At 35.3% G+C, this 134,078-nt stretch overlaps 8 protein-coding genes and 1 non-coding gene across 18 annotated transcripts; 3 read left to right on the top strand and 6 right to left on the bottom strand.

The window, feature by feature from the left end:
- Nucleotides 1–5,322: 5,322 nt before the first annotated feature.
- LOC146146329 (myosin catalytic light chain, smooth muscle-like) lies at nt 5,323–16,563 on the bottom strand. 8 transcript variants are annotated; one of them, XM_083390088.1, is made up of 7 exons: nt 16,438–16,563; nt 16,298–16,325; nt 12,047–12,190; nt 11,141–11,314; nt 10,396–10,473; nt 9,419–9,473; nt 5,323–5,855 (listed from the first exon to the last, which is right to left on the bottom strand). In XM_083390088.1, the coding sequence occupies exons 1-6, from the start codon at nt 16,438–16,440 to the stop codon at nt 9,445–9,447; spliced, it is 456 nt and encodes a 151-aa protein (XP_083246214.1). In that variant the 5' UTR covers nt 16,441–16,563; the 3' UTR covers nt 5,323–5,855; nt 9,419–9,444. The 8 variants fall into 8 exon arrangements, with proteins under 8 accessions (XP_083246214.1, XP_083246213.1, XP_083246216.1 ...); XM_083390087.1 differs by lacking the exon at nt 9,419–9,473 and adding an exon at nt 8,291–8,351 and having other exon boundaries at nt 16,438–16,560; XM_083390090.1 differs by lacking the exons at nt 9,419–9,473; nt 12,047–12,190 and adding exons at nt 8,291–8,351; nt 12,756–12,896 and having other exon boundaries at nt 16,438–16,542.
- A 2,335-nt stretch (nt 16,564–18,898) lies between these two features.
- LOC146146328 (RNA-binding protein 15-like) lies at nt 18,899–23,515 on the top strand. Its single transcript, XM_083389647.1, has 2 exons — nt 18,899–19,053; nt 20,906–23,515. The coding sequence occupies exons 1-2, from the start codon at nt 18,965–18,967 to the stop codon at nt 23,244–23,246; spliced, it is 2,430 nt and encodes an 809-aa protein (XP_083245773.1). The 5' UTR covers nt 18,899–18,964; the 3' UTR covers nt 23,247–23,515.
- Nucleotides 23,516–26,271: 2,756 nt separating this feature from the next.
- LOC146146327 (uncharacterized) lies at nt 26,272–29,017 on the bottom strand. The gene is made up of 4 exons (XM_083390721.1): nt 28,902–29,017; nt 27,435–27,572; nt 26,788–27,022; nt 26,272–26,328 (listed from the first exon to the last, which is right to left on the bottom strand). Exons 1-4 carry the CDS (start codon nt 28,934–28,936, stop codon nt 26,272–26,274), a joined length of 465 nt encoding a protein of 154 aa, XP_083246847.1. The 5' UTR covers nt 28,937–29,017.
- Nucleotides 29,018–30,090: 1,073 nt separating this feature from the next.
- LOC146146326 (uncharacterized) lies at nt 30,091–34,248 on the bottom strand. The gene is made up of 4 exons (XM_083390720.1): nt 34,202–34,248; nt 32,567–32,633; nt 31,568–31,788; nt 30,091–30,381 (listed from the first exon to the last, which is right to left on the bottom strand). The coding sequence occupies exons 1-4, from the start codon at nt 34,246–34,248 to the stop codon at nt 30,177–30,179; spliced, it is 540 nt and encodes a 179-aa protein (XP_083246846.1). The 3' UTR covers nt 30,091–30,176.
- Nucleotides 34,249–39,890: 5,642 nt separating this feature from the next.
- LOC146146325 (abl interactor 2-like) lies at nt 39,891–56,104 on the bottom strand. 3 transcript variants are annotated; one of them, XM_083389749.1, is made up of 12 exons: nt 55,949–56,104; nt 54,956–55,123; nt 53,854–53,963; nt 53,557–53,697; nt 52,864–52,961; nt 51,547–51,648; nt 47,787–47,888; nt 46,397–46,544; nt 44,950–44,996; nt 43,765–43,887; nt 42,015–42,161; nt 39,891–41,406 (listed from the first exon to the last, which is right to left on the bottom strand). In XM_083389749.1, the coding sequence occupies exons 1-12, from the start codon at nt 56,063–56,065 to the stop codon at nt 41,240–41,242; spliced, it is 1,470 nt and encodes a 489-aa protein (XP_083245875.1). In that variant the 5' UTR covers nt 56,066–56,104; the 3' UTR covers nt 39,891–41,239. The 3 variants fall into 3 exon arrangements, with proteins under 3 accessions (XP_083245875.1, XP_083245876.1, XP_083245877.1); XM_083389750.1 differs by lacking the exon at nt 51,547–51,648; XM_083389751.1 differs by lacking the exons at nt 47,787–47,888; nt 51,547–51,648.
- A 1,938-nt stretch (nt 56,105–58,042) lies between these two features.
- Nucleotides 58,043–69,307, top strand: LOC146146324 (uncharacterized). Its single transcript, XM_083389714.1, has 10 exons — nt 58,043–58,311; nt 59,549–59,618; nt 60,071–60,151; nt 60,939–60,968; nt 61,906–62,036; nt 62,968–63,078; nt 63,957–64,054; nt 64,448–64,582; nt 65,136–65,299; nt 65,977–69,307. The coding sequence occupies exons 1-10, from the start codon at nt 58,075–58,077 to the stop codon at nt 66,288–66,290; spliced, it is 1,371 nt and encodes a 456-aa protein (XP_083245840.1). The 5' UTR covers nt 58,043–58,074; the 3' UTR covers nt 66,291–69,307.
- Nucleotides 69,308–70,857: 1,550 nt separating this feature from the next.
- Nucleotides 70,858–91,364, bottom strand: LOC146146323 (uncharacterized). The gene is made up of 23 exons (XM_083390719.1): nt 91,276–91,364; nt 89,210–89,363; nt 88,095–88,177; nt 87,759–87,888; nt 87,358–87,493; nt 86,816–86,921; nt 86,305–86,376; nt 85,375–85,566; nt 84,214–84,366; nt 83,475–83,576; nt 82,593–82,799; nt 81,831–81,879; nt 80,235–80,397; nt 79,454–79,610; nt 79,101–79,211; nt 78,390–78,470; nt 78,013–78,110; nt 77,218–77,361; nt 76,171–76,264; nt 75,511–75,970; nt 74,749–74,799; nt 73,035–73,239; nt 70,858–72,396 (listed from the first exon to the last, which is right to left on the bottom strand). Exons 1-23 carry the CDS (start codon nt 91,283–91,285, stop codon nt 72,172–72,174), a joined length of 3,183 nt encoding a protein of 1,060 aa, XP_083246845.1. The 5' UTR covers nt 91,286–91,364; the 3' UTR covers nt 70,858–72,171.
- Nucleotides 91,365–94,492: 3,128 nt separating this feature from the next.
- LOC146146322 (STE20-related kinase adapter protein alpha-like) lies at nt 94,493–102,813 on the bottom strand. The gene is made up of 10 exons (XM_083389739.1): nt 102,636–102,813; nt 101,766–101,887; nt 100,790–100,898; nt 100,260–100,383; nt 99,425–99,596; nt 98,888–98,992; nt 97,340–97,409; nt 97,061–97,128; nt 96,252–96,417; nt 94,493–95,066 (listed from the first exon to the last, which is right to left on the bottom strand). Exons 1-10 carry the CDS (start codon nt 102,685–102,687, stop codon nt 94,981–94,983), a joined length of 1,074 nt encoding a protein of 357 aa, XP_083245865.1. The 5' UTR covers nt 102,688–102,813; the 3' UTR covers nt 94,493–94,980.
- A 20,928-nt stretch (nt 102,814–123,741) lies between these two features.
- On the top strand, nt 123,742–123,813 carry Trnaa-ugc (transfer RNA alanine (anticodon UGC)). Its single transcript has one exon. It is a non-coding gene; the product is annotated as a tRNA-Ala (tRNA).
- Nucleotides 123,814–134,078: the final 10,265 nt, after the last annotated feature.

Raw genomic sequence — 134,078 nt, 5'->3', positions numbered from 1 at the left:
AGAGCCGATACCTGGTGTCAAGTGGTAGTATCGTTACTCGTCCGATCCTAGGGTGGCATCGGCGCCGATCCGAAACCAAATTAATCGAAATATTTTACCTATAATTAATTAAAACTTAATTTTCGACCAAATGCAGCGATGCATACGTTGAAAGGTAAATGTATCAAAAATAGTAAGTTACAACTGAACGTTTTAACGCTAAAGACAATGTTTGGTATAAATAGAAATGACGTAACTTTGGAAGCATCTCGATACTTTTTGTTCAAAATATTTGTAAAATAAAGTATCGCGCATTTTCTATCGTTGATAACAATTTGCAAACCTATCTGCTGGTGCGATGTAGATTTTGGGCTATTTCTGGCATTTTAGGCGCTTAACAAGTTTACGCCATGGCCGGTAGAAAAAAAAGTGCCAAAATGTGATGCAGAATTATAGATATTCAAGTCAAAGTGAATGGAATAATTTATATTTTGTCGCCAAGAGGAAGTAATTTCGGGCAGCTGCCTCTTGAAATTTCTCTTGCTGAACAACCTGGGAATGTAAAGCTTATTAGCAAACACTTTTGCTACGCCCCATCCATCACTTTGCTTGCAAAACACTTAATTCAATTAACTTGCAGTTTAAAAAAATTCCAAAAAGTAAACCAATTTTTGGATAATCATTAAACGTGCAGTTAATCTAAAATGCCAGTTGGAGAAACAGTTTAAATCTTTTTTCGTCAAATAGGAATCGCCCCACTCATTTTTGCATAAAAGTACAGCTGCTAAATACCTTTATTTTCATAGTTGTTTGTGGCTACAATGTTAAGCAAAAGTTTGTCGTGTATGAATGTATGAAAAACGCATGCAGCAATTGTCGGCTAGTGGATCATTAAAATTAGCAAACAACCTTGCATTTCCGCGCTTAAAATGCGACACAGGCTATTAATAACCAAAATGTGGGCCGCAGAGCCATTTTTAGTGGGCCGCGAGTTACTTTTGAACAAGCTTAGTGTTATAATTTAGTTGTGGGCCGCGTGATAGTGGTCCATTCATTGCACTTTATTTTAAAATTTCGTGTGATATAGAATTTTAAATTGCTCAGCTTGGAAAGGCCCACGTGACAAATGTGCTTCACGCGTATATTCTTCGTTTTATAGTATGTTTTACATTATGATATGGCAATGTTTTGGGCACCTGTTGCGCCCCCGCCGCGACAAGGCGCCGTGTTATATTTATCATAAAAACAAACACCTGAATCCGCCAATTTTTCGTAGTGGTTTTACGTAGCGGCGTTTAATAACTCTGAAAGAGTACTTTGGGCCGCGACAAAAAAGTTTGTCGACCACTGACTGAAGTACACGCGATACCGCCTGTTAATAACTAGCCTTATTTCGTTAATGTTCGTTAATTTTTAAACTATCCGCTTGGTGGAAACAAAGAGGCGCATTATTCGAAAGCTGATTCAACTTTTGATTAAAAATGTCCAACTTCTCTAAATTAAACCAACGTCGTGATGTGAATTTCAAACATATTTTATAGATTTCATTTATAAACAGGAGTTTTTGGGTGATAACATTAAAAGAGTGTAAAGTAAAAATAATTTTGGAAATAAGGAAAAGTTGAAAACGCCTGTACTTCGAGAATTGATACCAAGTTTGTTCAAAGAATGGTACTAGGCCTATACCTACGACAGCTTACAATACGACAGCTTACACACTTACACAGTCTCATAAAAGCAGTCGTTAGAAGTGACCAATTGTGGGAGGCAAATTAAAAAAAAAAGGATTTTATTTTACCAAGATACTGAAGAAACATTTTTTGGGGAAATATAATTCTCTTGACATATTACAAAATGACTGATTTGAATGCGACAGAAACGTCTAAAGAATATTTGCTCCAGTTGATTCATTACCGCCTTTACTTACATATATTGATTATAAACATTTTGTCTGTCAATGTAGAAAAGGTCTTTTTTTCGGAAAGAAAACTATTTATTTCGGAAGAAACTATTTGAAATCTTCAAGGTGTCGTAAGACCACCAAAAAATGACAGAGCTAGAAGTTATGATAACACAGCTAATAAGGCACATGTATCGGACCATATGTTACAAAGCTATAGGATACCGTATGTCGACTTTATTATTTTCGTCTTTTAATGTCAATAAAATATTTCTGTATTTTTTTGCGTGACCAAATTTAAACAAAGATAAAAACAAATATTTTTAAAATAAATTTCTAAATAATAGTTTTATTGTAACGGTTAGAGGTCGTAATAAGACTATCAGCGCCCATAAAGAGGTAGGTATAGCATTTTTAAGGTGCTGGGACCAAATAGAGACGCCGCAGCAGGCCAGGCTCGATGCGACTGTGTGACAAGTCACAGACAAGGACCATATGCAGTGTTGGAGTGTGGGGGGCAGCTGCCATTACAGCAGCAGATAAGCGCAACTGCGCCGGTAAAAATAGCCGAGCTCTCTGGGGATGATATACGTCAGGCCTTTTGATGGCTTCCTTTTGCCAAATGATTTGACGTCTGAACGTCATTTGTGCTTAGTTGTAACTGGCCAACTGCTTAACATTGCAGTCCCTCGTCTTCACTATGTAAAACGATAAATCTAGGGATGTACGATAGTTGCTTATTTTGTTTTGATGTTAATATCCCGTATTTTAGGCAAATGTACAATTATTTTAAACGTTAGCCGCAATGACAGCATTACTATATTCAAATAATTTAACCTGATAAATTTAGATTTTAGAAAACCTGCCAAGGTAATGTTTTCCAGCTTATCGAGCCGATTTTGTTTCAGCGCCAAACAGCTAAGTTACCTTCCATGATTAACCATTATTTCGATAAAGGTTATTTAAGGGTGCTAGATCTTAGCACAAGGTTTCGGCTTCGATATTATCGAATACTTGTTACTGGCACATATTCAAAATAGATTTTTAATGTTAAACCATGGGTAAAAAATTCAAAACTTTTTCTTCCTGGAACGCATGAAATTTGTTCGAGGTAACGTCACTAATATATACGTCATAATGGTACATCTGAATAAATAAATCTTAGGACCTGAAGTTATCTTTCGGTTTATTGCACAAAGACAAAACTAAAATTTCAATTTAAATACATTCAAGGAGATGGCGGGATGGAATGGAGAAAAAGGGACATGGCCTGGTGAATTAATAACATTTTTTGACGGTGCGGCTTAACTGCAAAAATGATTTTAGCATAACGCCGTTTTGGATTGTTCAGGCTTACTTTTTACCAGTTGAATCCATTTAAACGACCTTCCTTGTCTTACACAGTGGTAGTTAACCTTTTCTTGCTCACCAATTAAACCCCTTGTATTTATTCAGCTGCCAATTCGTGACGTCATATCTTGAAAAGGCGTTTCAGTCACTCATGTTCTGACAATATGACGCAAACGGTAGCCTATAATTTTCATTTTTACGAAAGATTAGGTTAATAACATAGGCCTAATGGCCACATCAAAGAATCGGTATTTTGCCTTAAGTTGTGCTGTCAGCTCTCAACTAAAAAACGCTGTGTTGAATCACTTGGTGACAGAATTACGTTTAAGTCACCATACCACAAGAACAGATGAATTTTAGGAAGGCAAAAAAACGTTTAAACCGATTTACTTGACTATTGCTTCAGCGTTTAAAATATTAGGTACATCGTCTTCGGTTTTAAACATTTTATTTTCCGTCATGTTATTTTCTTCGATATCTTGATCTGAACATTATTTAATAACGGAGAGATACTAAGATCAGGCAGTGATAGAAACAAGCCGGGACGTGCTTCCGGTAAAATAAATGCTGTCAGGAAGACGTTCCAGTAAACGATTTTTGCGGACCGGATAGGTAAAAAAAAATCATTTTTCTTCAGACTACGTCTCTCTTTAACCGGGCTATTTCGACATCTCTTCCAATGTATTTAAACTAAGATTTAATTTGCATATTTATGCACTACATCAAACAACACCCTAAGTTTTAGTTGTTTTTAGACCTTCTGCTGTGACGTAACTTTGTAACGTTTTCTCTAAAAATTTACGTGCGTTCGGGTAAAAAAATGTTCATTGTTTCGGTAAAAAAATATTCTACTTTAACCACTGCGATCGAGTCCTATTCAAAATAATCAGACATCCCTATATCCAAGTCATAATGTTTTTATCGAATTGGTGCTGTAACTTTGAGGCTCCCTAAAGGAATTGCTGGCCATAGGGGAAAGCGAAAATTACAGTCTTTGCTAACAAAAGATCATCCGTACCCCTCTTTTCATTTCACGTTGTTAATGCTGAATGTGTGCACTTATGACTGGGGGTAGAAAACCTAATAGTTATCTCACGCTATCAATAAGTGATAATTCATGAAGTAGTATAGACAAGCGCAAGCGTCGATCAACTTGTAATCTCACAAAAGCTTACACAAAAATGAAAAATTGTTTTTCCGGCAAAATTTAATTAGTACAGTGCCTGGAAGCAACAGTGTATTAAAAAAAATTGATTTAAAAATATCAACCTTGATTGAATGATGAAAAAGCTACACGGCGTTTTCTGTGTGATGACTATACTTGTTTTTCTAACTCGGTTTGATTATACAAATAGAAGACCAAGGTTCATTTAAACGTAAGCTAAGTGGCGAAAAGGCACCATCAGCATTATTAGCTGGGGAAGGCCGTTTTGAATTGGTTAAATAGACACAGAACCTTATTTTTCGACTGTGTTATTTCTTATATATAAAATAAGGAGAACACTGAAGTATAATTGTTTTAGACTACTGATTCCGATGTGCGCATGCGCACTGCTCAATTAGGAGCGATAAGGCCCATAATTTTAATTGTAAAGTTGGAATAACAAACAGTACAATATTTTCTAGCCACATTATGCGGTAAGAGGAACTATTCGACACAACTACGAGTGGATTGCTGTGTATGTACCCTGATTTAGTTGCTCAAATTAGTGGAATACAGGCAATAGAGTCGAACCGGGCTCGAGACTCGATCAAACTGGCAAATTTGGCCGTGGACGGACTTGAGCTTATTTTTTCGGTTGGAGCCGGACTCCTTTTGTTATAAACGGAATCCTAACAAAACTTAGGCCCTGCTAAGAAATAAGCAGTTTTCTTGTCAGCATGCATTTGTTCGGCAAATCTAGAAATCGACAGGAATTTTGTTTTGCTGTGATTTTCAAAGCTGGAAAAACCTTAACGTACCACTCCTGTAAAACCATGTATAGCCTTAATGCCATGCTAAAACTCATCTCTACACTTGCTGGGCAAGGCCGCTAAAAAGCGTTGTACTAGGAAAACCCTGATCACCCTAAAACAATATTACTCCAGTGGTATTGAAGGCATTTCATTGTATTGTGACCAAATCTGGACCGGGACAAGCGCTATCGACCATTCACAACAAGTGTACATTCGATTAGGATAGACAAATCAAGTTTTACATTCATTCTGAGTGTTATTAGTCATTGCAATCACGTTCGTTTCAGCAGTTTTTTTTTCTAGGCAGGTCGCGGACTCACAATAAGCTTCAAAATAACACGTACGTACACATAAAGGGTTGTTTAATAGGTGCTGGTAAATCTGTTGTCTGGCGTTTCGAGTAAGATGATATAATACTACAACGGCCTGTATATATGGGTTCGTACACTCTATTTGGTAACGGTTTAAAAAAAATAGGGCGGTAACGGCACTAATTGATTACCAAGAGTGCAAATTATACAGTTGCAATTTGATTATGTACATGGATAGGGCCGCGGCGACACTATATAAACACTACAGCATGATAAAAGAGTAGATTTTTTCCTTTTTTAGTTTCGGTTGAAATTTGAAGGCGTTTTCTTCTAGCCACTGAGAATAAGACGAATAAAAGCTGAAAAAGAAAACATACATTACAGTTAGCCTGGTGAAATGTGAAGACAAAGTCCATTAACAAGAAGGCCTTGAGGCGGTTAGAGAGTGAAGTTGGTTGTAAACCCATTTAACACCAAGGTTCTAATTAGGTAGTTAAATGTAAATGGCCTGCTAAAACGACGACAGTAGGTAAGGCGTTACCAATATGATGCGAGTAATGTTGTAAGTTATTTTTACATGTTCAGCTACCTACGGGTCAGTTAAATCGTTAACAACGCAATACAATTAATTTGACAAAATATATATTTTAAAAACTTTTTAACATTATTTTTATTTTAACATTTAAATAGAATTTACACTACTTTTGAAGATAAACAAAGAACAAAGAGCCAATAAATATTCATTTATTTTTAAAAACACAGGTACGGGTTATTTAATTTTAATAACTTGTCCAGGTATATATTCTAAAACCAAGTTTTTAACATTTTGAATATAAACATACAATTATTTTTATAAAAACACAAAAATGTATCACTAAGCAATTAATCTATGAATTAAAACACGCCAATACAAAATAACATATCATGAACGAACCAGTGTTGACAAAATGCATGCAGCTAAACAACACCGGTGTGGTAAACGCATGCAATAGATTAAACTGTACAGACTAATTTTGCCACACCAGGCATGCCTTTGTGATTAGAAACATATAATTGTAGATTCGGTTTGGTTTGGTTGTTAGTAGAAATATATTTTTGATTGGTAGAACGGTTTCAGGATATAGAATAGATTTGGTAAAAACAGATTAATTATCTCACATCTAAGGTGTATTCATTTGTACCTTTGTTGATATACAGGGTGTCCATAAAGTCTCTTTACAATTTAAAATTTTTTTGAAAAGTGAAATGACGAGATATCGCAATGAGGTTTGTTTTATGTTAATCAGTATTTCATAAAGTTTTTATTGAAACATTAAATACACTTCTAAACATTTATCAACATTCAATTAAAAATATCATTACTTTATTTAATACACTTCTATATGGGCACCATTAGTTGCACGAAGCACATGTAAACGGTTAATTTAGAACTTTTGTCTGAAACAATAAATTTTAGGGTCAATAAAAACTTTATGAAATACTGATTAACATAAAACAAACCTCATTGCGATATCTCATCATTTAATTTTTTAATAATTTTTTTAAATTGTAAAGACACTTTATGGACACCCTGCACTTTACCGGCATTAAATTTCTCTTAACAATACTAAATTAAACAAAAAACGGTAAATTCATCATAAAATACAATCATCTAACACTGCTTATGGATTAAGTTTTAAAGGGGCGTAAAAGTAAAAAAACAAAGTAAAAACTGAAGTTAATAATTTTAACTTGTTGTCATTTTTAAATGTTTTGATTTGACAACTAGCAAACCTTGCATTGGTTATTGTAAAAAAACTTCATTTAATTAAAACCATGGGATTTCTATTGGAAGAGTAATTAAACTTGATGGCTGTTTAGTAGAAATCAAATCTGTTGTTAAGACAAAAAATTCCACAAACACACATAATAGGTAAAACCAATCGAGGTTTGAATTACTGACAATTAAAATAAGGGTCAATTACAGTTGTTATTATCCTGTGAAATCATCAAGATATGGAAAGCAAATTTCTGTTTGTTTTTTGTCATGCGAAACGGCAGACTACTACACTTTTGAAGCAACGTACTGTTGGCGGTTACTGAGCATGTGTTGGAACCATCCAAGAATCCATCTTATCCGCTACAAACGAGCTTCACAAGAGCTGCGTGGATCGAGAAAGCGATAAGCAAAAAAATTGAAACAAAAAAATCGCAAATAAAGGCCAAGAAAATAGCTTTTGCTTAAAGAAGTTTTGGGTTTTGCAAACTGTAAGTCACACCCTAATATTCAAGATACATTATTTGTTCACATGTTACATATAATTATTCAAGTGTGTTTCGGAGGTTTGTAAGAAGTCTAAATTTTTCTTATATAATTATATAAGCAGAGATTTAATATAGGTCCAGTTAGTTTTTTTACAAATACAACTATTTCAACCAATAGGCAATTTGTGGAGTGTAAGTTCTTCTGGGCATCTAAAATTACTTTTTTAGGTTTTTTTTTGTTCCGATTAGCTTTATTTAACCTTTTTTTAAAATATGTTAAATGTCATTCCTGGTGTTAAACCTACAGTTCATTGAAGTGGCCTACTTACAGTCTAGGACTTAAAAAGGACTGTATGAAAACCACAAAAAATGACAGTTTGAAGTGACTGTGTGAATGAGCGTTTCAAAAATGACGAAACGAAGCAGTGGTGAAAATTTAGTCGCATTCTCATTTAGGCTGATTAGCGAACGACATGCCTTTCAATGATAATCGGCAAACGTACAGGTTAAAAAAAATGGAAAAGTGTAAAGAGGGAAAAAGGTGAAATACCAAAGAAGAGGAGGATAGAAGGAACTTGAGAGTTATCCTTCCATAAGGTACTTGGAGAATTCTAAGGCAATAGAAAGAGAATTAAGTGAAAAAAGGCTTGAAGGTTTTTAACAGGAAGAATAGACCAATTTTTTTAAAGGTCTTTTTTAAAAAGTTAAAGGTTTATGTGGTTTTTAAGCAAAACTAATCGTATCTACTTTACTAAAAAGAGTGAAAGATAAAAAAATTAGGAAATTGCTTAAAACGCAAACGATAATGATGTCCATTTTTCTATGTGTTGTATATATTACTAAACAATGTAGTAATAAAACAGTTTGAAAAATTTAACATCCGAAATATTTTCAACAAAAATACATGATTGACTAATTTTTGTCTTACAAAAAATATACCAAAGCTCTATAATTCAAAACTGTGCAGTGCAGAAAGTTCAAATCTGCCACTCTATGCCTAACACTACCGACATGTAAAACAGGCATAAAACATTAAGAAATCTGTATTTGTTTATTTAAGAAAAACAGTAAGAAATCAGTAACTTTTGTTTTAAACTAGCATGTGAAGGCAAACTTTACTTTTAAGTTTTGCAAATTGCCAAAGTTTTCATTTCATTTCAAGTTAACACAACTTAAAAAGAACCAAACCAACTAATATATCACAGACTTAAAAAACAAACGCTGAAATCCAATTATTGTTTTTTCAACTTTGTTTTAATTTGCAGAAATAGGCAAATTTTTAAGTTTTATTCAACAATTTGTCACAGGTATAGTTTTAATGAGACTAACTAGGGGGAAACAAACTAACATACTGGTGAAACAGGAAAAGGGTAGACTGTAGAAAAAAGTGTAGCACCAGAATTATTTATGAACCGCCACCAAATAACACCAAGCAATGAAAGAAATTTTTTTAGGATTTAAAAAAAGTATATCTAGATTTATTTTAGGACTTTTTTTTCGCCTACTTGAAATAAAAAAGCAGTGCATAATCATAAAAAAGCATGAAAGCTAGTACTTGAAAGTAAAGGGGCATTAAAACACATGTTCATCTGAAAAAACAAATTCACATTTGTCCCATAACTGCCAACAAGCAATAACACCACAGGGAATGCAATTGTGGTCGAAAAGTAAACATTACCATTTCTTTGACCTTTTTCATGGAACTTAACCCTCCACAACATTCTTTATAAATGCTAAAAAAGGTGTAAAACGACATGTATACTGCATTTTAGGAGTAAATTGGTAATTTAAATACAAATGAGTAACAAAGAACACTTTTGCTTTTTAAATTCAACAGAAATAACGCTTGAAATTGTCCGGATTTTGGTAGTTTAAAAAAACAGTGATACATACTAAACAAATTCAGGTATATACAAAGAATCATAGCCTGAATAAAATATATCTGTTCCCGAACTTCGCTCAAAGTTTTGTTGATTTTATTTTATCACGATACTCATTTTAAAAAAACAAAATATATACATAATTGATCATTTCGGGTTAAATCAGTTGTTTTAAGTGAGCAACTATTCATGGTTGGTCGTTTTTATAATGTTGTACTATTCACCAGACCAATTAACAAACTAACATTTAGGAAATGATATTATTAACCCAGCTACTTTAAATAAATACATAGGTATATACATGTGAGGTATAAAAATAAGTCTAAATCTAAGTAAAGTCTTTCTAATTTAACACTGTTAAACAATTAAAAAAAAAAGACAACTAAAAATTTGGTTTTATCAGTCATTTTAAGTAGCCAACTTTTATTTGTTTTTTTTTATTAATTACACCAAATAATAGTGCTAACTTTTAGAAAATGATTCTATTACTAATCACTGGAATTCAAATGTTTGTTATAAAAATGGATCTAAAACTCAGTTCAATATTTCTAATTTTTAGTTGCCTAACACAGATACATAATACAATAGTAGCTATTTTTTTTAAAAAAGCTTAGTTGTTGTAAACACTATTTGGGGGGGTTAATTATCTATTTTGGGTTAAACCTACCTTAATAAAAATAATATAAAAAATGATTCTGTTAACAATCACTATTTAAAAAATACATGGGAATATACGTGTGAATGAGTGAGAACTAGGTTAGGACTTTAAACCAACCTTCGTAGTTGACACATCCGTTGGGATCTTCTTGGCCGACCATGAGTTGTTCAACCTCTTCTTCCATTAACTTTTCACCTTAAAACACAAATAGGGGATATTTTTACAAAAAAATATTTTTGCCATAAAGAAACAACAATTCATTCCTGATTCATTAGCACTAAAAATTTTATAAGTCTCTTTAAACAAATGCTTTTAAAATAGTTTCATATTCAAGAAAATTTCTTCTCAAACATATTCATTATTAACACAACAGGTCTTAATAAAGGTTTTTCTTTTTGGTTAGTTATCACAAAAATGTTTTTATGTCCTCACAACATAAAGCGGAGGAAATTAAACTATTGGTGAGCACAATAAGATAAAATAGTGATTAAAGGAGACAATTTATGACCTTTACCTATTTTGCCTAACTAATTTTAAGTAGACAATAAATTTTTCAGACATAAATATCATGTTGAAAAAGAAAAATATATAAATAAACTAATCTAAAAACAACAAATTTAATTTTTTTTATATAAAAGCTTGAATTCTTTGCTTGAAATTTTTATTAGCTTTAATCCAATGAGAGGAGCCGAAAAACTATAAATAGTCAAAAGCAATAGTCAAAATAGCTTTCTTATTTAGCTGAAATTCCTAATTTAAAAAACCCAAGCCTTAAGGTAAAAAAAAATTTAAAGTAATGTAAACGCACCATTTAAAAAAAAATTAAACAAATTTGAGCACTCTAAAACACGTTTAGGCTTACCAAGAGACACAAGGACGTGGCGGAGTTCGGCTCCCATCACGGTTCCGTTGTTTTCCTTGTCGAAAACCCTCAGGCCCTCGATGAAGTCTTCAATGTTGCACGGAACGGCCTGTCGCTTGATCTGAGCCAACATCGGCAAGAATTCCTCGAAGGTGACAGTCTTTGTGTTCAACTCTTTGTTTATTTAAAAAAAATATGTTATTTCCTGAAATCTGTTGCAAAAAGGTTGTTGTAGGCAAGTCTACTAGTAAAAACTTAGGAATATGGTTTCGAATAATAAAACGGTTTATAATTTACAAATAATATATTTAATATTCATAACCAAATTGTAAAAAAGAATTTTAAACTTAAATTAAATAAAATTACCGATTTATTTTAACATGTTAAACAAATGTTTTTAAATCATTGGCACAGATCTTAATTCATAGCTAACATAATATGTACTGTAGATATAGTTGTAAACGATATGTTAGGAATATGATTAAGGTCTGTATCTTCCATGCGAAATGATGCAGGTGTTGATAGCATGCACAAAATTTTTGAGTAAATTGTGGTGGTACAGGAAAAACACATGTTCTAAAAAACTTAAACTTTAAAGGCAGGAATTTTGCTTTATTTAACAGCGTAAATTTAAAATAAACCCAAAAACGTAATAATAATATGAAAGCCCGTACAGAAGTAGGTAAAATTTAAGTGTTTCAAATAACTCTATATTAAGACACGTTGAAAATGAATAAGAGTTATTCTAAACATTCAAAATGCTACTTTCTGTTGTACTGGGCTTTTATATTCTCAGTATGCCGTACTACAACCTCTAAAAAATTAAATACTTAATTTTACAGGGGATAATTTTCTAACTATCCAAGGTCATTCAAGTCTTTTGGTTCAGCTATTGTTCAATGTTACCTTCCGCAGTTGGGTTATTTAAGACCTTCATAACCTCAGCGTTTGTTGGGTTTTGTCCGAAGGCTCGGAAGCATTCTCCGACCTCGAAATACGAGATTCTCTCTTCGCCGGTCTTGTCGAACAATGAAAAGCACTCTTTGAATTCTGTGAGGGGGTCGGGTGAAATAGGAAGAACGAGGGTGGAAAATTTGATAACAGTAGGGTGTAAATTTGATAAGAGGGTGGAAATTTTGATAAAAGAGGAGATTTTTATCATTATTTAGAAGGAAATGGATTCCGGAAATTCATAGTGAAAAGTGGATTTTTCTCAGGTGGAAAAAGTTTTTTTCAGGTGGAAAAGAGAAATGTTCAAGTCAGTGAAAAGTGAAATGAGCAAGTAAAAGTGGTTCAAGCAGTGAAATGCAGTTCAGTGAAAGCAAAAAGGCAAGAGAAAAAATATTTGGTTAATTGAATTTTTATACTCTAAAAACAAATCTATAATTTTGTTTAAAATTTGGTTGATTTAAGGTCTAAAAACATTCAACAGAAATGCTCACTGTTTTAAAGAGAAAAAATTAGAAAACTCTGGGTATTTTGAAGCAAAAAAGCCTTTATCAAACCAGTTTCAAGGGGTGGGGCTGATATTTTCATGCTAATGGGCTAAAACGCAAAACCATACAGTGTTGGGGCATTTCTCAGTGACATGGGGGTGACATTTTTTGGTTTCTACCCTCTTTCTTGGGGGCGCCCAGGACTTTGTTGATGTCCTCGTTGGTGGGGTCTTGCCCCAAGGCACGGATCAAGTTACCCACTTGGTTGAAGAAAATTTTCTCTGTGCCGCGATCGAAAAGCTCAAAGGCCTCCTTGCATTCTGCTCAGGTAATTGTCATGAGGTCATGTATCAGTGTAAGTGTTCAACAGACTAACTCAATCAGTCAATTAATCAAGGATATTCATACAAGCCAGGCCAGAAAAGCAACTAGCCTGCTGTGAGGTTGGAACTCACAACCTTGGCCATACCGGGACCATTACTCTACTAACTGAGCTATACAGGCTCAGAGGGGAGCTAGTTGTGAAACAACCATAGCACTGTTGCTTAATGCATCCTATTTGTAATACTAGCCTGCCGTGAGGTTCAAACTCACTGCCTCGGCCATACCGGGGCCGTTTCTCTACAAACTGAGCTACACAGGCTCAGAGGGAAGCGAGTCGAGAAACAACCATAGCACCTTTGCCTGCTTAAGCCTGTTTGTAAAACTAGCCTGTGGTGAAGTTCGAACTCACAGCCTCTGGTAACAGAGAAACAACCTTAGCATCATTACTTGCAATCTATTAGTACAAATGTATTAATATTATTAATTGTTCGACTGATTCAGTTAGTCTGTTAAAGACTTAAGATGTAATATAATATGTAGTTACCGTTGATTGAACAACTACTTCAAGAAGGGTCAGATCACAGTTATTGTACACATCTTTTATTCATGTCAAATATCTTTCAACTTTGATCATAAAAATGACTAAATCAGGGTATTGATAGGTGGTTTTCACACAGATTTGTCGTTTAAAACTGTGTACCGCAACAGAATATCAGGGCAGGGTAAATTATTACAAAACAAATTGATAGGGCTTTTTTGGTCGTGTAAGGGGTGAGTGCTGATTGTTAGACACTCGCCGACTTTCGATTATAAATTTTAAGTCAAGGCCGACCCTGGATATATAGGTTGACCAATGACCAATATTACACTTCTACCGCTAAATCGGTATTTATAAATTTGGACTGATATGTTTACCGATATATTTTGCCATAAAAAATACTATACGGTGTTCAAAACATAAAAATCCTAGTATATTAATTCAAAAAAATGATAAATGTGAATCACTGTTGAACTGCATTTTCAACGTATTAGAGATTAGTCGATCAAGTGGCTTTGTATAAAAACAGCAAGCAAAATGATTAACAAAAATAAAATAAAAGATGTTTTTATCATATTATGGGTGCCTAGATATTTTAAATAAGAGTATATATAAGCAGTTATTGCTTTTTAAACAAAAATTTAAGTTTATGGAACAAGGGTAACCTTATCCTTTGAAGAAACGTTTAAAAAAAACCGTAGTGAATCGCCGGCAATTTAACGCCCAGCTATATTGGCTCGTGCGGTGGACTTTATTATCACACAGGATACTGTGACGTCATAGACTGCATCGCGCTAACGGAAATGCAAATGGCTCTCTGCTTGCGTCCGATACAAAAAGCTTTCACCGACGCGAAGTCGAGACGCAAAAATCCAGCGAAAAATGCATTTGAAATATGGACGCGGGATAATTAGCGACGAAAATCGCGAGTTGGTCTTTCGAAGCGAAAAAGTGCAAGAAAAAAACGCTTCACTACTTTAAAGCAAAACCTTCACAAAATGTCGGTCTGTGCGTTGCAAAAACCGGTAAAGTTAAAGTGCATTACTTGGCGATTTCGCGCTAGGTTTACAGTTTATTTGCAGTTTTTTAAAGCAATCGGTTACGTATTAGGGTTATCGAAAAAAAAATGCAATTGTACATATGGGTCGCGTAATAATTAGCTTGACCATTTAATTTAAAAAAGACAAAAAATGTTATCACAAGCGACTAATTTTGCGAAAAAAACGCATTACGAAGGTAGGGGCTTGATTTAGATTGTGCGTTGCCTATCGCAAAAGACTAAGTTAAAGGGAAAGGCAATTAAAGCAGCCTCATTAAGTGTAAAGGGTTCGCGACAGTTCGCTTGAATAGAAGCTAGTTCGCATTTAGAACGTCGTGTAGCGATAGCGCTCGTCGCTTCCATATCGTACACACAACAGCGGCCCACCAAATAAGGAGCGCCCATGTCGTGCGCGCAAGCGTGTCTATGACGTCATAGAGACGTCGAGGCCTGCCGCCTTTTTTCTCCGCGATGAATCTGACCGGAGGGAGCGGTAAGCTAAAGTCAACAGCTGCTCGGACTTGGCCCGGTTTTGCTGTTTTTTCATGATCCGTGTTTGCTGTAACTGGGGATGGAATGTCTACAGTGTCACAGTGGGGTGCTGTGGTTTATGTAGGGCGCGAATTTACACACTTTTAAGTAACTGAAAAGCGCTAATACTTGACATTTTTTTTGTTGTTTTTCATACAACCAGTTCTAAATTTGCACAAGTACACTTCTAGCCGCTTTTTGTGTGTCTTTTTTCCCAAAAACAAAGCATGCTGAAAAAAAAATTTGCTGAAATAAAAGGCTCAGTCTCCTATAACCCTTAAACTTGGGTTAAAGATATAACAACTTGTAGTTTCAGGCTGTTTCTTTACCTAATTGGTGACGTAATGTATGTTCCTATTTTGAAAAAATAAAAAATTAAAACTGTACAAAGTTTGGTCAATCTTGTTGAACATTTGGCCCTCATAGACATTTATTTACCTAAAAAGACTCTTAATTTTGGTGTTAAAATAAAAAAAATAATCTGGGTATTGGTTAAAGATGATGATAATTAAATTTTTATATGACTTGATGTAAAGCAAAAAATACTACATGATATTCAGTTACAATAAAAAAGACAATTCTTTAAAAAATTAAAATCAAAATTTCTTTAAAATTCTTAAAATAAAAAATACTCTGTCCTGAATAAAATCACAGGATAATGTCAGATCCAGTTTTAGAAGAGCTTTATTCTCTAGAATTATGTTCCTTTAGAATTATAAGTCATCAGGTGCCAATATTACTTTTGAAATATTTACTATTAGCTGGTATGTTATGCTACATTGTGAAACTCAGTAAAAACTAATTGGCTAAGGCTCTACTAATTTACACTGATTTAAAAATATATCATTTTTATCATAAAATCATACTTTCTATATGATTTGGTAACTTAAGAAAGTCCAGAACAGTAGAATTTTTTTGGCTACATTTTTAAAGATGTGTTTTAGCAAACACGATATGGATTAAAAGCTTTAAACTGAAATTAAAAAAATAACTAAATCCAGGTCTAAAAGTATAGTTTCAAAAAGATTATTTTCTTTAGGTAATTAGCCCGAGACAGACATTATCACATGGTAATTAATCAAATGTCGGTGACATACATTATCCAAATTTAGCAAACCATTGGTTAGGAGGCTTGTTCTGTTCAGGGAAAACCGGAAATGAATTTTTTTAATCATTTTTACCAAATTAGTCCCCTATCAAAGACAGATCAAAAACAACACAGATAAAAGATTTTAGTACAATATTTTTGATTTTTTTAAATACAAACTAACTTTATCAACTATATATACCTGAAAGTTGTTCATCAGTGAAGTCAGTCTAAAAATAAAAAACAATTTTTTAGTATACAAACATTAGTTATAATATTCAAGAATCCGTTTAACCATTTTTTCAAAAACCTAATGTTACTGTAATAACCAAAAAAACTTACCATCTTGTCCGATTTAAATTCCTAGTCAGTTTGGTCACAGAGCCTTAAAATTCTACTTCTATCAAAATTGAACAACATTAAAGTTAATGCAGAAGCATGAAACAATATATAATCTCTAAACCACGTTTTTAACAGACTTCTGATATGTGAAGTTGTAGGAAAAAGAATAAACCGGCTAAAAATGTCTAATTTGTGCTTCCTAAAAGTTTAACAATTCTTAGTTACCATTATTTTTTGGCAGTACTAATTTTCTTAGGTAATACCTTAGTAGCTTTGAGGTGTTACACAAAATAATAAACATTTACATATAACTGATATCTGCCAAGTATATATTTCATGGTTTTATTGAAAAAAATACCATTAATTATAATGCAAATGGCTATAACTTATCATTTGATTAGTTTGAAAAGCAAATTTGCCTTGAAACTATTGCTATCTTTCCCATTTACATTAAGGTATAGCTTAGCAATTTTTGCCTTAAGGTTTGATTATTTTAGTTCGCAGCTGAGACACATAACCAAGTAGTAAAGTTGTACGATTGCGTACAAACATCCATAATTCGGTTTCAGTACACAAGGTTATGTGTCTTAGCTTTGAACTTCTACCGTCAAAAGGCAAATTTATCACCACAGTTTGGAAAACCCTGCACTACGGAATAGCATTCAAATTAACCAAAGATGATACAAGCTCGTATCATCAAAATAATGTCGATCTACTCTACCTTTTCGGATGAATACGGGTATATTAGCATGAGTAAAATAAAGGTATAGTTTAGCTACAGAAGTTTGTTTATTTTAGTTCGCAGCTAAGACACATAACCAAGTAGTAAAGTTGTACGATTGCGCACAAAGTCTTTAAAATTTGGTCGTTTTGGCCCTAATACTTCTAAAACAACAATTAATCAGACAAATTTGCCGCCCAATATCTTACATCTACTGCTGTTAAAATTAAAGCTAACACATCTATAGAAGTCTCTCGTCTGACAGCCCTCTAATTAATATTTCAACATCCATAATTCGGTCTCAGTACACAAGGACGAGACAAAGTGACGGGTCGACAACACAGCTAAGCCGCCCTTCCTAAAACATTTCTTCAAACCTTTGCCTTTCTCTTCAAACGATTCGGCCATTCGTCTTTTTTCTGAACCACTTTCGCGAAGTAACTCCCAAAAGAATTTCCGCCTTTAAAAATGTTACATTTTGCTCTGTATCGACGTCTAGCGACTAACTTTTCTTAGAAAAACTACTGCTTGGACCTTATTGCATTAATTAACGGTTGTTCAAAATAAATAAAAAGTCTCGTAGGATAAACAATATTTTCGATAAGAAAAATAGATTCTAAAAAATTCCAAGTAATGCTTTGTTGTTAGGTCTTGGTTCGGAAGAGATGGCAATAACTTTGGCTTCTTAAATAAAAACAAAACTTTTTAACGAAAGGTATTGTTGGATAGATTTGTTATATTTCACGGTTATAACTGTCGGTTTGAGGTTCACAATAAAGCAAATAGCATCTGTAGACATTCCAAATCGTATCCTACCGTCGAAAAAAAAAAACAGTTGTACACAAAAGTACAAGAAAGTTCATTTATTTTTCGAAAATGTTCCTTGTGTCTTGTTGTCAGTAACTTTGCGTTGGTGTATAAACCAGTCTAGCAATTACTGTTGCTACGGTACCCGATATTTAAGGCAATGAGTGATTAAAAAGTTTACAAATGTACAAATGTTCCGGTTCAGCTCCGGTTCGACTTAATTTATTTTCCAAACCGGTTCATAAAGTTTCAGTTTGGATGCAATATGAGAAGAAAATCTGGGTCAATAAATGTAAAGTTACTTGACGTAAATAAGCAACTCGTTATTGATATATCTGAAAAATAAAAAAGCAACGTTTTATTTAATCCGTATTAATTTGTTTTGATAAAATTTCGAACATGGTATAACTTGACTCTGTAAAATAGTGGTTGTGACGTCATCCTGGGTGAACCGCTTTTGTTGAAAGGTTCGGGTTCGGTTAAGGTTCAGGTTCTTTTAAAATATTCGATTCAGTTCTGGTTCGGCTCCTTACAATTTTACCTTAAACGGTTCAGGTTCGGGAAAAGTTGGACCAAACCCGGTTCATAAAGTTCCGGTTCGGTTCCGGTTCGACTCCCTGACTAGGATAACTATGAATTTTATGGCTTCTGCGAGACTAAATATATTATCACGTGACTAGATTTTCACCAACATTTAATCTTCGACAAAGGAAAAAAATATATAAGAATTTATTGCTTTGAACATCAAAGTGTTACAATACTCCTAATAAAAATCACATTTGTGTGAAATTATAGATATGTTTGAAACATAATATTCCTTTGTGATATTTTTACAACAGTTTTTAAAGTTGTAATCTACCCTGGCGCACTGGATTGTAGCGTTTTGTTGTCCTTGATGCAGGCGTAAAGTTTTCTTAACACGTTCTTCGCAAGTTGAAGAAGCTTTGCGAGGTTTTTTATTCGTCGATTTCAGGTTATTAAGAGGACTTCTACCCGATAATGAAACGGCACGGATCCCGAGAAAGTCCTTCGCGAATGAAACGGGCCAGAGGCCGTAGTCCGAATCGTCGAAATTATCGTGATAACAGGTGAAAAAAAAATCCGGCAACATTTTGCAGAAAATTCTTTACATCGTAACTTTTATTTTTTTCTGCAGAACTTTAGGGTTTTCACTTGATTGTTAAGGCATCTGTGCCTTTGCTTTTTCTAATTATATTGCGTTTTAGTTGTTGTATTTTATAAGGATTTTATACCTTTGCCTTTTTTGGTAAACATTTGTCGAAAAGCTAACATTGTCTTAGTTTTTCTGTTATCTTAATTTAGATTTAATATTCAAGGTATAGCCAGCTACTACTGATGTGTCATTTATGTACAATAGAGGTATGCTTTGTTTAAAATCTGCCAAGAATTCGTGTTTAACTACAATTTGCAACAAATTAACACTGCAAAATTGCTAATTCTTGCATTTAAAAGACTACTTTTGGCCTTCACACAAATTTTTTGATGCCTTTGCTAGCCAAACTTATTATAATAAGTTTATAGATTTTAAGAGACCTAAACAAAATTTGATTTTACCACTAATACATAAGGAATGAAAAATTACAAATTTTAAAAGTCAATTGGATTGTGTTTATTTTTTATATGGGAACCATTTAGGTATTATGCTGTTAACTTTTAACAAATGTGTTAGTTTAAAGTTTTCAAAGCATACTACGGTGAATTAAAGCAAATCTGATCCGTATTTCAGATGCGACCATCTAGCAGTTTTTTTTTAATTGAAACTGTTGAAATGCAAACCGTAGGCTTTCTGCACTAAGTGTGCTTGTTTTGAAAAGCGAAGCCATTTCCAAGTTCTGTCTACTGGACGCATTGTTACTCCGTCTGCAAGATAAACTTGTGACACAGATTCTCTAAATGCTCTGGTGCATTTTAGAGTTATCTCTGACGTGCAACTATAGACTTAAACGCAGCTGAATGCGATTTGAAACTTTCGCTGAATTCGATTTGAAACTGAAAGAATCTGTTTAGGAAACTTGTTTGAATTGAGTTTCATCACTAATGGAAGGCACACACCTGCAATCAGTTTTTGTTGCTTTCTGAAAAAAATTGGTTTAAAAATTGTTTTTAAAATACCTTTGTTTAATGTTTAACTAAATTTTGATATGCTGCTCATAGTATTAAAAGGTAAGTTTGGCAATTATCTAAATGTTTTGTATGATCTATCCATGAAGAATAACTTTGAAGACACATTTGATTGTTTAAAGTACTTAAATATTGCTAGATTACAAACATTCATAAGTTCATAGCCAGACGTGTTGAGTTTCTTCCTACTAGTATTTGTTGTGTTTTTTAAAACTACTTTGGTTACATTTCAAAACCTCTTTTATTACAATATTCTAATTAAATAATCAGTCTATTAAATAATCAGTTTGTTTTTTGTTTTCTAAAATTTCCAAATATAAACCTATACATTTTAGTACTTTGATTGGATAACATTAAGGGTTGCAACTAGGAATATCCTATATTATTCCATCCAATGCGACATCAGATGGTAGTATTAGCAATTAAGGTGTGTTTTTTTTAGTAAATTTTTAATCCAGAAAAATATCCTACTACACATGAAATCATGCAGAGTAAAAAGATAAACTGCAGTAGCAAACAAACATTTGTGTTGCTAACTAAGTTTGTAGTTTCAAACGAAATTTGTCTTAAAATCATGCCTTTTCCCCCAATTTTCATATTTGACCATGCTGTTAATGGCACCGTTTGGCATGGGATCAGACGTCTCACAGTTTGCCAAAAAAACTTCAAATCAATTAGAAATAAACACCAGACATCCTAGTTGCAACTAACTTTTTTTCATAAAAAAACTTCCTTACTTTGTAATATACCAATATTGTCTGCATCAAACTTAATGCTGTTGTGACTTTTTTTCTTCAGCCCGGATTACACAGAGTCGCGTTATTCGTCGAAAGATGCACGTCGCAACATCAGCCAGCAGAAGCGGCACCGTTCGCCGCCGGTACCGGCCATTTCCCCGCGATACAACTCGCCTATTCGAAGCAGCAGCGGCCGGTCGAGGCGCCGAGAAACTGAATCAGTGGCAGCAGCATCCGAAGACTTGTACAACACCCTGATAGTGCGCAACTTCAGTTCGCAAATCTCACGCGACGACATCGAGTTCAGTTTGACCGAGGAATTTAGAAAGTTCGGCGATGTTGCGGTAAAAGTTGACCGCGATTATGGCGGCGAACGGATCGCATACGCTACTTTCAGCTCGTCAAACGATGCGAGGAAATGCAAAAACGCAAAGGGCCATCTACTGATGCATGAGCGACGCTTGCAAATTGAAGTGGCCGACACGATATCGCCAAAGTACCGCTCCCCGGTGGTTGCATTGTCACCGCCACCCCCTAGAATCCAGTCGCCATACTCCAGATCTCCGGTTCGACGCCGCTCACCAAAAAGGTCGTCAGCCCGCAGCGGCGGCAACGCTAGATCAAACGCAAGAGAGCGTGCTCCCTACCATGAAAGATCTCCCCGCTATTCACCGAACCAAAGAGCCCCACCTCCATCCAAAGACAGGAGCTCATCAAATGAGCGCTTTTCGTCGCGTGGAAGATACTACAAGCAACCTCAAGCCTCCCCTCCACCAAGGGCTGAATACTCAAGATCCCATAAAAGCATATCCAGGTCTAAATCACGCAGTGTTGAACGCTACAAGTCTCCGAGGTCTAACGGATACTCCCCATCACCTGATCGTGAACATCGCAGTCCGGCTCCACAACCTGCTCCTCAACTAGATAGCCAGCAGCTTTTTGAAGCCAGTTTCTTTCCAGGCGGTCCCGGCGCCTTTCTGGACAAAGCAATCCCACCCGAGGATGACCCTCTAGCCACCAGGACGATCTTTATCGGGAACCTGGAGCCGGATGTGACAAGCCACGACATCCGTAAATTCCTGGAGAACTTTGGGCGAATTGACGATGTCGACGTTAAGAGGGCTGCACGCGGACAAGGCGCCTATTGTTTCGTGCGCTTTGCTAACCTTGACCAAGCGTACAAGGCCAAGATCACCATGAACGGCAAAAAAGTGCTCAATAACGTTGTGCGAATCGGATACGGCAAAGTAATGATGTCGTCTAAGGTCTGGGTCGGCGGTCTCGGCAAATGGACGTCACTAAAAGACTTGGAGCGTGAGTTCGATCGCTTCGGATCCATCCGTAGAATCGACTACAGGCGTGGCGATACAAGCGGCAGCATACTTTACGAAACTACGGACGCCGCCAAAGCTGCTTGCACCCAAATGCGCGGCTTCTTAATGCCAGGCGCCGAGACCCGCTTACGAATGGATTATTTGGACCCTGAGCCTGGTATGCCAGGCTACGACACTTACCTAGAGTGGGGACACCACGAGAAAAACCATGACGATAGACGAAGCGGCGGTGGAGATTACAACCGTTCTAGGTATCGTGGCAGCGGTGGTAGAAGCACCTACGACGACCGTAAATACTCGCGACGTGATAAGAGTCCCCAAGGTCGCGGTTACCGCTCTCCATTGCGCGATAGCAAGTACAAAAGCCGCGGGTCGGACAACAACAATAACAGTAGCCAAAGTGCTTCGGTGACCGACACTGCTCTTACTGAAATGCAGATCAAACACTTCCACGCAAAGTCCTGTCACACACTGCACGACCTATGCCAATGTTTCGACCCTCCGTGTTGGCAAGGCGGCTTTATCCTAAAGAAAATCGCTTTTCCCGTTCTTTTCTTCCTCCTGGATGGGGACATGGGCGTTTTTAATCGCACCGTGGCAGACCCGAACAGCCCCACAGGGCGCCAGACCATGTTCCACATGACCCAGCGTCTCAAACTGACCGAAGGACGAGTTGCTGAGGTGAGTAAACGGGTCAAGGCGCTGGACAGCTCTCGCACCTGTATCATAGTGGCGGTGCCCGGCGTACCTGAGAATCTGAACGTGAACGGTTACGTTCCCAGCACAACTGGTGAACTCCCGACGCAGCATAAGCCATTGCGCGGACTTGTAAAGTACTTTAAGGAAAAGGAAGCCGCTGGAATCGTCAACGTGCCTTTGATTACACTGGAAACGCCAGCAGACGGCGAAAAGGAGCGTAAGAACTCCGGAATGTTACACGCCTTTCCACCCGGCGCTTTTGCAAATGAACAGCTACTCAAAATCGGTCCGTCCCTGCAGCCTCACTTTTTCGCCGACGACTACCTGATTATCGTACTGGTGAAAGGCTCCCGCTCCGCCCTGGTATAATGCCCGAAAAGCTCGAATTCTAAACAATCTGCGGTCGTTTGCGATCGTGAAAAAATCCCGCCACGAAATAAGTCGAAAGGCGAAATAACCTGAAGACTTTATTGCAGGAATATATGGCTCGTGTAAAGCTCAGATTCTCACACCGCATTGTTATGCTACTTGGGAGCTTATCTTGAACTTCGCTGGAATTGGATCGAGAATTCCAAAAGCTCATTTCTCGCGTTGCATTTTAAGAAACGAAACAAATTATACGAATGCGTTTTTTCATTCGGTTTTCTGCGCGAAATACTTGTTTGTATTTATAAATTATAACGTAAAGTCCGGCGCACAACACTCCCACTTTAACAACCTCGGTAACGCCGGTTGCGGCTTAATATTATTGATTTGTGTTGTTTTAGGCTTGGTTATTCATCGCAGATTTTTGTGCAAAACGCTGCCGTTTTAAAGTGAAGTCCTTTGCATATTAATTCACCTCTTAACTCAAAAAAGAAAGTTCGTTTCAACGCTCTGTGGTATTTTTTGTTTAAACTGCCATCAAAGGTTTAATCACAGTACTTCGAACGACGTATTGCAGTGCTCTTCAACCTTTTGGCTGAAGTGGAACCCTATTGAAACATTTCACTGGCTCGAGGAACCCCAATGTAATAAACACACCTCCATTAGCTAAACAATTTAGAAACTTATAAGAATATTAAAGCCCATACAGAAGTAGGTCTCATTTTGGACGTTTTACATCATGTTGAAAATGAATAAAGAGTTATTCGAAACGTTTAAAGTGTTACCTACTTCTGTATGGGCTTTGATATTCTTATTACGTCTTACTACAACCTCCAACCATTATGCTCCAAAATTTAGAAATTGCGGAACCCCTGGTCTGTACTAGCGGAACCCTGGTTGAAAACCACTGACGTATTGTGTCATCTTACATACTTGTAGTAAGTTAGCTAAAGCAGTCAAAAACAGTTGGATTTGTTTAATCCTGGAACCTAAAGTCCATTTCAAATTTTCTGGCTAGTCAATTTAAAACGACCATGTTAGGTTATGAGTATAACTAAAACTTTGTGTCAGACGCATAAGTTATCGGATAAAAATCGTCCAGCCTGCTCGTCTAAACCATTTGCTGTATTCTGCATATAAATCAAGTAACACGTGTCAGTTGTGTAAATATTAATGAACAAGGTAGAATAAATACCTTGAGCAGAAGCCTAAAGCAGTACGAACACGATAAGGTTGAATGCAAAAACACATTTATAGATGGTTTGTAGGGTTACCGTTTGTATATGTAAACGTTTTTGTAGGGTTACCGTAGCCCATCTTTTTAAAAAAGTTGATGCCCCTCCTGTTAAATTGTGTTTATTTTAAGAGTTTCTTGGGGTTTATTTTAAAAGTTCTATGTTTTATTTAGTTTTTGGCAAAGTCCGGCAGCAATCAGGTCTAATTTTTTACTGAAATAAGTTAAAAAATTTTATGGTTGGAATTTGCTATGTTTTTGTGAGTAAGATTTTAGCCTATTGTTCTAATTATCTAAAAATGTCTGATAAATTCTTGAAAAAATACTAAATTGGCATTTGTACGTGCTGTCAAAAATGTCCCATTTTAGGCAATAAAAATGCGGCTGGCCTTTACTTTTGTAAACTATACCAAAAGCACTATAATGATCTGTGTAATTGCCCACCAAATGATTGTTTTGGTCGCATTAACTTTTACCGAAGTAAGTATGGACTAATGTTAAAGATTGATCGAAACGTTGGTCGTTCCTGCATTTTTTCCACTTGGAGCTTGTTGTAAAAGAAAACAAACAAACATTCATGTTGTAATATTTTTATGAAAGCATTTAAAAGTGATTTATAACTATAAGAATGAGCTAATTTGCAGTGTTGTGAAAACTCCCATTCAAGTCATTCACGAAATAAGGTAATGCCAGGTTGAAGTCATTTGCTTTTAAGTCACGTAATTCGCTTTAAAAACAAGTAGTAGCCTAGATTGAAGATCGTGTTGTTTCGTAACTCAAACACTAAAACCCCAAAGCAAAGCTAAGATTTTTATTTTAATATTTGAATGAGAAGTATTTCAACTAAAGCACTCCGGCCTAAATGTAAGTCAAGTAATTTCGTAAATGACTTACGTTAAAGTCAAGTCATTTTTACAAGTGACCTTAGTCAAGTTATTTTGTCCGAAAGACTTAAGTCGAGTCTAGTGATGTTTTAAATTAGCGAATTAACCGCATTTGTTTGTCGTATGTAATTCATTTGGGCGAAAACTTTGGCATTTGTCAAGTAGTACAGGGTGCGTGGTAATTTAAAACGCTTGATAAATGATGATGTTATGTGAGTTTGGGTCACCTTAGTACAGGGATGTCCAACCTTTAGCAGAATGGGCCGCAAAACCTCTCCAATTAAAGGGGTGACGTCATAAGTTACGTCATATCGTGACGTCATAAAATAACCTAACTTATAAACACCTGCTCTTTAAGAGTGAACTCATGCGCAAATATTCTTGACCTTATTTATTATTTTTATTATGGCGAAGCGCGAAAATTTGAGTTTTTACATCTTTGGGCTGACATTTCCTTTAAACGGTCCGGAAACATACACATTTAGAAAACACACATCTTGCTTAGCAATGATGGGTGCACAAAGTGTTCGATGGATGTTGAAATGCGACATTAGATTTGCTTATAGTCTCAGAAAAAACATAAGATTAGGCCTGCCTCAAACACTGCGAATTTTGCACGTTTTGATAATAGGTGGGCCGCAGGTTGGACATCTCTGCCTTAATTAGTACACTGTTGGATAGCTAATTAGCTAACCCTAGTTCATTCTATAGTTAACTATAATACAGTTGTACAAAATCGCTGGTTTAGGCTTATATAGTACCTGTTTTTATTAATTAGATTAAAATGACAATTGTTTTGATTAATACGGACCTATTAACTGGGAATTCGTAGATAACCCCATTGAACTTCCCCCCAAACGGTATTTTTGGCCTATTTTAACTACGTAGGCCAAAATGCATTTTTTTTGTTTCAACCCAAAGGCGTTGTGCGTCGCATCGCACCATTGAAAATGTAAGTTTGTGCAACCTGGAAAAGAAAAAGGAGTTATTTTCGGTTTTCGCGAATCGACAACATATTTTATAAAGTAGCTTTAGTTGTAAAAGTATGACATCTCTTTAACATGACAAGCAATCTGCATAGTGTTCTCAAGAATAATTGTTTATGACGCCATGTTTATATGTAACTTTGTGAGTAGGCCAGTCACGCTAAAATTGGTCAGGCCAAAATCGGTTCGGCCGATTCGATTTTGGCGTTAGGGTTGACATTTTTAAGGATAAATAAGCGATTTCGAAGGCCGGACCAGTTTTTGCCTAGCCGGACCTGTTTTAGCGGCTGTTCCAACGTTAAAATTGATCCGACCGGATCAGTTTTGGCCCCGGACCAAATTTCGCGTTACAGGCCTACGTTACGTTTTGACTTTGTGAAGCCATTTAAAAACAATGTATGCCCTTCCAAAACAAAATTCCTAGTTGAAGTTAAAGAAACGGTTTTAGCCGGGATTTTACCTTGAAATATCAAGTGGTCGCTTTCAACTTTCACCGTTTCAGATTGGAATCGAGCCTTGAAAACTTTCCCTCTTAGAGTTTGCCGACATTTGAGTCGGTAATGGCTTTCTATTTGATTAAGCCGCTCGTCGTACACCCAGCAGTCGGGTGTTTTGTCTCCTTCCACACTAATGCCTCTTTCTGCTTCTAAACTTGGCCGGATGTGGCGTCCGCTCCTTAGAAATATTGTAAAATACATGACTGCGGCATGAAGCATAAAAAGCTTAAATATAAAATAAAGTATCCTACGAATTCGGAGCCAGATAGCGGAAGGTTGTAGCTTGTAGTTTATAGAGGTATAGATTGAATATCAAAGCACCTTAGTGGCTTTTTGTGAACGTTTTGAATAATTCTTTATTCATTTTCAACAAACTTTTACAAAATTCTACCATACTTCTGGGTTTCATATACAATTAATTTTATTGCAAATTTAAAGTATACAACTGTAGTGTAGCTAACTGCCATAACAAAGGATAACAGTAGTTTGCGTTATAAAACTATTTTTATGTAGCTATAATGCTCTTAGATGCTAATAAAGGTTGCGACTACATTCGTACTGGAAACGCGACTGTTATTTAGTAGACTTACGGCATCGGTATATTGCATTCTAAAAGGCATTCTCCTTCAGGATTTGGTGCTACGAAATCCCTTAGAATTGAGCATCTTACAATTGCTGTTTTGCCGTCCTCGTCGAGTGAAACAACTTGGCACAAAAAGACTCGCCTCCTGCGAAAAATAGACATTCGTTGCTTCTAGATCTTACTTCTGGTGGGAGATGTGTTCCTAAGATTAGTTGGGTTAGTTTACAGCAAATGTGTTTCTGTTATTGACTTATTTACTAACCCACATTTTGATGTGTTTTATTTTGTGGCCAGTTCTTTAAAAAATGAAATTAGACTTACGCGGACTTGGTGCAACAGAAAAAAGATTTTGCAAGTTTAAGTTTGTTTGCGTTTTTAAACAAGTCATTTAACTTTAATTTTAATCACGCGGCTACATCACAACTACAAAAGTGTTGTTATGAAGTAGAAGTAAAAGGGGTTAGTGGAAGGATTAAATTTCCTGCATTTACCACCTGTCAAACAGGTTTCCAAGCTTGCAAACAAATAAAAACTGGCGGAGTATTTGAAGTTCTAACATTTAACGTATAAAATAGTATTTAAGTTGGCTAATTGGTCTGAAACAGTTTCAGTGTCAAGATTTGTAAAGTGCTGGGTTGTGGGGTTGCTTTAATGTTTTGAAGCTAGAGTCTTGTGGGCAAAACGACCAGAAAGCACACCCCGTCTAAGGTGTAGCATCTTGCTCCATATTGTTACCGAGTCGAAACCAGGTCATTCAGATAAAGCAGGCTGGCCGGTGTGACGTCAACCAACGCCTGTCTGTGCGTCTTACACAAACTGTCAGCAGATTGCTGGAAGCGTTTGGTCAATTGTCCAAAATTTTCTGTTTTTCATTATTCGTGTTGAAGCATGTTGTCACGATATTTAATTACCGCCAGCTGGAATGCTGTATATAAGGGATTTCATTTTACACCAATACCAGCAGTCCGTACTGTTCACTTCTGGAGTCCAGATCGCGTACGTTATACAGAGGTAATTATTGTACGTATCTCGTGAATACCTGTAAGTACTGTTTGTCGTTTGTTTATTTGCAATAAATATTATTCCATTGTGGCTGCGCACCACAAAGGTAATCTGATATCCGTTCAACAGCGAATAAGTTTGCGCACATAAGTGCGCCTATTAGCACTAACAGTTGAGGACTTATTCAAGTACAATTCACAATGCCATAAATGGCTAACGCACGACTGCTGCAGGACACGTTAAGATCGCTGAAATTTGACTTTTTTTGTCAAACTTTGTCAAGGCGTTGTACCTTCCCAAATTGTCAAACGATAGCAGTGCCAGAATAACAAAATACCCCGTTATTACCGAAATAACGAAGTAATACTTCAGTTTTGACATCGAACACCACTCTACAGCCTTTATTTTTAAGACTTGGGAAGTCAGCATTCAGTGTATTTTTCCTGTAGAAAGTTGATAATTAAGCGCTTACCAATTTTCTGGGTGAGGATATTCAGCGCTTGGCATCTTTTTGTGCAGTAGGTTTTAAGATAAACAGTTTTTTTCAGCAAGTTATAAGTTATATAAGTTTTATTACAATAATAAAACCTGCAAGTATAGAATGCATAAAAAACGACGCAAAAACACTCTACATGGTAAAAAGTGCTAAAATACAAAACATGTTCCAGGATGTAAACATACAATGTAAGTAAAAATGAGCACAAAAACAATACAAAATGACGTGCAAAAATGCAAAGGATCTGCCAAATTGCAAATATACAATATTGGTTGGTACACTATGCACGGATCTGTAAGTAGCTTGGTAATGAAATGCAAAGCCAGCATCTTGATGAAGACGTTTCGATACGAACTTGCAGCATCTTCAGTTAATGTTCGTGTTGGAAACGTCTTAATCAAGACGATGTCGATTTACTCGACCTTTTTGGCTTTGCAATACATTATCAAGCTACAATATTGTTGCAAGAAAAGAACACATAATGTTAAACCAGTGAGAGACTTCAAGTAAGAATAACCAAAACCAACCCAGCGTTTCAGGGTGGTTATTAACGTCAATCAAATTACCATTATTACCTGAAATTTTTATATCATTTTTTTTAAGCGGTACACATTGCGAAAAAGAGACAATGGTAAAATTATCGACCAGAAATGATTAACAAATTTAAAGAAATTTACAACAACCTAAAATATACAATGAGAAAACGCCCAAAAAGAATTCTTTTTTTTAGTGTAATATGTTTTGCGGTTGCTGTTAGTTTCTATGAAATCGTTAAAACAATTTTGATAGCAGTAAAGATTAAACCTGAACATATAAGATCGAAACAAACTGATTTTCGGTTTACTAAGTTTATACTTTAATGTTGATGTGCAACCAGAATCGTTTGTTTTTCACCATTCGGATTAAGGTAGATTATTTTATTCGAAAAAAATTCTTATAATACAATAATTGCAAAATGAACAGCATGCACTTTCGGGATTATTGAACTTTTTATACTACATTGTAGAAATAAGAAATAAAAAAAACACGTGATTTAATCTACGGAATTCTTGCGGTGAGACCCACACTAAAAGAGAGATGATAAAAAAGCGCTTTTTAAAAATAGTAATAACAATACCTTTGCGGTAAAAGTTAACATTATTGAAAAAAAAATCACTAAACGGTCCAATTTAATATCAGATGGCCGCACTTTACGCCAAAAGTATTTGGTATGTGTATCAAATACAAAGCACAGGTCATCCCCCGTAATTCTTAAAACAGATAAAAGCATTTTTGGAGAATGGTATTTCCACAGGTTGAGCGGATGTCGACTTCCAGGCGACTAAAAAACAATTTCTTTGGAGGCTCCGCTACAACGACGTAGCTCACATTTACGAAATTGCCTGACGTCATGATTTCTCGCTGCTTTACTTCAACCTCGTCACTGCTGACAGCGGCAGTCATTGTGAGGTCATGCCTTTACGTCATAAAACAAACTTGAAATGTTAGTTTTTTAAAACCTGTTTACTTTAAAGTCACTTTAAAATTGACTTTAAAATTTAAAGTTCCATAAAAAAGTCTCAGTCAAGATAACTTAAGCCCAAGTCAATCAAGTGTTTTCAAAGAAAAAACAAGCCGAAATAGCCAATTAACAGTGCCAAATGTTAAAACTGATAAAATCGTTGGACATTTTAGTTCCGCGAATCATTTCGACCAAACATGAAAAAGCAAGCAAACAGTTTTACTTAATCAAGTCATTTTAATGCAGGGAGTCGAACCGGAACCGAACCGGAACTCTATGAACCGGTTTTGGGTCATTTTTTTCCGAACCGTAACCGAACCTGAACCGTGTTTTGCAAGATTTTAAGGAGCCGAACCGAAACTGGACCGAATAAATTAGAACCTTAACCGATCCCGAACCTGTACTCAAAAAGCGGTTCACTACAGCATGACGTCACAACTTTGTATTTTACTGACTCAAGTTATGCCATGTTTGAATAGGTATGTATTAAATAAAAAACGTTGATTTTTTTTAATTTTTTAGATATTTCAATAACGAGTTGCTGTTTTTTTAACACAACACGTAACTTAGATTTAAATGACTAAAAATTCAAAGATTATTCTTTACATTTATTGACCCCACATTTCTTATATTGTATCCGGACCGAAACTTTGTGAAGCGATTTTGAAATAACGATGGTCGAACCGGAGCTGAACCGGAACTTTTAAATTGCTCGAAACCGAAACCGGAACTGAACCGAAAATATTTGAACCAGAACCAAACCTGAACCGGAAAAGTCAAACGGTTTGATTCCATGTTTTAATGACCTTATTTGACAGTCAAAGTCAAGTTATTTATCTATACTAAAGTTATTAGAAAACAAAGTGTTAAGAGCTTTTCGCTTAAACCAAAGAAAAAATTAGGATTTTTTTAAAATTAAGTCAACTATTTGGCCGCGCTCATTTATAGTCAACCTAAAGAGCAAAAATACGTCCTCAATTTTTTCAAAGTTCATATCACCGGGTTTTGGGCTCCAAACCGCCATTGGATATTTTTCAATGATAAGTGTGATGACCGTTATTGATTCGTAACAAATTGCAACCGTTGGTTTTATACATATAATTATGTTATACAGAAATCTACAGCACAGAAATGTAATTACCCCTTCAAGAAACAGGTGTTAAGTAAGATCTTTCCGCCGTCATTTTTCTCAAGGCTGGTCGAAATCTCGGCCGCATCTTGTTCACCAATCGTAATCATAATTTTCCGTTTGCCATCGAAGCTTACAACTAGTTGCTGCACAGAATCCTTGTAAGCGCCGTTGGTGTTGGAGGTAATCTGATCATTTGTCTGACCATTGTGGTTAATATCAACAGTTTTAAGCTGAAAAAGTAAAGCACATGCAGTATTTTATGAGCTGATATTGCTTTTTTTATTTTACAGGGTTAACACTTTAGTGTTACCTTACAATAAATGCCAACCAACAGCCGAACTAAACATATATTATTAGATTCTGAACCTCGTCGCTTAATGTTTGAAGAGGAACAGTTTTATTATCAAAATATTGATATTATTGCACATTAAGTTGAGCTGTTTCAATATGTTGGACGTAGGATTGTGCAAGGTTGACCAAACCGCGGCAATTTTGATGTGATTAATTTTCGGCCCATACTAACTCTACTTGATGCAAAGATTTTTCTCGTTTCGCGCAAAACTTGTTTAACTTTCTAATATGTCTTAACCCGATTTAAGGGATCTTGTCAGCGTATAGACATCTCACGGCAGTTTGCTGGCATCTAAAGTCAACGGAAAACTTCGACAGCGTGATGGCATTTATTTAAAAAGTTCTTAAATTTAAACAAAAATCGTTTAAATGTTTCCTACGCTATACTGCTATAGTGTACTACATCTACATTAAATCTATAGGTGGGCAATGGTATGAAAAACTAAGTAAAGAAGAACTAGAGTGATGTTGATTTCTGACTACCGTTAACGTGTGGCTTTTTGCGCTTAGCAATGAAATAACTGTGTTTTTTTCGTTTATACATAAAAGGCGGAAAATTAACACGTTGTGGAATAAGACCAGAATGTGTAGCCATTGGGCTCTGACTGCTTGGACACCCCGGCTTTAATGCCTTTTCTACTCAGATTAGTAACGAACTTCCAGTGTTTTCCCAGCTGAATTATCTCCATTAGAATCCAGATTTTGTTTCGCATCAGATGGCGATCTACCAAGAAAAAGAAGACAAATTTTAAGATGGCAAGAAAAACTAAATGATGTCTTGAACTTTATGGTAGAATGTAAATTCTTTAAATCTTGTAAAAAAAAATCCAGGATAAAATTTGCGAACCGTAACAAAGCAACAAGCATGTTTTTTAGCGCTTGTTTATTTCCTGAATAAGGAAAAAAGCCCCCCGAAAAAACTAATAACGACAATAGCTCTGGAAAAAGTATCTTTTATTTAGGAGCAAAACGAATGTAATTTTTATCCAGGCCGTCATTATAAGCATCATTACATAACAACCCAGTACAATGACATCTAATTCTGTTACCAGTAAAGGACAATAGGTCAGGGATTCCCAACTTTTTTGCGACCTCGTACCACTTGGACGCTCTGTACTTCCACACGTACCACTTCTTGCAGGACAACTAATTTTATCGAATCATATTTTTATCGTACAACTAGCATTTTGTAGTAGTTAATATCTATCAAGAGCAATCGTTTGACATAATTAACGCCCACTGTCCCACAGCGTTGTACGCTTTTCAAAGCAACTGTGCTTCTTTTGACAATTGACATGACCTGTGTTTTGAAGATCGTAATGATACAAAACAACAGGAATAGTTACGTGAATTTTTTTAGCAAACAAAACCAGATAAACAAAATACAAAGTTGTGTTGTGAATGCAGGTTTTTGTGAAAAATAGAAGCTACTCGCGTACCACCTAAAAACCCTTCGCGTACCACAGGTTGGGAACCCCTGTTATAGGTAAACACCATAATTCTTTCAGTTATCTAGATCAGTGTTTCTTAATCATCTTCCGCGACCACCTAAAACTTAGCGAAAGTATAACTGCGAAGCTTCGGCCACCCAATTCTTTTCAATGAACATTTCGTAAGTGAACATAAAGAATAAAAAAGTTCGAATTAAATTAATATTCGCCATATCATCGTATCGCTGCACAATTTTCTTAATTATTGGAGAAATTTCCGAAGAACAAATCTAAATTAATCTAAACCAGGGGTTCTTAAACTTTTTTCCCGCGCACCCCTAGTTTTTTTAGGGGGGCTCCGTATGGACAAGTGTTGGCAAAATTTGTTTAGAGATGACGTCATAAATTTACGTCACAATACAAACAGAATGTATAAACTGCTGTTTCTGGTCCGAACAAAGTGAAAGTAAATTTGAGTCTAAACACATTCAGTGCAAAAACGTTTTATTTTTAATTAAACTCTTATCTTTGAAAATTTGGTTTATTTTTTAAATATGTTCTAATATTTCAATAAGGCCTTAATGAGTCCCTAAAACTAATTCATGTACCCCCAATGGTTTCATGGACCCCAGTTTAAGAACCCCTGCCCTAGTCTAACCACAAAAACTACAGTCGGCGGCCCAACCAAATCAAATGGAGACCCACTTTAGGGTCGCAACAAATAGATTGAGGAACACTGAACTAAGTGATTCGGATTCAAGTATCGCATGTTAATATTTATGCCTACGTTTCGTACTGATAAGTTCTTTATAAAATTACAAAAATACGCGGGATGAACAAAAGCAAAATGACTTCGGCTTACCCGCTGAACTGCTCAATTTGGTGACGATAAACCTCCATTGACCCCATCGATCCAGAACAAGTGCTTACTTAAAGTACAGAAAAGCTACCAGAAAAAAAAAATAAAAAAAGTCCTTAAGCTTTTTGAAAAAGTCCCTAAAAAGTCCTTTAGTACCTTTAAGGGAAAACAAAGCACAAAAAATTAGCTGACAGACGCATCACTTTAACATTTTAACTGTGAACCATTTACATAATGTTTTTTGCTCAATCATAGCTCAAAGAACGCAGCAGTAGTAGGCCTGCAATCGAGGGAGCCGAACCGTTTAATTTTTACGGTTCAGGTTCACATATTTATCAGAATCCGGTTTCGGTTTGGAGCAACATCAACGTTTTCCCATTTCTGTTCGACCAAATGTTTCCGGTTTATAAAGTTTTGGTTCGTGTTAAAGAAAATAAAACTTGTCTTGACCTAACTAAAACTGTGAATTTGTAAGTTTATAGAATGGTTTCATTTAATTATAATTAAAGTTTTGCGTAATTCGTGTTTAATTCTTGGCTTCTATCAGGTGTTAGAAAGAACACCACAGCTAGTTGTTAAAATCTTCAGGCAATTAAAATGTAACGTTTTATTTAATAAACATGCAGTATGTTTTATATTTTATATATTTTTCTAGACCAGCGCCAAAATGACTTTCGGTTCGACTCTCTGATACAAACTACAGACCAAAAAGACCTTTTCTGTTTTTATTCTAACAGAGAAGTCAATATTGTTATTCAAAGGAAGCCACCTCGGCCTCCAAATGTCGACAACCCATCAGCTGTACTGATAAACTGCAACTAACTATAATAAAACCACTACCGGGTACTAACTCTGAAGTATTGTAAATGAAATAGTTGGATCTCAGCAATTGTTGCAACACAAATGTCAATGTGCCAAAAAATAATTGCTTAAAACGAGTGGGCTGAGATAAATATATATGCAACCCACAGCTATTATTAAGGACAAACATGTAGTGGGTTGTTCAGTGTGTAGCTTTCATGTCGGGACTGTGACGTTCCAGGTTGCTTTATGTACAACATCTAGTATTGTCACGAACACAAATATTGTGCGCGTTATTTAGAGAAATACTTCGACGTTTTTTTCAGTCTGAATACCCAGAAGTGTTACCCTGCAGTTAGATTTCTGAAGCACTCAAAAACACATGTTTTCACAGCCACGTTTAATGTAGAATAACTAGTTTTAACCGGTAAACATCACGCCACTTTTGGGGCATTATGACGTAACACAAAGGCAAATTGTAAACAACATCACAAAGTTTAACGCACAAGGAAAAGTTACGTGGTTAGATTCTAATTTGTGACAAGTATTTTTACCCAAAGGCGTAGCCAGGGTATTTTGCGCCCGGGGGCAAACTATAGAATTGGCGCCCCCTCCTCCATGTTTAATCACATTTTCTATTACAATAACATAATATACCTTACTTTAAACGAAAAAACGATTCAAATTTTAACACAACATTGTATTTAAAGAAGAAGCACCCTCATTTTAGCATTTGAAAGCGTCATTTTGGCGCCCCGGTACCTGGGCGCCCGGGGACATATGTACCCCACCGCACCCCCTAGCTCCGCCTCTATTGTTACCTGCTACGAGTGTTACGAGTAGAGTTCTCCCGGTGTTTATATTTTTTATGTAAATACTTTTGTTTGACAAAGTTAGTATGAAATTATAACCGAGCCTTAATTTCTAGGACAACTGTCGTAATTATATCTTTATATTCCTATATCCAATGAGAAATATTGGAGCATAATGGTTGGAGGTTGGAGTAAGACGTAATAAGAATATCAAAGCCCATACAGAAGTAGGTATCATTTTGAACGTGTCGAATAACTCTTTATTCATTTTCAACATAGAGAGAAGTCATAGATGGTAAGTGTATATATAGTGCTAAGGCAGACATCAGAAAGAAGGAAACGTGGATAGATACATAATCTAAACCGGGTGTGCGGCGATTAGAAGGTAGGTCGCAGATAGCAGATAAGGCCATCCACGTGATCAGATGTTGAAAAAGTAGAGTGGTATAGAAGCTTGGTCTGCGTTAATTTCCGGGTTGTGCCGTGTTATTTCTACGGTTTCTTAATCAAAAGACGACGCCAACACCGACTTGTCGCAAGAAATCTATTTTGTGACCAGGATTTTGATACAAATGCCTTGCCACGTCTGTGTCCTGCGTGGACAGTGACGTTCAAAATGATACCTACTTCTGTATGAGCTTTGATATTCTAATGAGAAATATGTTTTTTAGATTTGACTTATGACGTAACTAGTAGGCGTAACAATACGACTTAGACAAATGCCTATTATTTCATGTGACGTTTATTATTGTGAATGACTAAGCGCTTCCTATACGTGTAGTTAAACAGAAACTTGTGCAATGAAATAAGGGAGCTGACCTAAATCAAAATACTGCGTGTTCATAATGAAGCCACCAGGGTATCTGAGCATGCCTACTTTAACAGCTTTCCAAAGACAGCGACACAATGAAGGGGAGTGCATTTCTCGCTACCGAACCTAGGATTTAAATATTTTAATGAAGACTAAGACTTTCAACTTGTAAGATTTTTTTTCAGTTCCTGCCTCTCAACCAGTGGTTCTTAACCTTTGGCAACCTGTCGAACACTTATGTTATTCTGCAAGCGTTCGTCGAACCCCAAATTTTCCCGAATTATCCGTTTCTTCCTCCTAGCAACTGAAACTGGGCATATTCAAATTATAAACTTGCATTTATATAGGTTAAATTGGCCAAACTTTCAATTAACAACGTTACATACACCTTGGGGCATAAAAGAGATTCGAATTTAGCTTGAAATAACAGCATTTATGTTTCAGAGGACGTTCTCGCCGAACCCTTGAAATAGCTGCGTCGAACCCCAAGGGTTCAATCGAACCCTGGTTAAGAACCACTGCTCCAGGGTAAGCAATAGAGGAGAATCCTTTAAAGGCAATTTTTCTTTCGTTTTCATATTTTTCAAAATTTTTTTTCGCTAACAGCTTATCATAGTATAACGTATAGTGTACTGAATAACACACGAAAGTTCACCTATTTTTATAATGATTTTTATTTGAATGGTTAAATATGATGCTTTAAAGACGAGATATAAACTTACCGCGGGGTACCTCAAGGTCTTTTTTTTAAAAAGTGGTACATTTTTATTGGCCAAAGAAGTCATTAAGTAACTGCCTCTATTGATTTTTTAGATCCATGAAAACGTAAATTACACATGAAACTGTTTTGTAAAACCGGAACGCTTTTCTAATTGCTCCGACCGAAACAAGAACTAGACCAGTTTCTAAACCATGGTTCTCAACCTTTTATGCTCCGTGGCCCCCTTTAAAAGGCTTTCAACACTCGTGGGAAAAAAATACCTATCATTTTATTTGCGTGTTTTCACTTGTTTTACTTCTTCACTTTAGTGACCAATACAGCCATTAAACGAATAAATACACTTACTTACTTACTTTCTAATAACACATCTGTTATTTTACTTTAAATTAACTTAGTTAGTATAGTCATTGCAAAGCTCATTATTGTACTCCGTCAAGGTATGTTTTTTTATTCGGCTCTGTTTTGTATTGATCCAAGCGAATGTCATTACATACGTCGAGACGATTTGTGGATTTCGTTTTATGCAGTCAAGATCAGAAAATTCAGCTTCGCAAAGATGGTTATAGTTGCGAATTAAACGCTCATTATACGACGATGGCTTTCAGTGTACACATTATACGACGGTCTTCTTGCTGAATAGTGGGTACAAATCTCTCATAGACGAAAAAACTGGAGCCCTTACTTTTGTTATTATGTGGCAGCTTCATAGCAGTCGTAAAAGTGAAGTCTGTGTTTTATAACGCCAGACGTTTTCACTCTGATCGAAAGTTCGTACATAATACTCTAGCATTATTTCCAGAAAGTTTAACTGGCTAGCAGTAGGGATTTGCCAATCATTAAGAGACCCTGTTCTAAGCTTAATAAAGACGGTATTATCGCCCAGCTACCAAGCTATCTGTTGATAAACTGCAAGTACAACTAATGAACCACAACTAACTCTAAAGTTTAAGACTTTACAGTCTGTATTCCATCCAGTTACGTTACTGAATTGGGGTTTATATTCAGCAATCCACTCTTAGGGGTTTATATAATTCAGTGCTCTTCAACCTTTTTTGGTTTGGTGATCCCTTAAAGTGGTTGTGACGAACTCATGCACCCTCTTTACTTAAAAAAGGTAAACTGAGGTAAAGGAAAAATAGGAAAAATCAATATGCTTAACAATATCATCATGCTAATAAAACCAAGCAGAGCTGCAAGTTTTAACACTGTCGATGAGAGTTTTTATGGCTGCAGACTGCTTGCGAGTATTTGTAATGCACCCTGGTACACCTTTTCGTACCGGTGCACCACACAAATATTTTGATATTGGGTGCACTCTGTGCCCACCGGTTGAAGAGCACTGATATAATTCATCCACCAACAATACAATGTTGGAAAATAATCCACAATATGCTATAACACCTTTATAATATACAGTTTGTAGCTCTATCGGTTTCGAATTTAAACTGCGCATGCAATCGTCGGACCAGGGTAGTTCGAATGGCTAGTCTAACTCGAGTCCCGAGTCCGACTTCGCAGCCTTTCTTGACACTTCTTTTAACTGCTGCGCCAACGTAACAATGATAACAAAACAATTCTTTAGTGCACGTGGGCCTCAAAATCTAAAATAAATACATTTACGTGCAAACTGCAGTCATTAATAGCGACAAACATGTGAGCAGTGGGTTCAGTGTGTAGGTTTCATGTCGGAACTGTGACGTTCCAGGTTGCTTTACGTACAACATTGGATTGAATTAAGGACATTCTAGCCTTACACCGTTGTTCACATATAATTGTGTGTCAGGTTCAGTGTTTTTTAAAATGCATCAAAAAGCTAATTTTAACCAAAAGTCATACAGGTTTTAACACAACCTTTTTTCACGGCGACCTCGAAACTGTTTTCTTTATCAAACAGTTAAAGCTATAGTTTTTTTCATCTGGCGAGAGGCATTTTGCTTTCTTGAAATAATGGAATCCCTTAAAAAGTTTTGAGAACCCCAAAAAATCACGTAACAGTTATAATTACTCTAACATACAAAACAAATACCAAGAGCCGCATTCGTTACTTGGTTAACCGCAAAGAGCACCTTACACACATGGAACGAAAATAATATCATTCTATTTCTTTTTTTTGGCCTTTATTTCGTTAAACAAACAGAATTTTATTTTCGTTAAATAGACAAAAAGTGTTTTTTAAAATTTAATTCAAAAGGAGACGCGGCGCGTTGGATGAAAAAATACACATTTCTCGATATAATGTCATTTCTTAATATTATTGGAGCATATTTTTTTGCGATTATCTTGTTTCAGAAGAATAGCTAAAAATGCATTGGCCTTGAGGAGAACAGTCCGAGTCGGAACCGCCAATAATCCATGCCTTAACTAAACGAAATATTCTAAAAAATCTAAGTGCAACATGAACGTAAGAGCCGCATGTTGGCCACCCCTGCCCTTAGGGGTGTGCAACAATCCTCCTTGTTGCCCAACGCGTTTTGCACGAGTGAAAATACTTGTTCTTCACCACCAACTAGAATGTCTCGTTAAATACCAACACAAACTTGGTTGGAACGGCGTGGTTATGTATTATTATTGCAGGCTTGTTTTTTATGTACACCACATATTACAATGCACACCAAACATCACGATATATTACACCAAGACAACGCGAGCAAATTATAGCGGGCATAACGACAATTTTGGAAGACGAAATGTCACGGGCACTTAAAAAACGTCTGGAAACAGTAATTTTATAATTTCTTATTACGTCCTCCAAGCATTATGCTCCAAAAGAATTTCATTAATTATTTAAAATGAAACGTTTGATTTTCACATTGCAAATGGCGGTTGCAAGGTGAAAACATTTCTTTAAGTGGCTATATGTATTTAAGTTATTGACTTACTATATTTTATATCGGATATCTTAAATACCCAACTTTCTTTACACTGTAAGCCAAATAAAAAAGAGAACATTATTTTAAATTCGCAAAACAAGGGCCATGCAAAATAACCGTTCTACATAATCAGCGAAAGGCAGTAGATGCGATAGAAGGTTAATTTAGGAGAAGCACAAAATACTGTTTTTGACCACGGCCAGTGGTACTCATTTTACTTTCTTGACATGAAGTACCCCATCAAACTTGAAAAAATCACTTCACTTAATGTTTTGTTTAATATTTGCTTTACACAAACTGTCAAGTTATTGATTTTCATTTAAACTCAGTCAAAAAGATATTCTAACTCAATTAAAAAATGATTTGTCAGTCAATTAGCATAAAAGCTAGTGCGTGTACTGAAATTTAAGAACCATCCACCTAGATTACGAGTTGATCGACCTGTGCGTTTTGAAAGAAGCTGGCAAATAAATAAAATATGGTCTCAAGGTCAAATCGCCCAGCCTAAAGCTGTTATGGCTTTGAATGAATACTGTTCAGTCGGGCTCGTTTGATAGATAAGCAATACAGAACCATGATTTGGGAAGCATTACATGCCAAATGTGAGCAAACATGAGTAAGACCAATTTCAGGGGATTGTTATCTGAAAACACCACCTACAAACGGTTGTCATAAAAGAGAAAAACTCCCAAAGACGTGTAGTAAGTTTGGTCTTTATTAACCCAAACTTTGGCGTCATAAAAATGCGAAGTCGTTACCACCTTAAGGCAGTATAATTTTAAAGTTTATAAAGTATATTCTTGATATTCAAACCTTCGCGAAAAGAATTTCAAGGATATTACCAACAGAAGGCTAATTTCCTGGCGAAAAGTTCAATTTTTTATCTTTTCTTTAGAACAAAACGCTTGACAGCTGGTAGAATAATGATATATTCATCTTCACAAATATATAAAGTATATATTTAGTTATTTATAGCTTTCGCCCCAATTTTTCGATATCGGCCCTATAAAGCCCCTATTTGGGCACTTAGGTGGAGACGGGTTCGGCGTAATTTCCGGGGAATAACCCAGTGACCCCGTTAAGGACCCCTTCGAACCATCCATCATCGTTCTTCTTTACCACGTAGACCAGGTCGTCCTCGCGCAAATTCAACTCGTCAACGTTGTCAGCCGCGTAGTCGTAAATGACCACGACTGCAAATGGACACAAAAAAGTTTTTTTAAGTCTCATTACAAAGTTTTGAGAGATATTTTAAAGCAGCAGAAGTATAGCTATGGTAGTTATTAGGGCCGGACATACGTAGATGTATAGAAGGACGTATCTTTATGGAAAAAATTATTATTATTACTTTGCCATGTTTACTTCATAGGAACTGACGGTGCCAGTATAGACGAAGTATATATTCCCCCAAAAAAATCCCAATCTTTTTAGTCTACGGACATCTTTTAAAAACCATCTAGCTTATGGATTCCTTCAAACTAATCACACCAAACTACGTGACTGTTGTCGGGTTTTCGATAAAGCTAAACGCATATTTTGTTAAACGTTTTAAAATATATTTTAAGACAGCAGGAGTACAACAATGTTAGTTGTCAAGGTCAGCCATGTTATGTAAACGTTAAAAGATATACAGTATGTATATAAATATACACTTGTAGCCTTGTTGTCAATAATACAATACAGATTGTCTTTATGTAGTGCCACCTGGTTATTATTTAGAATTAGACAAATACGGCGATTAACAAACATATATCAAAAATATTCTATCCCCTTGTAAAAATTAACAACAAAACAAGTTCACCTTTTTCCAAATAGTCTCTAGGCGCCCAATCCGGTTCGTTTGACATCGGGGGTTCGAAGGGCGGGGGCAAACCGACGTCCATTGGTGGAGGAGGGGGCAACATATCGGTACCCCCCAACTGGGGGGGTGGAGGGGGAATTCCAGGGTCTGAAGCGGAGAAGGTCGACGTAAAATTTATTTCATAATATACCGGGTACCTTCGGAAATACTTTTACAGGAATTAGTTTAGAACTTTAGATTACCAGGATTGCAGTTCACGAGGAAAATAACTATTCTGCGGTGAGGTTTGAAATCAAGACCCGTTTCCAGATATGACCAAGGTCGTAGGTTCGAACCTCACCGTAAGCTAGTGGTTTTCCGCCTTGTTTGCACTATAATCCTGAATAACTAAAACAACCAGCCTGCGGCGAGGTTCGAACTCACGATCTCGGTCATATCTGGAAACGAGGTCGTGATTTCGAACCTTACCTCAAGCTGCAGTTGTTTTTCTAGCGTGGCCTTGCCTGCACTACAAGAATGGCCGAGGTGGTGAGACTAAATTTATCACCTGCCGAATATAGCTTAGTCAGGATAGTGCGACGGCGTAGGCTTGGCGGAGGTCGTGTGTTCAAACCTCACCGTAGACTAGTTGGGTTTCAAGTCTGGTCTTGTTTGCATTGCAATGCTGATTAGGCCGCCTGATTTTTGTAATAGCCTTTCCGAAGGCACCAGCTATATTATTATGAACCGTAACCGTTCAACAGTACTTCTTCAGCAGGGACGGGTCACGGTTTAAACCAATTTCAGAGCCCAGTTTATTTGATTCTAAAGTTTTTTCAAAAAATGTGGACATTTCAGAGGATATGTTTTCTCTCCAGTGTAACAAAGTTGCAACATAACAACAGAGAACGTTCAGCAGTCTCAAAATAATAACATATACAGCATAGCCATGCAACTTAACAAAAGTGCTACTAGCCTAAAACAAAACACAGCACGCTACAAGGTTCGACAAATTACAACAGATCATGACAACTTTTTAAACTACTCTAAAATCTACACAGTCTAGATCTTTATAAATTCCAAATTTTCCAGGCTCCCACCCCATTTAACGTGTCATAATGACCCAAGTCCATGACTTGAAAGAATAGTATAAATCTTTACTTACATTATATTGAATTAAAATCACATTTTTTACACGACTTAAATCCAAGTCAGGTGTTTTAGTTGAATGCAATGCAATTAAAGACTTGGCGTTAACTTTTCACAGTATTTGTTGAGAATTACTTGAGCTGGACTTTAGCCATTCAAGTGACTTGTTATTTGTTACAATACTGGCTTTAAATGTGGTCTTTTTGTGCCACGCTTTATGTTTCAGCAGAGCAAACAAAACATTTCTTTAAAGTGAACTCAGTTGGGAATAGTGTTTTGCAGTAGTTTCAACATTTACATATCAAAAGATAGAAAAAGTACAATATTTAGTAGAATTTAAAGCAACGTGTTAAACTGATTTAGGCCTACTGAAGATGTCTAAGAATTTTGTGCAACCTCAAGTTTGTAAAGCACAGCTTATTTATTTATTTTAGATTTTGTTGAACATATATTTTTATTTCTAAAACATTTCTATTTTTAGCTAGATAAACTACAAAACCAAAAAGGTTGAGTAGATCGACATTATATTCTTATTTTTCCATTGCATTCTGCCGTGAACCAATGCCATTTGTCGAACCCTGAAAAGAACAAAATAAAATCTTGAAAACCTAGCCAGGGTCACCTGAGTACGACATGGGTACACTTGGGGGGAGAGGGGCATTGGGGAGATTCCCCGAGAGCCCCATGTAGGGTTCCGGTGCCGGTGGGGGGATATATTCTGCGGGCGGCGGAGGCAGGTCCAAGACTGGCCACGGCGCAAGAGGACAGACAGACAAAAGGAAAAAAACAAAAAACAGAGAGAGTAGTACACTTTATGGTTTTGAAATTGATGTTGCAAATTTCAAGATGGAAATATCAATGCAAACCAAAAAACAGGATGATGTTTTATCTTAATGCTATAGAGATGAATTTATATTCATAAGAAGATTTGTTCCTAACTTAGTAGTCCCCATACGTTTTTTTTTGGTTTATAAAAATACAAGAAGAAACTAACAAGAAGATTATTATCTTCTAGCAACTCAAGAAAAGTTTAGTGAGAAAAAAAATATAAATAACTAGAGGCAAACAACATATTAAGCAGCAGAGCGACATTTTTCAGTCTGTGCTGTCCATAATGAAAAATAACTTGGTTGCTATTTTAACTGTTATTGTTTTTAATTATAACTAATTATTTGCAAGTCAATATAGTTTTTTACATGACAGCAGTAAAAAATGTCATTTTAAATAAAAATAGAAAGTGCTTATATAATTATAAAAAAATAATTAACTATGACTAAGCAATGTATGGTAAATGCTGTAACCAATACTGTAAGAAATATTGAATGAAATGAGCTTATGGAACAAGAATGAGGTGTGGTTTTGTGACATTAAACATGCAAATGTTGTACATTCAGACAAAGACATGCCTTGTTTAGATAAAATGTCATACAAATCCTTGTGTTTGTTTTGTGACATGTCATATTCATCATGACATTTTGGTGAATATTAATTTGGGAATTGAGTGACTTTGTGTTTTAAAGTGAAATACAACGTAGATATGGAATTTAAATCCAATTAAAAACTGAATTGAATTTTGACTTTTTTACGACTTGATTGACATAAAATGTAAGATTTCATTGATTTTCTAGAAATACTATTCTCTTAAAATATTAAACTAAAACTACTATTTGCTTTCAAATTACCATTTAAGATTTAAAGCAGTTCTAAAACTATTTAATGCATTAAATTCTGCTTATAATGTCGAAGCACACATTTAAACAGGGAGCTGGAGCATGTAATACATAAAGAGCGGATATATGTTCGTTACCTGATGTGGTAGCATAGTTGTCGACCGTACCTCCAACTGTAGGAGCTCTAGGGTAAAAGGAATAATTGCATTGCTTTGGAGCATGATGGTTAAGTTTATAGTAAGGATGTCAAAGCCCATACAGAAGTAGGTTCAATATGATGTTAAATTAAAATTGAATAATAAGATATTTAAATAGCTACTTCTATATCAAGACACAAAGGAATAATTGTTTTGAGGCATAATTTTTTAGTAAGATGTAGTAAGGATATCAAATCCCATACAGAAAAAATGAATAAAAAGATATTTGAATAGTTCAAAATGCTACTCACTTCTGTATGGGCTTTGAGATCTTACTACGAATTGCCTTTTATTAGCAACATTTCCTGTGTGTTTAAATTTAAGGTACAGAAAGTTAAGATAAATAAAGGAGATCAACATTTTTCTTCAAAATAATTTAGCTAAGAAAAATAGTATTTTTGGAATGATATTATTTTTGGTCAAATCAGACCGATTAAATTTTTTGCCCAAGTCAACTATGCCAGTTAAAAGAAAGCTAATAACTTTACAACATCAGTCTTTGGACTTGTTTCCACAAGGCATACTTTTGAGTTTAATTAAATCAGAGTTTGTATGACTTTCTTTATAATAATTTACAAAATCAGTCTTTTTAATTTATATCAACTTTTGTCATTACATAGCCTATTCTTGGACTCCGCCAGGGTATTTTTAATACCCCTTAGGACGTAACTTTCTTTATAAAGTGCTAAATAACAGTAGGAATTAATAAATAATAGATGGTCAAAGAAAGTATAAATAGTTATTTACTAGAAATGTGTAGTTACTAAACTTGTATTAAAATTAAGGTTAAAATTCACTCTCGCGGCTAGGTTATTATGACACTGGTCAGTTGTGATTTGGACAAGCCTGGTTTAAAAGGAAAATAAAAATTGAAATAACAAATCAGATAAATTTTTTTTTTTTGTAAATAAAAAGGTCTAGGCCAGTGGTTCTCTACCTTTTATGCTTCGTGGCCCCCTTTGAAATGCCCTTGATTATAAATTGTTGAGCTTTGTTTTAACGTGTTTTCACTTGATATTTTTTTTCACTTCTTTCCGGTATTAACAAATAAAGCCATTAAACGAAACCAACCGAAAAATGCACTTAGGTTACTTTATAATAATTTACAAAATCAGTCTTTTTAATTTATATCAACTTTTGTCATTACATAGCCTATTCTTGGACTCCGCCAGGGCATTTTTAATACCTATAAAGACATACACCAGTGGCCCCTTAGGGGGGCGAGGGCCACGGTTGAGCAACCCTGGTCTAAGCATTAAACTGATTTAGCGAATCTTTCACATTTCATTGAAATAAATGTAAAAGCCTATTTTTTTAAATTACAAAAACTTTCTTTTAAAATATCACATACACAATGGCTAAATGGCAATAAAAGCAGTAACCTTACCTTCCATCAAATGCAACATTGGGGACGCTATAACCCCCGCTAGAGTCGGGTGAAGTTGTTGCTGACAAATTAGGGGGTGGTGGTGGCACCCCCTGGGGTGATGACATCATAGGTGGGGGTGGTGGCATACCTGGCGACATGTTCATGCCTATTTTGTAGCAAAAAATCAAATAATTGGCATAAAAGAATAAGCACAAAATTAAGTAAAGTTATATATTTTTTAAATAAAGTGCTAAGCTTTTAGCTTTCATTTAAACAAATGACTCCTTGGAACAGTTGTATTCTTAACAGGGTTCACAATATGAAAAAATGAAAAAAAAAGAATGTAGTTTTTCAAAGACCAAAATAGGATCGCTCAAATACTTTTAAACAGAATTTAAAATAAAACAGTATAAATGGAATGTTCAGCGCTATTAAAATTAATTTTCAAATTAATTTTTTTAATTAAAGTTTTAAAATACATAAATTAAGCTGGTATAAAATAAATTCACAGACTATTCAAAAACTTTTAAAAAAGCTTAGGATTTTTAAATACTTCAATATGTAAATCAATTCAAACACTCTGTGTAAACTCTGTTTTAAGTATTTCTACAATTGTCTGGATTAGTAATCTAACTAGTGCGTAGAATTGCTAAGGCTTATTTATTCAAATGTAAAAATAACCACAACTAGCTGTTATATTTTTATGTGATATTAACTACATCGCCACACTAAGATAATTCATGCAATGACAGGCTAAATGTAAGGCACCGAATAAACTAACATTATGATGTTATGTAACTAATGGTGAACACCGAATGCAAACAGACAAATTTTACCTGCAAAATTGGATATGGAATAATGTTTTTTTTAAAGCATGAAAGTAATTGCTCAAGAAATTAGGCCAAATCCTTGATTTTAGCAGGAAAACGACTTGATTTGGCACATTTCTATGCACTTAGCTAGTATGGAAAAGATCAAAAATAAGTTTTTCAGTCAAATTTTTTTTGAGCCATAAATAATTTTAAGTAATAAGGTCTTATAAATGCCTATTCTTTGTTTAGAAAAAAAAGATGGGGTTTGAACAACTGAATAAATCTTTTTTTTTCTGTTTGATAGTTGTGAAACAGTTGCTTAAAATAATTAACAGCAAGATAATAATATTGCGAACAATCAAAAAGACGACTAAAATGAGTCGATAAATCAGACTTAAGTAAAAGTAGCTACAGCCGAACTTATCTAATATTAAAAAGGTTTTCATTCAAAAAGTCCAACGGGATTGGAATGTTCAACGCTTGGTGCGTTGTTTTTTTAAATTTCGTAACTTTCTTATCAGCTATTTTGCTGTATTAAAAAGATTTGTATTTCTTAAATAACCACGTTTTGACCAAAAATGGCTGCCAAATCTTACCAGCAGAAGGTGGTGGTGGTGGTATGTTTGACGGTGGCGGGGCAGGCATTGTTGGGGGTGCAGGGGGACCAGGGGGGGCGGGAGGGGCATTCCCCGGCCCAGCTGGCAACAAGACAATGGTTAGGGGGCAAGACTCGCAGGCATCGGCAATATCCATACAAATAATGCGATGCAATTCACCATGGTAACACTGTTTTTATTAATGGCTATTGGAGTGAGTTAATAGTTTGAATTCACCATGGTTAGCGGGAACTGTTATTTTTAATTAACAGTAAAATGATAAGGTTATAGTCTGATAATATTCTAGTGAAGCTGAAACTCAATGCCTGCAGCATCGGCACTTGACAATTTACTTGGTATCGCTGCCGATATGATACCAAATTCCATTGGTCCATTTAATGCATGATTGGCATTTCACAATCATTTTGTACCCGTTTAAAGGTATTTTTAATGCTTATCAGCCAAAATTTGCCTTCGCTTTAACAAGTTTAGTTTTACATCCAGTTGTCACCCAACTTTGTTTTGGTAAATTTCGTATTAATTTGGTATCAGATTGAAACCCATACCACCCTAGAATCAAACAAATACCGATACTGTGATTTGGCATTGTGTAACCGCTCCAATTCAATATTATCTAAGACATCGCTACCAATGAATATACAATTTTACTATAATCTTCTATAATAACTGAAAGTCGTGCTAGTGAGAGTTTAACACAAAATCACAATGACAAGGTTACCACAGTGCAAACGACAAAACCAAACAGACTGAAGCATTTCAATGCTGCATACGACACACCAATAACGTGAAAGTTGACAAACCTGCATAACAGTCCTTGAATTTTGTGGTTAAAAATAAATTAGGCAGGCAATCTTACAACAAAACAATGGTAGAAATACAATTAAATTACCAAGCCAGAAGAATGAAAAGTTATTTTCAAAATCATTTTGTAAAAACAGGTTGTTGTAAACTTTTGGTTAAGATAAAACAGTTTATACCTTTGCAAATGGTTGTGTTACATCATTCATCTTGTAGGCTTTTACCAAAAAATACACATTAACTTGTTATTGTTGTTTTTTCTGTGTTTTGCAATAATTCTACCACAAACTTGACCTGACCAATTTAAACATGATCCAGAAAATCCAAGGACTAAGTGAAATACATTTACAGAAGAACAACAGTTGCCATGCCAACACACGCTGTTGCAAACAAATGTTTTTGTTTAAATTGGAGTATTTTAGCCAACTTTTTAACATGAGCAAACAGCTTAAAAAGTTGAAAAGTTGTAATACCCCACTACCTAGTAACAGTAAACTTTTGTTTTTATTTGTACTTATATTTGGAAGTACCAAAATCAGTTTCAAATTTAAAATATTAAAAAATTATAAAAACATTCTTAAAATGAAACATTTAACGGCAAAAACAAGATATGTCCCCAAAATAAATTTTCAAAAACAAGACAAACTAGACTCGTGGAAGTAATATAGTGATATGATTACTACACCATGTTAAAATCCAAAAAAGAGCAATGTGCGTAATGGGCATGCAATGTTTCGGAATGAAACAAGCAAAACTCACCGATCATATAAATGTTAGCCAGATCTGATTAAGCAGAAGGTAAATTATTTTTGTCAAACACCAATCACTGTATATCAATAGGGTTTTCATTAGAATATGTGATACACATTAGGATAATAAAATAAAAGAATCTTGTAATGCTACGGCTTAAACACAAAGAATGGCAAAAGAAAAGTTTGCACATTTAGGGTAAATATAGGTAAAAATACAATATTTTTAATGACCAGAGAAATGAGAAAATGTTTTATAAAATACAATCAAAAACTTAGATTTTGTTAAAGTATGAAAATGTTTTTTATGTTTTTTTTTCTTTTAAGCAATATTGTTGATTTTTAGACAGTTTTAAGTTAGCACAATGTCTATTTAATTGTGCCATTTTGCATCAAACATTATTACAGACAAAATATTTAGCGAATAACCTTTATGTGTTCATGACCCTTGTTGGTAGTTTACAATCTGGCTTCAATGCAAATGTATAAAAGGTTATATTCAGTGTACAAAGCTAGCATTAAGTAAACAACAATTAGGCTCACATTCTAATGAAAACCCTGAATCAAGAACTGAATGCTGCTAAGCGTAGAAATAACACATGCATTAGGATTAGGTTAATAATTACCAAATAAAATAATTTACTAACATTCAGTATCAAATGCGGATGGTTTTCAAACTTAAAAAAAAAAAAGTTAAAAAAATTACCTTTAAAGAAATTAGTGCCTTGGTGTTTAAATTATTTAGACACAGACTTTTTGCATTTCTAAATGAAGATTGAGAAATGTGTGGAACTTGACAAATGTCGGAAAGCACATTTGACACTGAATGTGTAATTTAGTTAAAAAGAAGCATGCATATGGTTAGTTAGCTAGAACTACATTATAATAAAGCCACACACTATACTTTCAACGAGGACGTTACGCTTTAGGGAGTTAGGACAATTGAGTTACAACCAAGGTTTGTATGTTATCGCAAAAAATGTTTTTTAGTTAGCATGGTTTTGTTGCTGCCTTAATTTCAATTAAGTTTAAATTATCAAGCATTTTTTCGCAATTTAATCATTTTAATTACTTAAGATAGGTGCACATTAAATTCTAATCTCAAGCAGTTTAGAGATGATCTTAGATCAGCCAGTTAATATTTGTAATCTAGTGTAAGAAATTAATGTTATGTATAAAAGCCTAAATACAATTTAAGTGGTAATTTAACGCAAAGCAGATATTAACAGCTTCAGAGAATATTTTTTTTAATTGTTCATTATATTTTTGTAAGATTTGACTAAATTAATAATAAATTTACCATTGAACTATATCTGATTTTAGGGGCAACACACAAAGCAGATAATGCCGGCTTTAGAGTATTGTTTATTCATGTCTATGATAATTTTGTGGTATTATGGTGTAATTATTAAAACGTGAACTAATACAGTCAGAAACAAATTTTGCATTTCAAATTTTGGGTTAATAACTGCCAAGCTATAACTACACTTTGGTTGCTTGAAATTTATGCGATTTACAGAATTTACAGGTTCCTTTACACAGCACTGTGATTCATCAAAAAATAATGTTGGCTAAATTTTTGTTGCAACGAGTTGGTTAAAAAGCCGACGGCACAACTCAAATTTATAAAAGAGATTTTTATGTTCAATGTGATGAATCACAAACTTTTTAAAGCTTTTACTTAGAGGTTCTAATTTTGTTTATATTAAGATTGAGTGAAGAGGCGAGCCAAAAAGCTACAAGCTTCAATTAGCGACAAGACTGCCAAAAATATTGTTGGTAAAATTTTGTTACAACATTTTGGTTAAATAGCAGACCTTCAATTACACTTCAAATTGAGAGATTACTCTAATTGGGTTAAGATCTGGATTAAGTATAAGTGACATTAAACTAAAAAGCTACATGCTTCGGTTAGCGACAAAAGTGCCAAAATTTATCATCATTTACAGAATTGTTTCCACGTTTTTTCACACAATGCTGTGATTATACAAAAACAATGTTGGTGAATTTTTGTTGCACCTGTTGGTTAATAGCCGACCTTTAATTACACTCAATTTTAAGAGATTACTTGTCAGTTCTAATTGTGTTCCGATTTAGATTGTAAGTGCAGCAGCGGGATTGAACTACAAAGCTACAAGCTTCGATTAGCGACAAAAGTGCCAGCTTCGTCAGAGAGAGAAGTTGGGTCTTACCGGTGGGGGGTATGTACCCCACGCTGGAGCTTCGGCTCCCGGTGGTATCGGAGCTGCTGTTGGAATGAGTGCGCGTGCGAAACATGGACGGTAACCTTCGACCTTAAATAATGCACCTCGGTGGCAGTGGTAGTAGAATGAAGGGTGACAAACCGTCGGTTAAAATGACGCAAAAAAGAAATGCTTTTTGTTGTAGAGGGCTGTTCATGCGTATTATGCAGTTTGGCATAAATACTGCTTATGTAGAGATAAATTTAGAATAAATCTAAAGAATATTTTTTTATTAAAAAAAAAATTAAAAAAAAATATTTTTAACATAATCATAGACAAAATTTTTTGAATTTTTTTTAAAAACATGAAACCAAAGCAGCAATTTGACAATCTGCTATCAATATGACCAAATCCGTCATGTGTTCTTGAATCGATTGTAAAATGAACAGCCCTCTCAAATTAGTATTAAACCAATTAGAATCAAATTATCTGCATAAACAAAACAGTTTTAAGGCGGTTAATTTGTTCAATAAAACAGCCAGCAGACTGAAAAAAAAAAGGACATTTTTTAGGATTGGAAATACATTTATTATTTATATGTAAATTATATAAAATGAAAAATGTTTTTATAAAGATTAGACCCAAAAAAAAATGTAAATCTCGTTTTTTTTTAATTAAAGAAAAAATACACTCCGCTATACTTAAAATACCACATCTTTATACAATTTTTTTTCACAAATGTCTTAAGTTAAGCAAAACAGAGATGCACTGCAGTGTTAGTGAAACAAATTAAAACCAGATATTAATAGGCATATCAAAAACGCTGCCGTGTTATTATGAACTTCAAGACAGGCTAAATGGTTAGGCTGGACAAATTCATGCAGGCTTTCAATTACAGCGGACATGCTGAGTGATATAAGTATATAGTTCAGGGACGTGCAACAGTTTACAGCGATGGGACAAATTTTAACACAAAATATTGATATGTTTTAATAAAAAAGAAATTTAGTGTCAACTTGTTCAAGTGTATATTTCACAAGCAGCACAAAAACTTTACACTTTACAGTTAGCTCAAAGGCTTCAGATTATTGCCCGCAGGCTGTACGCTGCACAAGTGCACACCCCTGATAAAATTGTTGGCGCAAACAGAACTCTTAACAATCCAGCAAATTTTTTGGCAACATTTTCGTGGCAAATGCCATATAAGGAAGTTTTGTATAAAACTGCTTTTTGTCTGTTAGAAAAAAAAAAAAAAAGCTGGGGTTAGGGGAATTGTTGGACATCCAACCAGGTCTGGTGTGGAAGCACCTGAATTGACCATCTTACTTTGACTGTACTCTTGTGGCACAGTCGGCGCTTTAACGGCGCGGAGTGTTCCGTAGCCGGCACTCAGGTTGCTCTTGATGCTGTCACGATTCGAAGGGCTAAAAATGGAAACAAGTCCGGGTAACAGGGATTTCCTAACAGAGTTATTATCATAAGGAGGTTTAAGCCATTTGTGCAACATCTATTAATTACCTTACAAAATAATACGTTATTTGACAGTTTGTATGTATGAGTACTAATTTAAATTACAGAGTAATTGGACCTTCCGTTTTTTTAAAAAGAAAACGGTTCTACAAAAAAAATTTAAGAATGACTGGCTTTATAAAAATATTTGATAATTATAATCATCAAATAATTTTATACTAGGTATGGAACGGTGTGTGGCTGAAGTTGTTTTTATAATTTTTCTTTAAATTATAGAAATATTCTCTATTGCTCAATGATGGAAATTAAAATAATTAAAAAAATGTTAGTAACAATCAACAGCTAAGTAAGGGAATTATGCCGATAAAATTGCAATCAAGTTTAAACTACTTTAAACAGAATAAACTTTTGCTTCATAGATTGTGGGATCAACATGCTATGCTATCATTGTTTTTACAAAATAAAATACAAAACATACAACAGTCTGAAGGTACTTATTACCCTGCACTTTGTGGATAAACTTCAACAAATAATATATTTTGAACTTACGTAGTGGCATCAGCTTTCTTAGTGCTAGGAGCAGAAGTTCTTCTAGCAGTTCCAGTATTTGGTTGAGACGAGAGTTTTATTCCGTGTCCAACGTCATCAAGCTCACCAAAATCAACCGGTTTCCGAACGTATTTGATTGGTCTGTGTAAAACATGGCAATGTACAAAAGAAGTGGTAAAAAAAACTGGGTGATTAATTAAAAAATGCATTTGGGGGTTGAGCAAAAGCTTGTTGAGAACTCAATACAATTTGTTCTTTAGATAGTTCCACCTGATCACCCTACATGTAAAAAGTTACCTTTCCGGATTAGTTGGAGCTACTATTTGATGAGATCTTGTGATTATCTTGTTTGTTGTGAGAAGACCGATTTCTCGACGAGCTACCTTTTCCTTGTGAATGTCAACAGTCTAAATAAAGAAATCAATAATGATCAGAAAAAACTTTAAAAAAAGGCTGTTTATAACTGAAGGTGACATTATTCTCGGACAAATATAGGGGATTAAAACAACATATCAAGAAACCAATTTGATTTATATTCACAAAGTGTTTATGTATAAGTATATAAAAAATCCTAATAGGATATTGTACGGTTTAGATGATATTTCAAATTTAGGTTTTAAAGATCAAAAAATTTTAACACATGCAAAAACAGTTGTTCTTTGTGAATGTCAACAGTCTAAATAAAGAAATCAATAATGATCAGAAGTAGATTAAAAAAGCTGTTTTCATCTAAAGGCAAAAAGTCCTTATTTTATGGATAACTTATTTGTTTTATATATTTCATATGTGTTGTAAAAATGGCAGGTACAAATTTCATATCAATGTATTGTATGCTTTTAATGATTTTTGAAAATTTTAGTGTTTTAGGTAAAAATTTTTCAACACATTAAAGCAAATATATAATACATAGTAACTTTTACTAAACACCAACTAAAACCAAAAAAAGATAAAATAAATTCTTCACACAAAATTTGTTAAAAGTACCAAGTTCTAAGTCGCTCAAAATGTTCATAAGACTTATATTTCCAAAATGTTAGGTAAAACCATATTTTTAGGTCCATGAATTTCCCAGAACATTGTTGTCAAATCAAGTTAAGAGATAGCAGCTAATACGAAAATATTCGTCGCATATGGCAGCTGTCAGCATGACGACAAATTCAGCGATTTTAAAAGTTTTACATTTTAGATAAAAATACGTTCAGTGGAAAAAGAGGTTTACTAAATTTAGCGAGGAATTAGTTACAGTTCAGTATTTTGGAGCAAAAAAATGCCAAGCATTGATACAATTTGCTTCACATAAATTAGGTCCTAATTAAAGTATATTGTTTTCATTGTCACAGTAATTCACGTCCAAGTTCTTATCTAAGCCCGCAAAACTAAAAAATTAAAGTCACAAGACCTGGGAGATGTTGTTAATGGCAGAGTCCATGTTGGCGAGTTGAGCAGCTTGTATGTCGAGCATGTGAAGCATGTTACTTGCTAGTGTGTTAATCTGGTATGCAACCGACGCTAGCGACTGCGTCGTAAAGTTCTTCGTTTCTTCCAGTGCAGTCTTCTTGTTCGGCTCCTAAATTGTTGTCATAAAAAATAAGCAATAAAATTGGCATGAAGTTAACTGACTATAGATCAAAATGGAGTAATAAAAAATAGGTTTAGTTTGCTCAATTGATTGTCAATCAATTGCCATTGCATAGCAACTATGCTGGATGTGTGTCAGTCGATGATTTTACTTAGATTTGCAAATATAAAATAAGATGTTAAGCAGAAAGAAACAGAAAATAAATGTATGTTAAAAAAATCAAAAAGAAACACAACAAAATGGTAAAACAGCCAAACAAAAACAAGTGAATTTTGGTATTTTTTGGATTTTATTTATTTAGTTAGTTTTTATTAAATAAATTCAATTAGAATAGATCAGCAAATTTTACTAAATGGCTTTAAACATTGAATTGGTAAAATAGCGACAGCATTGTAGCCAAGTGAAATCAAAAGTGTTAGAAAGGTCTTTTAAAGTATGGGAAATGTTTTTATTTAGTGATTAGTCTGCCATCAAAATTGAACAACTGTGCAAAACTTAGTCACATAAGCGGTTCTTGGTATAGTACATTTACCATCAGACAAATTCTTACAATAACATTATAAGAGCGACACAAATTTTTTTAAGTCAAGTAATAACCATCTAGTCCGCACATTATGCAAAGTTTCCAATTAAAAAGTTTTCAATAACTTGTCAAACATAGTCAATATATAAATTGTAAAATTGTTCTCCCAGGAAATTACAATTGCCCAGAAGAAGATTGTATGAATGTGTGGACAAAAAAATAAAAATTCCGGAAGATCAATTTTAGAAATTGCCTGGTGACAAAAATATATATTCTTTGCTAACATATACCTCAATATAGTGTTGGGCGCAGTACGATGCCACCTTCTGCAGGTTGCTGTGGCTGTCCAGGAGAGCAGCACGACCACCTGGAATTTCCTGTTCCTGCAACATCTGTAGCTCAGCCATAGTTACAAGTCTTGTTTGCCTATATAATAGATAAATCTATATACCTTAAAAAAACACAAAAAGTTTGAAGAAAAAAGTCTGATGGCGACCAGATTGGAAACTTTGGATGTTGGCAGGGAGACGATTTTGCAGCTCAAAATTGCGCGGCTGTAATAGCGTTATTTGTAAAATTTGCGCAGCTGAAAAGTGAGTACTGTACTAAAAACCGTTAGCGCGATGGAAGTTTTGCACGTTTGAGTGATTTTTCGTGACTGACCGCATTTACGTTGATTTCACATAAAATGCACAGCTATGGCCGCGGCCGAACGGGAATCTGTACAGGGGATTTATCCCTCACCTTACTTTCCAACCTGGGATGGTGAAAGAGCACATCAAAACTAAACCAGCCAGTAAACATTGGATACTTCTGGCACTAGAATCCGACGACATTTTTGTCCAGGGTTTATATTGCTAACATTATTTGGGTTAAAAGGCAAGTTAGTGGTGTTCAGGTATTTCTAAATTATTTTGTCGTACAAATCTATGCATTCCTTGCAATTTCAATTTCAACAATTCGTTTCGTTAGTGTTAAAACAAATGCGGTAGGACTCTAGACCAGCGCAAATTATTCTGGTCTAAACTCACAAAATTAGACTTATCATAGGGGTTTAAATCTTCAGAGAAATCCAACTTGTGGGAATTAGTTAATAAACTTGTTGCGTATCCAAACCCAAACTCTGTAAAATATTCAAACAATTGTTCAAAGTCGGTATCGGAAATTCATAAAGGCTACATAAGAGGTGGTAATGGTTGTATATGAGTGTGAATTTTAAAATCGCAAAGGGTGCAATAGTTTAAGATGAGATGTCCTCAACCTTTTTGATGCATTTATAGAAGTCCTGTCCTCGAATTATCAGTGTTTGGTTTGAAAGTTAATACTTAACCCACCCACCCACACTTAAACGCTAACCCTGACCAAAATATTGTCCGTTTCTTTAATAATTGTTTCAACGCTGTGGTAGGATTCTAGACCAGTGCCGTGAATTCTAAAATTAAACAAGTATGACACTGACAGTATTACAGTAATTCAACCCAAGACATAAAAGTTTGTTAAGTAAAAAAGGTGATTTGGCGCTGGTCTAGAATCCTACCACAGCTCTAAAATCAACGCACAAAATTTGAGTTAAGATGCGGGTTAGCGTTTGGGTGTGGGTGGGTCAAGTATTATTATATTCCTAATTTAATAATAATACTTGACCCACCTTAACCAAAACGCTAACTTTATACCCTAACCCAAATGGTGTTTCGTTGTGGTAGGATTCTAGACCAGCGCCGGTGATTTTTCGTGATATTTATATTTTATGAGCTATTATAGCAGCAGAACAATCTATTTAAAAATAAATTTTTTAAACAATTATCATTATTATTTTGCAACATCAAAAAGTTACAATTATGGAAGTTGTAGTACTACTCTCATGGGATACGGGCGAATAATTTAATAAATGAACGCCACTCCCATTTTCAATTAAGAAGATAGATAGGCGTTGGATAGACGTCCAAATACCGTAATTAATCAAAAGTTACCAAGTTCCGTTATATTTAAAAAATAATCTTGACAGTTATGATTGATAACTGAAAAGAACATGAAAATATCCTTGTAAAATAAATCACGCTATTTAAAACATGATGTTGGTATGTAAATCTCTCTACGAACAAATGCGCCAATTTAAAACGAAAAAATGGTATTAAAGGCAAACTTTGTGCGTTTAATGTGGAATCAAGTTGGGTTATTTGTTCATTTCAGGCCGAAAACAAAATTGACAAAGCAAATAAATAACACGTTTCGGCACGCACGGCTGGCCAAACCAACGGTGCGTATCCATATCAACAACTTGCTTTGGAAGAAGGCTGCTGCTGCAATAACTGCTTGTACACTTCGAGATTTACTGAAAGGTAAAAGTTATAGACTTACTACAAGCGCGACACTGCAAATGCGATCGTAAAGGCGCGCGCTCAATTACAAGTTGCAAATGGCCGCCGAAGTTTTGAGACTGGATCCGGGCAGCGTGGACGCCGACTGCGACACATCGGGAACCGATGCGATTCTTGCGGGAAATGCGGGCCACGAATCCCGCGGAAATGGTGAGGCTGGAGCCGATGTCGACGCGGCGAAAAAGAAGAGCCAGCACCACAACAGCCATCATCATCGCCGCAAACCGTCAAAGAAAAAGCGAAAGTGGAAACCCTACGCAAAAATGACTTGGGAGGTAAGGATTTGGGCGCTGGTCTAGAATCCTACAACATTTTTTTACAGTAATGAAACAAATTAAAAAAAATGAACTTGCATGAAACACGCAAATATAAATATAATAGTTGATCCACCCAAAACTTGCACTCTAACCCGAATATTGTTTAAATTATAAACCCTTGAATGAAAATGTGGTAGGATTCAAGATCAGCACTGCTAATTCTAACTTATAACACATCCTTTTATTATTTTTAGCAAACTCTTAATGATGCACATTTTTGGGCCCAAAGTGTTTAGGTTCTAGATTGGAAACTTTGGATATGACTTAAGGGGCGTTGAGAATTTAAGGTTAAATATTGGAATAAATTGCATTTAAATGGCGCTCTTAGTACCCAGGTTTGTATCACAAAGAAGATTACAACAATCTTATAACTCATGGATTACATTTTTATTAGTACAGCTTATTAAATTAGGAATGTAATGTATCTCATCAAGATTTTAAAAATCGTTTGTCAAAAAAATATGGAGCTGCAGGTCTTTGGGAAATATCATTTGATTTTAATTTGTTAGTTTTTAACTGCTTTAAAAGCAAAAATGCCAATAAGGTGTAGTTTCAAATTTACTAAATTTAACTCTCTTTTTACTTGTAATATTTTATTTTGTTTGTATTTGGTGTGAACTCTGCTTGTGTGCATGCAGCCTGAAAGAAAGTCTTACAATGTTGTGTTATTCATGTACCTAAAGCTGCCAAGGAGTCAATGCGATAACTGCCTGGTTTTACGACCCGGCCTCGCTGTGCTGAATCAGATTGAAATTTGACAGTCAGCCTTTTTCTGGTCTTTAATTTCGAGCCAACAGTCCTCAGTTGCCCTCTTGTCTATTTGTTTTAATGAATATTTCAAGTTTAATTTTATTCTTGAAAATATAAAGTAATTCTGTAAATTAGGTTGCTTTACATAGTACACAGAAATTAAATGTCATCAAATTGCATGTTGAAAGATATATTACAATAAAATATGTGAATTAACATTCTTTATTTCATTAAGATATGTTAATTATCTCTTTGTTTTTTTATTTTATTTAGATGTTTTTAATATCGACCATTCAAGGTGTTAACCTAAACTTGAATTTTAAAGCAAATTAAATGCTTATTCTTATGCTATTTAAGACACACTGCTGTGCTTAAAATGAGCAACAACTTGCAACAACTTTGTATTTATATTTTTTATTTTAAATTTACATTTTTTTTATTTAAGGAGAAAAAGGCAGCTGGGGAGAGAGAGCAACTAAGAGCCGACCGAATTAGAGGCGAAATGCTTGATAGAGGTTTCTAACTTTCTTTTATGGTGCACTAGACAAGCTGTTTTTAAACTATTTAGAAGTTATTTTCTGTTTTTTAACAATCTTTTTTTTGCAGACATCTTGAATTCCATGTTTACAATAATTGTTATATATGTTATTTAAACTCAATTTATTTTTTTACTATTAATTAAGTGTTTTTTTGCTTTAGTTTTTTTTATCTCCAATTTCAAGTATTTTACTATTTTTTTGTTGCAGTATATATGTTTCTAAATATGATATTGTTTTAACAAGCATTCCAAAAAGAAAGTTTTTGTTAACTCCCAGTTGTCTGCTTACTATTTGTCAACCAATCCTATTCTGACACAAGTTTTATAAAAAATGATTAAAAAATATATTAATTTTCTATACTTTCATAAAGGAACACAAACAATTCCTATTAAAATTCTTCTAGGGCTAAACTTTTCCTGTATTTTTAGGCAGACCTGTTGCTCCTTACAATACAACACAGTTCATAATGGCTGAACATGACCCATATGAGGAAGATGAAATTTATGAAGGTGAGTTATTTTTTATATAGTGTTTCTTATAACTATGGTAAGAAAGTATATTTGTCTACCTATGTATTATTATTTACCTTCTTATTTTTTAAATTTTTGTAAATGTTTTTTTGTACCCTTTGAACAGTATTTACAAAGCTACTATTTTATCTCAAAGGTGATGTGATATTTAGAACTAAAAAGTTCTGTTTTTTCTCCTATAATTACTTTTTTTTAATGGTAATGTAAATAAGTTAAATTGTATTCTTTAAAAAAACTTTGATTTGTGATACCATCATGCTGCAAATGTATTGTTGGTTTTATAAGAAAACAACTTAGTGGCAATTGCTGCCAACTTTTTGTCTGACGACTGATTGTTTTTTTTGTTCAAGCAACTAAAATCAAGTTTTGCTTGTTTCACCTATGAATCATACAGAAAATTTCAAGTCAAAACGCAAGACAAAATCTTGTTTTTAGAGAAACTTAAGAGAATTTAGTTTTACACCTCTTTATATTATAATTTCTAAACAAAATAAACAATTTACTAAAATCTTGAGATCTAATCACCTTTATCATAAACAAGTTCCCTCTGATCACCTTTGATATAAACATTTCAAAATATTTTATCTTACCATAACTATTTCTGAAATCAAAGCTGACCCACACTTAATTTGTGGTGAATGGTTGAAAAAAAAAGTAGCTGTGTGTTAACACCAACAAAGCGTCAAGATGTTAAATGCATTTATTTGACAAAAACTGTTTTTGAAAATAATTTTGCAAGATTTACAGAAGTTAGTGTATCTTTTAGATAAGAAAACTGATGAAGGAAATGCAGATGGTGAGTTGAATTTATTTTATTTGGCTTGCAAAATTAAATTAATATTTTTGTTTCGAATATATGGGCCTTAATATTTTAGAGCATAATTGTAGGAGATTGTGGTTAAATTAAAAAAAAAAACATTTAAAAAGAACAATTTTAATATTAAGGCCAGGTGTAGAAGGAACAATAATCTCGAAGCCCATACGGGATCAGGAACCTCCAAAACCTCCAACTATTATGCTCGGAAATCTTACGTTTATTTTGTTTGCATATTTTTCACTTATAAGCCTCTCTAGAAAAACATTTTAGCGTTCAGAAAACATGTGAGCCCTCCTTTTTGTGGGTTAATACGAAATATCAAGTAGTATGTGTTTTTCTCAGTTGAAAACTTGACCAAGATACTTGCTAGCTCTTTGCATATTAACCCCCAAAATGATACCTACTTTTCTGTGGTCTTAGACATTATTTCTACACCTAGCCTTGATATAAAAATTGTCGTTTTTTAAATGCAAATTTTTTCAAAAGATGGATTGACACAGAAAAACCCTACATACGTGATTTCTCTTTGTCTTGACATCTTGACATTTGGAATTTCTTGGCCTAGATGTGTGTTGATTTTGCAGCTTGATTGTTTAGCGTTTGCAAAAACACTCCTTATATTTCCTAGGGTTTTTATATCAACTGAACACACTAGTGCTACATAATAAGTGAAACACTTTATCTTGTGACAAAAAGTAAAAATTTATATCATAAAATGTAAAACATGGTGCAATTTTTAATGAGAAATTAATAAGTAGTGCATGTATAAATAGATATGCAACTGAATTCTTTTCCAATTATGTTTTTTTGTGTGTTTTGACATGCAAGTTACTGTTGGAGTTTTTTATTAGCAACATTCTGAACCGGAAAAAATATTAAAGGAAAATTTTGTTTAATGTTAAATTTACGTTTTCAGCGTCAAGCAGCAAATCTTCCACTTCTGGTGCTTATTCTGCCCAACTAAACGTCGTCGATTCACCTCAGAATGATGATGAACTACTAAATTACATTGATTCGCCACATATGGCGCCAGAGTTTATTTCACAGGTAAAATTTTCTTGTTTTTAATTAAATATTTTTTAAATACAGGTATATCAGGGTATCAAACAAGTTTGGATGGATTTAAGAAAATGTTTTTCACCCTTTAAGCTCTGTTTTACTTTTCTGTGCTCATAAAATGCTAACGCCACACATTTATGGATAAGGACAATAATAAAATTCAGATCTGTTTTTTTTTTATTTTATTATGCTTCACCTCCCACCCAAAACCTAATCCGAACGCTATGGTATGTTTTAAGATTTTAATGAATGATGATCAAAAATCATATTTTAATGCCAATGAAAAAGTATCTTTTCTATGAATATAGTCTTGCAGCCAAGCGTTGTATGGCCGACAAGTCTAAGAACAATTGTTTCATAAAATTGTTTTTTTTAACTTGATTTTTGTGCACAAAACAATTTGCTTGTGTTCTGTTTTCGTTGTGCTTTGGTTAACGGTATTGTACATAATCGGACCATTTTAGCACTTTTGATGGTTTAACTATTATTTTCATCACATGGACTTGACTTGGAGTTTACTTGCTTTAATTGTGACTAGAATAGGACTTGACTTGTTGTTTAAACAAAATGACTTTGAGTTATTTTACAAAGGACTTGACTGGATTCCAAGGTGTTTTTAACTTTCTTTCTCAGTGGTTTTAAACCCACTTCTGTATATACATACTTCACACCACAACATACCTTAATTACAGCAAATCCTAAAAACAACAAACCTTGGTTTGCAACAAACACAAGGCTTCTTATCTTAAAACTTACATTTTTTCTATAATAATAAATGACCATCAACTATTTTTTAACGAACTTCACCCTAGTCAATGAAAACAAAACGAAATATTTCGGTCTTTGCATTACAAAAAATTGACTTTTTTACAACACTGTTGTAAAATCAAAGAATAATTGAAGTTGGTGTTTTTGGCAGGATTTCTCTGAGGCTTATGAGCGTATTCAAGTGGAAAGTCTGTCAACGATGTCACGTCACATGCTTGTTCAAGAGCATCTCTCCCTGGAACGAACCCTGAGCTATTTGCAGGTGCTAAACAGCGGGATATTTAGCTAATAAGCAAGTCTACTACATTGCAGATTAAATATTGCCAACCATATTTAGAGAACTTTATTGAGACTCACTTCGTTCGCTTCATTCAATTTACCTATTTTTTAACTTTAAGATTAGAAACTTTTTTAATCGCTTTTCAAACCACAATTTGTTTCCAGCCTACGGATACAAGTGGTATAGTACAGTAAAAGTGCCTTTTAAATGTTTCAGGATTCTTTTATAATTTTTTATTATTAAAGTCTATCTGAAGAAATCCAGTATACTATTATAATGGGTGCCTATGTCGTTGTCTAGTACGACTGCAGAAGGGCTTGATCACAGAATACACATTGTGTATATGTTATGTACATTCCAATTCGTGGAAACTATATACACATCCGTTTTTTCTGCAATCTGTGATCAAACCTCTCTTATGTCTTACTGACCATATCCTGATTAGGCTGACTGATTGCGGTAATAGCCTTACCGAAGGCATCTAGTGTACTATAAAATGTGTGCCAATATTGTTTGCCAGTAAGGGCTTGATCACAGATTACACATTGTGTATATGTATGTTTCAGTTTGGGTTTGAATTTACTGTGCAATATTCCCTTTGTAGTACTTTAAAATTGTGATTTTAAAATTTTCCACAAAACAGTTTTGTAAATTATGCAAGGCCATTCAAATAGGTGGTTGCTTTGCTCATAACAGCAAAATAATCTTGCAAAGCTAGCAATTCAGGTTGACCTGAATTACTAGCTTTGCTAGATTATTTTGCTGTTACTGATCAGGAATTAAGGTCGACATTTATCTTGCAAGGGTCATTATTCACATATTCAGTGCAACATTGCTTTACTCATAGTTAACATTTTTAGGACCGTTTAGCTGAGGTGAAGACGGTGAACAATTCATTCTCGGTCAGAGTTCAGGATATTGAAAAGCAACTGGTTGTGTTGAAAAGCGATAATAAAAGGTAGGATTTGGTGCAATTTTGCAGACTTGTTACAATAATCTGTGTCAAGTTCATGGTCTGACTGTTTTACACCCTGATTTTCTCCGAATTCTTTTTTAGGTAGGAACCTAATTTATTGGAGCTTGTGTCAAAACCTTAAAACGCTCAAGAGAAAATTAATTTTATAAAATATTCTGACTGTGGTATTTTTGTTAAAGTTGTGTAAAAACCTTGGTAAGCTTTCAGCAAATGAATGTTAAGTACACAGCAAAGTTAACAACATTTAAATTTAAGAAATGTCATTTATTTTGCAAAAAAAGTCTATGAGTGTACAACAATTGAACTAACATGCATCAATGTGTTGAACAGCTAACTGGTTTGTTTGGCAGTGTATAATGTTGTCTAAACATTTAGGTTGGTTCGTGAGAACATGTGTTTAAAGTATGGCGAGGAACATGTAAAGCAAAAAGAAGCAGAAATGGCTGCGGAAAGCTACTTTGGAGCCAGCGATTGTGAGTACGAACCCCCAAACGACGACAGTGACAAAAGGTCAGTTTACATAGAACAAAACTATTACCTTCTGCTGTGTGTTCTGTTATTTTTGCCAAGCAAGCTTTTTACCAATAATATCAACATGTTTTTATTTACAGAAAAGTAACACTAAAGCATGCTAATATTTTTCTCTAAAAGCAAAGTTTGCTTTTATGTGTCTGCAAAACATTATAATTTTTATAAAAAAAAAAACTGTATTTAAAACCTGATAAATAATGTAACCCCTTATAATAAAAGTACTTTTAAAAAAACATCAATGATAAAACGATTGACTATTTAATCAATTTGCAAAAAAACTATTTTGTCTGCATTAAAGGTCAAGTGTAAGATGCCCAAACTTAAACTTAGTCAACTAATTTTTTTAGCTTCACTTAGAATAAGAGTTCATGGCTATGTGGCTTTTCCTTATTAGGGTTGGTATAAAAAATTAAGAAAACCAGAAAATTGAACAAAACTGCAAGTTTTCCACCAATATTAACAACCTTCTCTTTATAGATGTTTTAATTAAAAGGTACCAAGAATAAGCATTTCTTTTATTTGCTTGTTTTAGTCCTGACAGACCAATGGAATTTACGGAGAGTTTTGACAAGTCGAATGGAAAGCTGCCTGCTTCCGAGGATATGTACGTTTCTTCCACAAGCACAGAACCAGGATGTGGTGCCACAGAGCAGGATAAATGCTACGAGGCAGATAACGCCTCAAGTGAGAATGAAGGTGGGCTTTTTATGTGTTCTTGTTTAATGTGACATTGAATGTTCCTTTTTAAAAGTACAAGTTAAACATTTTAAAATTGAACTAAAATGTGGTCTAAGTTTTGTAGAATTTTGTTATGCTTTTAAATCATTGTTTTTATATATTGTTATCTTTTGGTGACAAGCGTACTTAATGCATATGCCTCGACATGTTTAGCCGATAAACAGGGGATTATTATTGAAGCAATAGTCATCTAAGAATTTAAATGCTCGTTTTTTTGTCTACTTATCTGGAAATGCAAATATCGAAAAAATCCATTATGAATACTAACAGAATAGTAAAAACGTTTTACCACTCAAGGTAAAATCTGCTAATTCTAGTACTGAATGTCCACAAATACTCAATCTCTCAAAAAGTATAAGTTTGACGATATTAAACAAACCACAAATTTTTTTCTTGGTTTTGTATAAGATCGAATCTTTGCAAAACAAAACATCTATGCATTTTCGACTTAATTTGGGAAGACATAGTCGCCAAGTGGCCAGCCTTGGTGTTAAAATGTTATAGGATTTTTTCATATTATTTATAATCCCATATTTATACTACATTGTTTTGAATATATATTGAAATATATATTCTTTTTGAATACACTTTGAAATATTTATTCTTTTTGAATACACTTGGTTACTTTTTCGTAGACCCGGGATCCCAGGGTGGTTTTAAGAAGCGCCGTCGAAGTCAAAAAGCGCGCAACAAAGAGCAGAAGTTACGCAAGGCGGAGATCGCAGACTCAGAGAGCAGTGCATGCGATAAAAGCACCAAGACACAAAATGGAGCCCAAAACTCAAAGGAACTGATTGGTGATGAACCGGTTTGCACGATTGCGAGCGAAGCCGGCAATGAAATGTGGAAAAAGTCTTCCGCTGTTGATTTTATGGAAGCGGCACCCTACTCTGTCGAAGAACGGAACACGGCCACCATGGACTCTGTTAGTTCCGATAATCACCTTTGACTTTTTCCCGATTGTTCTTCCCAGCAGTCGGTGGTGCTATTGTTCTTTTTTCCGCCAAATGCTCTCCCCCCAAAAAAAACGCACAAGTTTTTGAGCAGTAAACATGATTTTCTTTTGTTCGTAAGCGCGAAAAAAAGTGACCTGCAGGCCTGATGTTGACACCATATTTTTTGTAAACAGTACGGCTTCCAGCTACCTAAAATGTTTTATTTTTTGCTGAGACAAAACCAGAATTAATCGGTTTTAAGTATTCTTGGCGGACAAAGTCCAGGTTTTTTTTGAGAAATTGTAAGCAAATCTCCATGCATTTATTAATATGCATGACAATGTTGCCACAAAATTTTTTATCAGCAAACCTTTCATTGTTGGAACACAATGTTTAACTATCACAAACACAACTTTTGTAACCAATTTAGGTAGAAACCATAAAAAATTATGCAATTTTTAAGTATTTCTACTAAAATAATCTGGCTATAGTCTCTGCAGGTTATTCACTAGGGCAGTGGTTCTCAACTTTTCAGCTGGTGGACTCTTTCTTAATAATGGAACCCCCCTTCTATTTTCAAACAAGGATAATTAAACAAAAACATTGCACAATAAGGTTTTTTTTAACATTTATACCAATGTTTATACAAAGTAAATGTTATATCCAAGTTGTCCACTCAGGAAATCAATGAAATATTTATCTGTCAATAAATTTAAAAGATGTTGCGCTCCTTGAAACTTTCCCATGAACCCATGGGGTACCGTAGACCCCAGTATGACAACCCACTTCGATAGGGGATAAGTTTATTTCCGTAAATTTTAAATCAGTATGAGTGTTAAAAGAAAATGCAACTGGGGTTGTGGTAATTAAAAGCAAATCTTCTATGTGGCTTTTAATGAATTTTTGAAATCCTGTGTCGCTTCGATTTTTTGTACATGGTAAAAATGATAAAACCTGAACACACACGCCATCTCAATGGATAGAAATCGCTCTTCTGTAAACAAAGTATAAACCAACATTTCGGGAGCAGAAACAAGCTGTTTAGTATGCAGCCTCGCAACTCAAACTTTAAAAATGGCAGTTGTTTAACTTACATGTGTAAACAGTTTTTTATGTCACTTACTGATTAGCACTGACTTATAAACAATTGGAGACTGAATTTTTGGTCCCTATCAATTCAGTTAACATAATTGGGTGTATAAAAAATGAATTTTGTACCCCCGTTTTATCGGCACATTTTGGCACTTTGGGGGCCAAATATATAAAAGGTTTTACACCCCTGCCTTAAATGAAATTCAAGGCAAATATAGTTCCCTTTCTCGGTTGATTTTTTGAGTAAGCACTATTTGTTCCACAAATCATACTTGTTTCAATGTTGTACTGCTTTATGTTTTACAAGGAATTTACTTTTTTCATGAACTCTGTCTACTGCGCAGCTTCTATTTGGACGTGCTATTTCTCTGCATTTCTTCCAAATTTGGTGTACTTTTCAGCTTAGTATCTTATTCGAAGGCAGTGCTTCTCAACCTATGGGTCGCTGAATGCAGTAGTTCACATGGTTAGATTTATTAAGATTGATTTTAGCAAGATCCCCAATAAGACATTCCTTAAATTGATTACATTAGAACTTATTTAGGCTAATCTTGAAGCTTTTTTCACTTTCAGTGAAGAGAATTGGTTTGCCATATCTTCACAGTTACACTTATGCTTAGTATTCAATTTGCTGCTAAATAAGCTTGAGAAACACTGTTCTAATGAAATCCTACGAGAAATATAATTATAATTTAATTTACCCTTCTAACACTTTTGAATTGAGCTATTTATGGTTTAAAACAGAGCTTGCATAACGATAGCATAAAGCATGATGATGACAAGCTCACTATACACCATATATACAAAAAAGAGTCCTGCTTGTAAGAAGTTTAATATGTTCACCCTAAATTACAGTATGTCGTATTGAGTTCCAACAAATTTTTCACATAATGAACTGATATTATAGTGCTTATGAATTTTACTGCACAATGTCTTACCACCAAGTTTTTGAAAACTGTCACTAATGGAATTTATGTGTTTTGTGTTTTTTTGTGTTTTTGCGACATACACAGGGTTCTCTCAAAGTGTTTTTGGCTGGCGGCCAGATGTTGATTCCGAAGTGGGCTTGTAACCCCTTTGCGAAAAATTTGCATCACATAATTCACACTTCAGTTCAGTGGGCAGGAAACGACAAAAGACAAATTTTGTGAATAATAGCATATCCATGACGAACCCCCATGAGTTTTTCTGAAGTATATGAAATAGTAAATGGCAGTTTATTTCCTTTTTTATGTTCTTTGCAAAAAAATTGGTGCCATGTGACTTTTAGTATTCATCAATTTAAGGATACTAGTTGTTACTTGTATGGTATCAAATTTAGTGAAAGGAGTAGATAAGATGACATTTTATTGTAATATTTTAATTATGGCTTCGAAACAGCTGCTAACTTGGTGATTTAATAAAATTTTGCCAAACATGAATTTATTTTTTATTGTTTGTTTTTTGATACATAAACCCACCACCCAAAATATTTTGAATACACACCACACACACCCCTTTTGTGATTGCTATGTACTTCATTGGTTGTTTTTTTAGTAATTAATGCCATACTAGATTCTCCATCGTGCCAGAGAACTTCTGTAATTTAAAAGAACACATCTATTTGCTATGTTTTAAAATATTATGGCTATTTTCAACATATAATTTTACTGTTTGTGAAAAGTGTTGGGCAAAAACAACGAAATATTCTTACTGTGCCATAAGTTAGAGTGGTATTAACTTCACCGGGCATTGTGCTGAACAGACTCTCCCAAAAGGGGCTTGAAATACTAAGACATGAGGGAAAAATTGCACAAAGCGCGTAAAATTTAAACATTTAAATTTTTAGCCGTAAACCAACATCGGTTAAGAAACATTGGTTTGGATGCTGTTACATTTACGCTTAGTATTCAGTTTGATATTTTGACTTTTATTTTATTTCAATTACAAAGATTAAGGCCTCAAGTTATTTAAAGCACATGTTATTTTGTTGTAATTCATAACTAAGAATAATACATTTTTAATCACTTTAAAATGCCTTGTTTTTTTTTTGAGATTATTTGCAATAACTGCAGTTTCTTGTTACAAAAACAGACACAACCAATATTACATTTCTTTAAAAGGAACATTCTTACTTAAAATGCTGACCAAGGCTTCCCAAACCTATTCTATTTTTATTTGAAGACAAGTATAGGTTTACCAAAAGAGCTGCTGTTTGGTAATTTTGCCAATCGTTTGTGCAAAGTTTAATGCACTGTACTTATTTACTCTCTAAACACTCGCAGAGGGGTTCACTTACCAAATTACTGAACCAATTGACGTCGCTGCGCAAATGCAATTACTTTTGAGTATTTTGTACTTTTGTTTTGTTTGAGTATTTTTTAGTGCGAGATCAAAATAAGTTTGAAACCACTGTGACTCAACTCGAATGCTGCCAACTCATTGTCTCTTAGAGAGAATCCTGCTTTGTGTTCCTCGTTGTACAGTTCACCCGCGAATAAACATGACTGGGATGTTGGGAACCCAGAAAACTCCTATCTTGTGTTTAAATTTGTGTAACTAGAAGGTGTTCTGCTCTAATAGACCTGTATTTATCTGGCCATCATGACTCTAATCAAAAAGTAAACTTTTACAGCTTCAAATAATTTGCAGTCCTAACTATTTTTTTTTGTTCAAAGTTTACAAAATGGTTTAAACATGATTATTTCTGTCAAATTCATTTTGCTTCATTAGGTGCAGACAGTATAACTGGACTTTACAAGTGATATATCTGCTATGCTATAGTTTGGCTGGTTTTTGGTGAAGTAGATCTGGGCCCCCAATTTTTTAAGTTTATAATTCGTTTTAACTTATCAACCTTTTGTGATTCTAGGTTTAACTGAAAGTTTGTTGGCGTTTTTCTGATTGCAAAGTATTCCTATTTTCTAAACATAACAATAAAGTCTTCAGAAATCGGCCTGTAGCATGGTATACATTTCCACAAAAATGTGTTTGGTTAAATTCAATTGGGTTGTGGAACTTTCACTATAACTCAATTTTCTATTGATATATCAGCAGTTTCAAATCTCTGTATGTTGTATGCAGTTTCTAGACCGATAGTTGATTTTTCAATATAAATAACTCTTTAACATGGAATGCAGTGTTAATGTAAGCAGGGGGGGTCACACTGAAACCTTCATACTTGGAGAGTTAATATATCTACAATATGACCCTTTTTGTTTATTTTAAATCAAAAATCTTATACTATGTGATTTATAAGAATTGCTAACACATTGTTTAACCTTTGTTAAATGGAGTAATTTTTGACTGAAAAAATTATTCACATACTGGGTAAAAGCTTTGTGTACGATTAGAGTAGAATAAAATTCTACATTGTGTAGGGTTGATGTGTGATGTTTCAGTTCTGTTTATTGTCACTTAATGGTGAACAATCTATTAATTCTTGTTGCAAGAAACCACTGATCTGACAGCTAGGTTTTAACAAGTTTATAAAAGACAAATTACTTTTTCCATGGATGTATTATGAAACCGTTCAAATCTTCAATTTTAAAAGACTAAACACAATAAACAAAAGCACCGGCAAAAAAATATGTAAACAATAAAATAAACGAATATTTCATGCTATTAGCACAATGCAATTCGGTAATCCCATTTTTCACTTTTTTTGTTTCATTCTTATATCAAGTCAAATTACCAAACGCTTGAAAAAATGGGCAAAACGAAAGTAAATTAATGTAGTTTACTAGCAAAAATGATTTTAAACCATTTCCAAAATCAATTTACAATATTTTAGTGGCCAGGGTAACATTACAAAAGTGCAACCCTTTTGATACAATACTGGGAGAACTAATAACTGTGCAATTGAGGGTTTTATCTTACAAGGAACATGCGTTTCACTGCTGACACATCACGCTTTTTGGAATTACATTAAGACACGAAATTGCACTTTTATCCATTTTTTTCTACTTCTACAAAAAAAAGAGATGTGCATTCTATCTCAGAGACAAAAGTGCGAAAAACGAAAACCGACTGGAACTTTTTGGCAATAAGGCAAATCAACACAACATCAAACATACTTATATATTTATTGTTTCGTATCACATTTTACTATGGTTTCTTCTACGTTTTTAGGCCGAATTAAAAAAATTGAGAAGAACAGTCAGCCACCCCTAAGGTTCACTCTGAAAACTATTTGGGTTGTCACAAGAATACATTATTTTAATTGTTGGCAGACTAACCTCCATTTTGTGATATTAATTATATGAAAAATGCCGCAATTATTTTTGCAATTTGGGAAAATTAGGTTATGTGTATTTCAAATAGGTATACACACAAGCATTTTACATCTGAATGCATACTATCCATTACAAATTTGATAATATAAAGACATTTACATATATTTTGTTGTGTGTAGGGCAATCATAGAGTTACTCTATTGTTGTTCTGTTAAAAGTGTGCCAAAATATTCTTTTTGTGTGCCGCAAGCTAAAAGTTTGAGAACCACTGCTTTAGAGACCTACCATATGAAAACCTGAACGTTAGGAGTGTACATGAGAAAGCTCCGAAAGGTGGCCATTTTAATGAAAACGTTCAGTTGTCTTCAAAGGCTGTATGAACAGCTGGTAAATAGAAGAAAAAGGTTGTTTACCAAAAAACGTTGGCGAAGGGCGCCATAAAGTTTTGAGAGCCGATGAAACAACAACTTATACTCTTTTTTCTGCCAACATTCTTCTCTGACTCCCTAAATTTCCATTGTGTGTATTTGCCTCTATGTCAGCTTAAAACACCCCCGCAAGCATACTCGTTCAAAATTTGAAAATAAAACTAAAGGGGCCCAATTTCGTAGCCCGTCTCGTACAATTCCTTTAGCGAGTGTTCCATAACGTGAGCGCGGAGGGCTCGCTCCCCCGGTGCACTACCACCAGAGGGGGTTGGGGTGTCATCTGCAGGGACGGAAAATCCGCAAACTTTGCAGACGTGCAACTTCTGGATGAGTTGTACTTTGAAGTAGGTGTCGACGCAATTGCGAAAAACCTCAGGTACACTGGCCTAAAAAAAGAATTGTTGATTTATAGAAGACAGTTTACAAGGCCTATAGTACAATTTTAATAGGCCACGATGAAAGTGATTAGGATTTATTGAACCAAACCTACTTCTACATAAAGACTAATATATTTATTTTATGTTTTACTACAACCTCCAGATATAATCTTTTAAATTTATTCGTAACGTTCACAAAATGCTACCTACTTCTTTATGGGCTTTGTTTAATATACGTCTAACTACAACCTCCGACCATTATTTTATTTTAATGTATATTTGCAACCATTACAAAGTGCTTTCTTATTCTGTATACGGTTTGATATTTATTTTTTGTCTTAACTACAACTTCCAGCCATTATTTTATTTTAATGTATATTTGCAACGTTCACAAAGTGCTTTCTTATTCTGTATAGGGTTTGGTATTTATTTTTTGTCTAACTACAACTTCCAGCCATTATGCTCCTAACACTTGTAATTTCTTAGGTTTTTGTGTAACATGCCTAATAATTGTTTGTTGAAAAAATGAAGCAAACTAACATCATGAACATTTTGAGATACAAAGAAGTTAAATAGCCTGTGTTATTGAATATTCTGTTTTACAAACCCCTAATAAGCGAAAAACTTTGTGTTATCCTGTCACTTACATCTGATTTTGCGATTTCGTTTTGCGAGCCACGTTGATATTTCATCATAAGTGGATTCTCATGTGAATCAAGGTTTGGCGGAAAGTCTTTGGCGAAAACGAGGTGGTCGCCAGCACGAGCGATCATGCTTTCTTCAGACGACGGGGTTGATGCTGAAGTTTGATCGCGCTCAACATCAACAGATGTAGTGGACTCTTCAGAAATCCTGCAGAATTTACAGTTGGGAGATAATGCCGCATTTATGGTAGTAAATCAAGACAAGTTAAGACTTAAAGACAAGGTGTCACTCAGATGGCGACTTCTGTTTTTCAGAGGGTAGCTTAAAATTTTCCGCTAATTATGACATTACTCCTTGTCCGCTAAAAAGATGAGGCTATATGGGAATGGGGACTAACAAACATTAGAATTAAATACTTTTATTGCTTGATAAATAAAAATACCAAACAAAATATTGTTTTTTAAAAGGAATTATAAATATTTAAAATAAAAATATTTAGGGGGTTTTAAGCAACCCAAACTCAGCATCGATGATCACAGTGTTTTGTTTTGTTTAGTATTCTAAAGTATGAGAAAAAATGGACAAAATCATTCATTCATATTGTATATGACCTACAAATTTGTATAAATATTGTTAAAAATCTTATTTAATCTTTAAAATTTGAGGGAAAACGCTTTTATTTAGAGATTAAAAAAAGCATGCATTAGTAAAAGTGTTGCTAAAATGTTATTTTAAATGGTTTAAATTTAACAAAGTTTTTGTACTTTTCAACAAAATTTGCCAATTTAAAGAGGAATTTTATTCAATAAATTTTAAAATGTTATTCCAACAAAATAGTGATTTTATTTGATTTATTTTACAAAGTTTTCTCTGCTAGATCCTGTGAAATAATGAATGCAAAAAAATTACTCTATTAATTAAAATTGATTTGTTTCTACACAGTTCATGCTTGTTTTGTCTGTGTGGTCAAAGCGTAACATTTTTTGGCAAATGGTTTATCGGCAACACTGTATTAGTTCATGCACAATTTACTGCTGTAGTATATTGTAAGTGAGGGGTGGCAAACGATTTAAGATCTACAAAATTTTCTGGTAAAGCAGATTACTTTAAGTGTGAATTTTGGGTTAGATGGGGTTTCACTTGAGTAAGACTACGTAAAACTACCAGAGTTCCGAGTCCGAAATGCGCATGCGCAATAGCAAAATTCAAAAACTCGCACACTTTGAATTGTAAAGGCGGAATAGCATATCGTGGATATTTCCAACCATGTATTCTGGGTGGACCAATTATATGACTCCCTGCCCCTATAAGTGGGTTGCTAAATATCCACTGTATTTAGTAATGTAAATTGGTGGAAGAAAGGCTGTAGAGTCTAAGCCGGACTCCGGACTAAACAAAACTTTATTTTTTGGCGAAAGTTGACGTTGGTTGTTTTTAACCGACTCTGCAACCCAGTTAACTTCTTTTTGTTATAGACACAACAATAATGCAAAATCAGAATTGTAAATCTGAGTTATGGACAAACGTATGACTTTATAAATAGGGTATTAACACTATTTCAGCAGACATGCAAAAATACTTCCTTATTTCCTTCTACACAAGTAACTTCCTCTTTAATTAGTTTACATATAAAGGTGATTTTTTTGTGCATTTCTTAAGAAAGGTTTGCCACCCCTGACAAAAGTAAAAGTGAAAGAGTAACACACACAAGCTAACCTTGGCAACGTCATGCTTTCGTTTTCGTGCATTAACGTCTGTTTCGCAGCGCTAGGAAAATCATGCAAATTATCGTTAGAGATTGTGCATCAATCGAAATCACAACAAACATGACGAAAAACTTTGTTGTGGCAAGTTCAACTTTTGATTAAGAATTTGCGCAAAACAATAGAAAAGCTTTATATTAAAAATTTTGCCAGTGAAAACAATAAATATTTTGTAAATTAAAATTAATTAGAATCAATTAACAACTTGAGTAACAAGTCGAATAGCAAGTGCCTACATAAAAATTCGACAAAAGGTCCAAATAAAAATGAAATCACTTAGCATAAAATTTTCACAAATCATTCTCCCATAAAATAGAAGTTTTTAATTTTTTTAGGACCTTTGGCAACGTTAAATATGTCAAGTCTAATAGTTTAACACAGTGGTCAAACATTTCTTTATAATGGGCTGGATAGCTGTAAAATCTGACCATCGCAGGCCGGATACAAATTAGTGGAACTTTATTAACTCGAAAAATTGTTAAACGAGGAAATACAAATATCTATGCAATAAAAACTGCAGTAAGCCTTTTAATTCTCATAGTATAAAATTTTATAAAAATTTAGTTTAGAATTGCATTCAATAGTATTTTAACTGGACTACTCTTCATTAGGAAAATAGCCATAAAATAGCCGTTGGCTGTATTTGGTTACCCCTGGTTTAACACAATACTTTCATTAAATATTGTAGCACAAAAAATCACGAATTTTAAATTACCTTGAACTGAGTGCTGGGTCCGAAGAGCATTTACTTCCCATCATATTTATAACCTTATTCTTCTTAATCAGCTGCTGAGTTAGACCTTTCTTAAATGACGACGACGACGTTGGGGTGACAGTGGCGCCCGACACGGCAACCAGGCCTTGCTCGCTGGCGTTAAGCAGCGGCGACACGCCGTGCTTGCTTTTCTCCACTGACGAAGAGCGTGTGGCGTTTTTCTGGAAGTATTTGTGCCGGGGAAGTTGAGGGTATTCCTTGCTGTTACCGCTGGCAACCAACTGCTTTCGGTCGGTGGTGTCATTGTCAGTCGTCGGTGGCGAGCTGATTTTTAAGCGCTTATTGTTCTCTGCTTCCGAGTTTTCGGTTTTGGCCTCAGAGGCTTCAGTTTCACGCTCTTTGTGTCGTTTGCGCGCCGGTTGAGTTGGCAGCTTGACTTTTAGAGGGACACGGCTCTCATCTAAACAAAATCAATGTAAAAAGTTGTTTTAATTTGTTTCAAATCTTGGTCAAGGGAAACAATCAGAAGATAAAAAAAATGTTAAAAAAGAAAATATTTAAGCCATATATTGTGAAGAAAAATACCAAGAATCATAGAAGTTTTAGCATGCAATTATTGTTGTGCCTTATAGCAACAGTTTATATATTCAATTTTCTTACCTCCATCGCTATGAGATGCCCTGAGGTGGCTTTCCTGTTTGTTGATCATCTCGTTGTAGGAATTCTTCTTCTCGTCAACTTGCTGACGCGACTCCTACAAACAAAGCAATATAAGTTACTAATTACAACATTTTACTCCAAGTTTTTAGGTATTGGTCCCAGTTTGTTAATTATCTTACATGGCAAAATACTTACGAAGGAAATACCTCACATTGTTTTAAAACCTACTAAATGCAGTATTTGTGGACGCAAAAAAAAATACATTTTGTTCCTCACAAATCGTAGACCCAAGTTCAGGGTTTCACGGTAAAAATGCTTCACTGAAAATATCTGTCTAGAAATCTGTCAATGATATAATTAGGACGCTTTTGCAAATTGTAGGTAAATTGCTATGTTGCTTTAATCATAATTTGAATGATTTTACTGCAAAAACATTTTTGGCAAAATACATTTAAGAACACATGAAAGACTGATTTTGGTACAGGAAAGTCTAAAGAACAACTTGTACTAAGGGCAAGGAGATTTATTATTATTATTTTACACAATCAGTTTGCCATGATCACCTTAATAGTTTTTTGTACAATTTTTTGATAATTGTCACACATGAAACTAATTCAATATTTTTCTGAAAAAAATATTTTAAATTAGTTTTTAATAATTTTAATATAATTTTGCAATCATGTGATCATCATTTGATACATAAATCAAGTCCATATTTTGCTTATAAGGTTAAAATTAATAGTTTTAATAAACATAACACTTCGTTTCTTGGACCAAAAACAGTGTTTGCCATTACAATGATTATCCACAAGCCATACAGCTTTTCAATTTCTGTCAATGCTGATCTCAATGGAAGTTTGTAGACAGGAAAGTGCAAAGAATAGACTTCAACTCATAAGTAGGAAAATGAGATTAATCATTTTTTAACACATTCAGTTTCGCATAATAAATATTTTTTTGTCTAATTTTCTTGATAACTACCTAAAACTGAAAGTAGTGTAATTTTTTTTTTTTGAAAACCCTTTTTTAATGTATGTTTATGCAGACCTCAATGGAAGTTTGTAGGTTCTTTAGCGTTTCCATGGCAGCCGTTGCCCACTCTCCGGATCCGTAATACTCGGAGTGCGACGATTGAGAAGTTGGAAACATCTCCGACATCAATCGGCTGTGGATCAAGTCTTGGAATCCACTCTGAAACAACGATAGGAGCCATTTAATAAAAAAAATTATCTGGAGTTATGATACAAATAAAAAAAACAGCTTCTCTGATAATTGTAATTTTTCCTATGCTAGTCGCCTTCGTCAGGGTGAATGACATCAAACGCTCGTACAATACATGAGTTGTGATGTTGCATCAGTGCCACTAAACCAGGTATGCCAGTCTAACACCAAGGGCAGCCTTACAATGCTAACCACACCTCTTGCATGTGAGTAGGAATACATATGAGTGTGTTTTTTTCCTCACTTACACACACACTTACATTTGATAGGATCTTAGCCGAACCTGCCATAATAGGTAATGTGTCCAAATTGCAAATTACACTGTGTTTAAATTGTAGTTACCAGTGAGGCATCATAAGTAGAGTTATTATCAGCGATTTTTATTCAACATTTGTCCATTTCACGTTATAATGACGTCATACTTCCTAAATATCTGCAACACTTTCAACAATTGTATTCTGTTATGTTGCGCGATTTATGCGATCCACAGTACTAAATAGGTTCAATTGAAATCTCCGGGTTGATTAAGACTTATATAATTTTGTTAAAAAACATTAATAAAGATGATGACTGATAATAATAAATTACTGGTGTGGATGTCAACTCTTAGAGATCACTTACCAAAGGGTTGTTTGCATTTGCAACTAGGGATGGTGGCGTGTCGTCTGAATCACTGCTGGCATGCCGACTTTTCTTTCGACGACCCAAACGTTGGAGGACTGTAAATGTCAATTGAGAGGATTTTAAAGGAATTGAAAACACTTTATAAATATTTCCAATAGTCTTCTAAAAATAGTGCATTATTAATACTTATTTAATAAGCAAAACAGATAATTTAAGATATTTAAAAATCAGGTGTCAAACGCATTTGTGGCCAACAAAGCCAAATGTTCAAGTATTTAAACAAAAATTAAAAACAAAAATACGGTTAAATTTTTGTCAATTGTGTAAGTTGTAATAGGGTCAAAGCAGAAGGGTACCTACGTAAGTTCACTTACGTTCGTCAGAAGAAGAATGATCTAAAAATTGGGGGTCACTGTCTGAACTTGATCCGATAGAATCACCTTTTGGTCTTCGACCTGGAACAGAAAAGTTATACATCAATTTTGTATAACTTTATTTAGAATTTACCAAACAGGCAGAAGTACCAAGAACCAATGAATAAAAACAAGGAAAAAATCCTAAAAAATTTAGCATCATAAAAGAATTCTTTTTTTCTCTGGTTTAAACTGTGCTTTTGGATTTCAAAACCTACATTTTGGGAGACAGTTGTGCTATATTTAGGCTAACTTGGTCGGCACCTAATAACTGTTTAAATGCTTCAGTTAAGTGCATCTTTTGTGGCACCTTTAGAACATAAGTCTATTTAAATACAGGTCATATCAAAACTAAGTTAAACACCAACAGAACAAAATGTTCAGCTTTCTGTACTATCATTTCAAATGTTAATTGACCCACGTTGAGAGGAAATTTAGTTTTTATAGAAAAGTGTACGATGACTGACCCAGCCTTCTTCCCCTAGTAGCTTCATACAACCAGAACTTTCAAACATTTTTCTCTGGTGAAAAAATTGCTTTTTTTCCACCTGATCGAAATCAGACATATTTTTCAGTTTTATTATTTCAATTACTGATCGACTCAAAAAGAGAGGTTATTTTGTGGACAAATTTATAAATTTAGTTTCCATAGAAAAGTATGCGATGACTGACCCGGTCTTCTTCCCCTCCTATGTTTCTTGATCCCCTCGGCAACACGCTTCTTGATGTTGCTAAGCGACGCACTTTTCGTAACTTGGCTGTCTTTGGTCGAGGTTGAGGCAGCTAAAGTGTTTGGAAAGGATAAAAAAGTTATAGTCTAGAATCTAGATTATTATCAATTCTGTGAGTGTTGAGATGAAAAACGTGAATAAAAATCAGGGAGCCGGAACCGAACCTGGAACTTAATGACCGGTTTTGGGTCAATTATATAAATATAAAAAAAAAACAGGTATTGTTCGTCAAAAACATATAAAATCAGGTATTGGTTACAGTCCAAAAAGTGATATTAGTTAATATCTACTTACCACTGTTCCTGATGTGCTTCGTGATAAATTCCTCGTCATAATCGTTTTGCTGTTTCATGAGCTCAATCTTCTCGGCATAGGTAAATCCCCGGGCGGTGTAGGGGCGCCGGATTGAGGCCACCGAAAATGCTGTTCCGGCGGCAGACGGCGTCCATGACTGAAATCAACAATTAGAAGACTTTAAACAGTTTGAAGTTAAATTTGGCAAAAAACATGCTTTTGGCTGCACCAAAATAAAGGACGTTGTTTCAAGTTCAATTTGCCAAAATATATTTAAATTGGGTGCATTTAACTCTATGAGTCAATGAGTAAAGCCAATAAGTGAATATTTTGGCAAGTCCTACTTGGCTGTATAACAGACCATGACTGTCACCAAAATCTTAGTTTAAATTATAATTAACATTTTTGTTATTTTTGTTTAAAACCAAAAAAAAACTTAAAAACCCTTCGGAAGTACTATCTTTAACCAGTGAGAATGCCAAAAAAACAGGAGATTCCCTATTCACAATATAATTGTTTCAGTTAAACCAGCACAGGTGACAATGGCTTGCAAGTGACACTACTGAGCATATAGAGTTCATTTGACAAACAGACAACCCCCCGAAATGGCGGAGATATTAAGTACAACCTTCAGTAGCCAAAACATTTGTACCCTGTTTTTTTTACGTTATATTTATTATTTTTTTTTATGTATTACAAAAGACTGTTTTTATGTTGATCTTAATAGGCTTTTCTTTTTTTTCAGCTTTATAAACAACGAATTTAACATTAAGGTTTCTACCTGATTTCTCGTTAGTGTTCCACCACTAGAGGTCATGTTGGAGAGAGCAGGGGAGGAGCCCACTAAGTGGAGCGAGACGGGAGTAACGAACGATCGGACTGGAATTGAAGCCACGCTAGCTGTTGGGGTTGGGTGTGGCGATGATGGAAGTACAGGAAGAATTCTGATCAAAAAAATAGTGATAAACTGATATTTATTGGATTTTAATTTAAAAAATACAGCACTGTGATAAATGTAAAAAATGTAAAATACTTTTGTACAATTCTAGCCAAATTTTAATCCGAAATACCAAAAATTGCTAAAAAAAAGTTGTCTGATTTTAATTGTTGAAAAGCTAGTAATATTTTTTCGAAAAATTAAAAAAAAACTAGACAGGGTGTGCGGTTTTTGTATATTTTGCTAGGGGGTTATAGCGCGGTTCTACTATATTATACCAGGGGGGGTATAGCGCAGTTCCACTATACTTTACCAGGGTGTTATTCCTTGGTTATTCTATATTCTTTCAACGGGTCTTATTTGTCCGTGTCCATATACTCCCAATGTTGTGCTTCCAGTTTCGGTGCTTTAGCAGGCAAAAGCGGATGTGGCCCGAAGTTGCGTGTTATAGGTTGGATATGGTGCACTTTTACAAGATTGATTGCCAGTGGTCTTAATATAAATTTGGCTGCGAAGCAAACCTATAACTTGTCTTTATAATTGAAAAATATTTGACAATTTTTTCTTGCACCCCTATACGCCTCTAATTGGGGACAAAAGTCAATAGTGTGATGTGTTCGATTTAGTTCTTTACAGCTATCTACTCTAATCTAGCGGCAGAAAACCTTCAATACAGAATTTGTTCATATCGCTTGCCTTATTCTGGCTGCGAAGCGGCTGGCTCCCTGCTGTGCTTTTTTTGTCCAGCGCGTGTAACATCCATTGTGCAAAGTGTCTCGTCTTAGTGAATTAACTTATTGCTCTTACAAACAACATATTTTACCGCCGCAAGTTTAAATAAAAAATCTGCCAGGCAGTGTACACCACTTTTGTTTGCAATTTTTTTTCCATCAAAAAATCACTTTTTTCTATATTTTTGGTTAAAAAAAAAATTAATTTCTATATTTTTGGTTAATTATTTTCCCCCATGGGTTAATTATTTTGAGTTGAAGGTCAAAATTTTGCTGTGAAGCAACCTATAATTTGTCTTTATAATTGAAAACTATTTAACAATGTTTTCTTTAGTTTTTAAGATACCTCTAAACACAAAAATTTTACCCCCCTAAAAACCACCCCTTAGAACCTAGGCAATTTTTTTTTATATTAGAAACAACTTTGGGAGGGTATTTAACAGTTGTGAAAATTTCATGTTCCAACTATGTTTTTTTCCTTGTCAAAAGTGAGCCATAAAAAATTTACTGAAAAAAAAAAAAAAAAAAAAAAAAAAAAAATAATTCGGATAAAAACAACATGTGTCCAAAAAAAAATTTTTTTTTTCGGGCCACATAATTAACATAAAAAAATGAAAATCATCAACAACAAGTGTGTCATATCTTGGGCAATTAATGTATCACTTTAACAAATTTCAGCTGGTTGAAATGAACTACTATTCATTCTTACCTTCCTTTCGACGCTGTTGTTATTAAATCGTCCACCACATTTTGTAGACCTATTAATTTAAGCATATTAGAACAACGCAAGAAAACCTGGGCTTGTAAAACAGAATCCAAAATACAGTGTTTTACATACACACCCCTGGAAAAAACTATAGACAACAATAAACAAAAAACCTACAAAAAAAATAAAAATATACTAGAGATAGACTGATATATATGTGTTTACCAAAAATCTCAGCCGATAGTTGGCTTTTACCGATATAGCGGTATCGATAAATGTAAGCCGATACTTTACACAATAATTAAGTCTAAAATGTAATATAATTTTTCCTGTACTACAAACAGCTTATCCATTTTTTAATTAAAAAAATTTGGATTTTATTAATTCAAGTTTTCAACATTTCCCCAGTATTTAAAAAAAATCGGTATCAGTCAAAAAAGTGTTAACGGTCAATCTCTCATATATACTGCATTGCTCATATTTACAAGAAAATTTTTTTCTGTTTTAAATGTTGACCAACTGATAACCAGATCAAATAATAATGAGTATACAGTACACATTACATTACTTTCGTTTAAAAAGGATATAAAGTAACTGTTAATAGCACTAAAAACGAATTAACAGAGACAGACTTACCCTACCGAGAAATCCATTGAATAATAAATAATGTATATGGGAACAAAATGTCCTAGTAATTTACAAATTAAACATGAGAGATTAACCCAACCAATTAATAACATCAGACCAATTGCCTTAGTGATTAAGGTACTAACATTAACTTACCATCAAACGAACCATTTCTTGGAGGGTTATCAAGCTTAATTGAAGCTTTTGGTTTCTCCTTATTTTCCGTGATATCAGTCTGTGGTTTTGAAACCCCTTCTGTTGTTTCATCATCACTAGAGTCCGGAGCTCCGAGCATAAAGCGCACCGATTTTGCCTGTCGTCCACTGGACATTTTACCTTTACGCTCTGAAAAGAAAACACAACAATTTTACAAACAAGGAATTTTTTAGGACATTTACTTAAAGCAATTCCATTAAAACTATCAAAGCTCATACAGAAGTACGTTTTGAACGTTTCGAATAACTCTTTATTCATTTTGAACATCAGTTATTGGAAACATTCAAAATGATACCTACTTCTGAATGGGCTTTGATATTCTTATGTATGTCTGATAAAATTGAACTGCAGCCGATACCTGGTACTAAATGGCAGTATCGGGCTATCGGTAACAATTTAAAATCATGATTTACCATAAAAACATATAATTTTTGCATTTCAGTCTTGTTTTGCGGTCCAACATAGAGTTTACTGTGCTAAAAAGTAAAAAATGAAGGATAAATGCGAATGCAAACCAAATTTTGGCCTAATAATCACACAAAACTAAACTAAGCTAAGTTAAACATGTATAATGACTTAACTTGGAATCGGATTAGATGGACAAAATTTCTGCCCAAAATATCAGGTATTGGTTTTATAAATAAAATACCAGAGCCCAGACACTTCGATTTTGGGATTTAAACCACAAATTTATAAGTACAGCAAAAATTAAAAAAAAAATTGAATAAGTAAAGCAGAGTTTTTTTAAATAGGTAAATGGCAGATGACGAAAGGGATAATATTTGTTAATTCCTAAAAATTTACCAGATCTTGAAGGAAGTGGACTTCGTTGGTCGCTCTCTCGATCACTTTCAGAAGACATTCTCACTTTGTGCAACGGACTTGATTTTGAAGGCAAAGGCGAAACTGCAAACAAAAAAAATGGATTTTAATTATTAACTGAATCCTTAACATACGGCTTTATAGTATTTTCAGAAACAACAAAACACCAAGATCATGACAGTCAAAAACATTTTGTAATCAGTTCTTTGACATTCTTTGATTTTTCAATAAACATAATTGTAATGAAAGAGAGTTAAAGTCCAGCGCTTTTGAAATTTATTGACGCAGCCATGTCAGAATAAAAAGTAGAAGTATTTTTTGGTTTATTTTTTTTAGTTGTATTTAAGTTAGACTGATAAGAAATAGTGACACTAAACTTCCTAAAAATAGTTTTACTAAAATACAGAGATATATTTCTGCAAACCAATTTTGTTTTTGAAGTTGTGCAAAACTACCAAGTAGACACTACATGCCACTCAAATTTATGAAAAAAAGACTTAAGTGTTGCTGCACAGGCATTTTTTTTATATATAATTCAAAACAAAACAACTATAAATGGCATGGTTAACACGAATATAATTTTTTTAAACCCTTTTAACACAATAATAGGCTGGACATAAAAAATAAATGCAAAGACTAGCCAAATATTTTTTCAAAAAACATGTTTGTTTTAAATACTTTTCAATAGAGAAATCAATTCAACTTTTAACAACACATTTACCACTTTTGGTTTTATTCGATGAGACTGCCAGTCCCTTGGACATAACGTCCTTCATCAATTTCCTAGCGAGCGCGGGGTTGTTCGCTTTCACCGTAACCCTTTCCTCTTCTCCTTCGACCACTACCGACTGCGTTGTCGTGAACGAAAGCTCTCCTAAGGAATGGAAAAGTTTTAGATGTGCTATCTCAAGTTTTTCATTGTCACTGTGAAAGTGATTCGAGAACGGTTTGACTTCGGAACAAAAACAGCTGAAAACGTAAAATTTTCTTTTGAAATATGATAAAAAATAAAGTTAATATAGAAACTTGCAAGTTAATATTTATACATACTTCTTTGTGAGTTTGATTATATGCCCGATCTGTTAGAAATTAGTGCATTTCTAAGCAAAAAGGTCTCTGACAATTAGGGCATTTAATGGCAGAAAAGTCTGACTTTTAGACCTTGAGGTCGTGGCAATGCACTGATTTGGACCTTTAGGTAAACTCCCGGCGTAGATAAATTAAAAAATATTCATTAAAAGTTCAGAAAAGATAACAAAAAATATGAGATAGGATTAATAACACTTGACCCACCTTAACCCTAACGCTAACCCGAACCCTAACCCAAATAATGTGCGTTAATGTAATCATTATTTGAATGCTGGGGAAAAAAACAAACTTTAGGTGGGCATAAGATAGTTTCTTGTATGGTATATAGGATTGTTACGTCACAAAATGAGCTATTGGGGCCTAAAGCGTTTATGTAATTAATAATTCAACGCACATTATTTGGGTTTAGTTGGGTCAAGTATTATTAAACTTAATCTTTTTAAGCACATTGTTAAGTCAAATTAGTGCATTGTCCGAGACCTCATAAAAGTCGGACTTTTTGATCCTTTGGATGCACTGATTGTCGTAGACCTTTTTGCTTAGAACTGCACTAATTTCTAACGGATCGGGTGGATTATAACTAGGCTATTTCAAAAACATTTTTTGAAAGATCATGTCTAATTATATATTGCTATTTAAATTGTCACTTAAAATGTTAACAGCCTCCTTTAGTGTGTATCGAATTGGTTCTCCTGAATAGTAATGGAAAATGTAAATGCTAATATACCATCACTGTTTTCGATTTAATTTTCCATCACAAAACAAATAGACTTAAAATGTTAAGAATTTAAACCTGTTGCGTCGGTGTTATTTCCTGTGCTTTCCACAAACAGGTCGGGAGCTTTCGCGACAATCTTGGTTTTGTCGAGGAAAGTTACGTCGACCTCGCATTGTTCGTCGTTGAATGATAAAGCAGCGATGTGTCGGTTGAATTCTCGAGTGAGCGCCATTATTATCATGAGCATTGGATTTGAGTCGGTTGCATCTGGGTTACAAATGGAAGTTTTACAGGATAACTGCAGGGATGCGGAATCGGACTCGGGACATCAGGAGTTGGTTTGTTTTGCTGGAGTCGGACTCGGGACTTTGGATTCGAGTAAGACCACGTAAAAAACTGAATCCCGAGTCCGCCATGCGCATGAGCAGTACCATATTTTAAAACTGATATGGCCACTAACTGTAAATTGTAAAGGTGAAATAGTATTGGTGGAATATTTTCCAATCTTCTATGGTGAGTGAATGATTTGCTAAATATCTACAGTATTTTAGTTACGTAAATTGGCAGAGTACAAGCTGTGAATCAGGGCCGGACTCAGGACTAGACAAAAGCGCAGATTTGATCGAAGTCGGACTCAAGTTATTTTTACCTGACTCTGCAGCCCTGGTTTATTGTCACCACTTGTTTTTCAAGCTATTTACAAAAAATGAGACAGATTTTGGAACACAATACACATTTTTTTAGTAATTTTAATAAAAACATAACCATAAAACATATTATTCAATAAAATTGACATTTCCAAAACTTGTCATGCCATGATCAGTGTAAAAGTTTGAGTGAAGATAAAATTGATAAAAAATAAAAATATTAAAGCCATAAAATGGAATAAAATTAATAGTTTATTGTTTACAAACGTTTCAGCAATATCATACATTGATAATCACATGAGGGATTGCCGAAAAGTTTATGAACAACAAAATTTTTTTCGAAAGAAGCTCTTCTTACCTTTCTCTGTTTTAATTTCTTCATTTACTGAACCATCACTGTTTGACATGGACATTGAAGGCACAATTTGCTCTAAAAATAAGAGAAAAAATATTAAAGACAACATACCTATTCTAATTTAAGGATATACCTATTCTAATTAAAAACATACATACTCTAATTTAAGGGGGGAAAAGTTATTTTAGCACTTCAGCGCCACTAACCAGTTTGCAACACTTTTAAATGTAGTAAAATAAATAAAGTTTATATTTTTTGTTATAGACTTAAATTTAAATGACCTGAAAGTTTTGAATAACATTTGGAAAATGTTAAACAGTATTTTCTAAACACATTTAACTAATGCTGGAGAAATAAATCCAAAGACTTCTGTGAAAACATAGGGTTTGTCAACGAAAATTCGCAAATTAATTTTAAGACTGATACACTTACTGGCAACACTCGTTTAGGTATTTTTTGTACTACAACACCTTTTTGGCAAAATCTAATACAGTTTGACAAAATAGAAACAAACCTGCATTTGGTAGTGATACTCGTTTGATGTCCTGCTGCAATAAATTTGGACTTGCCGCTTTGACGAGCGAGACGGGAGGTAAAACAAAGGTGGGTCCGGGATCGATCTGCAAAAATACACACAAGGTTTTCACCTGAATCCACATAACTGGAGCACAGTATAGATCCACTTGTGTTGGAATACATAAAGAGGGACGACTGCTTGATTTATATTCTAAAATATATGCACAGTGCATGTTTTAAAACAGAATTTTCAATGATTGCTTTACATAAGTTAGAGAGGTGCCACAATGGCAGAAGTTTTAAAACATTTAGTTGTAAACATTCTTGAACTTTACAATTTTAGGGGGGTAGGGTGCAATTGCAGATTTCTTTATGGAAATTTAAGCATAAACATTGTCTGTCTGTTAGTGTGTTGTTTTGTGTTTAATCGGTTACAGGTGATTTTTTGTTACTTTGTTTATAGGAGAGAAGGTGTTAACAACGCCCAAAAAGTTTGTTAACTACCGATTTATTGCTAAACTTGAAAGCATTCCAACTTACAATATCTCCGTTTCTGTCTTGTTCCCCCACAACTTTCTTGGCAATATGCCAGGGTAGGGGAACAGGGGGGACCTCCATTGCTTTGTCGATGTTTTCAAACACATCATTGTCCTGGATAAGGATCCGATTGTTTGGCCTTTGATAAAAATTGACACACTTTATGTCTTTACAATTACATATAAAACTATTTTTAAACAAATTCCAAAAATAAATTATAGAAATTTAACAAAGTCACATTAAAACAAATGTGTTAAAACAAAATACTGCTATTTCCTTCAAAGTAGAAAATGAAAGTAAAACTTAATAATAGAAAATAATTTGTGATCTGTAATTCACGAGTGTCAAACCAATATACTGCCTTTGAATAGTTGCTAGAAAGTATATTTTAACTATAAACACACCTGTGGATTGCCTTGAGGTGTAGAAGCGCTTGTACAACTGTAACAAAATTTTGTCTGCACAGCGTACAGCAGTAGGCCTCAAATCGACGATTCTTTCGTGTGATCACACATTTCGGATCTTGGGTGGATGCTGAAAATAACAATACTCACGTTTTAGCGTTAATGTTATAAAAGCCTAATTTACCTGCCAAATTTGCTGATTAACACAATAATCAATATGTTAATGGGCTATTGGAAGCAAAAATACCACGCAATTTATTTTTTATTATAAGCCTTCAGCCATGCATATGTATGCAAACAATGCCATTTTAAACAAAGTGTCAATGGATTTTTTACCTTTTCCATTAGATTTGCTTTTGACCACACATTCCACACAACCTTTTTCGTGTGATATGTACCAGTAGTATTGGACTGTCCTCCTAAAAAGACAAAAAAAAACATTCTTGGTTTATCAGAACGGCTTAGATGTTTTTAAAAAGGCCTATGAGTTAATTAACATCACCAGGGCGTTCACCATAGGTTTTCTAGCCCTTCTAATGTGGCCTTTTAATAATCTGACTGAGACCTTAATTCAGTGGTCGGCAAACTTTTTTTGACACGGTCCAAAGTAATCTTTTCAAAGCTATAGGCCCACTACCTAAAACCAGTACAATATTAGTGTCGGATTCAGGATATTTGATTTTAAGGTGAATTATTACACAGTGCCTTGATGCCCAAATCATTGCTATATCATAATGTAAAACATAGTATATAACGAAGAATATACACGCAAAGCGCAAAATTTTTTTTGTTTACATATAGTTAAACTTGGCAAAAAATATAGTATGACAGGCTCTCTGGACCACATTTGGCACCTGGGCCTTTCCAGGCTGATCTAATTTATAATTTTCTTGTGACACCAACTTTTAACATAAAGTGTAAATGAATGTACGGCTATCACGCGGCCCACAACTACGTGATAACACTAAGCTATTTAAAAGTAACTTGTAGCCCACTAAAAATGGCTCTGCGGACAACATTTGGGACGCGGCCCACGTTTGCCGACCATTGCCTTAATTGGTCAACCAATGACTTGGACTGGGACTTAAGTTATTTTTCAATCACTCGGCTGGGACTAAATGATTTTAAAATGACTTGTTTACAACACTGGAATAAAATTTGTAATTGACTTAAAAAAAACAGAAACACAAAAAACATTTTATCATTGGATATGTCTCGAGACACAAAAACTTTTTACAAATCTAAACCTATATTTAAACGTAAAAGTGCAAATTAATAATAAATGTTGAAACCCACAGTCAGCATATTTAGCAATTGATAATAGTGTTTTAATATATAAACTGTTGCTACCAGGCATGGTAATATAAATAAAAAAAATTTTGATTTATATAGTGTTTTAATGTTTGATAAACATGTAAGAGAGATCCCTAATCAGTTTGTAGTATTCTTACAAGACAGCCTGATCAAGACATTCTTTTGAGGCGACGATACAGTCTGGTCCAAGTGGTTGATTGCGAGTTGCCTTCACCTTCTCCGGAAGTAACATGTTGCTGATGTAGTTGCTTTGTTCCATCATTGTGCTGACCTTCTTGTTTAGATCAAGCACTGGAAAAAAAATATAAATTTCACCATATTCAAGGTATGTAAAACATCTGTGTCGGTATGGAGTATCAGTTGACAAAAACGTAATCAAATCGGATATCGGATTCAAAATAAGGATAGCGATCAATCTTTATTTGTCAGCAATCGTTTGAAGTGACTAAACTTCAATCAGTTGTTTATAATACGAGGCAAGTCAAGTCTCAGCCCAAGTGATCGTTTACCTCTAGTTAATTGCCATTCTAAGTCATGTCCCAACCCAATTTAATTTAATAGAAAGTTAAAAGTTAAGTTTTTTGCAAACAAAGATAATGATAAAAAAAATTAGTTAGGTTAACCCGCTAAATTCTGGATTTTTTTTGCTTAGTAAACAACTGACATTGTTTCAAAATTAAAAAAATGTATTCTACAAAAACAGTTTATTTTGAGTCAAGTCATATAAATTGACTTATCCAACAGTGCTTCAGGACTAATAAATTGTGTTTACATTTTGAAATGCAACATATCTAGTGATGATGATAATGAAATGTTCTGTTGCACTTTCAAGGTGTCCTCAAGGTGAAATTGTGTGAAAGTTTGAACCTTGATCCAAACACTGTATCCATAGGAAGATGTACAGTCATTAGTATGAAACATCACTGTATTTTTCAGAATTAAAAGGAAACTTCTATTTAAAAGAATTGTTGAAAGATCTCCAAAAAAATGCTGATTGACTAAAATAATATGAGCTTAATGAATCATTGCAAGCACAGCAATATGTTGGTTGTACTAATACAGATTACCTCCTTGTAAAATAATGTGCAGAGTAGGCATGTTAAGGTGAACCACAAGGACAATCTTATAACATGTCTAGCATATGTGGTAACTGGCGTTGGTCTAGAATCCTACCACATCGATTTTAACACTAACAAAACAAGTTGTTAAACTTCAAATTGCAAGGAAGGCATAAATAGGTAAGAATAAATATAATAAAAATACTTGACCCACCCAAACTCTCAACCTAACCCAAATAATGTTAGCAATATAAACCCACAGATGGAAATGTGGAAGGATTGCAGACCAGCGCCTGGTAACTTTACAGCTAAGTCATCAGTTTAACTGGTCAAAGTTTTTAACATCTTGGCACCAAAGAAATGTTGGAAATAATGAGAAACTTTATCAATAAAAAAACACCATTCAAGGCCTAAAAACATGCAGGAAGACCCCACATGTGATGTTAACATGTGTGGTGACATGTGGGTTTTTAGTTTGTGTCACTGAAAACCATCTATTTTGTATATTCAACCTGTAAATATCTCTGGGAGGCATTGGTAAAAACCGTGTTTTGCGTGTAAAAGCTGTACAACACAAAGATGTGAACGTCCAACGAATTTGTGAAGGTCATTCAAGTAGCGCGTTTTATTTCTTTAGAGGGCAAGACTTTGAAAATACTATGAGGGTTAAAATGAGCCAAAGCAAGGTCATTTATGCTGTGGTTGTGCGCATTTAGAAGTGTAAAGGTTTAATTATAATTATGACAGCAAAAAGGGTCGGCGTGACATCTATTAAACAAATCACGCTACAGTGGCTTCAAAAAGAACTAAGGAGAGAGCTCGATTACTAAACAGAAACCTAGAATGGAAATAATAAGAGCTCGAGGCGAGAGAAGCGGACACGTCATACGTCTCACTCTTTTCTCTCCTCTTTCTCTTTCGCATTGTTACGTTTTCACGACGCGAGAGCGCATGACGTCATCGCTGCTCCTAGTTGCTCTCTGCGGGAGAGGCGCGTAATTGTTGCGCCAGCAGCCTTCGGTAAGAATGGCGCGCTAGGCAAAGGCGAACGACAAACCATGGTTCCTTTTAAGCTTTTTACACGCTTAAAGCGCGTTTAAACTTGACTACAACAAAATAAAGGCAAGAAATCAAGTCGTACTCACCAGAAACCATTTCTTTTTCGCCTGTTTTCTTCGTTTTCGCGTCGTTTCTAGCCTGAAACCTGTCAGAACTGCGAAACTGTGACCGTTTCGTGAGGTAAGAGCTGCTATACTGACGTCACTAAGCAAATGGCTGGTGCTGCGCGTGTCACGTGACGGTGATGTCATCCTTGACGTGTGTGTGTGCGTCGCTCGTGCGTGCGTTGTGCACAAAACCTAGTTTGTTAAGTTCTATTAGGCTTGCGCTGACTGAATGTGCCTCGTTCTTTTGCCTTTCCTGTCGATCGACGGTTTGCTGGCGTGGACATGACGTAAGACTAACGAAAAGTTTTCTACTGTCGTTTTTTACCGATCTTAGCGACTGCCAGCTGCCAACACGTTTTACCCCTTTTGTGGCCTTTCATAAAAAGAATTGTTGTTTGTGCTGGACTTTTTATATGAAATACTAAACGGATGTAATTTCACGAGTATTACCTCATTTTATTAATTTTTGTAGTAGATACAAAACCAGTTGTGTGACGTTTGGGGTACATTTTTTTCGTGAACGTTTTAGGTGCACTATCTGTTATAAAAACAACATTAGGTAAATCAAATAAGGGTTTTACATTAAAGTAACTAATAGTATTGGTTACACGACCATTATATTCTAATATTGTCTATATTTGTTACAAAGTTTGCTTCGTGACGATGTATATTTTAAGGTTTACACTTTTTACAAAATCACGGATTTTTTTAAAGTTTGTTTGGATATTTTAACATCATTATTGGTAGAATTGGGCTAAATTTAAAACATATATAAACATTTGCGCAATTTTTGCGCACATTTAAATTATGTTAAACTCTTTCGGCGTCGGTGTTTGAGAGCAGTTCATAACGCCACAAATTGTTCAAGCTCGTTTGCCTTTCTGGCCCAAGGATTAACCCAATAACCCCAGATATAAAATGACGTGTCCGTCCCAAGTGACGTAATAATTATATCGACCTGGGATGTTTTTTGATTACTTCTGGGACCTGTATTTTTCACGACAAGCGGAATACAGTGTAGATTGAATAAGTCAGGATCAACGTATAAGAAAATGGCAAATAAAGATTCATGGACACAGTTCGGAAAAAGACCAAAATAGGACAAAATAGTCGTAATAAAGTGTAAATCGGTATGAGCTTGGTCCTAAATTCGTCAGAATAAGGCCCCTTGTTATACAACTACAACCCCTAAGTACTTACAAGTCTCTTAATAATTTTAACCCTAACCCAATTTTTAACCCCTAACATTACCCGCCAATAACTCCAAACTGGGATAAAAGTTCCATACCAAAAGAGACGGCGCCGGTAAACTAAGGCGTCCAAAGGTCGAGACCAGAACGGCCGATTGCCGCCAATCGTCCCATACCTTCTCCGTACAGTTTCAGGCGTTATTTGTCAGTTTAAGCCTTATTTCTATGAATTTAAGGCCTATTCCGACAGGTTTAGGTCTTCTTCAGACGATGTAGAGTAGCTGTTATTCTGTAGTGGATATGACTGTGTATTGGTCTTTATTATGTCGTTGGTCTTAATACTGCTATGCTAATAAAATTATTCTGCTTTGTTGTTCTTATTGTGCGTTCCGGGATGTCTGTGCTGTTTTGAGACGAGTAAAGATTATAACAAAGTGTACATTTACCGCATAGTGTTATTATATTTAGTTAAACTAGCTTAAAACGTACCAAATAAGAGTGCAAGTTATTTTTGTATTGGTGGGTTGAATGTTTGCTGTTGGATTAGTTTAAATTTATCCTAAAGCGACCTTGTTGTGTAATTTTTTTTGTGAAACGAACCTTCGTCTTCAAGCTTTTCAGTTTTACAAAGAATTACCATTCTTTTTTCGATCAAGTTTATTGTCACAGTGAATTTTCAAAACTCGCAAGACAACAACAACAACAACAACAACATTCAACAGCAACAGCACAGGCAATGAGTTGAATCAGGGTTTTCCCCCATTTTTCCGCATATGTACAAAAAAAAACGAAAATTCTTGCTGTAAATCGGCAGTTGGGATGTCCGATACTTGTTACTCGATATTTTAAACAAAAGTATCGCAATTCGACCAATATCAAATGACGTCATCAATATGCTTTAACCAGCAAAGCAGATGAAACAAAACGTTGAAGGCATCAATTTTCAGGTAATTAGGCCAAAATTAGCTTTGGAGTTAACAAGTTTAGTTGCTTCGTGTTGTTAACCTATATTAATTCCTAACTTTTCAACTTTCAAGACATAAATCGCTAGATTACAAACCATGGCTTAATTTTTTGTAATAATTTGGCCACGCTGGTATCGGGCGATAAAGATGCTAACACTTGGCATAGAGCAGTGGTTCTTAACCTTTGGTAACCGGTCGAACCCCAAATTTTCGCTCAGTATTCGTTTCTTCCTCCGAGCAGCTGAAACTAGGCATATTCAAATTATAAACTTGCATTTATATAGGTTAAATTGGCCAAACTTTCAATTTATAACGTTACATGGCATCTTGGCACATGAAATTCGAATTTAGCTTGAAATAACAGCATTTATGTTTTAGAGAACGTTCTTGTTTTAGAGAAGGCCGAACCCTTGAAACAGCTGCTTCGGTCGAACCTAGGTTAAGAACCACTGGCAAAGGGTATCGGCTGCGATCCGATATTATCGGAAACTCCAAATCGACAGCAAAACACAAAAAACACGGCACAGCACAGGTTCAGGCATAAGCACGAGTGAATACAAATCAACGGCAGCTGTTAGTTTACAATTGAACTTCTAGATGAAGAAATTAAAGCGCAAAAAGCTGATAAACGCAGAATCGGGGAAACGATTCGATTTAAATCACAGGCGTAAATTTTAGCGACCATTTATTAACTGCAAACAGAGAAAAAACACAGAAATTGAATAAAAAGTTTTTTTTTTCATTAAGCACAAACAAACAGCAGAGTAACCGCGCATTAATCTGAAGAGATAAATTCATAGAACCTAAATTCAATCTCTATGACTATAGTTGTTGGGAATTCATTTCCCAAACAATAAAAGTATCTATCCATCTTTTGAATTTTTTGACAAAAGTGTCCTTTACGAGGTCGCTAGAAAAGAGTTTTAAACTTTACGTTTTTACCGAGCTCAGACAATTAGTTTCAAGAAATCACGAAAAATCAATTATAGATTCTTTTACCAAAATCGCGTGCCAAAAAAATTATTGCTTTCCGTCATTTTGATATTCGAGACTTCAATTTCCTAACAAGCCCAAATTAATAATATTACGGTAATATTACAAAAACAGCCACAAATGGGGCGACACAGTAGAAATTCATTGAAACTAGAAAAGGACAATGCTGTTTGGGACAAGTTCATTTTTTCATTTTTTTTTGCTTCGGACAAAAATCGGTGTAAAACATGCCATGGCAAACCAAAAAAGAATACGAGGAAAAACAAGACATGCCCCGAAAAATAATTCATTGAAACTAGGAAAGGACAATGCTGTTACAAGTTCATTTTTTAGTGTGAACTGATGTGATTAAAAAAATTCAAACAAAATAAAATATAAGTCAATTTAAATACTTTTCAAAGAAAAAAAAATTGATTTTTTGTTATTAAGATTTTCTGAGTTATGCCAAGCATTTAGGCATGACGTAAGCATTTTATGGCTTCACAGCGCCACCGTGCGGCAATATTATAAAGGTTTTATCGTGACTGAGAAGCAGGTCAGTTTTCTTCTTCGGGAAAATCCCACGAGATTTCTTTCGGGGTCATGACCTCATGTTGTAAATCACTTACAGCGTTGATTGAATCTGCGACAAAAATGATAATTTCATGACGGTGGTCTTTAACCGGATAACTGTGGGGTTTGTGTCCTGGCATTTTTTTTCTAATTAAGACCGGGTTTTTTTGGCCAGTAAAATATTAAAATTATTATTTATACTGACACTTTAACCTATTACCTGTCCTACACCATAACCGAAAAGGCGAAAATGTTGACTTTTCTGCCGACGCGCAAGTGGCGGCACCAAAAAAAAAACTGCGACAAAAATTTAGAGGATACTGGATAATACACAGATTGAACAAAAATTCAGAGGATATTTAAAGACTGTTAAAAAACACACACGGGCACAAAGGGTTAATCAGTTTTCAGAATTAAAAAAAAAGATCATTTTGTGATTAAAAATAACTTTTTTCTGTAGAATAGCAAGCAAGTAATATGCTTTTTTTGGTATTTATAGTCTACGGGGAAATCCTTACATACAAAAGTGTTTTAGGTGATCAATACATTTTTGCTTGGGAGAGAAATCTAACCTATTTAACGAAAAATAAAAAATATTTAGAGCTAAACTGTTTATTTTGTAATTGCCGCTAAGCACCGGAAGCCATTGCAGACTCTTCACCGAATCTGTCGATCAATGATGCAAGCAGGGCAGACTAAAAAAACAACTAGTCTGGTTGTTGTTTTTCTAGCCTGCCCTGCTTACATCATTGATCGACAGATTCGGTGAGTCTGCAATCGCTTTCGGCATCTAATGATACGTAAGCCGTAATCGTTGGTCAAAAAGCAGCTTCATAAGGGCTAGATTTCAGTTGTAAACACACATATGTGTGTTCATGTTTCATTAGATATGCTATATAAATAATTTTTTTAATTCCAAAAAAAAATGTTTAGTTGAAAATGCGTCGAAACACGCAAAATAACAAATTTCTTGCAGAAACACACCAAACAATTATTAGGATATCGTTTTATACTATTTTCATTTTGAATTCTAATAAAAAAAAACTTAATTTTAGACCCGAAAAGTCTTGGAATTGTTTAAAGTGTGAGACAACCGTGTGTTTGGGAGTTCAACTTGTTCCAAGTACTTACATACATAAAACTCGCCTTAAATGCGAGCATTAAATCAAATTCGTATTACGTTCCACCTGAGTTAAGTTAGTCAATCAAACTGCATCGTGTTATCTGCGCTCAACCAATCAAATCGCTTTCTCACCTTTGTCTTGCGTCACTAATGACGTCATTGGTACTAGGGGGAGCAGGTGCGGCTTGAGGTCGAATTCACCCCCAGGGGCCGGTATCTGGGCGAAGAAGGGGTCCCCTAAGGCCTGGGTAGTGGTGGGGCGCGATGCTGGGTCAAGATGTAAGCAGGCGAACACGAACTAAAATTTGAGTATTTTTGATATATTTTAATAATAAATCGACTGATATCACATTAAAAAAAAAACAAAAAAACTGAATAGTAATGAAAAGAATTCGGGAATACATTTGTGACAAAATCAGATGTTTGTGGCAACGTTATAACCTTAAGTCCTAAACCCACACAAACCCAACTGACATTTGAAATGATTAAGTAACAAGAAGAATTTTATCATTTATAAAAAAACGTCCAAACATAGATAAAAAAACTCATAGTTAAAAACATGAGTAAAAACAGGATCAGACGTTTTGTTTAGAAGGAAAATATATTTCGCCAAGTGGCATCATCAGTTCCTGTAAGAGTACATATAATAAATAAATAAATAAAATCAGGGCGCAGCCAATAACAAACCAATAAAAGAACAAAACGTCTGATCCTGTTTTTACTCATGTTTTGAACTATGAGTTTTACTTGTTAATATACGCGTCAGCGGAGCAGTGATCGACTGGCTAAAACCTGCCGCCGATGGTTTTGGATTCAATAAAGATACACCCTAATGTAGATGGGGCAATGTTTATTATGCATATTGACTCGCTTGACAAAGGAAAAAAGGTTTCAAGCTATTCGCTAAAAAAATAAATGTCAAAAATGTGAAACAAACAAACCTTGTGAAAAGCATCTGAGAACTTGCGCGACCTTGATGCGATCTGATGCTCGTTTTTGTCAATTCCATCTGAATGGAATTTTTTGGGTTATTTATTTTGCAACTCCACTAAATAAGTAGTGGGATATTATATTGTAATATAACTTAGTTCGTTTTTTATCGGAGTCGGACAGGGGTCGTCGTTAACGGGTTGTAGAGCCGGGTCTCAGAAGTCGGACTCAGTTTATTTTTTTGGCCGGTGTTAACGGACTCCGCAGTCTCTGGTTAAGCGCAGGCCTACCTTCAGGTGCTGGAACGGTGGTTTCATCAAGTAAACATGGAACAGTTCCGTTCAACTTCTCGTACAACATCTGACAAAAAAATAAAAAAGTATTACATTTAAAAGTACCTCGAAAACACTACGTAATTACCAGAACTATAGACGCCCGACTTTTGTTTTTTTTAGAGGGTTGCTGAAATTTAGGCAACGTTGCTAATAATAGTTCATCTTGTATGTCCATTAGCTGGGCAATCCGTTAACCTAACACCACAATAAATGTGGGATTTTATCTTTATTATTAGCGTCTTTATATAATATCAAGATGCCACTGAAGGGATTTGGACCAATTCTTACATTGGTTGTTACCAAATATATAATTTTATAAGTTTATCGGGCTAAACTGCCACTACACCAGTGGTTCTTAACCAGGGTTCGATCAAACCCTTGAGGTTCGGCGAAGCTGTTTCAAGGGTTCGACGAGAACGTCCTCTGAAACAGAAATGCTGTTATTTCAAGCTAAATTCGAATCTATTTTTTGTGCCAAGGTGTCATGTAACCTTTTAAATTGAAAATTCGGCCAATTCAACCTATATATAAATGCAAGTTCATAATTTGATTATGCCCAGTTTCACTTGCATATTAGCGCACGGGTTGGCTACAGAACAACAGGTGTTTTAAGATTAAATGTTTTATGACGTCATGTTTGAGTCATCCATGACAACTTTTATGTTCCCCCGAAACAAAAATCCTGAATCCGGCCAATTTGCTGGCAAACATAAGGGGAAGAAAGAAATACTGAGCGAAAATTTGGGGTTGGACGAAAGCTTGCAGAATAACATGTGGGTTCGACACGTTGTCAAAGGTTAAGAACCACTGCACTACACCAACATATAGGCAATTTAGAAACGGTCATTTGTTCAACAAACCCTGCTAATACATAGCCACATATTAGCTTCAAATTGCCTGTACTTGCTTTTTGCTACGATAAACCATCAGTTTAGCTTCTAGTAGTTAGGTGGTTCTCAAACATATTTTCTTGCGATACCTTATAAAAGTTTGTGGGACTTGCGACGCAATAAGCAACAGGTATTTTACTAACTTTTACCAAAATTCGTACACGAAAGCTGAAATATTACTTTGTTTGTTGAAGAAAATCATAATCCATATATGATAGATACAAAACGGAATTAATTTATTTTGTTAGAAAATCTACGCTTAAATAAACTTTTAAAAGTATTAACAATTATTTAAAACACTGAAACTAATTTGTTATAACATAACAGAGAAGACATAATAAAATTCCAACGAAGGTATTGTTCCACATAGAAACTAAAAATGCTTGAACAGAAATTCCCTATTTAAATAAATGGACGTTTAGTTTAAAATGTAATCAGCAATTTTGATTTATGTAAATTATGAAGAAAATGCTGTAAAATAGCAAAAAAAAAATGCGAACGACACACAGTTAGATAACCCCAGTATTAGTTTAACAATATAAACACGGCTCTCCCTATTTATCTTTTTTATGTTTTGGCAATATTATTAGTGGAAAGTCAAAGGCAAAGTTACCTTGGTGGCGGGCATGTCAGTGAAAGGAGCATGTCCATTTGCGAGTTCACAAGCTGTTATGCCGATGCTGTAGATGTCAGATTGCGAGCAATACCCCGCCATGTTCTGAAAAGATAAGACTCATTGTTAGGTTAATGTTCCGATTTTTATTCTGACGTAGTCAATTTAGTGTTATTTTATAAATTAATTAGAAAACAGTTAGAATATCCAAGCATATACAGAAATAGGTATTATTTTGGAAGTTTCGAAAAAACTCTTTATTCATTTTTAACATCTGTATGGGCTTTAATTGCCTTATTATGTCTTACTACAACCTCCAAACATCATGCTTCAAATTTAGCAAATGTATGCCAAAACAAACCACAACATTTACATTTGATATATAATTGTATACTAGGTCATTCATCAAGTGTCCTGAATAATACACCAAACATTTCACGAACCATGTTTTTTTTCTTATTTAAAAAAAAAAATTGCAAAGATAACATATTGAATATATACAACACTGATGACACCAACTTAGTACCTAAGGATTACCTGTTTTAATATTTCTGGGCTTAACCATGGCAGTAGCATTACATCGTGTTTGGGATAATCAAAAACCTTCCTCGGGCGATAGTTTTTGTCAAGAAATGTGATGCTGTTTCTATGTCCGGCCAATTTAACGCTGCCATCGTCAGACACAAGAATATGGCCGGCTTTAACATTCCTACACAAAAATAAACACCACATATAATTAACTGAAGAGGGATATATGAGAGTGTCACAAAGTGCTACAACTTTTGGGTTTCTAGAACGTATTGCATCCCTATCCAAAATATGGCTTAAACTATTGTGAGAAAATGCAGTGAAGCCTTATCAAATTACTTTTTCACTGGCTTTCTAAATAAATAAATACTAGTACAGTGTTCATGGTTTGTTAGGCCAGAAGAAAAAAAATATGGTGAGCGAAACCAACACATTTAGCATATTTTACTAAATTTGAATATAAAGGCACTATTTTGTAATAAAACTATACATGACTCGCATTAATTGTGTAAATAGTGTGATTACTTCGAGGTTTCCAAATTGTAGGGGTCAGAATGGAACATTTAGTTGTAACACCCTTTTTGAGATTAACTTGTCAAGACTGACTGCACTGCGCTGTATATAACTTTAACAAATGCATTCAGTAGCAGACAAGGAAAAGTGTACTGTTTGTTGAACTTACAGAGTAGAAGAAAGCTTGTTTTTTCTAAATTAAAACTTTTGGCAGAGTTTGGTGATAACAAGCCAGCGTTATTTTTCGCACAGCAAACATTTATAAGGTAATAACATTTTTTTCTATAAACTAAAAGGTAAGTTACCTTTTAAATAACTAGCACAAACTAACCTGTGGATGAAGCCAAGTTGATGAATGTATTCCAAAGCTTTCAAAATCTCTCTTAAGATGTAGGAAATTACAATCTCCTTGAGACCGTATTTGAATTGAGCCTCGATAAGATCCAAACATGAACCTTTTATTTAAAAAACACAGTTAATATATCAGTTTCATTAAGGATCTATGTTCCATTTAATTTCAGGAAGATGTAGATGTGGACCTAACTTCATTTATTCTAACTCAAAATGGTAAAGAAGTTAATTGAAACGTCTATCTTAAATTAATTTTGCAAGTATTTTTTAATTATAATTAGTTTCTTTTTTCATCTAGAGATTTTGGCTTTCATAGATATTTGGGCCAACAAAGCAATTACACCAATTCGCTTGGACATCCTCTTAATTTCAACTAAAAACTATATTTTTTACAAGTTTTCAATGTTGTTTTTTATTATATAAAAAAAAACTATTTTTGAGCTGGCATAGCACAATCATAGTAAATATGCCTAGTTGAACTTACTGCTATTTTAAACACAAGCAACTTACCAAAAGACATCATTTTGGTAACAACATACAAAGTTCTTGCATTGACGAAAACACTTTCATGGATTTGGATGTTAGGATGCTTGAAGTTTTGAGATACCAACAATTCATGCTAAGAAAAATGTTTAAATTTATAGACCCAAAAATAAATATTTAATAGATTGCCAAGGTAATATATATGCCTCTCAAAAAATGTATGTCACCAAACAAAATTCTAAACAACAGGATTTTACTAGTAATTTCTGGGTTGGCAGTTTAAAAATATCGTAGGATTAAAGGCCCGTTTACACTACAGCTGCACTGAGCGGAGCTGAGCTGCACTGGGCGTGAAATTGTTTTCACTACAGCTGCAGTGAGCTGCGCTGGGCGTAAAAATCGCAAAACGTAATGTTTTTCTATAGTTGCACTGGGCTTGAGTTTAGCAAAGCGTGGAAATCGCTCCAAAGCGTTTTTTTTTTCAGCTGCACGGGGCTTGAGTTTAGCAAAGCGTAACTTTAAGCTAGCTGCAGCTGCTGCACGGGGCTTGAGTTTAGCAAAGCGTAACTTTAAGCTAGCTGCAGCTGCTGCACGGGGCTTGAGTTTAGCAAAGCGTGATACGCTCGCCACAATAGAATTTAAATGCAAATTACGCCCAGCGCAGCTCAGTGCAGCTGTACTGTAAACGGGCCTTAAATCCTGAACATAAACAAAAAGTTGACTTAGAAGCAAAGTTATCAGATGGTGTAATAGATTTTGAGACTTCACTGTTCAAACTCTATTTTATGGAATGTTTGGATAGATCTTAAATATTCAGGTGTGTAATTAATGTATGAAATCATTCAACAAAGCAATCACAAATTCAAACTTGGTAAATTTTCTTTAAATGTATTTGTTTAATTTAACACACTATGTGTGCACTAAGATATTTAAAAAAATTGGCTTGCTTGTGTAACAAATAGACTAAAAGACAGAAACATATTATTAAAAAGGCAAATGATACCTGAATAAAAGTGAAGCACAGACTAGAGCATGATTCAAGATTTGTTGCGCGAATAGCTTTTAACTTTTCAGACTTTTGATGCTTTGCAAGGTAAATTGCGGTTGGCGAAAATGAGCTTTTTCCTGCAAGCCATTAGGTAAATGTAAATATAAAACATTTTCAAGTAGTAATGTCTTTAAGAGTATTTTTTATCTTTAGACCAGATTGGAAACTTTAGATATTTTTTTAGACTTGACAATTTGGAATAAGTAACTTCCCAATTATATTACGCTTTTTTAACATGTTTGTAAAATGGGCGCTGGTCTAGAATCCTACCACAGCTATTAAATCAACGCACAATATTTGGTTCAGGGTGCGAGTTAGCGTATCTTTATTTAATTATAATACTTCACCCACCCTAACCCAAATAATGTGCGTTGTGGTAGGATTCTAGACAGGCGCGGTAAAATGTTACTTTAAACAACAGCAATACATTTGGTTGCCAATTAATGCACTCTATAATTAAAAATCAATAAACCGCACAAAAATGGGCACTGGTCTAGAATCCTACCACAGTTCTAAAATCAACGCACAAAATTTGAGTTAGGTTGCGGGTTAGCGTTTGGGTGTGGGTGGGTCAAGTATTATTATATTCTTTATTTAATAATAATACTTGACCCACCTTTACCCAAACGCTAACCCGCAACCTAACCCAAATAATGCGCGTTGTGGTAGGATTCTAGACCAGCGCCCAAAAATGTAACGTATGACAGATTTTATAGTTTTTTTTAACATATGCTGCTAAAGGTGAGAATATTAGAAGAAACAACGAGAATTGCTACTATATAGACACAAATCAAAACATTAAATGCTTTTAAATCTACATCTTACCGATTAGTTGCAACAAATTGAAGTCAGAAATCGAGGGAATGTAACTTGACATCGTCAGAAGCCATAAACAGATGTCGGGGGTTCTTAAGAGTCCAAACGGGTTAAGAAATATTTACAAAACTACAAATACACAAAGTTAAAAAGTTTATTTAATGGCAATAATAATATAAGATCACAGACAAATTAACGTAGTATGTCAAAAACATTGTGTTCGACACGCTCGGGCGATTCTTAAGGAAAGTATCTTGTGCAAAATTATTACTAACATTTGATGTTTGTGTTTAGGCAATGTTATTATATTTGGAATCAAGGTACCGGTAATATAGTATTATTGGTTTGGTTTAATATGACCAGATGACTGAAAATTTAGTTTATTGTTGTTTTGTGGTAAAATGATGTTGTGTGGAAACGAAATGTTCTGGTTCATTAGAGAAAGAAATCAGCAATAATAAAAATCAACCAACAAAGTTAGCTACCTACTTTTTTTTGGACTGTTGTTTACGGGAATTGCAGAAATTTATTTGTTGTTTAAACAATACAAAGAGTTGATGGGTCACGATCTAAAATTGGGTCGCCGTTTAATTTGGTTGGGTCACCAACTGCGGTAGTTCACAAGGTAAGATTTATTGAGATTGGTTGTGAACCAGATTTCTCCAGTATTTGAAAAACCTGCGTAAAGACATGGCTCATATTAATTAAATTTAAACTTATTTGTGTTAATTCCTTATGTTTTAGTCGCTTACAAAACGTTCACTGAAGTGGATTGCTTCGTGAACCCCATACACTTAATATTTGGGTCGCCGCGCAAAAAAGTTGGAGAAAAACTGAGTTAAGGCATAATCGAGGGACGTGCAATGTAGGGCCTTGAAGGCGAAGTAAGGCCAGTAATACCAATTTAGTGCAAAACATAACATTATATCACGAAAATTAGTTTCAAACGAAATAATGGGTATTTTAACTTCAATTAAATGTAATCGACCGCTTCTAAACAAGTCATCACTAACATTTAGCCTACTTCAAATTAGCAGTTGCAAAGAAGGCGCCTTTTGTTATATATTTCAGGTTTTATATTTGTTAAACACAGCTCGCGAACGATTACCGATACGTATGAAGCAGCGGGTTTGATTACAAGTCTCATTAAACTAATTTGCCTCGACCAATCAACCACACTATTACTTCAAGGTATTTGCTGTAGTCTGATTACAAATCCACACAGGTTTTGTTGGCTATTATGGGCAAGCCGGCAAGCACAACCCCTCACTGTATTGACTAGACAAGACTGGTTATATTGATATAAGCTTTCGCATATATAAGTTGAAAGTTTGCATAAAAGAGGAAAGGCAACACCAAAAAGCGGAAATGATTTATAACCCGGAGCCTTTTTGGCAGCCGGGAACTTTAACAATAACGCGTTCACACAAGTGAAATACTTTTATCTGTTACGGAAGTATGTGTCACGATATAACATTTATCATGTGTGAAACAGCCGAATGCTTTGTTCTCAGAATGACAACGAGTGTTTGGTAAAAGGCGTGAAAAAGTGACAAATCATAAATCGTAACATATTTGATAAATAAAACAATACAATAAATTCCAAATTATCCACTAATTATTACTTATGACGCTACACGTATTTTATTCCGATAAGGTGGTCATATTAAAAGCCAAATAAAAAACGGCAAAAGTGTAGGCTAATGCATATTCTTATGAAGCACAGGATGCATGAGCGATACCATTGCATTTGTCGCAAAATTTGAACGTTTATTGCAAACAAATTGATGGCTTGAAATCAAAGAAATTATAAAAAGCAAGGCATGGTGCCAAACTTTTGTCTGTCGAAAAAACGTAAGCCTTCTTGTGCGAGGTTCGATCCTTCGTACTATATTCCAATGCCGATAACCGATATTTGTGACAGGTAGTGCCGTTCCAAACCAATAATGACGTCAATATTTTCATCAAATTAGAAAGTTGGACAAATCTAAATTCTATACCAAATTATTGTGCCTTAAGGAGGGTCTTTAGTTAAATTTAATTGTTATATTTATATATAATCGGCTTTTTTAGTAAGAAAACGCCCTGTTTAATCGTAAATATGTTTGGGATGTATTTTCGGATCGGCACCGATACCACCCTAAGTATCGGACGAGTATCGACTCAAATCCGATTCGTGTAGCCCACTGGGTCTCAAACTTTTTTAGCATATTTCGGCACACTGAAAAAATCAAGAAAAAAGCGGCACACTTTCTGTAAAAAATAATATCATAACTTTACAATCGCCGTTAAGATTTTAATGTCAAGGACATAATTAAATATTTTAATATTCTTGGGTAATAACTAATAACTATATTTGCCTAATTCAAAACAGGGTAATCAGGTTGCCCAATAGGCTATATAAAAACAAGTTTTACCATTTTCTCGGCATAATACCTCTTGGCATTGGGTATCGGTATTCCTAATTACGACAAAGCAATTTTGTTTAGCCCATGCGTAACCAATCAAAGAATCACTTAAATCGATTCTTAATTGGGTGATTAATCGACTTTTGGCGTATTACCGCTTCACAATGCCGCGAATTTAAAAAGTTTAAACCAGGGGTGTACAACTCAAACATGCCGACGTGCCAATTTTTATCTTACAACTTCTTCTCGTGCCAAAGTTTAGCAACTATTTTTTTCTAATATTAAAAGCGCTTTTATACAAAAAATAAAAACAATATATATAATATCAGAAGTAATTGTTTGTTGTCGTAATTGCTGGGATTGTTTTGTATTGTGAATAAACAATGACAGTAGGCTGTGAAACAAATTTAGCTTTTTTGACAATTGGCTGTATTTTTGGGGGGCTTGTGTGCCATTTTTATTAGGTCGCGTGCCTCATGTTGGACACCTCTGGTCTAAACCAAAGCGCTACTTCTCTACTGTGACTAATGGTATCGAATAAAACGGCCACCGACAGCTTTACCTGCATTTCTTATGCGATGATCGTTTGCTATTAGGCGTTGAATTGGAAGCGCGTTGCAAGCGTGAAATTGCAAGCTGGCCTCGGAGATCAATTAGCCTTGATTTGCCGCACGAGCCAACTGTCCGAAGTTGGCTATAAGAGCGACGGATATCTTGTGCTCTGTCAGTCATTTTGACAGCAATATGACAACTAGACAGTTAATTAGACGATTTAGCATTGCTGTAGAGTAATTTTTTAAAAGTACGCAGCATATACCGTAAAAGTGTTTTTTTTCGAGGGCTGCTTGTTTATTTAGCACAAACTATAGTGGTTCTAAAACCGGTGGCTGCGACATGCACACAGTGTGCTTAGGGTGATTCTAAGTGTGCAGCGGAACTTTATAGAATTTCGACAAACATCTTTTTGTATTGAAAATGGATTGCGGGTCAGCTTGCGAGACTTTAATTTCACGAATTTCAAAACTATAAGAATATAGGAATTTGCACAAGGCTGCTTAAATGGACACTATTAATCCAAAAACTGCTACAATATTAAAATATTTACCTATGCCCTTGATATATAGTAAGGGCAATTCAAGTCATGATATTATTTTTTGCAGAAAGGGTGATATTAACTACATCGTTTCTGATCGACTGTTGTACAGCTCATAAATGCTACAAAGCAAATTATTAAGAGTAAAAGATTTATAAATTTTGTTTGGGGATATGGTCCCTGTGACTCCCCTGGCTACGCCCAGGGTTGGTGCGTTAACATTCTACTCGAAAAAACCCGAGTAACCAGGCAAATGACAAAGAAACGATAAAAACGGCCGCCGACCCTAGTTTTTCTGTTGTTGAGGTAAAGTACCGGTTAATCCCCATCCACATCGAGTGCGAATTATCCGCCGCTAATCCTACTCGAACACTTTGGGACAGAATAAGGCTCGAATCTTTGCGCCGCTAAACGCAAGCCTAATACAAATAGGCGTAGAGTTAAGCTTGGAACCGTATTCGGCCAGAATCCGACTCGGGGTGACAACTGCTGTTGGGTTAAGGCGGGGTGAGAGGCAATTGCGATTTTGAAGAGACGTGACTGTAATTGCTATCAATGACAAAAACTGAAAAACGGTTGAAACGTTGTTTTTTTAGTGGGGGGTCGGGTTATTATTGCAGATTAGATTATTTTCCGAGAGAATTGGCCTGAAAAAATAGGTCAAATATTTTATGTCGTTTTTGTTTTAATGTGAATAAAGTTAACATGAAACACAGTTGAAACATGTTTTTTTTTTCGATTTTGTTTATGCCGATTGGGGTTAATTTTATTCGAGATAAATTCTAAAATGTATAGTTTATATAATTGGGGGTTGCAGGTTTATTAAATTATTATTTCAGGAAAGCAATCTTAAGAAAATTAAAAGTTTTTATGTAAAAGTTTGTTGTATAGCCTTCTGTTAAGGGATACGAATAGCAAGTAACATTAATTGTATAGTTAAAACTGTTTTGGGGGTTTTCGTTTTTCAGATTAAATGGTTAATTATTCAAGGAAAAAAAATGTGCTTCAAACGTGTCAAAAGTGGTTTCCCGTTGAAGTTGAGGCGCAATATTATTTTACAGCAACAAATATTGTTAACCGTTGTCTGAATTAACTAAATATGGTAGGCTATAATGATATTCGGTTTCATTATTTATTAGGGTCAACTGACTCGATAACCATTTTGTGGTTCTTCGTTGATCTTTTGCTACTGTGTTCGCATTTGTAGCAACAAACAAATAAACAGTTAAACAGTTAACCGTTGTTTTGTATTCTGTTGTAGCCATTTGGTGCCAAAGTAAAATAAGCCATGTCGTCGCTTCACAATCTGTATTACCTGAACTCTCTGCCAAACCCCAACCAGCTTCGGCCTTATAACATGGAACAACTGTTTGCAGGTGCGTATAGACACGTTAAAACATTACATTAATGTTGTGGTTTAGGTTTAGCAAGGTAGCTATAATGTGTATCTGTTTCTTAGTGTAACTGAAACGAACATAGACACATGTTCATTATGCGATCAAGCCCTTCTGTGTCGCACTGTCCAACGATAATGGCACCTAATATAAATGTGACCGAAGGTCGAGAGTTCGAACCTCGCCGCAGGCTTGTTGTTTCTAGCCTGGGCTTGCTTGCACTATAATCTTGATCAGGCTGACTAATTTCTGCAGGTCTTTTTGAGGCATCTCATGTCTGTTTCTAACTGTTCACTAAGTCGAAGTAGAAGTAAGTGCTATAAATTAACAATACCCAAGTTTCAAAACTCTTAGGCCGCAAACTGTAAAAAAGGTGGAATAACATATTGTGAAAAAAATTTCTAACCACATTTTGTGGGTGAATGAGTTATATGACAACCCATTTATCGATTTCTGAATATCAGTCATTTTACCAAAATAAAAACAGTGACTTAAATGCTCATTGACTTAGGTCAGTGCTTCCCAACCAGTGGGTCGCGAAGCTATTTCAGGTGGGTCGCAAAGCAATTCTAAAAATTACAGTTTTCTATCAGATCGGGAAATTATTGCATTATATTATATTACGTAACATTTTCATTTATGCAACAACATCACAAATACGTAACAATTAGATGTGTTGTGTCGCATTAACTATTTCAGTACGTAAGCTAGTAATCAAGATGCAGGTTTTATGTAACTCTATTCGTTGGGTGATTTCTCATTGTGAGTTGCGCAATAAAACTTGCATTAAAAGTGGATCGCGAACTGAAAAGGTTGGCAAGCACTGACTTAGGTCATTACAACACTGCAGATTACATTCTGAAGAACGGTCAGTTGGGACGAAAGCATCGCAGGAGTCGAACAGCCTTCACTTCACGACAACTTCAAGCACTAGAGGGCGCCTTCGACGAGCGCCAGTACCCGGATGTTGAGACCCGGGAGGCCCTAGCCGTCCAGACCGCCCTTTCCGAGGCCAGAATTCAGGTGGGCCGGCGATCTAATAAAAAATATTGGTTGGATTTGTAGACCAGTGTTTAAAAACTATTTTTTCTTCGTTGGTTGGCAAAACATCGGAAAATCCTGTGTTGTCTATATCAGTGCTCTTCAACCGGTGTGCACTGTAAAAAAACAACAAAATATGCGTGGGGTACACCAGTACATAAGATATACAAGGGTGCATCACAAACTTTTATTGAACAATTAACATTTGACATTTTTAATGACAAAACAGTCATTAAATATTCTCTTTGCTGTTTTCTCAAGTTTGTTTTAATTCTGTTTTATGACATGCAGTAGTACTCGCAAGCAGCCTGCAGCCATAATCGAACCCTCACCGACAGTGTGTGAAACTTCGGCAGCTCCACTCGGTTTAATTGACACGATATGTATAAACATGTTTCATATCGCTTGTTACCTTTTAAGTAAACATGGTACGTGAGTTCGTTACAACAACTTAAAGGGTTTACAAAACCAAAAAAAGTTTAAACAGCACTGGTGTACATTATTAAGCGAAAGCAACTTGCCTCGTACTAGAGAGGTATGCTCCGTTTTAACTACATGCAGATTAAATTATACAAAGTAAAAAAAGTGGTATTTTTGTGTTTTTTATATTTTCAAGTTGCCCAAGGATTTTAGGATCCGTTTTTTTCGCCCACATTTAAGCGGACAGCAAAAACCTTTCGCTTTTTTTATGTATTTTTTAAACCTATCCCCCTTTTCGTTATGTCCAATGAGCGCAGGGTACACGCCACTCGAAACGACCGGCTTACCGCCTCTAATCGAGAGTGGATCGCTTAATCCGACTTAAGGGCGACGGGATTTGGGCAAGTTTTGTGGGAAAGATCAACACACTCGGGCGCTCTTGGCGACTTTGCGGGTGCGAATATCCGTGAAGCGACTGATTTGGACTGCTGGAAGTTGTCGAGCCCCTTTTGCGGAGTTAATCGATTTTTTTAACTTGTTTGTGAGAACAAAAAAAATCAACTTTACCTTAAAACTCGGAATTTTTTATTTATTTTAGGCGTGTTTATAATTAGATAAGAATTGAAATTAGATCGTTACATTTTTTTTTAAATTTCTTTAAGATTGTTAGGTCCGCTATTTTGCGGAATTAATCTATTTTTTAACTTAAGAACAACAGAAAAAAACTAAATATTTTATTTGGGGTTTTAATTTTTTTCTTCGTTATATTAGTTTTAAATATTGTTTGAATTCATTATTCATAGAAGGACACAACGAAACAAATGCGATAGAAAAAAGTCGTGATAAAACACATCAGATTTTTATTTGTTTATCTATTTTTGCATCAGATTTTTTACTTACTTTTGTTTTTTCAGCGTACAAAAGAGCGACGTCTAGCGGTTCAAATTTTGTACATGTGAAACGTCAATTTAATTTGTTTCAGGTTTGGTTCAAGAATCGTCGAGCAAAGTTTCGTCGCCAGCAAAAACAGCAGCAAAATGACCAGCAGACCCCAGGATCAGTAGCTTCGGTGTCGCAACTCGACAAGGACAAGGAACATTCACATGGTAAAGTAGTAGAAAGCTAAAGACTGACATATCAAAGATATTACACCTGGTGTTCAAATTTTCAGGTCTTTGCCAATCCTATTAAACGCTTTTGGGTAGGAATAGTCATAAAAGTGTCTGAAAATCGAAAGTTTTTTTTTTCGGACCATACAATTGCGACAAAAAAATAAATGCAAAATCAATTTTCGGCCCGTATAATTAGGGATACGCTAAATTAATCCAATAACTCAAACTAGGCCCATTTCTGATTAAATTATCGTTTATCCAACCTAGAAAACAGCATGGAGATAACAACCTGATCATAAGATAATTAACGGTTATTTTCCTTGCTAATATACTTTATTAAAGTACTAAATGTTGCAAAAACAACTCAAACTTGTATTTTCTTCTGCAGACTCCGGTGTAGTATCTGAACCCACAAAAGCAGATTCTAAGCTGAAATGTAAAGTGGAAGACAGGTGAGAAGTCTACCATTGCTTAATCGCTGTTCATAAATTATTATCTGCATTAATGCCTACCGGAGAATAGGATAAGTTTTTACCTATATCTTTATGAAATCCTGCAAGACAAAGATAATAAATGGCAGATTATTTTGGCATTTATTCATTTAAATGGGCTTTACCAAACATTATTTCGTTTTTACTTTTTTTATTTAAATCTTTCTATTTACTTTCATTTATTTAAAAGCTTTACGCGTTTTACATTTTTCAAAAAGATAATATTATTTTTGTCATAAGAGGTAAAAAAATATATTTAAAAAGGGCATTGTTAATTTGCTAGAAACAAACATGTTTCTCCACTAAGTTTTTTTGGCTTTAGAACGCAGAAGTCGCCCAAAACAGACGGGAGTCGTTGTGATGTAACCAGATCCACCGAAGTTGTTGCAGGTATACAATTGTTTCTTGTGAATTAACATTTTTCACCCCGGCGATAATCAAGATAATAAGGTGGTTGAAGGAACATACCAGTATTTTTACAGATTTGGCATAGATTTAACTCTTACAACAAGCCCTATTGTTTATTACCTGATAATAAACTGCTCGGCAAAAAACAAAACGCACTATGTTAAAAATTAGAGGAGACAGATATAGCCTACGTTTTAAGACTGGGCTGTATAACCCAAAATACTGGGTGATTTTTATTTTCCAGCGCAATAAGGTATTCAGATTTGTTAACTACTATATTCTTCTTGAGCATCATTTAGGTAGGCAAAGTATTTGCGAATTGACATCGGTCAACTACAAAGCGAGCACAAATCATTTAACAGTTTAGAAAATCATAAAACCTGACCATTGAACTTTAATTGCAGAAAGTTCAAGTAACAGCGCCGCCAGTGGCGGGAATTACGCCACTTTTCAGACACTTGCCAATGATAGACTCTTCTCGGTAAGAAACATTATTCAATTTTTAATTTTTCCTCGCTTCTAACCGAAAGCGTCAAAGTTGAATTATTTCAACTTTTCCGCAACCGAAAGCGTTTTTTAAAAACGTTTGACGTTAACGGTAGACGCGTCTAGTGTGAACCAGCCTTAAAACTCTCGCAACTCATAAAATTAAGTGGACTGGCCTTTAGCCCAACCTGTCGTTCTTTAGCCCAACCTGACTTTCTATTTTGTTATTTAAGTGCAAAAAAAACTATTTTTAGTTATTTTAGTAGTCCCAAAATCAGATTTCGGTTTGGCGTTTCGGACTAACGGAGTTATAATATTTCAAATTACGAGTTGCTTTTAGCAGGCACGGATCCAGTTTTTTTTTTATGGGGGGCAATGGAAAGGGCGTCACAAAATTTAGTCAGTGTGACGCCAAAAAAGTTACGTTAAAATGCGTCGTCATCAAAAAGTAACCTTCAGAACACCTCATAGTTGGTTTATTTAGTAAAGGTTAAGGGCAGACGGCAGAGGTGATATTTACGACATAAGCTATAAATAAACTATCTATTTTGTCGCCTGGCCTAAATTAAATCTAATTTTACTGATTATAGTGTGATTATTTTTTTATGGTATTCGAAACCATTGACAGCTTACCTTATTTTTTTAGCAACCTCGTCCAAACCTTCTACCTCACCACTTCAACTACTTGTTACACCGCCCATTGTTTTTCCCTTGGAACACTTTGAATCCGTTTGGTGAGAGTCTTTCCATGACCAGACACTAACTCTATGTAAACCATAGATATTAGTAGTATACTGCCCTGTACAACGGGATTTGTGACATATATCAAGGGCGTTATTTTTTACAAAAACAAAATATTAACAGGAATCAGTGTTTCAATGGCCCAGGGGCCGAATAATGTGCTTTTATAAAGCAAACAAGGTTGTGTAACAGCTTATAAAACAGGCCGGAACTATTTTTTTAGAACTTACAAAAATACGAGAGATTATTAGCAATGTGGCTAACAAGATAAAAAAAAAACGCTGACTTTGAAGTAACAAGACTTGTTACAAGACGTAATGGAACACTAAGGAATATTCTTAATGCCAAGAACGTCTCTGTTAAGACCTTGCCTTCAATAGATGTTGGAGTATGACTTGATCGCCACACGAACACGTCTCCTGGTTCGTTGTTGGCTTGCAGAGAATGCACAGCCACAATTCCAAGATTGTCTATATTGCTGATATGCCGGAATTCTCTGATGCTAGGAATAGCAAAATGGTCAAAGGCCGTCCTCTTGATAATGGCCTCAAAAGATCCGTTTTGAAGTCTGATTTGTTGGGTAGTTACTGCACGAGCTTTGAAATAAGAATCGACAAAAGGGCAAGATTCCTGATTTTCAAGTAGCCGATCGGAAGCAACTTGCTCTCTTGATATGCCTGCACTAAACGGGACGTGGATTCGCCACGAAGGTCTTGGAGCTGGCGGGAGATACAGTTCGTAAGAATCTTCGGATTCCGGGGAACGTTCGTGGCTATTTCTTCTGTAATTGTTTCTTCTTTCCGATGGATATCTTCTTATTGGTTGTGATCTTCTGCTTGATGGTGATCTAGATCTTATGGGCGATCTGGATCCTGAAATTCGTCTAATCAAAGGTGGAGTTCTTGGACCTCGAGATGGCTTGCTCAATTGTATTTTCGCTGTATGATTTTAGCAGCTGCTGAAGTAGATGCTTGAAGTCTATCAAGATTAACGAAGGGTTTACGTACCTTCTGGACAGGAGAATTTCTGCTTGAATCTGAGCTTGCAGAACTGATTGGCGAGAACTCTGGTTCTCGGCGTACAAACCCTGTTCTGTCCGCTTGCTGCGGTTCGGGTGAGTAGCCTCTATCTGGTTCAGTCACAAAAGCACTCGAGTTTGCTGTCTGAGTAGTAGCTATAAAAAGCCATTTTATATTGATTGAACACGCTATTTATAGACGAGAATCAGTTAAGAAAATTTCTGCGATAAAGAAAGATTTACGTCATTAATTCTTATAATACTTAACAAAATATCACGTGATAACAAGGCGTGGTTTAAACCTTTTTCACACTTATTTCTGACGCGAAACATACAAATTTTACGTCAAAATGCGATTGCGAAACAGCCTCTGTCTGCAGTTAAAATGTCAACAGTTTAAAAATCACACAACCGGGGAAACCGACTAATGTTCAGACCGCGGTGTTTTGAAACATATACAAAAAAACGGATGTAAATAACTTGACGCATAAAAATTGGTGTCAACAATTTGAATTTTTGCAAATTCGCTGCAAATATTATGTGGTTGCAAGAAATCTACGTAACGGAATTTTACCGAAAACTTTCCGCTTATCGTTTGCACATTGGCTGCAAGGAGTAACGTAAACATTAGAATATGGTTACAAAGAATTTAGGCCATAGATTTTTACTGAAAATTTTCCGTTACGACACATCGATTAAAACAAAAATTCTCTGTGTAAACACAATATGACAAAATGGCTTCTACAAATATTCCCACGCTAGATTTTGGAACAGCTTGCATATTAAAAGCTGGTTATTTGTTTGTGAAATGTGTGTGGACACGTGGACGCGAAAATTGTTCGATCACATAACGCATTTGCGCAATTGTTTTAGTCAGATTCCTGATTCCTCGAGAAAGTTTTCTCTTTGGTGCCTGAATTAGCAACCGAGGACTTTGATGTCAGCGTTCGCTGAGTTGCTCGAAATTGTTGTGTGCTTGACACACCATTGCATTGCTGTGGATTGAGCTTTTCAGGCGATCTGTGCGGCAGCAGGGGAAACTCCCTGTTTGGTGCGTTGTAATTTTGACGTCACCGGAAAGCCATTCATTGTGCGCTGCGCTGTGCTGTGACCTTTCGCTGTCCAACGTGCTTTTGTATTCTGAAAAATGCGAAATATTTTTCGGCAGATGTGTGTTCGTATGTCTGGAACATTTTTATTGCAACACTTCAAACTTAGGTTATTAACATTTTGGTTATAGACACACATATTTTCTATACTTATATATATATATATAGGCGCGACAGGTTACACTTAAAGTTTGAGACAATTAATTACTGCAATATATTCATTTATATATTTTATATTTTATATAGTTTTTAAGCATTTTAGTAACATTAAGAAATCATCAATTAATCTATTGCAATAAATAATCATTCAATTTTACACAATATTTGATTCGTACAGTTTCTGCAAGATTTCACTCTATTACATTGGCGATACAATTACTTACATTCAACAGAGATTATAAATACGATTCATCAGGTTACATTTGTTATTCAAATTAATACAATACATATTCACATCATTTTGTTTAGTAAACGTCTGTTATTCAGTGTTCACGCAACATTCAGGTTTTCCTCTTATTTAATTATTCTTCGTCCTCCCCAGGTTCAAATGGGATTTCATTTTCGTTTGGTATTTCTATGACTTGCGGATTCGCATTTAAAAAGGGAAAACGTTGTTGAATATATCTCCTAACATTTTGTAACTGTGGGTTCATTATAGGCCGTAAGCGGATTAGACAGTTTCTTATCGTTGAAATTGTTAAGATTAGCCCCCACAATAAAGTTATTATTGTTAAGGTCGAGATTAGTGCATTAGCAATAGGGTTCGTTACCGTTGATATTAACATTAAGAAACTATTTCTCAGTAGTTTTTCTGGGCTGCCATGTAAAGGGTTCGAAAGGGCGTAGGTTGAGTCATTAGTTTCTTGCCCCTCTATAAAATATTTCAGGCGTTCTGCCTGAAGGCTTGAAGTGCGGAGAGTTGCAATGATCGCATCTAAATCATTTGCTTGATTTGAGTCATAGCCTAATTCCATGGAAGTTATGGCAAAATCATTGGCTATATGGGATACATTGATTGGCATTAGTGTTGGTGAAAGTTGCGTCACATCGTTCGATGTGTGCACTAATGTATAGTTTAGGAAAAGATAAAATGTTCCTTTTATCTTGAAACGTAAAATTCGATTAGGTTTGTACGTTTCTAAGTGGTCGATCGAAGTAGAGGCGTAATTCGCAGTTGTGTACTGGAACACCGTCTGATGGGGTTTATCGGTTGCTAGCTTACCGATTCTGTCCATAAGAGGGCGTGTGGCATATAGCCCTTTGTACGCCAAATGCCGCCGTAAGCGCAATGTTTCAGTTGAACAAGCGATTTCAGAAATTGTATCGCCAGTTCGAATTGCGTACTTTGGTGATCCTGATAAAATTGATAAGATCTGCGTTGGGAATAACGCAGCTTGGTTTTTTAGTGATAAGGATATGAGTCGCTGAAGTTTGCACTCTAGGTAATTAATTTGACTGGTTTGTGATTTTATAGTGTCTGTAAAATCATCTTCCAGGTCCTGCAGGTACGAGAGGAAAAGTTTTGGGACATTGTCCCGTTTCAAGAGGGGAGACGCACTTTTGAATGAGTTTAATTCGCAATCATATGGAATCATTACGAAATCGCCGAAACCACAAATTGCGCCGCGATCAACGCATTGAGATTTCGCTGAACACAAGGTCCAGTGATGTATTGAAATTGAGAGGCTTTTTATCTCTAAACGGTACGGTATACCTTCGTCAGAAAAATGTAATGACAAAGTTGTATTTTTCGCAAATTTTATTTGCGGACATTTTAAGTTTCGGGGCGGTTGCCATATAAAACTTATATGGTTCAATTCGCAATGTCCGTTTCTAACATCGCAATGTGTTAGTTCTTGATAAGGGGAAATGATTTTGTTATTTTGATGGTCATAGAGGAGAGTCGATCGTGTCAATACAGCGTTGACAACAGTTTCATGAGTAGTAGTTGGCCAAACATACTTATATTTAGGACGGTTATGTGTTTTGAAAACACCTTCTTCGTTAGGCTGTAATTTTCCGATGCCATTGGCGTTTAGACTTTTATTCCACATATCGCATTCAATAGTGGAAGGCATATTATCATAATCGGTTATTTCGGAATGCGTTTTCGCACCAAAAAAATAATGAGTCATTTGTAATTTCGTTACTATTCGTTGACACGTAACTACTGGGATTTTAAGAAAGTGACGATTCGGTTTGTAAACAGCTACTTTGCATTGTTTAATTCTATGAGGAGTATGCGCGTGACAGGGAGGTGATGTTTGTATATCGTATTCCGCTTTCTTTAATTGGGGATTGCAAACTGGGAGGACGAACATAAACGATGCTTTACAAATATTTACATAAAATAATAAACACAATACTAACAAGCGTAGGGAATTCATTGTAGGTTAAGGGGCGTATTCTTCAAGGTAGGCGGGTCTCCTTGGAATACGTGCGCCGGATTTCCTTTGCGTTTGAGGTGTTGTATCTGGAGGTGAATCTCTAATATTTCGTTTCCGATTTCTGACTCGCTTGTGTTTGTTCTGTGGAGCAGAATGTTGGGATATTGTTGGAGTCTCATTGTCGGAGATTTCATTATCACCAGCTGAATATTTTATTATCTCGTCTAGCGTTCGCGCTGCTTTTAATCGATTTATTGAAACCACGTATGGCTTAGAGTTTCTGAGAACTGTATAATACTTTGGCGTTCTACTTATTACGTTATACGGGCCGTCAAACATTGGTTGTAAAGGTCGTCTAACCGCATCATGTCGTATATACACTTGTTTGCAAGTGTGCAAGCGTGGGTCCATATAAGTTTTCTGTTGCGCTGATTTTCTAGGTTGGCGATATTTGAAACGCTCTAAGAACCTCTGCTGTCGTCTCATGAAGCGGCTGTCAGGCTCTGCCTCATCGCATGCATCATTACCTTCGAAAAACTGGCCTGGCAAACGCAAATTTGTACCATAGATTATTTCTGTAGGGGTTGCCTGTAAATCTTCTTTATAAGATGATCTAATAGCTAACATCGCCATCGGCAGGCAATGATACCAGTCTTCCGTGCTTAAAGCCGCTTTCAATGCTTTTTTTATTATTTGGATATTTCTTTCAGCTGAACCGTTCGCTTGCGGGTTATACGCGGTCGTGTGTATATGGCGTATGCCAAGAAATTTCATAGCGGAATCCCACTCTGCGCCCATAAATTGGCTGCCTTTATCTGTTGTTAATATTTCTGGGACACCAAAATTTGCCACCCAAGCATGCATAAAAGCGTTTAATACGGTTTCGGCTCGAATGTCTGAGATAGGCGCAGCGACTGGATATCGTGAAAATCTATCAACTATGACCAGAAGATACGAACATCCACACGATTCGGGTAACGGACCTGCTAAATCGCAGTTTACTTGTTGAAATTTGCGTGACATGTCGGGGTACTGTTGCCACGGCGAAACAGTATGTCTAGTTACTTTTGTTCGTTGACAAGCGTTGCATGCGGTCGCCCACACCGTTACATCTTTTCGTAACCCAGGCCAAACATAACGCTCTGTTATCATTTTTATTGTTTTCTTTACTCCTGCATGGGACATATTATGTACACTGTCAAAAATTATACGTCGGAAACCAGTTGGAATTATCGGTCTACTGCGGTTTGGCATGCTTGTATCGCATAATAAGTTTTCGTTAGAATTGGGTACTTGCTTGCACTCTACTTTTAAGGAGTGGTTTCCTTCGAGGAACTCAATTAATTTATAGTCCTGTTTTTGTGCTGCCGCAATGTCGCTCCAATTGATTTGGGCTGCATGTTTAAAAATGTGATTTACATCGGGTCGTGACATTAAGTCAGCAACCAGGTTAGTTGCCCCAGGGAGGTATCTTATATCTGTTGTGAACTCGGATATATATGCTAAGTGTCTTGCCTGTCTATCGCAATCGGATACTCGCTCAGAGGCAAAGGCTTTGGTAATCGTTTTATGGTCAGTATAACAGGTAAATTTTCTTCCTTCAAGGAAATAACGGAAGTGCTTAATTGCCAAAACTATTGCTAATAATTCACGATCGAAAGTGCTGTAACGGCTTTGACATTGATTGAGGGATTTTGAAAAGAAACCCAGTGGCTCAACTTTCGAATCTATTTTTTGTTGTAGAACAGCGCCCACACTCTTATCTGACGCGTCGGTGACTAATGCGATCTCAGCATCCGGATTAGGATAAGCTAGCAGCGCATGATTCAACAAGCACTGTTTTGCTTTTTCAAACGCAAAATTCGCCTCGTCTGTCCACTGTACAATTGCATTTCGTTTTGACTTTTTACCCTTCATAAGGTCGTAGATTGGAGCTAAAGTTCTAGATAATAAGGGCACGCTGGGCGCAAAGAAATTTAACATTCCAGCGTACTTTCTTAAGCCTTTTGTATCCCTAGGTCTAGGGAAATCTTTGATTGCAGTTACTTTTTCCGGATTTGGTCGCACGCCTTCGGGCGTGATCACATGCCCTAGGAAGGTTACACTTTTTCTACCATAAACGCATTTTTTTGCATTCAACTTTAGGCCAAATTCGCTTAGACGTTGGAAAACTAACTTCAAGTGTTGTATATGCTCCGCCTCATTTCTGCTGAAAACTAGGATGTCGTCTACATAGCAAAATACAAATGTCAATCCTCTCATGGCGCAATCAATTAGCCGTTGAAAATTCTGCGCGGATGTCTTAAGGCCGAAAGGACTTCTAACAAAATGAAATAGACCTAAAGGTGTGGCGAGAGCAGTTTTGTGCCTGTCTTCATTAGCAATCGGCACCTGATGGAAAGCCGATTTAAGGTCAAGGCACGAGTAAATGCTCGAGCCGTGTAATAAATCATAACTGGTTCTAAGATTAGGTAAACCGTATTTATCATCAATTAGTAGTTTATTCAATTCTCTATAGTCTCCTACAATTCTTAATTCCTTAGTCCCTGCCTTTGGAACAGCGTGCATAGCCGTAGAATAATGTGAACAACTAGGAACCAGAAGTCCGGAGTCTACCATTTCCGTAATTTGTTTTTTTAATTGAGCATAGCGTTCTGGGTGAACTCTATGCACGCGAGCTGAGGGTGGTCTCCCAGGTTTTGTAACCTGCACGAACTTGGCGCGCTGGAATAGGTTTGGGGCAATATCTCCGAAAGTTGTGACGATACAGAGTTGAAATTTTTACACAGTCCTTGTATTGGTTACACCTTTCCAGCAATCACACTTTTTTTTTGTAGGGAGGTATTGCACGAAATTATGTTTGACTTCGGCGTGGAAGTCTACTGGGGAAGTGAGGTCTGGAAACTCTTTTATTAAGTTTTCGTATTGTATTTCAACCGGGATTTCGTTGCCATCAGTACGTTTAACATGATGTACGACCTTTAACTGCGTTTGTGATTTGGCGCACTCTAAAAGGTTGCTTGCTGAGTGCAAAACTAATTCATGTTCTCTAAGGAAGTCATAACCTAATATTGGCGTTTTAACTTCACATATATTGAAATTTCCTTCCATGGCGCCAAAACCTATATCAATATTAATTTGTTTCTTACCGTAACTTTTTATGTGACTGCCACTTGCTGTGCTAAAACGGGAGGGAACTTCTGTGGTATCGGCATAGGTTTTTGGTATAAAACTCTCTATGGCGCCACTATCAACCAAGTATATTTGATTTGAGATCCTATCTAAAACATACGGTAAGGTTTCATTAGATTCTAAGGCCACATATTGGTTACCTTTTCTTAAATGGTTTACATTTGGTCTGCCATAATTGCATGGCTGTTCACAGCGTTTTGCTTTATCTCCAAATAAATCATGATAATAACATATGTCTTTATTTTGTTGTGGTCTATGGGGAAAGTTCGACCTTTGGAATCCCGCGCCGTAATCTCTTTGCGCCCCCCTGCTACTATAATTTGTATTAGGCCGCGCGTCGCCGTATCGTTGACTCCGCATCGGGTAATCACGCCTTGCTGTTTGATAATATGAATTTTCGGGTTTTCGCGGGCTATTAAACGTGTTATTAAGTTTCCACGGCTGACGATAATTATTCTGATGTACATGGCTAGTTTTGTTACTCGTGGATGCACGCTGGGCAGTCATTAATTCATTTACTTTAGCGGTTAATGAAGCGATGGTGTCGGGTTCTTCAATCTTTTTAATAGCGCTACTAGTTTTTTTAGTAATGTCATGAAATTCATCTGCATATTTTCCTAAAACACGAAGGGTCTTACCTTTTTGGGCCTGTATTGTTGGTCTAATTATTTCTGGTAATAAATCTATAAATCTACTGTGCAATATTGCTTTAGCCGTCGCATCTGCCTCTGGGTCTAATGGGCAGAGAGCTAACAAACGGCCAATTAACATGGAGGGTCTCTCATTTGCCTCCGCACTTAAAGCATTTACCCTACGTACCCATTCGGTGGGGTTCGTTCCAAAAACATGACTCAAAATCGCCCTTTTTAACTCCGTATATGGCTTTTTAGCAAGGCTCGCTTCTGCTAATTGCGTAGCATATTTGCTAGATTGATCTGCGGTAAAACTAGCGGCCAGCAACGCGAACCTATTGTCCTCGTTGTCTATGCCATTCGAATCATAAAATTTATCCAAAAATACAAAATACGATTTAATTTTTGCGCTCGACCAGACGGACGGTATCTTGAGTAAAGAGTTTCTTAAACTTCCAATGCCATTATCCTCGTTTTTGCTCGAATGAGAGCTTGAGTCATCATTTGGGGTGCCTAATCCTGACGTGGTTGGGATATTATCGCTAAAATCAGGGGTTTGATTTTGTGGCAAAGCTATATTTTGGGTTTCTGGGGTATCAGTGGGATTTTGTATACCCATTGACCTAGCAGCCGCGACGGTGTCGCTGTCATCTGTTTGTTCGTTAGAGGCCATTAGTGCCTTGGCGTGGCTACGGGTAATTCTAGGCGAATATTCAGACGTTTTTAATTTTTCCTTTTTTTTAGAGGGAGGTTTGAAAGTTGCCTTTCGTTTAATTTTACTAACAGAAAACTGAACGTTGCGTTTCATACACTTAAAAATACGGACATTTACTTACTAATATTCAATTGGTCGAAAAGCACGCTCGTTGAAATCTCGGTGTACAGGGCTGTCGGCGAAAAAGATGTGCACAATTTTCCTTGTGCAGTCGGGTCGGGGTCGATCCAAAGTTCCGCGGTTGACGGCAAAGTATTTGACCAAGACGTCTACCTTCGTATCTGGATTGTTGCCTCTGGAGTTCTTCGAATCCTTCACTCGATGGAACCAATTTGAAGTAACAAGACTTGTTACAAGACGTAATGGAACACTAAGGAATATTCTTAATGCCAAGAACGTCTCTGTTAAGACCTTGCCTTCAATAGATGTTGGAGTATGACTTGATCGCCACACGAACACGTCTCCTGGTTCGTTGTTGGCTTGCAGAGAATGCACAGCCACAATTCCAAGATTGTCTATATTGCTGATATGCCGGAATTCTCTGATGCTAGGAATAGCAAAATGGTCAAAGGCCGTCCTCTTGATAATGGCCTCAAAAGATCCGTTTTAAAGTCTGATTTGTTGGGTAGTTACTGCACGAGCTTTGAAATAAGAATCGACAAAAGGGCAAGATTCCTGATTTTCAAGTAGCCGATCGGAAGCAACTTGCTCTCTTGATATGCCTGCACTAAACGGGACGTGGATTCGCCACGAAGGTCTTGGAGCTGGCGGGAGATACAGTTCGTAAGAATCTTCGGATTCCGGGGAACGTTCGTGGCTATTTCTTCTGTAATTGTTTCTTCTTTCCGATGGATATCTTCTTATTGGTTGTGATCTTCTGCTTGATGGTGATCTAGATCTTATGGGCGATCTGGATCCTGAAATTCGTCTAATCAAAGGTGGAGTTCTTGGACCTCGAGATGGCTTGCTCAATTGTATTTTCGCTGTATGATTAGCAGCTGCTGAAGTAGATGCTTGAAGTCTATCAAGATTAACGAAGGGTTTACGTACCTTCTGGACAGGAGAATTTCTGCTTGAATCTGAGCTTGCAGAACTGATTGGCGAGAACTCTGGTTCTCGGCGTACAAACCCTGTTCTGTCCGCTTGCTGCGGTTCGGGTGAGTAGCCTCTATCTGGTTCAGTCACAAAAGCACTCGAGTTTGCTGTCTGAGTAGTAGCTATAAAAAGCCATTTTATATTGATTGAACACGCTATTTATAGACGAGAATCAGTTAAGAAAATTTCTGCGATAAAGAAAGATTTACGTCATTAATTCTTATAATACTTAACAAAATATCACGTGATAACAAGGCGTGGTTTAAACCTTTTTCACACTTATTTCTGACGCGAAACATACAAATTTTACGTCAAAATGCGATTGCGAAACAGCCTCTGTCTGCAGTTAAAATGTCAACAGTTTAAAAATCACACAACCGGGGAAACCGACTAATGTTCAGACCGCGGTGTTTTGAAACATATACAAAAAAACGGATGTAAATAACTTGACGCATAAAAATTGGTGTCAACAATTTGAATTTTTGCAAATTCGCTGCAAATATTATGTGGTTGCAAGAAATCTACGTAACGGAATTTTACCGAAAACTTTCCGCTTATCGTTTGCACATTGGCTGCAAGGAGTAACGTAAACATTAGAATATGGTTACAAAGAATTTAGGCCATAGATTTTTACTGAAAATTTTCCGTTACGACACATCGATTAAAACAAAAATTCTCTGTGTAAACACAATATGACAAAATGGCTTCTACAACTTAATAGTTAAAAACACTTGCTAAGCCATGAGTAACAAATAGAAGTCAAAATTGGTCAAAACGTTTTAACAAAATAGAGTTATGTGTTACCAATAGAAACGACAGATTAAATAAAATACCCAACCCTAACTATGAAGGACTTTTGGACGTTTATTTACAGCCATTTAAAAATGTTTATATATGTTTGGACTTATTTATTTTCAGGCTGCACCAGTGATTTCAGCAACAGAACTCCTTGGCAAGCAGACATTGCCAACCACCATCAGATTTTTGATGATGTACCAAAATAAAAGTCATGCATTGACCGTTGTGCTAATAGTTTATTTATCTTAGAATTAGGGAAAGGGCATCTTAAAGAAAGGCCAATGTAGCACCTTATCTTAAAGGCTTGCAATGAAAAAATAATTTTATTACCTACTTTGAAAAAGTAAAAATCTAATTTCCATGTAATTTTTATTCGAATACTGGCCTATGAATATACATAAGCTATAAAAAATGGCGTATACATGGAAAAAACAATAAAAATAATTTAAAGTGTGATATATTACCCTACTTTATACAGTTGCACATTAGTAGTAAATCATCAAAGAATTCCAGCTCATACAAAAGAAGTCCATAGCTCGTCATATTTAGATACGATTTCGCCGTACCTATTCGTCGGGGATGTAGCTCAGTGGTAGAGCGCATGCTTTGCATGTATGAGGCCCCGGGTTCGATCCCCGGCATCTCCACACTTCTTTTTTTACACCTTACATATTTTAATGTTGGCTGGCGATTTTAAATATCATTTTTGACTATGATGTAATATATTTGGCATAATTTTATGTTGCAAAACGCATAATATTATAAAAACAATTATTTTTTAGTTCTGAATAAATACATTGAGAAAAACGAAATACATTTCAAGTTAAGTTCATCATAATTAGGCTACAGCGAAGAGCGAAGTACAATTTAAAAAATGTAGGCCAATACAAAGAAATAACAAGAAATTGTTTAAACTAAGTTCTCGCGAAAGTACAACTAAAAGATCTGCAATTAAGGTTCATAATTTGTACAGAAAGTGCTGAAATGGGATAGTTAAATATTTATTTCAGGCGCAAAGTTAAAATGAATTACAGCCGATAAGTACTTAGGCGCAAAGTTTGTTTTAACTGATTAAATAAAGCTAAGAAAACTGTTTAAATTTACCGAACTGCTGTTTATGTAAGCTTTCATAGTTAGATATATTTTGATCTGCAGGCTATGATCAACTAGCAAAACAACTCAATAAACATATTAGTTTGATAAATTTGTGAGAATTGTCAGGCTGCATTCCATAAATTATGGCAAAACGTTTTGGCCTAAATCCTACGCCAAAAACGTGCTACTTTACGTTGTAAATAATTCCCTTTGGTGTGACACCAGAGATATCTTTATATCGTCAGAAAAATCGGGCAAATCTAAGAGCTTTTGTTTGTGTTAGACATCAAGAATTCACTCCTAGCATCTGCTTGATGTTTTCTTCTGCAAGTAACACAGGCCCAGCAAGGGTGAAGCCACATTTTCCGGATCTTTTCTTGGCGCAAACAGTTGAGGATGAATATGAGAAATCCCTGAAAAATAAACACTTCCACTTAAGCCAGTGCTTCTCAACCCTTTTTCGCGGCGACCCAAACATTAGGCGTACGACTGAGCTTTGGCGACCCAATTGCTTTTTCTTATAAGCGAAATAAAAACTAGCTTCTTGTAAGCGAACAAAAAATAGGCATTAGCATAAAGAATTTCGCATTTTAATAATTATTCTAAGACATTATTTGTATTGCTTCCTTAATTTTCTTAATTTTTTAAATTTCTTTTTCAGAACCAATCTCAATTAGTATAAGCATGCGACTACTGCGGTCGGCGACCAAACCAAATCAAGCAGCGACCCAATTTCGGGTCGCGACCCATAGGTTGAGAAGCACTGACTTAAGCGATGGCTTCGAACAATAGTTTACAAAAGTTATTAGTTAGTATAAGATGTATGGGCGCAATGTTTGGTTTTTTGTGCAATGATTTTCATAAGAACATCATTGTCACATTCCATTCTGACCTGGAGCGAATTGAATACAGTGAAGAGCCAGGCCATGATGGAGAGGTAGACGATGTCCTCCGAGAGCAGCATGAGGAATCCAAAGATCCAGGTGAGTCCCATCATGATGAGGACAGCCACCGCGATCACAAAGTCCTCTTTTTTGCTCCGAGCAGTGGCTGTAGATTGAACCTTTTGCCCAATTGCAAGAAGAACAATAGTATGGGAAAAGTCAAGCATTTGTGACGCTAAAAAACGTTGAGGATAAACTAGAACCGAAAAAATTTAACGTCGATGTGTCAATGTATACGAAACGTTGCACTGTGGGAAACACACTGTTTTTAAACAGTTATTTAACAATCATACCTATTAAAATCCCAAATGTTAATACTGTTATATTATCAGTTATTTGATGCATTCACGTCTCACGTCATGATTGCCTGCATGCTTGGATGTATGCCTACTACAACAATGTTATTTAAAGAAATGCAAAACACATTGAAACCTTTCCAGGCAACTTGTACTGTAGGTGCGATCATATTAAGCGATGGTTGATTGGTGCCCACGTAACCGTAGAAAAAAACAGCAGCAGTTGCTTGAAGCATAGCTCAAAACAAGCAGCACAATTATTTCGCCGGTTATCAATTTCACATTGTGCTAACACCGTAGAAAAAACAGCAGCATGCAGTTGCTTAAAGCATAGCTCAACACAAGCAGCACAAATATTTCGCCGCTGTTCAATTTCACATTGTGCTAACACCTTAGAAAAACCAACAGCAGTTGCTTAAGTTAAGGCATAGCTCAAAACAAGAAGCACAATTATTTCGCCGGTTATCAATTTCACATTGTGCTAACACCGTAGAAAAAACAGCAGCATGCAGTTGCTTAAAGCATAGCTCAAAACAAGCAGCACAATTATTTCGCCGGTTATCAATTTCACATTGTGCTAACACCGTAGAAAAACCAACAGCAGTTGCTTAAGTTAAGGCATAGCTCAAAACAAGAAGCACAAATATTTCGCCGCTGTTCAATTTCACATTGTGCTAACACCGTAGAAAAACCAACAGCAGTTGCTTAAGTTAAGGCATAGCTCAAAACAAGAAGCACAAATATTTCGCCGCTGTTCAATTTTACATTGTGCTAACACCGTAGAAAAACCAACAGCAGTTGCTTACCTTCTTGCTTAGGCAGGTTAGCTTGCAAATGACAACGACAAAGCAGGCGAAGTTAAGGAAAGCCAGGATTCCAACAGGAAGAAGGAAACCGTAGTAGAGTGAGTCGGAACGGAGCCAGCACATGCTGCGGTGGTGGTAGCTCGACTCGAAGAAGATATCTCCTAATAAGAGAGTTTTGAATTCATAACAGCTTGAGGTGTTTCGGATAACCTACGTTCCAGCTTTAGATTACATTTTTTATTAATAAAAAATTAGAAATCCATAGTAAGCATAAAAGCTCACATTCAAGGACTGTTGCCTTACAATGTAAAACATATCAATCATTCTACTCGTCGACAAAATCACGTCGGGGTCAAGCTTTTTTATGTCGCTTTTCTCCATATTATAGTAAAAGTATGCCGGAACGTTTACGAAAACGGTGTTTATTTTGGCAGATACGCCATACCGTACCGGTAAATAAATATTCTATTTTTTCCCCGGCCTCACCAGGCTACCATTCGCCATCTCCAGGAATAAAAGTCACCTACGATTTAAGTTGCATATAAGCGCACGACATCAAAGATAACCTTTAGGTAAGATCTACTTAATTCCGACTTCCCGTTATGACGTAACTTTGTGACGTCATCTCTGAAGGCAATCATGCGTTACAGCAATAATTATTTCTACAATCATTGAACACGTACCTGGGTGGTATACCTTTTCATCAGCCGGTATAGTTGCCCCACAGTCGATGGCCACAATGGCAAGAGGCATTAGGTAGCAAACAACTGTCGGTATTGTGGTTGACGATCCACCAATATGAGCAACCTGTCAGCAACCAAAGTAAAGAAGGATTAGGTCCGGCATATGTCCAGCTTTAATTGATCGGCAAAATTGTCCAATTTCGACGTGCATATACCAGCGATTTTTTTCGACCTGCTCCGATTTGGCTGAAATTTTCACAGAAGATGCGTTAGAACAATATAAATCTAATGGTGTCACTCATATAGTCCGATTCTTTGTAATTAAAGAAAAAATGGACATTTTTCATAAAAATTCTCCAAAAAAATCGCGATTTTTGGCTTTTTTGTAAAAATTGACCTTCTCCGATTTGGCTAAAAAAAAACTTGGCATGTAAATGTGCCTTGGGCGTAGAAACAACATGGTAAAGTTTCAACCCCCTAACACTTAAAATAAAGCCAAAAATCGACTTTGAAGTTTTTTCGACTTTTTGGCAATTTGTCAAATTAAAAAAAAAAATCCCCGGGGATTCCCCGGGATTTTTCTCTCAATATTTGAAAAAAATAATAATGAAGTAAAAAAACGGTACAGCTAAAAGTTTTTTGTTTTATAAGTACTTTTCTTTTTGCTGGAATGTTATTTGTTAATTGTCTAAGTCAATTTATATGGAGTCAGTCGTATATGAAAAAGTGATCTGTAAAGACCTTCTTAAGTAAGTGCCCTGTACGTACCGTTTTCGAAATGTAACAAGATAAAATATACCAAAGAACTCTATTTCTATTCGAAAAAAGTCAATGTACCTTCAAAACTAGCGTTAAAATATTTAGAAAAATGTAAGTGCCCTGTAAACATTGATTTTAAAATGTAAAAAAATTCAATTTTCGTCCGAAACACACCTGAGTAAGTGCTCTATACATGTTGTAGGCGTTGGCGCTCATCCAGAACCAAGTGACCAATAGGAAGTACTGTAAGAGGGCGGTGACCAAATAGCAGAGGGCGTGGCTCTGGCTTCGATCCACGCCCAAAACGAACACCAAGTCGGCAGCGAGCAGATTAAAGCAGATGTTGATCAGGAAATGAGTTGGTTGTCGGACTCGAAGGTTCCTACGAAGAGCGAAAAAGATTCTTTTGACTAGACCTAAGTTTCGTGTTGGGCGGATGCAGGAATTTTTAAAGATGACGTCACAACTTTACGTCATGAAAGGACGTTACAGGACAATTAACCATAAAAATACTTGTTTTTCTCGAGAGAGCTCGTGCGCAAATTGCACCATGAATTCAGTCAAATCACGAAACATTTGCGTTTATTTGGTTTAAACTGACAAGGCATTTAATTTGAAAAAGGGTACGGGCGCATTGGCCACATAAATAGTTCACATATTGCTCAAAATAACAGCATTATAAAATTAGTCACATGAAGTCAAATAACCGAATACGTAAATCGAACCGTTAAAATTGTATTAAAAGAAAGGTTTGGATACAGAAATCTAAAACGTACTGTACTGTCAGGTAAACCAGTGCTTCCATTCAGCTAATTAAACCTCTAAAGCAGTGGTTCCCAATCTTTTTCAGTTTGCGAACCACTTTTAATGCATCTTTTATTGTGCGACCCACAATAAGATATGGCCAAACGAATAAAGTTACACAAAAACCTGCATCTTTACTACTGTCGTATACGAACTGCAGCAGTTAATGCGACAAACTACATCTAATTGTTACGTATTTGTGATGTTGTTGCATTAACGTTACGTAAATGGGTCGCGACACGCTGGATGGAAAGCACTGAGGTAAACGATAATGACCAGGATAAAACACTAGTAGGTGTGCCGCAATATACAGTATTAGTTGTTTCGCATAGTGTCGTAAGCCAGAAGAGGTTGGAAACCACAAGCGATTACAGACTCATTGGTTCTCAACCTTATAACTGCAAGGGGAAACGAAAACCACAGCTTTACCGCCGGCGACTGCCTTGTTTCGGGGAAGTTTGCCAGTCGGCCAAACCGCACGCGCCACTGCGGCAAGGCAGACTGCCTAACTCGGCAATCAATAACCACCGAAGGGTTGGCGGCGCGTGCCTAAGCCGACCAATTCGCAGTCGCTTGCTTTGCTCGTTTGAGTTTAGACGTACGTTTAATTCAATGAAAGACACACACACGCGATGGCTTTTCGGTGTAGGTTTAATTCAGTACTACACAGTACACCAGGACTTCCAAACGTTTTGGTCTCCGAAAATTTTATGTATTAAAGTTTTTCACGCCACCCTAGGTTAAACAGTTTAAAGCAGTGGTTCTCAACCTTATAGCTTGCGGCACCCCTTAGAAAAGGCTTGCGGCACCCCTTAGAAATAATAAATAGATTGCGGCATTCCTACAAGATTTTTCCGTAGGTAATTTACTAGATTGTCGCAATAAACGGAACTAGAACAACACACATCAACTCTGCACAGCGTAGGAAGTTATAGTTGGATTTATTCCACTCTAATCTTACACAAAAAGTTAGTTGAGCAAAAATCAGATTCTTACGGATTCTTAAATTTTTCGCGGCGGCCCTGAGCACTAAAAATGGCACCCCAGGGTGCCGCAGCACCCCGGTTGAGAACCATTGCACTGGCGATTAAAGACTCACTGTACTGCCAGGTAAATGATAATGGTCAGGATTAGGCCGAGCACGGAGAGGGAGATTCCAACGTAACTCGCGATCCCCAACGCAAAAGCTGACGGCAGCACTTTGGAACTCTGTGAAAAGGAGAGGAACTAATGACTTTTTGCGCAACTACTTGTTTAAAAGACTTGTCCACAAATTGGTGTCCTTCGGGTAGTTTTAGGGTATACGATTGGTAAATTTTAGCCCTAAGCCCAAGCAAAAATAGGTAAATGAAATAAAGTGATTCCATCTCACAACATTTTGCTATATATTAGTTACTTTTATTTCCACTAATAACTGTTTTTTTTTTCACCACAAACATAACACGTATTTGTAATGGATGGAAACCTAACTATAACAAGCTATCTAGTGAGTATACGTTTTTAGCAATAACAAACTTTTTTTACTTCAAGTTTAAACTTATCTGTTTATTATACGCAGTCACACCATTTATTTTATGTATTTTACTTTTAAACTATTGATTTTGGCATTTTTACATGTTTGTTTTTGCACTTAAACTGACGATGCCTTATACCTGCGTAATATATATTTCTGAAAAATTTTAAGAAATGATTTTATGTTTTATCTGTTTTAATAAATAAACAGTTTTAAGATCTGTCTGTTTATTAGCATAACTCAAAACCACCGTTTCTCGGTTTGATTCATATGCGTCAATTGTTTTCAATAAAAAATGCAGAAAAAGCCTTACATTGGTAACTTGTTTCCTAATGTTTTGATGAGGCTTGTTTGAGTTAAATTACAAAAATGACCTTGAGATACGCGTTGTACTCAAAGTTGATCTTACGTGACAGGATATGATATGACGGTATGTAGCTAAACAGGGAAAATAGGTGAAACAATATTTATATAGACATTTTTCATCATTTGCAATCCACTTCAGCGAATCTAATGTGGATTTTGAGAAAATAGTAGGCTAAGTTAACAACTGAAGTTAATTATAATCTTCTTAACGCAAAGGAATCATTTGGTAGTAACATGAAAAAATATAGCTACTTTTGAACTTTCTAATTATATGAATTTAAATATTTATTTGGCCTTTTTAATGACGTAATTTAATTTCGGGACTGTTTGACCGAGTTGGTTGCCCAAAACACCCAGTTTTAAACATGCTAAATTAACGCTAGCTTTAAACTCATTTCCACAAAAAGAAATAGTTAAGCATAATGGTTGTAGATTTGAAGTATAGCTAGCATTCCGGACGTTTCGAATATCCATTAATTCATTTAAAACATCTGATGTTCGAAACGTTTAAAATGTAACTCACTATTAAATGTAAAAAATGTTTTTACTTAAGTGGCCATCCGAACTTAAGTTTTCACTTACCACGATCATTGAGAAACTTGACAGAGTGTTACAGGAGCACTTTGGCGGGGAACTCCCAGATATGAGACGACATCCGTTGGGAACCCAAGTTGAGGTGTGTTGCTGGTAAACGCTGCACTGGGTGCGAGTTACCACCGACTGGAAAATGACAAGTGAGAGTATAATGACGTAAACGTTGAAAATAAGGTAAACAATATATTTCAGCATACGACTGCAAACAAGGTCAAAATAATAACAACCAAGGTCAAATAATAAAAAACTTCAAACCAAGGTCAAATAATAACAAACAACGCGGGTTTCTTAAACTTTTTCACCGCGGACCCCCGCAAAATAATTTATTTTGGTTTGTTAAGACCAGGGTCGACATGAAAGTTTCATAAATGACGTCACAATTAAAAACAAATCCGCCTAAAAATTATACACCTGAATTTCTAATAAGCCTTCATGGCCCATGTACAGTAAAACTACAGTGGTACAAGGACCGAAGTATAAAACCACTGAAATTGACAAAGGAAGATATTAATTTTATTACTTACTTCACTAGTGAGTTGATTTACGGCATAATGATTAACAAGTAAATGACCATGCTGTTTCCAACCTTTAAAGTTCCGTTAGTAAATGGGACATCTCCTTGTGTTTCATTTACTGATGTAAAGGTGATATTGATTGGTGTGGTGAGGGTGGTTGGTGTGTAGCCTTTGATGATGACCGAAATCACCTGTAAGTAAGTAAATGTCAAATCTATTGCGCCTGTTGTACTCGACTGTTTTCACAATACGTACTACGTGTAGAGCAAATTAAAAAACACAATAGTTTATCCGGTGGTTAAGTGATGAGAGATTTCAATACGTTGTATGGTTGAATGTTTAAATAGCTACTTTATAACGCTATGCTATCACGACTCAGCAGATAAGAGACAAAATGCATTAAATACATTACATTGATGAATTTTATATTTTAGTAAATACCAAAGCACTAAAGAGGTTACAAATTATGCTTATAGCTTTAAAAAAATAATTAAGTTAATCATACCACCGTTGAAAACTTAGAAACTGCTCTAAGCAAACATGTATTGTATTGTAATCAGTTAATCATATATGTAAGGTTTGGATATATTTCAGTTAGATTAACTGATGATAATACGCGGATCGAAACGTTTTTTTAAGATGATGTCAATTTACTCGACTTATTTGGCTTTAACATTTATTTCCAAGATAACAAAATAAACTTATAGGCCTATAAGAAACAGCTTCTTATCACGTAGTGGGGCATTCAAAGCCTATACATAAGTAGGTAGCATTTTGAACGTTTCGCAAAATAATTTATACATTTTTCAAACTCGAATAACTCTTTATTCATTTTTAGATGTTGAGAATGAATAAAGTGTTATTCAAAATGTTCAAAATTATACCTAATGTGCATGGGCTTTGATATTCATACTATACGTCTCACTACAACCTTCAACCATTATGCTCCAAGACTTCTTACCACATTAAGGTGTTCAGTGGACGGGAACAACTTCGAGTTGTGCTGGACAATGAAGGCAACTCTAACCGTCGATTGACTTCCAGTTGCAAGGCTGGCTTGATCGAGGATCGAACCCGGGACCGTTGCACTTACCTGACCAGGGGTACCAGATGCACCAGATGGTGGTGTGTAGGAAACTGGTGCGAAGCTGGTTTGTGGTGCTCTGGTAGTTTTGTTAACCTGGAAAGAAAAATTGATAAAAAGTTTTTTTTCCGGGTTTGAATAATTTCTGCAATATAAATCGTAAAATGGCTTGCAGTGGGGAGTCGGACTCGGGACTGGAGTGAGTTGCTTTATTTGCTGTACTCGGTCCCCGAGTCTGACATGCGCATGCGCAGTACAAAATTTCGAACTAATAGGCAGCAAACTATAATTTGTAAAGATGGAATAGCATATGGTGGAAAACCTCACGTATTGCTGGTGGATGAATTGTATAACCACCCCTTTGGGTGAATTGCTGCTTATCCACCCTGTTTGAGTTACGTTGATGGGCGAAGTACAAGCTGTAGAGTCGAAGCCAGACTCCCGAAAATTTGGCAAAATGCCCTTGGCAGTCGGACTTGGGTTTATTTTTTGTCAGGAATCGAACTCGGGTAGTTTTAACCAAAATAGCATCCTTGCTTGAATATATTTTAGAAAGCCGTGCGTACATTTTATTATAACGCTTTGGAGCAAAAAAAAAAAAATAGAAAAATAATTATGCCATCTAAAACCTTTAATATTTTTGAAAAGAACTACATTTTATATTGTGGAAGATAGAAATGTAAATTTAACACTTTAAAATAAACACAAGGAATTGCTGTCCAGGTATAGCCATGTCGTGAGTTCTAATCTCAACAACGATATATTATGTTATTATTATGTTATGTTTGCCTTGGATGTACAGTTAATAGTAATTGACTGCATATGTTGGCTCCCCAAAAGCTCACTGTGTACTATCGATGTTGTGTCCTGTTATCGTTGGTCAGTTGACTTCTGTAGCCGACCAAATTCAAAAATATACAAAGCATTCGGTTAAAGCCGCAGTTTGTTATGTATTTGAATTACTTGTATGTCGTCAAAGCACTTATCAGGATGTCAAAGAATAAAATAATACTACACATGTAGGGACTTATTTTGCTTGTATACAGGATCGTTTTCGTAAATCTATCTTCAAACTCCCCTAAAGTAGGCTATGATAGAAAAATGATTCCAAACACTCACCTGTATAGTAGATGAAGCTGTGCTAATGACTGCACTTGTCGAGCCAACTGGAACTGTCACTCGGTCGACGAAGTTCTGCAACGACTGGCGCAGAACCCTTGCGAAGTAAATTATTTGTTAACAGATCGAGAAATTAAACATCGATGTTCTGGCAAGCAACTCCATTAAAAGTGAGTTTCTTAGTTGACATAGCGTGGCATGACGTCACAAATTATCATGGCATGACGTCACAAATTACGTTAGTCTAATCCCTCGATCCCCAGTCGGATATAATTGTCAAAATATTCTAAATTATCTATATTAATTTTGAAAAACACAAAACAAAAGGTAACCA

Source organism: Ascidiella aspersa, chromosome 5 (genome assembly GCF_963924565.1).
Source record: "Ascidiella aspersa chromosome 5, kaAscAspe10.2, whole genome shotgun sequence".
NCBI lineage: Eukaryota > Metazoa > Chordata > Ascidiacea > Phlebobranchia > Ascidiidae > Ascidiella > Ascidiella aspersa.
The sequence above is the reverse complement of the archived record's forward strand: the minus strand, read 5'-3'. Positions and strand labels throughout refer to the sequence as shown.

Excerpts from the sequence above, each read along its gene's own strand:
- LOC146146329 (XM_083390085.1), bottom strand. The coding sequence starts at position 12,302 with ATGATAAAAATCTCCTCTTTTATCAAAATTTCCACCCTCTTATCAAAT. Across the intron at positions 11,315-12,046 it reads AAATAACCCAACTGCGGAAG|AGTTGAACACAAAGACTGTC; the intron begins GTAACATTGAAC and ends AAATAAACAAAG. Across the intron at positions 9,474-10,395 it reads CGGATGTGTCAACTACGAAG|CATTTATAAAGAATGTTGTG; the intron begins GTTGGTTTAAAG and ends CACCTTTTTTAG.
- LOC146146328 (XM_083389647.1), top strand. The coding sequence starts at position 18,965 with ATGAAACGGCACGGATCCCGAGAAAGTCCTTCGCGAATGAAACGGGCC. Across the intron at positions 19,054-20,905 it reads CGAAATTATCGTGATAACAG|CCCGGATTACACAGAGTCGC; the intron begins GTGAAAAAAAAA and ends TTTTTTCTTCAG.
- LOC146146327 (XM_083390721.1), bottom strand. The coding sequence starts at position 28,936 with ATGCCAAGCGCTGAATATCCTCACCCAGAAAATTG. Across the intron at positions 27,573-28,901 it reads TATCCTCACCCAGAAAATTG|GAGGCGAGTCTTTTTGTGCC; the intron begins GTAAGCGCTTAA and ends TATTTTTCGCAG. Across the intron at positions 27,023-27,434 it reads GAATGCAATATACCGATGCC|GAGCGGACGCCACATCCGGC; the intron begins GTAAGTCTACTA and ends AATATTTCTAAG.
- LOC146146326 (XM_083390720.1), bottom strand. The coding sequence starts at position 34,248 with ATGGGGTCAATGGAGGTTTATCGTCACCAAATTGAGCAGTTCAGCGG. Across the intron at positions 32,634-34,201 it reads CAAATTGAGCAGTTCAGCGG|ATCGCCATCTGATGCGAAAC; the intron begins GTAAGCCGAAGT and ends TTTTCTTGGTAG. Across the intron at positions 31,789-32,566 it reads CAGCTGGGAAAACACTGGAA|CTTAAAACTGTTGATATTAA; the intron begins GTTCGTTACTAA and ends TTACTTTTTCAG.
- LOC146146325 (XM_083389749.1), bottom strand. The coding sequence starts at position 56,065 with ATGGCTGAGCTACAGATGTTGCAGGAACAGGAAATTCCAGGTGGTCGT. Across the intron at positions 47,889-51,546 it reads GGGGTACATACCCCCCACCG|CTGGGCCGGGGAATGCCCCT; the intron begins GTAAGACCCAAC and ends TCTTGTTGCCAG. Across the intron at positions 44,997-46,396 it reads AATGTTGCATTTGATGGAAG|AGCTCCTACAGTTGGAGGTA; the intron begins GTAAGGTTACTG and ends CTTTTACCCTAG.
- LOC146146324 (XM_083389714.1), top strand. The coding sequence starts at position 58,075 with ATGGCCGCCGAAGTTTTGAGACTGGATCCGGGCAGCGTGGACGCCGAC. Across the intron at positions 58,312-59,548 it reads ACGCAAAAATGACTTGGGAG|GAGAAAAAGGCAGCTGGGGA; the intron begins GTAAGGATTTGG and ends TTTTTATTTAAG. Across the intron at positions 62,037-62,967 it reads CGCCAGAGTTTATTTCACAG|GATTTCTCTGAGGCTTATGA; the intron begins GTAAAATTTTCT and ends TGTTTTTGGCAG.
- LOC146146323 (XM_083390719.1), bottom strand. Across the intron at positions 79,212-79,453 it reads GAAGCACATCAGGAACAGTG|CTGCCTCAACCTCGACCAAA; the intron begins GTAAGTAGATAT and ends CAAACACTTTAG. Across the intron at positions 75,971-76,170 it reads GGCATCTCATAGCGATGGAG|ATGAGAGCCGTGTCCCTCTA; the intron begins GTAAGAAAATTG and ends GATTTTGTTTAG.
- LOC146146322 (XM_083389739.1), bottom strand. The coding sequence starts at position 102,687 with ATGTCAAGTTACATTCCCTCGATTTCTGACTTCAATTTGTTGCAACTA. Across the intron at positions 101,888-102,635 it reads CAATTTGTTGCAACTAATCG|GAAAAAGCTCATTTTCGCCA; the intron begins GTAAGATGTAGA and ends AATGGCTTGCAG. Across the intron at positions 97,410-98,887 it reads CTGACATGCCCGCCACCAAG|ATGTTGTACGAGAAGTTGAA; the intron begins GTAACTTTGCCT and ends TTTTTTTGTCAG.